Genomic DNA, 120334 nt, shown 5'->3' with positions numbered 1-120334 from the left:
CTGGTAATGTAATAACCCCAGGATCACTAATACTTCTCCCTCATTTATATTTTATCTGATAACCACAAAAGACTTTACTATAATTAATGAAGTTAGCCCCACAACCCTCCTGATTGCTCAGGAATATTATCCCCATATTTAAGGTGGGGTTACTAAGGCAGAAAGAAGCAGAACTTCTTGCCTGACACAGGAAAGGGATGAAATTAACACATGGAAACGTTAGGCTCAGATCAAGAAAAATGCCCTGGCAGCAAAGAATCAATCAGGCTACAAAACAGCCTTCTAGGGGAAATGGTGGAATCTGGAGAAGATTCTAGTAAAAGGGCTGTAGGGCACAGTACTGTGCTGGTTGGGAGATAGGCTGAAGTATGTAATGTCTACGGTTCTGTCACACTTGGTAAAGATCCTGGTAATTTTAGGCTCATCAGTAACAGTGCCCCAGAACCACTAAAGGATTGAGGCTCCTCACTTCTAACTAGAAAAGGAGGACTTGTGGCACCTTAGAGACTAACCAATTTATCTGAGCATAAGCTTTCGTGAGCTACAGCTCACTTCATCGGATGCATACTGTGGAAACTGCAGAAGACATTATATACACACAGAGATCATGAAACAATACCTCCTCCCACCCCACTCTCCTGCTGGTAACAATACCACACAACAGAACCACTAACCCAGGAACCTATCCTTGCAACAAAGCCCGTTGCCAACTGTGCCCACATATCTATTCGGGGACACCATCACAGGGCCTAATAACATCAGCCACACCATCAGAGGCTCGTTCACCTGCACATCCACCAATGTGATATATGCCATCGTGTGCCAGCAATGCCCCTCTGCCATGTACATTGGTCAAACTGGACAGTCTCTACGTAAAAGAATAAATGGACACAAATCAGATGTCAAGAATTATAACATTCATAAACCAGTCGGAGAACACTTCAATCTCTCTGGTCACGCAATCACAGACATGAAGGTCGCTATCTTAAAACAAAAAAACCTCAAATCTAGACTCCAGCGAGAAACTGCTGAATTGGAATTCATTTGCAAATTGGATACTATTAATTTAGGCTTGAATAGAGACTGGGAGTGGCTAAGTCATTATGCAAGGTAGCCTATTTCCCCTTATTTTTTCCTACCCCCCCCCCCAGACGTTCTGGTTAAACTTGGATTTGTGCTGGAAATGGCCCACCTTGATTATCATGCACATTGTAGGGAGAGTGGTCACTTTGGATGAACTATTACCAGCAGGAGAGTGAGTTTGTGTATGTGGTTTTTGGAAAAAAGGGGGGGGGGTGAGAAAACCTGGATTTGTGCTTGAAATGGCCCACCTTGATTATCATACACATTGTAAGGAGAGTGATCACTTTAGATAAGCTATTACCAACAGGAGAGTGGGGTGGGAGGAGGTATTGTTTCATGGTCTCTGTGTATATAATGTCTTTTGCAGTTTCCACAGTATGCATCCGACGAAGTGAGCTGTAGCTCACTAAAGCTTATGCTCAAATAAATTGGTTAGTCTCTAAGGTGCCACAAGTACTCCTTTTCTTTTTGCGAATACAGACTAACACGGCTGTTACTCTGAAACCTCACTTCTAACTGATTTCAATAGAAGTTAGGAATCTGGATACCTGGGAGGATCTGGGCCAAAAACAATACATGTCACCCCTTCACTTCTGCCTGGATATTGGGAGTTTGAAGAGAACCAACACTCTTTTCTCTTGGTACTTTGTAGTTCAGCATTCTGGTACTATGTTGACAGGGGTGCTATGCTGCTGGATGTATTTAGACTGAAACCAAAACCCAAAGTCCTGACCACTTTTGGCCATCTCGCTTTTTGTAGAAGTGTAGGTTTCAGCCCCAAGGCCCTGGCATAATTCCAGCTCAGGATAACATTTTGCCAAACTAAACACCCTCTTGCGCTTTCAAATATAATATCACGTACCTAATCTCCTGCAGCGTTAACCAGCTGCTGTATCCCATCCCGGAAGGGACCTCATGTCAGCGGTGAGTAAAGTCATCCCGATATACCCCTCACGCACACCACAGGAGTTGTGAAAGGCTTAATTAGCTAATGCATGCAAGGTGCTTTCAAATACTCAGGTGGCAAGTGCTACAGAAGTGCAAACTCTTGCGTTAGTTGTAGTAACCCTTCTCTGCAAAAGTAAGGGAGTGATTTTGAATTCAGCCTTCACAGCAGCAGATGCATGACACTTGCTTGGCATTACAGCAAGAATTTCAAATAAGGGTCTTTACAGGACACACCTTCCCATGTGATTCTAATGAAGCACCATCTCTCACAGCATGTCTGTGTGGCTTCATTGTCACTCAAGCAGTTCACATGCGTGGGTGGGGACAGAACTCAGCTTTTGCACCACAGCCTTTGTCACTTGACAGAGAATCTCTATTGGCCACCTATGACAGGTTGTTGGGCAGTTCAGGTTCCATGCAGGGATGCACTAGCCAATTAATTACAATATAATATGAGTTTGCAATTGTTAGCAGATGATTGATTGAGCGTAAAATCTTCCAGACTCTTTGGAGTTGGGGTTTGGCCATGTAGCTTCAGAAAGGTGTTTTTCCCTAACGTTGCATTACGATAGCATACCTGAGCTGTGGCCTTTGTGCCACAACAATGTTGGCATTCAAAGTACATCACAGTGGTGTTGGATTCCCCATCATGGTGATTTTTAAATCAAGAGTGGATGTTTTTCTAAGATCTGCTCTAGTTCAGACAGGACTTATTTCAGGGAAGTTCTGAGTTACGCAGGCAGTCAGACAAGATGATTACAGTGGTCCCTTCTGTACTTCGAATATGTGACTCTATTAATCTATTCCTCAAACTGGAACCTCCACTGGTACAAGTATAGCTCAGCGCCATGAAGTGTATGCAAATTAGAGGGTTAATCTCTTCTCCAAGTAACAATGACAAATAGAGAAAAAATAATTTCCATCACAAGATCTAAAGAATCAACTAAAAAGTCACTTTCTTCATGAATATTTACTCTTATAACCAAGCAGGAACTGTTTAAATACTAGTAACAGCCAGCTTTAAAATGGACACTTCCACCCAGTTGCATTTTTTAAAATAGCTTTAGTTTAGGACTAGGGCAGCTTTATTCACAGGAAGTGAAAGTTAAAAGCCAGTTGCAGCCAGAGAGAGCATGACTTAGAGTCACCGCAGGGGGCAGTTTCCGTTATAAAATGACTCAGGACAGACTGGTGGCACACAGGCAAAAAGGAAACTGAAACTTGTTAATAAGTGTGTGTGAAGCTAGTGCTGGTAAAAGAGGCTAGCGTGACAGCCCTAGAGACTGATGTCCTCCGTCTATCCATGGAACAAGGCAGCTGGAGCCATGGCTCTACAGAGTTCTTCCCACCTTACCTTGCCAATGCACCCCTGGAGGGACGTCCGTTAGGGGCGATAGGTAATTCCAACTCCATGACCCATTCAGTCCTTGGCCCCTTTGTTGAGTCTGCCAGTTAATGATAAACATGTTTGTATGATGATGAAGACATCAGCCCTCTGGGAACTAGACTTGAGCCCCCAAAAGCTAATTTCACATACTGTATTTCACAGAGCCGCTATCAGATGTTAATAATTTTCAGTCACAAATGACTTGGGCTGGATTTGAACCAACTAGAGACAAAAGATGCTTATATTCCATTGCAGATCCCACGGGCCGTTCAGTCCCCCATAAACTCTTTAAAAGTTTTATTCTAAATAATAAATTACATTAGTGATGATACAGCAAGTAAGCATTGGAAGTGTTATAACAAAATACACATTGGTGGTGATGAAGGAGAGAGAGCCCTGCTGGGCTTGCAGCCCCCAAGCATGGGTTTGCAAGTAGAAACATCAGGCCTGATTCTCATTTTACTTTGGCAGCATAAAGGGGCCTTAAAGGAGTGCAAATGTAATTTCTGAAATGGCATTGCTAGAGCAGTGTAAAGAGTCCTAGTGTAAATAAGAAGCAGGCCCAACATCTTGCTAGCTCTGCAAGTTTGAGCCAGAATCAGGTAGGGTTTGACCCAGCCAAGTGTCTCCTTTGAGATGCTGAGCATACTCAGCTCCCAGTTCAGGTGATGGAAATTGGGGGCACTCAGCACTTCCCAAGATTAGGCCCCAAGAGGAGATAAATATGGAATCTCACAATGTGACTTTTACAGTTGCTTTTTGCTATCAGAATTCCATCCAGAGCTGCAATCTCAACAAAATTCCACAGAATAAGTGGCTACAATGTGTCCTGTTTGTCCCTGTGTGGCTTCTTTCTTTTCATTATGCCATTTACAAAGAGAAGAAAGGGGCAAACTTGGAAAAAGATTGTTATATGACAAAGAAATGCTTTTGCAGTTTCCTTTCTATTAATGACTGTAAGTCCACCTGTATTGTTGGACGCTCCCTTGGTGTGATTTTCACAAAGTGAAATGCCCATTCCCTGACAATAAGCCCCTTTAATGTGCCTCCAGGTGGGCACCCAAAATTGGAAGTCATTTATGAAAATCTTGCCGCTTCATTTTTAACCTGAATATTTAGTTCTAAATAAAAACAAGTCCCTTTTTACTGAAATTAAAAGAAAAACTTTTGTATTTGAATGAATACAAATACATGATCTATTTGTATAGTTTTTGATCATTTTTTCCTTAACAAAAACCTACTTTGGGGCACTAAATTACCTGATGATTATTATTAATTTGCATTACAATAATGCCCAGAATCCCCAATAAAGTTTGGGTCCCATCACTGGTTTACAGTAGCACAGGATCAGGGCCCCATTGGCACTGTACAAAAGTACAATAAAGGAGAGTCCAAGGCCCCATAGAGCTTATAGTCTTAAAATGGGTCTACTTCTGATTGCCTTTAACTAGCATTGTTCCCAGAAATCCATGGCAGTGGACCATTGTGAAACCAGTATGGGTTAAGTTTCAAGCCTAGCTCTTTAATTTAAAGTAATCTAAAGTTTAGAGAGCCCTAATTTCATGAATCAGAAGGTCATGTGTTTGGTTTATATTGTACCTGCCACTTCCCACTCAGAAAACTATGTTTACACACTTCCCCAGCCTAGGAGCTGATCCTGCAATCTGAACCACACGTTTGAACCCCTGCACTTGTCGAGAGCCCCACTAGCTTCCATGGATCTATCCGTGTGGATCAGATTGCAGGACTGGGACCAGAATTAGGTCCTGATGCTGCAAACATCTAGGCCTAGATTTTGAAAGGGATTGCTTGACGGAGTGAAGCAGCGCCTGAGCCATGGGCAACCCGCCTCCTAGTGGAATTCTCAGTCCTGAGTTAGGTGGCTCTGTGGCACCTAGGTGGCTCCCTAGAGTGTGCATGCAATAGTTAAGTGCTTAAGAAAGGGATTTTCAGAAACTGGTCAGCTAAGCGGGGAGCTGCCTAAGAGATCCAGATGTGAAATGCCAAGGAGTTGTGAGAGAGGGGGCTTAGGTGCCTAAGCAGCTGACCTGGTGCACCTGGCTGACAGACCAGAGGCACAAGGTGCGTGAGGTAATATATTTTATCGGACGAACATCTGCCAGTGAGAGAGACGAGCTTTCGAGCTTCCACAGAGCTCTGTGTGGCTTGAGAGCTTGTCTCTCACCAACAGACATTGGTCCGATAAAAGTTATTACCTCACCCACCTTGTCTCTCTAATCTCCTGGGACCGACATGGCTACAACACTGCATACCCAAACCAAATGTAGGCAACTCCCGCTGCTCAGGATCCGTAGCTGCAAACCCCTTCCTGCAGTGAGGCACCTAAGACAGGTCAGCTGCTCAGGTAGCTCAGGCCCCAGCAGCCAAAACTGTCTCTCACTCTTTCTAGACAGTTTGCTCATGCTTGCCCTGCATTTCCCTGCACCCCCATGTGTCTTTTGTGCTGGTGCTTCGTTGCCCCTCACCTGCTGGTGGCCTGCCTCTGACCCTCCTGATGTGGGAGCTGGCAGGGAAGAGGTGTTAGGTGTGCTCTGAGATGCTAAGGGGATCAAGTTGCACTGGTGAGAGAAGCATCCCCCACCTAGCTTGAGAAAATGGCTTTGAGGCCTCTGGGGCTTCAGTCTGGGCTAGGGCTCAAGCTGTGGGGGTGGCGTCAGCACTTAGCTGGCTTTGCAAGTTCTGACCGGCACTTAGACAGCTATAGTGTTGGTCAGCTGCTGACCAGTGGCTTTGAAGATGTCAGTGGCGCCTAAATGATGGACTTAGGCAGGCCCCTAAAGAGGCAGATAGGAGCCTTTAAAGATCTGGATCTTGCATGTGCTTAAAGAATCAGGCTCTTGGAATGAAATCACGGCAGGAGATGAGGTGAGAGATGTTGTTGTTGTTTTAAGTTTCTCATGCTAGTGATGAAGAATGTGTTTCAAATGAGCCATTTCAAATCTCACTTATTTTACTGAAATCCCATTCCATTCAAATTGTCACAGCTTGAGGCCTTCTTGTGCTTCTTTCTGTGTCTTACCAATGCAGAAAATAGAAAATAGTGTTATTAAAATAATCATTCTTTTTATTGTTTCAAAATTAAACTACAAATGAAAGTTAAAACATTTTCAGGTAAGAAGACAATTCTAACAAATGCACAAAGGTAAAATATTTTACATTAAAAATTGTCAGGGTTTAACAATCTCTGTCAAAAAATCCATTGGGGCTGGAAGTATCTATAAAAAACAGCATTCCCCAAACCTACACTTGGCAAATTAACATGTCCTAACATTCTAAGCAATTCTGTCCTCCCAGATGAAATTTGCAGGATCAGGGCATAAATGATCCTGTCAAAACCATGTATGAAGTATACAGACTAGCGGATTGGAGGGTGAATCCTCGGCTTTGCCCCTTCCTAATAAATCACTGCCTTGAAAATTGGTTTGATGTTTCCCTTTGTCAGTTCAGGTGGCCAGGAGAAGCTACCCTCTTTACAGAAAATGTCCTTGTGCATCTTTGTCCACTCTCCCAAGTGTTCCCTGCTTTCCCCTCCCCTTCAGATTCCCAGACCCTCTCTGTTTCTCTGTTTGGCTGTTCTTTTATCTATCTGTCAAAGATACTACTGTAATGGGTTCCTGATAAGTATCTGAGCATCTCACAATCTTTAATACTGTATATTTATCCTCACAACACCCCTATGAGTTAGGAAAGCATCATTATTCCCATTGTACAAATGAGGAACTGAGGCACAAGAGGTGCTGAATGACTTGCCCAAAGTCACACAGGAAGACTATGGCACAGCAGAGACTTGAACCTGCATCTCCCAAATTCTAGGCTAGTGCCCAGACCATGGACCAGCCTCAGCACTCAGCTCCCATACACTGCCCTCTTTTATCACCCCCAATGTCTGTCTCCTCCCTCTTCCTGTCCCCCTAGACCTCTTACACTGCTCCCTAGTGGCCCGCTTCTGTCCTGCCCCCAGTTTTTCCCATTCTTCAGCTCTCATTTCCTGCCCCCCTCTTGCTCTCCCTCAGACCCTTAGGTGCACCCCTTCCCTCTGCCCTGTGTCCCCCTTGCCCAATGTCTCGCTCCCAGTCTATCCCCCTCCATCAATTGCATCCTTCCCTTTTCTCTCTCCATCCTGTCCACATAACCTGTCCCTGCACCTGCCCCCTCTGAAACACCCCCCATCCTGTTCCTGGGTCCCCCCCACCCTGCCCCCTCACTCTGACCCCCCCCCACTTCTTGCCCCCTCTGAAACGCCCCCAGCCCCGATCCTGTCCTCTAGGTCCCCTCTCCCGCCCTCTGGCCCCCCCATCCTGTCCCCCCGAAACACCCTCCATCCTGCTCCTGAGTCCCCCCCACCATCTTGCCCCCTCTGAAGCACCCCCCAGATCCTGCCCTCTAGGTTCCCTCTCCCGCCCTCTAACCCACCCTCACTCTGACCCCCCCCCATCCTGCCCCCTCACTGTGCCCCCTTTTCCCCTCCCCCCACAGCTCTCCCCGCCCCAGCCGGAGCAGCGGCCGCGCATGCGCGTTGGCTGCCCCCGGGCCACTCCAGTAACAAACTGTCCTGGGAAGAGTTCAGGAGACGGAGAGGAGGGGGGCGGTGAGTGGGGCGCTCTGTGTGGGGGCGGGGCGGTGAGTGGGGCGCCCTGTGCGGGTGGGGGCGTCCCAGCCCCTTTCCCCTCGGGCCTGGAGGGGTTCATGCCCCCTTCCTCCCAGTGAGTGGGGGTGCCCCTTGTCCCCGGGGGGGGGCTGCCCTGTGCCCCTGTCCCTGGGGCAGGGGTGTGAGGGGCTGCGCCATGTCCCCCCAAGTTGGGGGACGGAGGGGATACGGGGCTGTCCTATATCCCCCCCCCCGTGGCTCAAATTTCCTGGTTCCCCCGGGGGGGGGGGGGCTGCCTTATTCCCTTGTCTGGCTGGGGTATGGGGGGACCCTCCCCATACAGGACTCCCCATTTATCTCTCCCCAGTGATTCCCAGTTCAGATAGTTCTCCACCCCGCAAAACCCCCCTGGCTGGGGGGTCTTAGGCTCGATAGGAAGTGACTGGAAAGTTTGCCATCAGCTGTTTGGAGAGGGGTACAGGGCCATAACAGCCTGGTATGTATGTGTGTGTGTGGGGGGGGGCATAGAAAATATCCTCCTGCTGGGGGGGCAGGAGGGCCCTCCTTCCTCTCATATGTAACTTGTGTGTTTCCTGATCCTGCCACATTACAGGGTGGATGCCGAGGCAGGAGCAGGAAGCGTGCTCCCTTAGCGTCCACACAGCAAAGCCCCCTCGAGTCAATACCTGCCTATGCCTCCCCAACGTGCTCCCCCAGAAACACCCCCCATCCTCCTTTACCTCAGTTCCCCTCCCTCTCCATTCACTCTGTCCCTACTCTCACTTGATGTCTGACTGACAGAGGACCCTATTCACCCCAATACCGGGGTATCTAGTGAGAAGATGCCATTTCTGTCTGAGAGGGGCTGACCCACACAAATTGTTCCTGGTGAATATCTCATTGCTGATTGATGGAGAAAGAGGGACTGATATACCATAGTGTCAGGGATCTTCTGGTGGGAGCCCCCCCTATACTCTGGGGGAAAGTCTTCTAATGTCTCTGAACTGGAAGTCATGTGTGTGACATTAAAAATTCACTTCGCTGTTATTTTAACACTGCCAGTTGGATGGTTGAAAGCATATTTTAAAATATAGTGAAGCATTTACTATACAATCTGCCTTTTTTTATAACCCTGAAATCCCTGGACAGGAATACTTGTAGAGAAAAGTGGAACTTAGTTATTCTGTTGGCTGCATTGTTGCTAGCACAGCTCATTATTAATATTATTTATTATGAGGCTATAGTTATTATTGCTACTGTTGCCACAAATGTTATGTATTTTTTAAGATAACTTAGTTTGTTTTATATACTGGCTTCTGTACAATCTCAAAAAACTTGACAAAGTTAAGTTTCAGAGTAGCAGCCAAGTTAGTCTGTATTCGCAAAAAGAAAAGGAGTACTTGTGGCACCTTAGAGATGAACAAATTTATTTGAGCATAAGCTTTCGTGAGCTACAGCTCACTTCATCAGATGCATTCAGTGGAAAATACAATGGGGAGATTTATATACATAGAGAACATGAAACAATGGGTGTTACCATACACACTGTAACCAGAGTGATCACTTAAGGTGAGCTATTACCAGCAGGAGAGTGGGAGGGGGGGAAGGGGGGTTCCTTTTGTAGTGATGATCAAGGTGGGCCATTTCCAGCAGTTGACAAGAACGTCTGAGGAACAGTGTGTGTGTGTGTGTGTGTGGGCGGGGGACAAACATGGGGAAATAGCTTTACTTTGTGTAATGACCCATCCACTCCCAGTCTCTATTCAAGTCTAAGTTAACTGTATCCAGTTTGCAAATTAATTCCAATTCAGCAGTCTCTTGTTGGAGTCTGTTTTTGAAGTTTTTTTGTTGAAGTATTGCCACTTTTAGGTCTGTAATCGAGTGACCAGAGAGATTGAAATGTTCTCCAACTGGTTTTTGAATGTTATAATTCTGGACGTCTGATTTGTGTCCATTTATTCTTTTACGTAGAGGCTGTCCAGTTTGGCCAATGTACATGGCAGAGGGGCATTGCTGGCACATGATGGCATATATCACATTGGTAGATGTGCAGGTGAACGAGCCTCTGATGGTGTGGCTGATGTGATTAGGCCCTAAATAGATATGTGGATACAGTTGGCAACGGGCTTTGTTGCAAGGATAGGGTCCCGGGTTAGTGGTTCTGGTGTGTGGTTGCTGGTGAGTATTTGCTTCAGGTTGGGGGGCTGTCTGTAAGTAAGGACTGGCTTGTCTCCCAAGATCTGTGAGAGTGATGGGTCGTCCTTCAGGATAGGTTGTAGATCCTTGATGATGCGTTGGAGAGGTTTTAGTTGGGGGCTGAAGGTGATGGCTAGTGGTGTTCTGTTATTTTCTTTGTTGGGCCTGTCCTGTAGTAGGTGACTTCTGGGTACTCTTCTGGCTCTGTCAATCTGTTTCTTCACTTCAGCAGGTGGGTATTGTAGTTGTAAGAAAGCTTGATAGAGATCTTGTAGGTGTTTGTCTCTGTCTGAGGGGTTGGAGCAAATGCAGTTGTATCATAGAGCTTGGCTGTAAACAATGGATCGTGTGGTGTGGTCAGGGTGAAAGCTGGAGGCATGTAGGTAGGAATAGCGGTCAGTAGGTTTCCGGTATAGGGTGGTGTTTATGTGACCATCGCTTATTAGCACCGTAGTGTCCAGGAAGTGGATCTCTTGTGTGGACTGGTCCAGGCTGAGGTTGATGGTGGGATAGAAATTGTTGAAATCATGGTGGAATTCCTCAAGGGCTTCTTTTCCATGGGTCCAGATGATGAAGATGTCATCAGTAAAGTGCAAGTAGAGTAGGGACATTAGGGGACGAGAGCTGAGGAAGCGTTGTTCTAAGTCAGCCATAAAAATGTTGGCATACAGTGGGGCCATGCGGGTACCCATAGCAGTGCCGCTGATTTGAGAGCATGTGGCACAAGCTGTCAGCATATTCTACATACCACACAGACTCAATGAATATTTCCAATTCATCTCTGAATAACATACTAACCCACAGAGAGCTTCCTACCAAGACTACAAAAAGAAGGATTCTGGGTGGACTCCTCCTGAAGGTCGAAACAACAGACTGAACTTCTACATGGAGTGCTTCCGCTGACGTGCACGGGCTGAAATTGTGGAAAAGCAGCATCACTTGCCCCATAACCTCAGCCGTGCAGAACACAATGCCATCCACAGCCTCAGAAACAACTCTGACATCATAATCAAAAAGGCTGACAAAGGAGGTGCTGTCGTCATGATGAATAGGTCGGAATATGAACAAGAGGCTGCTAGGCAGCTCTCCAACACCACTTTCTACAAGCCATTACCCTCTGATCCCACTGAGGGTTACCAAAAGAAACTACAGCATTTGCTCTAGAAACTCCCTGAAAAAGCACAAGAACAAATCCACACAGACACACCCCTGGAACCCTGACCTGGGGTATTCTATCTGCTACCCAAGATCCATAAACCTGGAAATCCTGGACACCCCATCATCTCAGGCATTGGCACCCTGACAGCAGGATTGTCTGGCTATGTAGACTCCCTCCTCAGGCCCTATGCTACCATCACTCCCAGCTATCTTTGAGGCACCACTGACTTCCTGAGGAAACTACAATCCATCGGTGATCTTCCTGAAAACACCATCCTGGCCACTATGGATGTAGAAGCCCTCTACACCAACATTCCACACAAAGATGGACTACAAGCCATCAGGAACAGTATCCCTGATAATGTCACGGCAAACCTGGTGGCTGAACTTTGTGACTTTGTCCTCACCCATAACTATTTCACATTTGGGGACAATGTATACCTTCAAATCAGTGACACAGCTATGGGTACCCGCATGGCCCCATAGTATGCCAACATTTTTATGGCTGACTTAGAACAACGCTTCCTCAGCTCTCGTCCCCTAATGTCCCTACTCTACTTGCACTTTACTGATGACATCTTCATCATCTGGACCCATGGAAAAGAAGCCCTTGAGGAATTCCACCATGATTTCAACAATTTCTATCCCACCATCAACCTCAGCCTGGACCAGTCCACACAAGAGATCCACTTCCTGGACACTACGGTGCTAATAAGCGGTGGTCACATAAACACCACCCTATACCGGAAACCTATTGACCGCTATTCCTACCTACATGCCTCCAGCTTTCACCCTGACCACACCACACGATCCATTGTCTACAGCCAAGCTCTACGATACAACTGCATTTGCTCCAACCCCTCAGACAGAGACAAACACCTACAAGATCTCTATCAAGCTTTCTTACAACTACAATACCCACCTGCTGAAGTGAAGAAACAGATTGACAGAGCCAGAAGAGTACCCAGAAGTCACCTACTACAGGACAGGCCCAACAAAGAAAATAACAGAACACCACTAGCCATCACCTTCAGCCCCCAACTAAAACCTCTCCAACGCATCATCAAGGATCTACAACCTATCCTGAAGGACGACCCATCACTCTCACAGATCTTGGGAGACAAGCCAGTCCTTACTTACAGACAGCCCCCCAACCTGAAGCAAATACTCACCAGCAACCACACACCAGAACCACTAACCCGGGACCCTATCCTTGCAACAAAGCCCGTTGCCAACTGTATCCACATATCTATTTAGGGCCTAATCACATCAACCACACCATCAGAGGCTCGTTCACCTGCACATCTACCAATGTGATATATGCCATCATGTGCCAGCAATGCCCCTCTGCCATGTACATTGGCCAAACTGGACAGTCTCTACGTAAAAGAATAAATGGACACAAATCAGACGTCCAGAATTATAACATTCAAAAACCAGTTGGAGAACACTTCAATCTCTCTGGTCACTCGATTACAGACCTAAAAGTGGCAATACTTCAACAAAAAAACTTCAAAAACAGACTCCAACAAGAGACTGCTGAATTGGAATTAATTTGCAAACTGGATACAGTTAACTTAGACTTGAATAGAGACTGGGAGTGGATGGGTCATTACACAAAGTAAAGCTATTTCCCCATGTTTGTGTCCCGTCCCCCCCCCACACACACACTGTTCCTCAGACGTTCTTGTCAACTGCTGGAAATGGCCCACCTTGATCATCATTACAAAAGGAACCCCCCTTCGCCCCCCCACTCTCCTGCTGGTAATAGCTCACCTTAAGTGATCACTCTGGTTACAGTGTGTATGGTAACACCCATTGTTTCATGTTCTCTATGTATATAAATCTCCTCTCTGTATTTTCCACTGAATGCATCTGATGAGGTGAGCTGTAGCTCACGAAAGCTTATGCTCAGATACATTTGTTCGTCTCTAAGGTGCCACAAGTACTCCTTTTCTTTTTGACAAAGTTAAGAGACTTAGGAAAGACAGAAAATTTTTTTCACTTGAAGTGGAGATTTGATGTGTGGGAGAAATGTTATAAAGCTTTTCTAGAAGTAGAATCTTCAGAGGAAAAGGTTTTTTGAAAGGAAAGGGTGCTAGTGGCAGATGAGTGGAGGGATGTATTTAATACTTCAGAAATATTGATTATAGCTCTTGATGGGGATCATCCCAGTATAGGGATAAGTATTAATATAGTGCAATTGCAATGGTGTTTGGTACTGGGAGGAATGGGATTACATTTTTAATCTGAAAATGTTTAGTGTAATTTATTCAACCACTGACTGGACCAGCAAAAATAATTTAAATGTTGATATGTAGTTAGATTAAGGAATAAAGAGCTCTGAGCTTTTGTGCTGAATTACACAAGATTTCTCCTCTACAACCAGCTTCTTGAGTGTCTTAATATGTAGTAAGACAGAAGTATAAAGGGGGACAAAATTTGTGTCTGATAGTGCAAACACTTACTGCTGTGCCTGGTATTTGCTACTGTGAATAGTCTCGTTAATGGCACTTGTGCCCACTATAACAGCAATCCACTCACTGTGGGTCCAATTTTGACATAACATTGACCATACCTTTCTCTGCAGGTATACCCATTAAAATTAAATTATTGTGGAATAAGATATAATTCAGCATGAGTATGGGTGTCAGAACTGAGTTCTATGTTTAGAGTTGCTTAATAGAACTCCAGCATACGTATTTGACAGACTGTGCAATTCCCGTTTGTTTTGGTCAGAATGAATTTGCTTTCTTATATTATTTTTAATGCCATCACAAGTAAATAACAATGATGAATTTTAATGTGATGAATGTAACAGAGGTGTGCTTTGCAGTCTTTTACTTTCTCGACCAAACTTCTCATGACCTCAGGCTATGCCTTACTTTCCTCAAGCATGCTATTTAATGGTTTATACTAATATGTAAACTATAACACATTTTTTGGTTTACTTGCTTCTTGAGGAGATGGTAGGGACTCCTAGTCTGTAGGCATATTATTGCAATAGACATTTTGTATCAAGAGTCTAGATTTTCAGTTTAAATTTTTAAGGCTTGCTAAATTCTGTTGTTTGTTGTTGTGGTCTAGGTTCCCCTGTTGTCTCCCTTCTGTCACACAACAAAGCTTTTCATCTGAACATCCTGAGGCTTGATGAAGTATTGATCTTTGGGGAATGACTAATAAATTTAGGGCCAAATCCTGAGCAGTAAAGCAGAGCCCATGTAAACATTGTATGGCTGAGATATGGAATCTGTTTGTTTGCCCTTGGTGTGCGTGCATGCATGCATCCAGACACAGTTTTGGGAGGAGGAGGACCACCTGCAACCTGCTGCACGTCCCTTGTGGGGTATGGGTTTAGACTAGTAGATCTGCAATAAATACAGATTCCCTCAACGCACCTTTATCTCCTCCACCACCACCAAGTTCCAGTGCATCTTGCCTTTGACTGCCCCAACCACAATCTCCACCAGCTCATTGTGGATATGCAGGGTTCTCTCTGTCTTTGGGGACTTGCAAGTCTAAGAATGGGGTGCAAGATGTGATTCTCAGTGCCCAAATAACATGGAAGATTTTGAAGTCCGGTCAAAGCAAAAAACATAATTATTTGAAATCTTCATAATTCTGCTGTTGAATAATGAGAGATGAGCTGGGGCTGAAAGATCTGATTATGTTGGGAAGAAAAGTTTTTGGTGATAATGGACTCTGGAATGCACATGGTGTTAATTTCAGCATTCAGATACAGTTATTTAAATATTTTGAAGGTAGAGTGATAGAATTTCATGTTGTTTTACTAACTGTGCTCTGTATCTGAAGTATCTGTGCAAACCAGCTTTTCTTTTCTCTTGTGCTAGAATCATAGAATATCAGGGTTGGAAGGGACCTCAGGAGATCATCTAGTCCAACCCCCTGCTCAAAGCAGGACCAATCCCCAATTTTTGCCCTAGATCCCTAAATGGCCCCCTCAAGGATTGAACTCACAACCCTGGGTTTAGCAGGCCAATGCTCAAACTACTGAGCTATCCCTCCCCCCTGTTGACAGACGTTAGGATGATTTTTGATGGAGAGATTGGAATGTTCCAAGACCAATATATTGGGTCATTTTTGAACCCCCTATTTAAAATATTTTGATATTTTCTATTTTAAACTCAAGGGAAGGGAAATTGCAATTGTAATATATACATGCATGAAGTATTTACATATTGGAGTAAGGTGTGTTATTATGGAGGGAACAGTAGTGCTTCCCTAGTTCAGGTTGAGGATTTTCACTTTAAGTTAAAATCTCTGTGTTTCACAGTATAATGTATTTAATTTCTAAATTTAACACACTTACTTCTCTGAAGACAGCTGAACTCTTCAGCTCATTTATAGATAAAATATTTATTCTAGGAAAGAAAGTATTTTCAAATGATTTTTTAAAAAGTTTTCAGAGTAACAGCCGTGTTAGTCTGTATTCGCAAAAAGAAAAGGAGGACTTGTGGCACCTTAGAGACTAACCAATTTATTTGAGCATGAGCTTTCGTGAGCGCTCACGAAAGCTCATGCTCAAATAAATTGGTTAGTCTCTAAGGTGCCACAAGTCCTCCTTTTCTTTTTTTTAAAAAGTTTTGTAAGCTTTTTTTTTTTTTTTGCTTTTGTAGTCTGAATAATGAAGTACAACAGACCTTTCAAAGTATAATATATGCTTATGACATGTAGGGTAAATTTCCCTCCAAAACTATTTAAAATATAGTTTTTAAACATCTGTAATCATAATTTATTTTACAGCAAGAAGTGAAGACTTTGGCAATAGCTGAGGTCGTTCTTAAGAGGTAATTTAATCAGCCACCTGTCTTCTCCCCTTAATTTGTATGTTGCTGTTCTCTTGTTTGAAGTAAGGGAGTGGAGTGGAACAGGGGATGGACTGTACCCAGGTGTTAGGATTTCTCATTAGTAGAAATGAGATTTCTCATTGCTCAACCTTACTCAAGCAGTTGACCCTAACTGTCGCTGCTTTTAAAAGGTGTGTGCCACATGCCTAAGCTTGATTCCTGTAGTAAGGTTTGTTCAGAACAGTTGAACAGGAGTTGTGCAAGGTGGGTACCCCTCTTTTCAATGGGAAGAAGAGGGATTTATTGTGTCTTTCTAAACTTATACAGTATCTAGGTTTCAGAGGAACAGCCGTGTTAGTCTGTATTCGCAAAAAGAAAAGGAGTACTTGTGGCACCTTAGAGACTAACCAATTTATTTGAGCATGAGCTTTCGTGAGCTACAGCTCACTTCATTATCTAGATACACTTCAGTATCTAGGGTGACCAGATGTTCCGTTTTTAAAGGGACAGTCCCGTTTTTGGGGACTTTTTCTTATATAGGCCTATTACCCCCCACCCCGTCCCATTTTTTCACAGTTGCTATCTGGTAACCCTAACAGTATCTCACTTTAAAAGATTATATGACAGCCACCCCTGTATCCTTGTTCTCTGACCTTGCCTCCTCACATTTCCATTCACACCTCCATGTCCTCCTTACACAGTTGCTTTTTCTCCTTTTCCCGATCCTTGCTTCCCATGGTGCTGCTTTCTGGTGTTGCTGGGAGCTGGGGAGTGAGTGAGGCTGTGGAAGGAAAGATGTGGGGGCTTCTGATGTTTACTTCTAGTCTTAACTCCAGCATAATATAACTTTTTAAAATCTGGGAATAATAAAGGAGGACTGGTACACTTCACAGATTAAAAACTAATCCTGTCAAACTAGAAACACAGACCAAATCCCATCGAACTGCATTTCCTTATCTTTCAAACAGCACGAGGCCCTCTCTGAATTTGCCAGCACATTCATTTCATTGTATCACACCATTATATTTAAAAGAGGTGCAGACTTCCATCTTTTCAGTGTGTTGCCTTTGGCTATGAAAGAGACTGTCAATAAGAACAGCTTCTACAATGCCTGGAGAGGGCCTGATGCCACTGACCTTACTCGGTCAAAACTCCCATTGAGGAAAGATGGCAGGTTCGGGGACGGAATGTTATCCAAATCTTTAATGCAAAAGTCCTTGGGCTGTTTGGGATATCACAGATCAATACTATTTGAAGAGTGGTTTATAGCTCTTAAAATACTGAAACTATTGATACACCCTTGTGGCTGTGTCCAAGTCCCCAGATACAGTGTGTGTTTAATTTTTGTTTTGTAAATTGTGCTTGGTATGAGGTCCAGAAAACATTAGTACTTGGTGTATTAAGTTGGGCTCTATCTCTTTAGGCAGAAAAGTAAGTTGTATAATATAATCATTCAGATCTGAATTGTGATAACTCTTACAAGCTTAAGATAAAGACTTAATATTGGTTTTGCAGGGTTGGAGACTGGGTATAGGGGATGCATTTACACATTTAATCAATAATATTCTACTGTTATGCAAGGTCCTGATTTAGCAAAACTTTTAAGCATGTGAGATGGTCTGTGAGAAGTCAATAGGACTATTCATATTCTTAAAGTTGTTTATATGCTTAAATGCTTTGCTGGATCAAGGCCTTGTATAATAATATATTATCGACTAAATGTGCAGTTCCCAAATTGCAAAACTAATATTATGGTTTTTTTTTTAAAGCTTCTAATGGATGAAGGGGGATAGCAAGAACTGTGCTGTGTAATGTATAAGTATGTTCATATTCTCTGAAAAAGTGCTTTCCCAGCTTTTTACTTACTGTTAATCAGTAAAGTGAAGTGATTAGCCAGGAGCAGAATCATTCTGTAGGAAGATGTCATTTTTGTTGTAACTTTTTCCTGATATAGTAACACTTGAGCTTTTGCAGCTTTCTAGTAGAGTGTTTCCCAAAGTTGGGATGCCGCTTGTGCAGGGAAAGCCCTTGGCGGGCTGGGCCAGTTTGCCTGGGCCAAGTCCGCAGGTTCGGCCGATCGCAGCTCCCCCTGGCTGTGGTTCGCCGCTCCAGGCTAATGGGGGCTATGGGAAGCGGTGGCCTGTACGTCCCTAGGCCCGTGCTGCTTCCAGCAGCCCCCCTTGGCCTGGAGCAGCGAACTGCGGCCAGTGGGAGCTGTGATCAGCCGAACCTGCGGATGCAGCAGGTAAACAAACCGGCTCGGCCCGCCAGGGGCTTTCCCTGCGCAAGTGGTGTCCCAGGTTTGGGAACCACTGCTCTAGTATATTTAATCTGGAGAAGACATTTTGATGTTGTATTGTTTTTTCTATGTAGGGCTAGTTTCCTGGAGCTTGGAAGTTTGTTATACCACTACCAGATTTTACTTCAGATTTTAGTCTTGTTGAGCAAAATCCTAGAAAGTTTTACTATGTTCTATCAACCAGTTTAGAAAATAGCTTTTTTTTAATTGCATTTTGCAGTATTTTTTTTTGAGCTACTGGTAGTTAGAATATGGGTGCTCAGACTAGTTTTTGCTATTGACTTCAAGGTCAGGTGAATTTTAATCACCAGCCTGCATATGTGTATATATTAAAATGTTTGTATTGGTTTATGCTTATTTTGGACACTTGTAACACTTGTATATTTTTAAGGTTCTTGTACGACCTGAAGGTGAATTATTCTAGCCTTGAAAAGAACAATTATTAATGTCCACTTGGTATACATTAAAAACAGTTCTTCCAAAACTGAACAGTGAGTAGCTGTATTATTCTTCTTAACCTCACCTTGTAGGTGATCAATCAAATAGGTGCATTCTGACCTCTTTTTGCTCACATTACCAAAAGGATATTTGAGGTGAAATGTTCAGAGAAAATACAATTTAACAAAGTGGCTTAAAATGTGGGGCGGGGGGGGGCGGGGAACCAGTGCAAAGCTTTACAGTTCCCTTAATCTTTCTATTTGGGAACCCATATCCAGCGATTGTCTTAAACTTCAACAGAAATTTTTAAGGACAACAAAATATTATGGAGAATGGCATTTTCCTTTGGAAGGAAGGGTCCACTAATTATTGTCCGTTATGCACTTTAATTTTCTGAACATGTAATGAAAGTATTTCATTGCAACATTCCTGGTTTATGTCTCAGTTAAACTTCAACACATTACTTTACATTTTAGTTTCCCCTTGGAAGAACCATTATGATGTTTTTTCAGAATTGTGACTCTTTCAGTGATGTCACCAGACTGACGTAATTTGGAACCCAAAATTGTATTGTTTATCTTCAGGTCATTAGGTCTTGAATAAAAATCATTCAAATCAAAACTGGTAGAGAAATGGCTATACCTTCCGATGGTAAATTTATACATTTGGGAACGATACAGATTAAAGCATCGAGATGATGGATGTTTCAGGTAAAGTGTTTTTACAAGAAATTCTGAAAAACCTGTTTCCAAGTGTGTCTCTTGTCAGTTCCACGCTGCATTGGCTGAAATTTGTAAATTGTGTGTACGTTTTTTGTGTACAAGTGGCCCCTTTGATCGCTGTTGCAGTAGAGGGGCTGAGCCAAGTAACTTGGATGAGCCAAGTAACCTGAATTCCTCACTTTGCCCTGTATGTGAACTCTTCATGCACATTGGTGGGGCAAGGTTGTATGGCCACTGTTTATACTGTCCTTGTTCCTTGGCTATCTAGAGGAGGACTGTCAGCGAGCATTAAAAATCACCAAAAGCTTCAAAATAGGGGATTAGAGGGGAGGAAAAAGCCCTAGCAGGATAACAGTTTAATGCAAGTCACAAAAACAAGTTAATGTATTATGTGGTGCTATTTGTCACTTAGAGTAATTGAACACAAACTGTTAACTTTGTGGACACACAAGTATGTTTTGTACCTCCTTCTGCTTCCATTCTCCTCTTCTGGGAATAGACTGAAATATTTTTTCCAGCATGGCACTGAATGCCTCATTGAGTTTCTGTAATGAAAAAAGACAGGAAAAAAGACTGCTTTCTAGTTAACTTCAAGATGATATACAATGTGAAGAGAAGGGTAGCAAAGCAAGTATGATTGCACGATGAAGGAAACTTAACTGGAGAAGACTTGAAAAACTGAATGGAAAATGTGTGATTTGAAGCACTGACCCTTGGAATTGCATTTGTTGCACTTGACTTGACATATGATTTCTTTTCACTACGTTTTCTACTGAAACTTTGCTGTAACATACAGTGGCTGGTGGTTGGAGGATGGGGGGGTGTGAGTATGAGAGAGGGACAGAAATTCTTAAACTACATAAATGCTGGTCTAGTAATTGTGCTATATTGGAGCTTTGCTTCTGTCAGTTGGCATATGTGCATATTTGACCAGTGGCTTTTAAGAGAGAGACGTTCTGTGGACTATGGTGCTAGTCTGGATTTACTGCAAGAGTAAGGATTGGGTTTAGAAGGGTACCCATATAGTATTGCTGTCTGACCTTATACATTGATAAGGGTTGGATAGCCTCTGGTACTATTTTTATCTATCTCCGAACATCATGCTAGAGTACCACACAACTGTAATGAATTTAGCCTCACAACATCCTTGGGAGATAAGCATTTTACAGATGAACAATGGAAACATCGAGAAGTAAAGTGGCTTGCCCATCAGGAGTCTGTGGCAAAGCTGGGAAGAGACCTTGGATCTCCTGAGTCTCAGCTCAGTGTCTGAACTAAAAGGACATCCTCCCTTTCCTACACCATCCTTCTCTTGTCTTTGAGTCTAATAGCATTTTGGTTGCTTTTGTAGTTGTAACTGTACTCTTTCCTCTCGCCACTGCGAACACAGGTACTAAGAATGGGAGAAGCAAATAGAAAGCATAATGAATTAAGGCTGTTAGCATTTTGTTTGAGTATGGTCCATTGTGTGTTTTCTAGTTTGAGACAGAGGACAGCATGAGCAATTGTATCTCACTGATGCACTAAGTGCCTGCTGTGGCTGCTAGTAATTTATATTGAAATAGTGGCGCAACTCTAGTTCCACTGCAGGTTTTGATCATCCTTTATGTTTCTGGCTAGGCTGACAGGAGGCCAGTGGTAAGCTGGCTTTCTTGGTAAGAAGACTAGTTGAGCCTTGCAAAATATTACTTGCACAGCGCAAGTCATAGTTTTTGATGGGCAAGTAAAGTATTGTCAGTCATCATCATCATAGTAAAGGGCAGGCAAACAATTGTGTGTCTGTCTGATACATTTTCAGGGCAGTATTTTGAGGTTAGATTAGTTGTAACCTAGGAAAAGGCCTGAGTCTCTTCACTTTTGGTTATCATCAGCAGAGAAATAGTCAATTACAGGCATTGTGCACTAGATATTTGTTAAATACATTAAATAAGTCATATAAAAAAGTGAGGTAATATGGAGCTTTGAAACAATCACTCATACAAGGCAAAGACACTTACAGATTAAAGCATCTAGATGATGGATGTTTCAAGTAAAGTGTTTTCACAGGAAATTCTGAAAAACCTGTTTCCAGGTGTATCTCTTGTCAGTTCCACGCTGCATTGGCTGAAATGAGATGTCCAGCTCTAATAGGTTCCCAGTTCTCTTTCTGGGCAAAAAGGAAACTTATAATTACAGTCATTCTCAGAAGAGCAGAAAATGAGGTGGTTTTCTTGACTCCAAGTATTTTTCAGCTGGGATTCTGCCTTGTGTAAAGACATAGTCAGAAGGGTTGAAAACTTGAAATTGTTGTTACTTGATTTTAAAAAGTCTTTGGTCTTAATTCACCACTGTGTTGCTCCAGTTTTACATTGCTCTAGCTACATTGAACTCCCCGTGTAGTAAGGTTTCAGGCTGATTGCATGTGAAGTAGAACTCTTTTTGAAAGCCGGTCCTTTCCCTGAAAGTCTAATAATATTTAGATCTTTTGTAATGTTTTATATTTTGAAAGCTGTTTACAAATATAATTAACCCTAACACTTTTGCCAGAGATGTCTGTATTATTTATCTGTATTTTACAAATAGGATGAGACAGATGTTAATGGCCACATTTTCAAATATGGGTGCATAAAGTTTGTCACCTAACCCCAAATTCAGACACCTAAATAAAAGGTAACTGATTTTCATGGATGATAAGCACCCACAACTGCCATTACTGAAGACGATGGAAGCTGTGGGTGCTCAGCACCTCTGAAGATCCAAGCTGTCTGTCCTAAGTGTGATTTGCCACAAGGTGATTTGGTAGCAGAGACAAGATTAAAACTGTGGCATTGCTGGCTCCCACTTTCTATGCACCTACCCACTGCCTTTGAAAAGCAAAGTGTGGTATGGACTATATCCAAACCTGGACTACGATGTATTCATTGTAAATTATTATCTCTCCCAGGATGCTTGCATCATTTATAACCAGAATTTGCTGTTTAGAGCTGAAATTTCCATTCTAGTTTTGCCACATTTTAAATTACAGTTACAGGACATCCAGTCTTCTGGCATGGTAATGTTTTCTGGGTCTTTTTGAAAGTTAAAAGAAAAACAATCACATACTGGGGCAAAAGCTTTTTCCAATGTTTCAAGCTGGTTTCTGCCATCTCTTTTAATTGAACATTTTGTTTCTCTTTATTGGGCTATATTGGTTTTATTGTAATGTAGATTTTACTGATAGTGTATTATAAAAGGAGCATTATAAGAAAAGTAATTTTTTATTATGATATTTTTCTAGTTTTTTTAATTAGATTTATGGAACATGGAGGTGAAAAAGGCCTATTTTAGCTAGTCCTGCTCTGGCCAGTACGAGCTTATTCCATACATTGTGTTTTCTAATGCTTTGCTTGGTCTGGTTTTAAATAACTCATATAGTTTAAATCAGAGGTTCTCAACTGGGGTATGCATATCCCTGGGGGTACACTGAGGTCTTCCAGGGGGTATGTCGACTCATCCTATTGGCCTAGTATGACAGACTCTAGAGCTCTGCAGCGGGTCTGTGATCTTGTGGGTCCCACAGGATCCACTGCCATAACAGCTGGAGAAGGATAAAATTCAACAAACAATGTGGGAGCAGGTATTGCGGGAGTGGGATTTTAAAAATAGTACTCCCAAGCCGCAAAGAGTGGTTGCCACCTTTACGTCTGTGCTACTGCTGATGGCAGCACTGCCTTCAGAGCTGGACGGCCGCAGAGTTTTTAAGTGAGGTGAAACTTGGGTACGCAAGACAAATCAGACTCCTGAAAGGGGTACAGTCATCTGGAAATGTTGAGAACCACTGGTTTAAACTAACATCTTCCAAGCTGTACTATCTGAGTGGCCTCAAAGCCTCCGGCTCCAGTGAGACCTCTGCAAATGTTCTTACTGACCCAGGACCCAATCCTGCTCAGTGCCCCAGAGCACTCTGCACCTTGCAGCATTGGACCTCTTGGGAGTGTGGTGGGGAACAGTGCTGAGCATTTGCCTAGTGCTGCTTCTGCGCAAAGCTCTGTACAAATGTTCATTAATCCTCCGTTGAGGTAGGTCTGTATTATTAATCCTCATTTTACAAGGGGACAAGCTGAGACACAAAAAGAGGAAGGTGACAGAGAGTAGAACCCAGAATCCAGGGATTCAGTCCTCCATCTCTTGCTCCACCTATTTATTAGGAACTGCTCTTTCCAGTACTCCAATAATAACATTCTGGTGCCATCAGTAACAACGCATCAAATGTGAACTCTGACTTGGTGTGGGATTGAGGGTATTTTTCTGCAGTAAAGGTCCTTTAAAATAAAGGGCGAATTGGAGGAATGACAAATCGTGTGATACATCGTATCTTTGCAGGACATGGCATCAAACTGTAGACTACAAATAGGCTTTTACAGTTTAACAAGTCTGTATTAAAATATTCATGTATAGGGTTGGAACTGGATGAAGAAGACTTAGATGAAGGATGATCCTGAGTAACTGTACCAATGTGTCTTGGTAAAAGAGTGTAATGCTGTCATGTGATCTCTGTATTAACTTAGTGGAATTTTTGTTTGCTCATCCATTAGATAGGGGCACTAAGAGCCTGATGGTAAGATTCTGTATCTCCTGTTGAAGTCAGTGGGAGTTGAAGTTCTTGAGCACCTTCAAGAATTGGGCCATAAATGTAGCTAACAGATTCCCAATTTCATCAGCGTGACTCATCATGATCACAGTATATGGTGCTTGTATCTCTGCCAGTCTCTCAGGGTGCAAAAGCAGTTGTCCTTGTTTGATTTTTAAATTTAAAAACGTAGACAAAATAAACCAGCCCCAAGGGAAATAATCAGATTGCGATGCCTGCTAGTTGACATCAACAGCGGACTTAGTTTTGTTCAGAGGTGCTTAGAAGTACTGTTTGCAAATGTCCATCCCACAAGTGAATTAATCAGGTTAAACATACAGCACTCCCTAAGCTGCTTGAATTGGAGATACATGATTGCATGGAGTGAGACTTGTCCTACCTCAAAGGTGAGCTTTTGACCTCCAGTGAAATGAAGTTCTGCCTTGGAACATGCTGATAATGTGATGTGTAAGAGACTTTGACATCAAATGGTGGTATGATTTCCCTATGGCAGTTGAAGCCTGTTTCTGTAGGACAAGGATTAAATTGAATTTGTCACTGGTATGGCCTGTTTTTACTAAGGTAACGTAGGTTATGTGGTCAGATAGGAAAAATAATAAAACTTCTAGTTCAAGAATGAGAAGTGAATTTCCTTTTTTTTAAGCAGCCATTTTTTTTCAGTATTCGTATTATTTAAGTTATATATACCAGGCAATGCAGTACAATTTATTGATGATTGATTATTGCATATAAAATGCTATATTAGTAGTGTTGTTGCTGTCATCAGATACACTTAGTCCACATAGCAACATAGCTTTTAGTTGATTCTCCTGCTAGATATTTCTACTTAACTTCTATATGGCTGCAAAGCAGTCCTAGAGCGTGAACACTGTAGGAGGTGACGACCAATAACAGTGCAATCTGCCAGTGCTGCTAAGATAATACTGCTCTTTAAAATTGTTTCAGGCACCCCAGTGCCACAACAGTGTGTGGGTATGTGCGCATGTGTATGTTGGCCCAAATCCTAGTCCCATTTAAAATCAATGGTTAAGCTCCCATGGACTTGAAAGACCAGTGTTTTGCCCATAAACTGTAAAATGGACAATAATTATGCAAACCCAATTGAGCGTCACAGCTTTCTGTTTTATAATTTTGTCCAGAAATTGCATATTTGTTTCACCCCCCACTGCCTTTTTTTTTAAAGTGCTTTGAGCAAATTACAAGTTGACATTTTTTTCCATCTTTTGAAAGCCATTAACTATATGAAGCATAAGCAGCGTCACTCTTAAAATCCTTCATGAAATGTGACAGGCCTGTTGATTCTGTGCCTCTCTTTTGTTTTGTTTTCAACCCCTAGTTTTCTTTCTTAAAAATTTAAAAACAAACAAACCCAAAGGCTAAGCTGAAAGATGGAACAGAGTGTCTCGGAGAGAAAACCCACTATCACCCCGACTGCAGACTTCGATGTAATGGGTGCCTTAGACTGGAAAGACGGCATTGCTACCTTGCCAGGTAGCAACATACAAGTAAGAAACCAAGGAATAGGGTAAAAAAATGATCAAGCATTTAGTAATGCATTGAAGTTAGTACATGTTCTTTTCTTTGGTTAGAAAAAAAGACTTGCTTTAAAATGATTATCCCGTCAGCTGCTGCAGAATTGGAGTCACCAAACAAGTAGTGAATTCCTAGTGAGATTTCTGAATTTGATTTTTTTTGTTTTTTTGTTTTCCTCTTGACTCTTGTTCAGTTAATTTAAAGTGTCATAATTATAGCTGCAAGGAGGTATTTAAGAGCCTTCATTCATTGCTACTCATACATTTAAGGCCTGAACTTGCCATTTCTCAGCTGTATGGGTACACCTTATTCAGGCAAGAAATCCTGTTAAATTCAGCCCATAATGAGCAAAGGCTATTCTCACGAGTGAATATTTGTAGAATATTGCTTTAGTATGGTTGCTTTAGGATGTCTGTGATTATTTTCTCAGCTATTGTCTAGCTACACCTTTCTTATTGATAGTGGCTGTAATGTAAATAAATCACAGCTGAGATTTTTGGAGGAGGTTGTTCACAAATATGGTAGACAGAAAATGACCCCATCAGTTTATTGTGGTTTCCAAGTTTCCTGACAGACTTAGTTCAGTTGTACTTTTAAAATGATTCAGGCCACATTTTCACGGATTTTTTTGGATGTCTAACGTGATACCCTGAGCCTGATATAAATATATTTTTTAAAGGTTCTGAACATTTACAGCTCCAGCTGAAGTGACCTGGAGCTGTGGGGACTCCGAGCCTCTGAAAATCAGGCTCCACACGTCTCAAATTAGGCATCCATTCCAAAATCAGGGGCCTCCCTGGAAAACATTGGTCTTTTTCTTTCACTTTCCCCCTCCCTTTTCTTTGAAAAATCTGCAACCCAGTCGTTCAAAGCTTACTTCAGTCTATGAAGCAAATTCTTCCATGGCGTATCTCCACAGAAGTCAAAAGAATAAGTGCATGCATGACGCTGTGTATCTGAAGTGTTTTGATCAACATATGAGACCTGAAATCAATGGGAGTTATACTGACCTAAAACCTGAGTAATACAGAATCAAGTTCATGGAGTTCCTAGGAGTCCTGGGGTTTTGTTCAAATTGCAGTTTGGATAATTACTTTCTAATGGCTAACTTGTCTCCTGTACTCCCCTGTACTTTCATTTGGAAACATTATTCTTCACTTCCTAAAAGAAAACCTCTTGAGAAACATTGCTGTGTTCTCTTAAATAGCAGTTATATTCCTCCCCAGAGATGGTTGTATTTAACTGATTCTGGAATAACAGTGTACTGTCTACAAAGCATGATGGGATTTATTCAGAACCATTTAAATACAGGATTACCAAATACAAAGATGAGTTCTCAGGTACCACAGTGACTGAGTGTGGTACAAATGTCCAGGTTGTTCATTATTAACTAGCCTCGCAGGTGTGCGTCTCACTATTATGATCCAAAATAACAGGGTTCTGTTTTGATTTCACTGTCCAGTTCCCTTTTATTTTTTGCCTCTTTTTTTCCCCCCCTCCCTCATGTATGTCAGAATTCTTGCATGTGGAGAGGAAAACAGCACAGTTACGTTTTTTGTAATTTCCGTTTCTTTTGTCTCTTATTAAGGAGAATGTTTTAAAAAATTTTCATGTGACTTTAGAATTAGTGAATATGCTGTACTGGCAGCTCTGCAGATTGAAATCCTCTGTTTAACTAGAGAGCAGGTACAGTGCAGGCAGTAGCAGAATCAGCCACCCCATATACTCATGTGCTTTGTCCTTGATCAGAAGGAACCTCTAGGAGTAAGAGTAGAGTTCAACTCCATGGCTCATTCAGTCTTCAGAGACTTCTAGCAAAGACGCCGGTGGTGGTGGTGGTTTTTTCTGATGAGAGTACTTGTCCGCTGGAAAGTGGACTGAGCCCCGCCAACACAGGTGCTCTCAGGTGAGCCATCAGATGGTAACATAACAGCGTTCTGTCACTACTGGTTTGAGTTGATGATTTTATATCTAAAAGGCTCTATATATCTCATTATCTTCAAGAATCTAGTCCCTTAATACAAGACTGCTTTAATATCCTTGCTTCCTTCAGTAGTTAGCTCTGATGCTTAATGGGACACCAGAGCTCTGATACTGTGAACAAAAGGTCACAATGCGGAGCCTCACCAGTCTGTTACTATTATATGCATTTCTGAGGAACCCTCAGCCTGTGATATCTTCCATCCATTCCACTACTGTTCTTCCACCATTTCAAGAAGGAGTTAGTTCCCTCGTTAAACTGATGTAAAGATGTCTATAGAAAAGCCCACCAGAATCCCATATATATAATTACCATTTGTTTGAGGTGGGTTATCTTTGCTCTTAATTAAATAAAAATAATACTCTTGGTTACTTTGGGATTCAGGGGCAGAAATATGTTTCTTCTGGTGCAGCATCTTGGAAGCTGTGAGGAACACAGGCTGCAGCTCAAACGAGTGGGGAGAGGGTTTTGGGGAGAGCTTTTATAAGCTATGGGTGGAACTGAGTTAGCGATATTGTGAACAGTAAGGGGGAAGGAGAGAAGGAAGATGATGCTTCTGTCAGTGGGCCTAAGTAGTCAGGGCTAGTGCTTTTGTGAACTGGGTTTGGTGAGGAGATTTGTTATGATTTTTAAGGAGTTATATACAATCTGTATGCTAGTGTCAATGAAAACTCTACCACAGAGTCTGCTAGCGTGAGTGACCTCTGGTAGTTTATTTCTCTTGTTGTTGGGTAGCCATCTCCATATTGCAGAGGATATTGAGATCCGAGGGAATGGCAGTTAGTTTTTGTTCCAAGATCATAAGAAAGTCCTCCTTCCTTGTGGCGATCTTTGCATACACCCACTTATAGACTGCGCTTACTGGCGCTGTGCAGGAACTTGCTAGAAAAGCAGTGTCTGCTTGGACCAAGCAAGCACCCCACTAGGGCCCCAGACATTTGAAGCCAAAGTTGTAAGAATCCAGACTGCTGTTCTGCATGCCCAATCTTTACACCTTGAGGTTGAAAGGATAGTCATGTTCCTCTCCAGTCTGTCCTGAGGAGACTCTGATATAGCCCTGTGAGCTAGACTCTCTGATCCACCTTTGGGTCAGTACCCCATTCCAGTGAAGGGATCTCTCCTATTTGTTAGACTTCTACAAATAGGATTTTGCAGAGGCCACCCTGAAGAAAGAGAAGTTACCACCCAGTAATGTTGCCACCCATCTTCCTGTAAAGTTCATTTGCCAGAAGACTCTTGAGTTTAGTAGAAGGAACTGATGGGATTGAGAACTGCATGGCCCCTTATAACTCTAACTCAAAATACTTAGTGCTGTGAAGGACCACGTGTGCAATCCTGCTGATGCTGCATTTATGGAAGGTTCCCAAAGCTCAAAGATATGGTAGGGTGCGTGTGTGGGGGGGTGGAGCGGGGCAGGAGGTAGGTTGGTTGGTTGGGTGCGGGGGGCAGAGGCGGCTCATCCTACAGGTGTGTGTAATACTCTCCAAAGAACTGCAGTTACTGGTAAGGAACCTCTTTCTTAACAGTTCCTACTTCCTAGAAGATTTTTAGGTGGGTTGCTACTGTTTGGTAACTACATTATTGTCCATTTATTCATCATAGGATAATCCTGAAAACTCACAACAGGGATTTTGGCCAAGTTACTGCTCTCTTTCAGAGGACATATAAGTCGCTCCAGTTTGTTTGCTAGAAATGCTGTAGGTTTGAATTACATAAAGGGAAAAACTATGAAGCACATAAGAATAAATGTAGCTTTTCTGTATTAACACTGAAGCAGATCACCACTGAACAGGCATTTCTTGATAAAATAGGATTTTTTGTGACACTGTGTTGTATGGAAAGCAATTTCTCTTGCCAGTAGCACTTTTTGTCCTAGCTCCGCTTGCATACTGAATCTCATGCACTATCTTTCCCACTTTGAAACCTATCTGCTGCTGTTTAGTTTGATTGTCTTCTTTAACTGCTTTCTTTCTTTTAAAAAAGAAAAAGAGGACTTGTGGCACCTTGGAGACTAACCAATTTATTTGAGCATAAGCTTTCATGAGCTTTCACAGACTAACACGGCTGCTACTCTGAAACCTTTCTTTCTTTTGTTACCTGCAGTTCCGTTTAAGTGAGTTTGGAACTTTAGAAATCATTACTGAAGCAGAAGCCATAAAAACTCTCTTGGCTCCAGCAATAAATGCCAGAATAGCCAGCCTTAACCCTGGTGCTTCCACTCCTGGTGCAACCAACACGACTGCTGCCTCTGGCACTGATTCTGAAGGTGAGCTTTGTGCACTGCTGAGGGACCAAATACACAGCTTGATAGGATGCTGGAACCACATGTTTTAAGAAGCGTTTCCTGTAGCAATACAGTGCTTGCTGGCATGAGCTGAGCGGTGATTGCACCCAGCCCACATGTATGCCCAAGCGCATAATTTCTGCACAAAATTACTTAGTTATAGATGAACAAAATGTGCATTACTTTGGTGCTAAGTTTTGGAAATATGGACTTTGTGTTTTCTAATGTGATATTAGATCAGGATTTAACTTACATTAGGAAAAACCTAAATCAGGGCAGGCTGTAAAATTGTTATATTGGGATCATCATGCTCATTATGTACGTCAGTTTTGTTGTAGTCAACTCATGTGTTTTCCTGGCTAGCGTACAGCCATTTATATAGACATATTTTCAGATACTTTTAATGGGATACCTATAACAAGGCTTTTCCAGGGCCTCTTAATAGAGGTTTTCAAGAAGTATGAAAAATATATGTAAAGACTGACTTTTAAAACACATTTGCATGGTACAAGCACCCCCCAAAAATGTAGTCACTTTTGACAAAATTTCAAACAATATTTGCACTTGTCTCAAAGCTATAGGGGTACTTAAAAAAAAAAGTCTTCTAACTGGACCCTAGTTAGAGCCTTGAGATTTAATTCTTTGACACCTTTACAGGAGAGCATGAATTTCCCTAATATTAAAATATCACTTCTTTAGATATGAGTGATTTGGTCTTTAATGGCAGAAAACACTCTCTTTAAATACCAGATCAGAGATAATAATTACCTCTCTTAAAGGGGGTGTGCGGCTTAGTTAATGAAAGTTTATAAAGGGCGTTGGGAGAGCTCCTTGGATTAGACTGAGAGGTGATACATTTAAAAACTTTACAACTTTTTCTGTAATCATTGTCCTCGTTCCTCTTCTGCAGAGCCCAAAGGCAACGTGCCTAGTTCTGACATCCCAGCCTGTGAAACCTGTGGGCAAATGGACTGCTTGGAGAATGGGAAGTTTTGTATTCGAACCTGTGCTCAGCAGCAAGACAAGTAAGAAACCTCACATTATTTTCCCGTTTCATGAGAATTTAGCATCTGTGGAAGGTGTTGCAGTGACAGCAATAGATCGACAGAGCAGGTATCAGCACAGCACTGGCAGTAGCAGTGCAAAGCCTACTGCTCACCCTGGTCCTGTCCTGAAGTACCATCTATAAAGAGGAGAAGAGAGTTCGCTCTCTAGGACCTCAGTCTTTGGCCTCTCTGCCAAGATTGCCAGCAAAAAGGTCAATTAGTTTCAACTGCTCAAGTCTGGCTGCATTGCCACTGTGTGTGCTGTACCTGCTCAGGAGATAAATGCAGGATTTAAGCCTCCTGGCCTGTCAATCTGACATTTCCCATGAAGAAGGATGGTCCGTTGGTTAGGGCATTAGACTGGGACTTGGGAGACCCAGGTCATCTCCCTGCTATGCCACAGATTTCCTGTGTGACCTAGAGCAAGTCACTTAGTTCTTCTATGCCTCAGTGCTCCAGCTGTAAGACAGAGATAATAGCACTTTCCTACCTTACAGAGATGTTGTGAGGGTAAATACATTAAAGATTGTGAGGTGATCAGATACTGGGGTGACAGGGCCATATAAGTAGAATTGGCAGAATTTTATTTCTATAATTTCAACAGGTAATATCAATGTTTATTTTTAAGCATTTTATTAGATTTTTATCTATTTAAATTTTCCAAGTTCTACAAAATTATAGAGGGGTTTCAGATAATAATTTTATGACAGCAGACACTGAGATTCAAAAAGTTAAAGCTTTGTAACAGTTAAAACACAGTCAACATCACGTACCAAAATAAATATAGTAAATATCCTTAAAGCAAACTCTAATAAGGTTTCAGGCAGCATTTTTCTTTCTTTTCTGTCTGTACATTAGATTATTATCGATGAAAAATCTTTTAGTTGATTTGTATGTGTACAAGGAAATCAATATTTTCACACATGTACTGATAAAAATCTAATCTTTCCTCACCTATATATAAGTATCTAAGATAGATAGAAAATCCGGCTCTTCCCACAAATATTAAATTCACTTCTTATTTGCCAGCCCAAGCCCTCCACACAATCCATACACTGGTTATAGAACAGGTTTTTTTTATTTTAAATTGTGGCTGTTTGCAGTGACTCTAAAGACATCCCAGCTGATTGCAGAAACAGAATAAGCAGTAGAAACCTTAATGTCAGCATTGGCTGCCAGGTTAATGAGACTGACAGACCCCTCAAGCGACTCCGAAGGAAGAGGAAACTTCTTCTGGATTCTGAGGATGAGGACGAAAATTTAGATGATGATGAGGTAAACGAGATTGGCGTGCACTTTGATTGAATGGAATTGTAACAAACAAGATTACTTGTCAATATACAAAGAAAATCAAATCAAAGGGTGTATTCTATGTACACTGGTGGGCTCCATGAATCTTTCGGACTTGAGTCTGACCTCATTACACTGGTGTAAATCGGAAATATCTCCACTGAAATCAATGGAGTTATGTTGGTGAAAAACTGACGTGAAGTCGCAATTGAGTTTTTAGGCTATAATTTGTTCACACCTATAATTTGCATATCTAGTGCCAGAGAGGTACAGAGTCCTTTACAGTCGTAAAAATACATACACGGCAAGGTCCCTGTACCTAAGAGTACAATCTAAAGCCACATTACAGAAAACTCTACTATCAACATTTGAAACAGACAGTGGAATTTCAGTTCAGTGTTACACATGCATTGGATGTGCTATCTGCAGACCTTTCTGTGCATTCAAATATCTAGAGACTAATAGTAGGAAAACAAAAATACCCCAGCAGTGTTGAAAAAACTGTAGTGTGCCTGTAGTCACAGGTGAAATAAATCACTGATATTTTTTGCTTGAGAAAATTGTATCCCTTCTTTGCCATCAAATCCCTCAGTCTTTTCAAACTTAGGAGTTGTACCACATGGTTTTCTTCTTGTCCTTCAATACACTGCTAAACCATTTCTGAGGCATGACTTGTCCGTTACAAAGGCACTTTCACCAGAGCATGGGAAGGTCGATACACGCATCCTCTGAGTGCTTGTGACCTCTGCTTGCTGTTTAAATACATAGTCTTGTACCTTGCTGATCAAGGGAAAGAAGCCGTTCACAAGATCAGTGTTCATAAAATCAGAACTCTACTGTCCTCTGTTTGAAAGGTCCCCACTCCGCTACTTGATATGCAGGCTGCCATATCAGAGTATTTTTATTTATATTCATGTGTTTTGCTTGTTTTGTGACACTGAGCTCAGCTGGAGCAGTTACTGGTGACACAGGCTGAAGTTTCTTATGTTGCATACAGTTTAATTCATCCCATTGTTCAGCTTTTATCTGAGGGGTTGTATGCAAGATGTCAAAACTATTTTCCTTCTTCCATCTTTCCCTTTCTTTTCGCCTGCCCTCATTAAAAAAAAAAAAAAAAAAAAAAAAAAAAAACTTTTAAAGGGCATGGGACATATTTTGGCTCTGATTTTCAAATTTTGCCTTTCTTGCTTTGCTTCAAGAAGTGAACCCTGGGTGAACTAACACGATGTTAACATTCCTTCCTTGTAGTTTACAAGTTATTGGACATAATCTGTGATATTTAAAGACAAAATATAGTTTCTAGGGGTGTCTTTTTGTGACAGCAGTTACTCAGAACTTCTGTTTCCTTCAATGGCTGGTGAAATATCCTTTCTATGTATCCACGCACTAGCACAGATGGACACAAATTTGTGTCAAGTATCAGGGGGTAGCCATGTTAGTCTGTATCCACAAAAACAACAAGGAGTCCAGTGGCACCTTAAAGACTAACAGATTTATTTGGGCACAAGCTTTCGTGGGTAAAAAACCACTTCTTCAGATGCCACTGAAGAAGTGGTTTTTTACCCACAAAACAAATTTGTGTGAATCTAATGTGTAGCATAGTAATAAAGTTGCTTACTGCTGCAAATCCTGCAGTGCAGACAATGAATCCAATCCACTACACTAGAGAGTTCAGTTTTTACTACACCATGGTGACTTACTTAAATGATCTTTGATGATTCTGGTCTCCCATGTTTAAGAAGGATGAATTCAAACTGGAACAGGTACAGAGAAGGGCTACTAGGATGATCCAAGGAATGGAAAACTTGTCTTATGAAAGGAGACTCAAGGAGCTTAGCTTGTTTAGCCTAATCAAAAGAAGGCTGAGGGGAGATATGATTGCTCTCTATAAATATATCAGAGGGATAAATACCAGAGTGGGAGAGGAACTATTTAAGCTCAGTACCAATATGGACACAAGAACAAATGGATATAAACTGGCCATGAGGAAGTTTAGACTTGAAATTAGACGGAGGTTTCTAACCATCAGAGGAATGAAGTTCTGGAACAGCCTTCCAAGGGAAGCAGTGGGGGCAAAAGACTTATCTGGCTTCAAGATTAAACTCGATACGTTTATGAAGGAGATGGTATGATGGGATAACATAATTTTGGCAATTAATTGATCTTTAACTATTCATGGTAAATAGGCCCAATGGCCTGTGATGAATGTTAGATGTGATGGGATCTGAATTACTACAGAGAATTCTTTCCTGGGTGTCTGGCTCGTGAATCTTGCCCACATGCTCAGGGTTCAGCTGATTGCCATATATGGGGTCGGGAAGGAATTTTTCCCCAGGGCAGATTGGCAGAAGCCCTGGGGGGTTTTCGCCTTCCTCTGTAGCATGGGGCATGGGCCACTTACTGGAGGATTCTCTGCACCTTGAAGTCTTTAAAGCATGATTTGAGGGCTTCAATAGCTCAGACATAGGTGAGAGGTTTATTGCAGGAGTGGGTGGGTGAGATTTGGTGGCCTGCATTGTGCAGGTCAGACTAGATGATCATAATGGTCCCTTCTGACCTGAATATCTATGAGTCTATCTATGGTGGAAACAATTTGTAGAGCACTTTGCGATCCTTTAGGGTAAAAGTAGCTGAATATGTAAGATCTTACTATTACTGTAATGCACTCACAGGTTTGATTTAAGAAGAATATTTCTGTTAGTAACATGTTACATCTTTATCATACCTGCATTGTGAAATGACCACTCGGGGAGAGACAACAATATGGCTAAACTTTTTTTTTAATCATATCTGTGTTTAGGAGAAGAATAAATCAAATAATATGAAAAGCCGCAGAAATACTAAACCTCTAAAACAAGGTGAGCTGAGCTCATAGTCTCTTTTCTTATTCTTTGCAAACTTTACCAGCTGTTACAAGATGGATCATAGTAAACAGAAAAAACAAGCTCAGTGGAGCCCTTTACACATTCAGAGTAATAATTACCTTTGTTAGAATCATAGAATATCAGGGTTGGAAGGGACCTCAGGAGATCATCTAGTCCAACCCCATGCTCAAAGCAGGACCAATCCCCAACTAAATCATCCCAGCCAGAGCTTTGTCAAGCCTGACCTTAAAAACATCTAAGGAAGGAGATTCCACCACCTCCCTAGGTAATGCATTCCAGTGTTTCACCACCCTCCTAGTGAAAAAGTTTTTCCTAATATCCAACCTAAATCTCCCCCACTGCAACTTGAGACCATTACTCCTTGTTCTGACATCTGCTACCACTGAGAACAGTCTAGAGCCATCCTCTTTGGAACCCTCTTTCAGGTAGTTGAAAGCAGCTATCAAATCCCCCCTCATTCTTCTCTTCCGCAGACTAAACATCCCCAGTTCCCTCAGCCTCGCCTCATAAGTCATGTGTTCCAGTCCCCTAATCATTTTTGTTGCCCTCTGCTGGACTCTTTCCAATTTTTCCACATCCTTCTTGTAGTGTGGAGCCCAAAACTGGACACAGTACTTCAGATGAGGCCTCACCAATGTCGAATAGAAGGGAACGATCACGTCCCTCAATCTGCTGGCAATGCCCCTACTTATACATCCCAAAATGCCATTGCCCTTTCTGGCAACAAGGGCACACTGTTGACTCATATCCAGCAGCTTGTCCACTGTAACCCCTAGGTCCTTTTCTGCAGAACTGCTGCTGAGCTATTCGGTTCCTAGTCTGTAGCGGTGCATGGGATTCTTCCGTCCTAAGTGCAGGACTCTGCACTTGTCCTTGTTGAACCTCATCAGATTTCTTTTGGCCCAATCCTCCAGTTTGTCTAGGTCCCTCTGTATCCTATCCCTATCATCCAGCATATCTACCTCTCCTCCCAGTTTCGTGTCTTCTGCAAACTTGCTGAGGGTGCAATCCACACCATCCTCCAGATCATTTATGAAGATCTTGAACAAAACCAGCCCCAAGACGAACCCTTGGGGCACTCCACTTGATACCGGCTGCCAACTAGACATGGAGCCATTGATCACTACCCGTTGAGCCCGACAATCTAGCCAGCTTTGTATCCACCTTATAGTCCATTCATCCAGCCCATCCTTCTTTAACTTGCTGGCAAGAATACTGTGGGAGACCGTGTCAAAAGCTTTGCTAAAGTCAAGGAACAACACGTCCACTGCTTTCCCTTCATCCACAGAGCCAGTTATCTCATCATAGAAGGCAATTAGATTAGTCAGGCATGACTTGCCCTTGGTGAATCCATGCTGACTGTTCCTGATCACTTTCCTCTCCTCTAAGTGCTTCAGAATTGATTCCTTGAGGACCTGCTCCATGATTTTTCCAGGGACGGAGGTGAGGCTGACTGGCCTGTAGTACCCAGGATCCTCCTTCTTACCTTTTTTAAAGATGGGCACTACATTAGCTTTTTTCCAGTCGTCTGGGACTTCCCCCGATCGCCATGAGTTTTCAAAGATAATGGCCAATGGCTCTGCAATCACATCCGCCAACTCCTTTAGCACTCTCGGATGCAACGCATCCAGCCCCATGGACTTGTGCACGTCCAGCTTTTCTAAATAGTCCCGAACCACTTCTTTCTCCACAGAGGGCTGGTCACCTCCTCCCCATGCTGTGCTGCCCAGTGCAGCAGTCTGGGAGCTGACCTTGTTCGTGAAGACAGAGGCAAAAAAAGCATTGAATACATTAGCTTTTTCCACATCCTCTGTCACTAGGTTGCCTCCCTCATTCAGTAAGGGGCCCACACTTTCCTTGACTTTCTTCTTGTTGCTAACATACCTGAAGAAACCCTTCTTGTTACTCTTAACATCTCTTGCTAGCTGCAACTCCAGGTGTGATTTGGCCATCCTGATTTCACTCCTGCATGCCCGAGGAATATTTTTATACTCATCCCTGGTCATTTGTCCAATCTTCCACTTCTTGTAAGCTTCTTTTTTGTATTTAAGATCAGCAAGGATTTCACTGTTAAGCCAAGCTGGTTGCCTGCCATATTTACTATTCTTTCTACACATCGGGATGGTTTGTCCTTGTAACCTCAATAAGGATTCTTTAAAATACAGCCAGCTCTCCTGGACTCCTTTTCCCCTCATGTTATTCTCCCAGGGGATCTTGCCCATCAGTTCCCTGAGGGAGCCAAAGTCTGCTTTTCTGAAGTCCAGGGTCCGTATTCTGCTGCTTTCCTTTCTTCCTTGTGTCAGGATCCTGAACTGGACCATCTCATGGTCACTGCCTCCCAGGTTCCCATCCACTTTTGCTTCCCCTACTAATTCTTCCTGGTTTGTGAGCAGCAGGTCAAGAAGAGCTCTGCCCCTAGTTGGTTCCTCCAGCACTTGCACCAGGAAATTGTCCCCTACATTTTCCAAAAACTTCCTGGATTGTCTGTGCACTGCTGTATTGCTCTCCCAGCAGATATCAGGGTGATTGAAGTCTCCCATGAGAACCAGAGCGTGCGATCTAGTAACTTCTGCGAGTTGCCGGTAGAAAGCTTCGTCCACCTCATCCCCCTGGTCCGGTGGTCTATAGTAGACTCCCACCACGACATCACCCTTGTTGCTCACATTTCTAAACTTAATCCAGAGACTCTCAGGTTTTTCTGCAGTTTCATACTTGAGCTCTGAGCAGTCATACTGCTCTCTTACACACAGTGCAACTCCCCCACTTTTTCTGCCCTGCCTGTCCTTCCTGAACAGTTTATATCCATCCATGGCAGTACTCCAGTCTTGTGAGTTATCCAACCAAGTCTCTGTTGTTCCAATCACGTCATAATTCCTTGACTTTGCCAGGACTTCCAGTTCTCCCTGCTTGTTTCCCAGGCTTCTTGCATTTGTGTATAGGCACTTGAGATAACCCGCTGATCGTCCCTCTTTCTCAGTATGAGGCAGGAGCCCTCCCCTCTCACGCGCTCCTGCTCGTGCTTCCTCCTCTTATCCCACTTCCCCACTTACCTCAGGGTCTCCTTCCCCCGGTGAAGGCAACTATTCACTTTTTGTACATTCACCCTCTGCAGTTATCAGATGGGATATTACAGGCTCTCGCCTCCGTTCTGGGCACAATATAAGAACCTAGAAAGCGTGGGCCTGATCCAAAGCCCATTGAAGTCAATAGGAGTCTTTTCCCATTGATTTCAATGAGCTTTGGATCACATCTATATGCAGCAAATTCTGAATAGAAGATGTAATGTAAATAAATAGGGAATTGTTTACAGACTTTGCAGGTGATGGGTTTAGAGATTTATTATATACTCGAAGGGAGATATTTATAGATAATTTGGGGTAATTTTTAATACATTTTAAATGGGTAACTTTTTCTTCTTTGTTAGTGTGGTTCTGCTTGCCTGAATCCAGACACCTGCTTTGTGATCGTATTCACTATCCATGTACTAATGTTTCCTAAACAAAAGTTTGTTTGGTTTTTCATTTGATTCATTGTGGGTTTATTTTCAGCTGCTGTTGTATGCCTTTCCTGTGCTGTTTTTAGTTTGAGCCCCACCCCTTATTCATGCTCTGAGATATTGGGTGGAGAAATTTTTTTCCTCCTTCTGAAGTTCCCGTTCTAGGACTGTCCAAGTTTTGCAGCACCAGCATTCCAGTGGCAACTTGCCAGCAGCCTGTGTGCCATAACTAATTGGCATATAATTTAACATATTTTTTTCTAATGAAAAATAGATACAGTCAAAATATTGCCTGAGGGTTGTATTTTCCTCAAGGTGGGTAGCTTCTGAGTGTAGTTCACCAGCAATTAAAAGTGATGGGGATAGCAGTCACCAGCTGTGTTTGGCTCCCTGACTGAGCTTTGAGCTCCTCCGAGGCTCTTTTTACCTAATCTTTAAGCATTCAAGGAGGGCTGGGCTGGCATCTGGATCTGCTCCAGATGGTAATCGTGGCCGTTCAGTGAGTGGGAAGGAATGGGAGGAGATGGCTGCTTTCCATTCAGCATTCTCTCCTCCATGAGATAAATGTTATCTCTTTTTGTTTTTGATTATTCAGTTGTTCCTGGAAAGAAGACGGTATGGAACTGGGTTTCTTACTTGGAAGAGGAACGGATGCCAGCTGCTCCCCTCAAATTGTTCAAAGAGGTTGGTAGCCCCTTGGATGCTTTCTCTGCTTCGATAATTCTAATTCAGCGTCACCTCATAATTAACCCTTTGGTGCCAGAGTTGGAGACTTCCCTGACACCACTAGTTGCAAGTAGTGCTTGGGTTGCTATAAGCAGGTAGCATAAAAAATGTTGACTTCTAGCACCGTAAGTGGTATAAAAAAACCCCGCTATGCATCTTCTATGGAGGCTGTGTGTTCTGGTGGTTAGAGGGAGGGGACTTGTTAGGACTCCTGTGTTCTATTTCCAGCTGTCCTGCTGATTTTTGCTGCATTGCAATAATAATATTTTGCACTTAAAGCACTCTTCATTTGTAGATCTCTCAGTCCTTTGCAAAAGGGAGCAAGCATTGTTATCCCCACTTTCACTTTACAGATGGGAAAACTGAGATACAGAGAGGTGTTACGTAGCTTTCCCAAGGACACGCAACGAGTCAAGAATAGAGCCCCACAGCTGCAGATTGAACAAGTCATGCAACCTCCCCTGCCTCATTTTCCCTACCTGTAAAATGAATAAAGCTGGTCAGCAGTTTTTTGACTCAACATTTTTTTATTTAAAAATGCCATTTAATCATAACAAACTTTTTGTGGGAAAGAGTTGGTTTCAACAAATTTACAGTTCAAAAACATTTGTAGGGATAAAAGGTTTTGAAGTTGTAGAAGTGTTCCATTTTGACACTTAATAAATACAAAATTGCAGATTTTTGGTTCAGACAGACATATTTTAAAAGTTAGTTAATTCAATTTGAATAAATAAATAAAAAGCAGTCAAAATCAGAATGAAATGTTTTGCTTGACCCGAACAAAAAATACTTTTGGATTTTTGGTTTGTGAAAATTTTCGAGAATTTTGACTTTTTGTCCCAATTCAGGACAGGGAAAATTTTTGAAACCTCAAAAAATTTTGTGGGACAGGAAAACTGTTTCCCACACTAAAAACAAATATAATAATGTACCTTACCTCATGGAAGGGCTGTGAGGCTCAATTAGTTAATCCTTGTAAAACAATCTGAGATTCTCTGAAAAGTAGTATAAAGAGGCAAAATATTATTACTGAAGTTAATTCAGGGGACGAAGAGTTAATTCTCTAGATTTCAGATATGATTGGCTAATATTTGATTTGTTTTAAATCTCTTATTTTTCTTTTAAGGCAACAGTGCGTCTAGGTGACATTTACACACCCTTTGTAGTCCTTGCACTTAATCTTGGCCACAAATAACGTTGTAGTCTGCTTCAGTTATGAGTAAATCAGCTATTAGCAGATCACTCAGTCGCAGTGGAGAGGCGCAGTTTAGTATCTTTTTATATGTCCTACTCATGACTGGTGGTTGTGTGATGCTGATTCTAGCCTTACTAATTAAAACACTGTTAAAATTAATTGGATGCTTGAATCTTGGACAGTTATAGATTATTTTATTAAGAGGCAGTCATTACAAGTGAGGGTAGAAGTAGCATCCAGTTGCTGTGTCTAAATCAGAGTACAGAGAAGTTGGATATGGTGAAACTTTATCTATAGGCCCCGACCCCGTAGGGTGCTGATCTCCCACAAATGCCACCAACTTTGTTGGCAGTAGAGGGTACTCAGCAACTTGTAGGACCGAGACCACCATAAAGTGAAAGGAAAATCTTTTAAGGTTTCACTGTATTGCAGTAAGCTGTTTGCAGTTCCAGTTATAGAGAACCTATTCTTTAGGCTTATCTATAATTGAAAGTTAATTCGGATTGAGGTTGGATGTGAATTTGGAGTGTAAAAACTATTCCTGAATAACAGCATGTGTGGACACTTTTCTTCAAAGTGGATTAACCCAAACCAGAACAAAACACTCTTATTCCAGAATAGGAACACTCACATATGGGGTATGTCTGCACTACCCGCCGCATTGGCGGGCAGTGATCGATCCAGCGGGGATCGATTTATCGCGTCTAGTCTAGACGCGATAAATCGACCCCCGAGTGCTCTCCCGTTGACTCCTGTATTCCACCGCTGAGAGAGGCACAGGCGGAGTCGATGGGGGAGCGGCAGCAGCACTGCAGTGAAGACACCACGGTAAGTCGATCTAAGTACATCGACTTCAGCTACATTATTCACGTAGCTGAAGTTGCGTAACTTAGATGGATCCCCCCTCTGGTATAGACCAGGCGATGGAGTTATTCCAGAGCAGCTAGTCCTGAATAACTCCACATGTAGACAAGCCCTAAAGAATGAATGTGCTCTGTTGGGATAATGACTGTAGTACGGACCCAATCCTGACACAGGCAAAAGTCCCCAATGGTTTTCCCTATGGCAGGCCTTCTGGATTGGGGCTCTATAAAAGGGGTCCTTTATGTAAAAATTAAACTTGCCTTGGGACATTTTAAAAGATTTGCTTGTACCTGTAGTTAATTAAAACAGACTTCCAAGTTAGTTCTTAAAAAAATCAGATACTTTGACAGTGAGGGTTTAGAATGTCATCTGCAGATATATTAGTGACACGTGATGATGCTATTTTTGATCCATGTAACTGTGCTTGACCATTGGACATCACCTCTCATTTTAAAAGGGATACAGAACAGGAAACAACTGAGGGCACCTGCATCCAGTCATGGGAAACCATTCAAAATTATGCAAGGGTAACACTGAAGTGATTTCTAGTGATGATAGTTTTTGCTAAACTGAAAACTAGAAGTCTTTAGTGTTTCTGGTGACTATTCTGAAATAGGTTGTGTCTGTAAAAGTGAAATACAATTTTTTCCCTCCAACATTAATTTCCCCACAGTATCAATCCTTCCCACAAACTAGGAATGGATTTAAAGTTGGAATGAAGTTGGAGGGACTGGATCCTGGACACCCATCTTTATTTTGTGTCCTCACCATTGTTGAGGTAATTGTTCTTCCTGGATTTGATTTCCTTTTAATTAGAAAACAACATCAGAAGTCTAAGGAGGAGTAATCTTTTAGATTGTTTTAAAAAAATAAAATAAGCCAAGTAATGTAAGGGCTGGGAGAAGTTTGAGCTGAAAGCTAAAGGAACGTACTTGAGAATCTAAATTTGGGACCAGATCCTTCAGTTGTTATGTTTCAGAGTAACAGCCGTGTTAGTCTGTATTCGCAAAAAGAAAAGGAGTACCTGTGGCACCTTAGAGACTAACCAATTTATTTGAGCATGAGCTTTCATGAGCTACAGCTCACTTCATCGGATGCATACTGTGGAAACTGCAGAAGACATTATATACACACAGAGACCATGAAACAATACCTCCTCCCACCCCACTGTCCTGCTGGTAATAGTTTATCTAAACTGATCATCAAGTTGGGCCATTTCCAACACAAATCCAGGTTTTCTCACCCTCCACCCCCACACACACAAACTCACTCTCCTGCTGGTAATAGCCCATCCAAAGTGACCACTCTCTTCACAATGTGTATGATAATCAAGGTGGGCCATTTCCTGCATAAAACCTGGATTTATGCAGGAAATGGCCCACCTTGATTATCATACACATTGTGAAGAGAGTGGTCACTTTGGATGGGCTATTATCAGCAGGAGAGTGAGTTTGTGTGGGGGGGGGCGGAGGGTGAGAAAACCTGGATTTGTGCTGGAAATGGCCCAACTTGATGATCACTTTAGATAAGCTATTACCAGCAGGACAGTGGGGTGGGAGGAGGTATTGTTTCATGGTCTCTGTGTGTATATAATGTCTTCTGCAGTTTCCACAGTATGCATCCGATGAAGTGAGCTGTAGCTCATGAAAGCTCATGCTCAAATAAATTGGTTAGTCTCTAAGGTGCCACAGGTACTCTTTTTCTTTTTTCAGTTGTTATGTAATTCTAACTCACATGTGCACCTGTAAGGGGGCACACCCTCACCTTAATTGAGGGGAACCTAATGAGCTTCTCTGGACTCAGCCAGCACTAACCGGACTATAGGCCTGGTTTGACAAGGGTAATTGGACATGGGTGAGGCTTCATTTCGTGAGAAACAGGATTAGGGAGGTAAGTGGATCAGCAGGCTGGAAACAGAATGTCTGTGCTAGTTAAAATAAGGGGGAACAACCAGGGAACCATTTACAATGGACACAATAACAATGGATAAAATAAGCCAACACAGACACACCTACAAGGCTTGCTCTGCCTGGCAGGGGAGGAAGCTGAAAAGGGGAAAGCCTGTCACAGCAAGGGGTGGCAGTTATGGGGAAGACTGCTATGCCTCAGAGACAACTGACTGCAGGAATAGATCAATGAAGAGGATGATGTGGAGCCTGCCACTCCTGAAGCTGAGTCGGGTTACCGAAAGGGGAGGGCCTAAAGATGGCCCCTAGCCCTGATCAAGGATACTAAAGCCAGCAGATAAGCAGACTGACAAAAGGGTGATGGAGAAACTGCCTAAGAGATTGAATACCCTTTTATTTATTTATTTTTTACTTTAATTCTCCTGGTCCCCAGGGAGGGAGAGGGAAAGATCCCCTTTTCCTTTGTTTGTTTGAAGAAACTCTTGTATACCACAAGCAGGGAGAGAACTCTGTGAGAGCCAGAGAAGAGCTGTAGCCCCAGATTGTGGTGCAAGGGGGCTTCCCCCAGCACAGTGCCCCAGTCAATCCAGGTGGATTGAAATGGGCAAGGATTTCAAAACCGGGCCTTAAGGCTTTGTAAAACATATACGAATAGAAATGTTTTCATAGTGTCTTTTTAAATCATTGAAAAACTGGGTTGGGTTGGACCCTCTGCAGTTCCCCTGTAGTATGTGCAACCCAAAACATTGCAATGTAGGGCTACAGTATGAGAACAAGAAAATGAAACTGACAAGTCTTATTTTACATTGTCCAAACTGAGGGCAAGTCTACGGTACAGCAGTACATCGGCACAACAGCACTGATGTAGCTGTGCCAATGGGAGAGCTCTCTGCCGTTGGCATAGTTACTCCACCTTGATGAGAAGTGGAAGGTGTGTCGGCGGGAGAATGTCTCACACCGACATAGCGCCGGTTTGGGCAGTGCGAAACTTGCATCGCTTCAGGGGGGCAGTGCTTTTTCACACCTCTGAGTGACATAAGTTAGATCGACTTAAATGGTAGCGTAGACCAGCCCTGAGTGTAATGGAAAAAGTAAGCAAACAGCATAAATGGAAAAAGTAAAACTGAATTTTGAAAAGTAAATTAGTTTTTTAAAGATCCTTTCAGTTTTACAAACCCAAAGGGAAGAGAGTTAATGACTTTAAAAAATAGTATTTTTATGTCACTTGTCAATGTCCCTTTAAGATAATGCAATCTCTTGTGCTTGTAGGTGCAAGGATACAGGATGCGGTTACATTTTGATGGTTATTCTGAGTACTATGACTTCTGGGTTAATGCTGACTCCCCAGATATCCACCCTGTTGGCTGGTGTGAAAAGACAGGTCACAAGCTGCTCTCTCCGAAAGGTACATGGAGAAATAAACCTGTACAAGAAGCAACACATTTTGCTGTGAACTGGCTGCCCTTAGTGTCCATGTTTTGTTTCATGTCAAACCCACTTTGAATGATTTGAAGTGGGAAGACAATTGCCAGAAGAGCAAACCAATTTCTTACTGATATTCCCAGTGCTTGGCATCGTTAGTGAAAGTAATTTGCAATTCTTTATTAAGTGAGCATGCAAATCAGTGAATGTCTTTGTTCACAACTTATGCTTTCTTTCTTGCGTTCCATTTCCTAGAAACATTTGAAGTTTCAGATTAATGATTAGACAGTGCAGTAAAAGAGGGAATAATAATGTGTTAACTGAAATGCATAACCCTTGAAGATTGTACATGGGCAGGTATCATGCAAAGTTCAAATCCTTCTCTAGGTTATTTCCATTTTTGAAAAACCAATCTGAATATGGCAGGAACAATGTAAAACAATCTCTGATCTCTTTTTCTAGGTTACAAGGAAGGGGAATTTAATTGGGTTTTGTATTTGAAGAATTGCAAAGCTCAAGCAGCCCCAAAAAACCTTTTCAAGACCCTCAACACAGTAAGTGGTGGCATCGGGTATAATGCTGATACGACTGATATTAAGTAACCACTGCCTAAAACTTTGGCCAGAATATAAACATGTCCTTTTTATATGCTCAGGACAGAAGCTGTAACACTGCAGAACTTAGTGGAGTCATATGGGAGCAGTTTCCCACAGCAATTTATTTGTAGGATGGGAAACCAGAGTAATTTTCTTACTTATCCATCCCCAAGGCCCCCCACAACATTCACTAACTTCCCAGGCAAAGATGTACATTTGCTCTCCTCCTTGATCTCTCTTCTGCTGATTTACATTAGCATTAGTTAAATAAATTGTAATACTCTGTTTTTGCTTAGGTCTCAGCTTCTAGATGTTTGTGATACTTCCCTGTACTCTAAGAATCTCACAAGTCCTGTTTATCCAGCACCATACACAAAGGTGTTCATCCCTGTACATATCTCTGTTTGTAATGTTGTTATAGCCTTGCTGGTCCCAGGATATTAGAGGTGGGTGAGGAAATATCTTTTATTGGACCAACTTCTGTTGGTGAGAGAAACAAGCTTTCAAGCTTACCTATATCTCTGTCGTTTTTCTATCTTCACTGCCACTGTTTTTTCCCCATCCTGAGTTAGTCAAGTGGTCTCCTGGTTTCTTTGAACAGCACCATTTCCCATTCAGCCTAATCAAAGTATTCTTACCCTGATATTGCAAAAGGATGGAGGATTTGCTTTATAGGGATTGGGGCCTTAGCATGTAGTTCTGGCTCTGCTTTTTGGACTGACCCACCTGTATACCCTGGAGACTCTCACAAGCCACATCTGACTTCTCCTCCATTAATATGGTAGGGCTTGCAGTGCTAGTATCCATCCTCAATCAGTACTCATCACCAGAAGGGCCCTCTGTACCTCTGTCTCTGAACTGCCTGGCTCTGGTGTAATTGAACATAAGCAGTATTCAGATTGCACCAAGCCATTGTTAGAAATCATGGGCATTGTTGTCAGAACACATGGAAATCTGGGCTTTAACCCTCCTGACAGATGTTCTGACAAGCAAGTAGTTACAGTGTGATATTGTTTTCTACTACTACAGTGTTTTGTTTAAATAACCTGAACCAAATAGGTTTGGAACAGTAATTTAAATGACCTGGCATAGAGCTTGACATACCTTTTCCCTCTATGCTATTTCTTAGCCTGTCACACCATCTGGTTTTCGGGTGGGAATGAAACTAGAGGCAGTGGACAGAAAGAATCCATCTTTGATGTGCGTGGCAAGCATCGCTGATATGTTGGATAACCGGCTGCTAATTCATTTCGACAACTGGGATGAGAGTTATGACTACTGGTAAAGAAAACTATTTCCAAACTGTATCTGCAAATACTGTGATATTTTTCCCCTTGTAACATCTTGCCGTAAAGTGCATGCTCTCTAATATTTAGCTGCTAAGATTTTTAAGTGTGAGTGCTTTGGGGCTCCTGAATCCATTTTCAGGCTTCTAAATAAGTGGCCTCCTCACAGTTTTGAGGTAACTGCACCTGTATTTCTCTCTTCATGGTCCTTCAAGAGCATCCTCTTAAAGGTTTCTGGCTTCCAGCTATCACCTCCCTGGGATGGAGACCCGTGTCTGACTGCCTTCTGTGAATATATTGAAATCAATGGAAGTCTTTCCCTTCAATTCAATGGATTTAGGTCAGGGTCTTACTCTTTTTTGAAAATTACGGCCTATTCTTTTATTGCACTTTTCATCTGAGAATCTCAGGGTGCTTTTTTTAGATGGTGAATATTTAATTTTAATAATTTAAGACCGAAAATATCATGTTGCCTCTATATAAATCCATGGTACACCCACATCTGGAATACTGCATGCAGATGTGGTCACCCCCATCTCAAAAAAAGATATTGGAATTGGAAAAGGTTCAGAAAAGGGCAACAAAAATTATTAGGGGTATGGAACAGCTTCCGTATGAGGAGAGATTAATCAGACTGAGACTTTTCAGCTTGGAAAAGAGACGACTAAGGTGGGATATGATTGAGGTCTATAAAATCTTGACAGGTGTGGAGAGAGTAAATAAGGAAGTGTCATTTACTCCTTCATTTAGTGTCATTTAACCATGAGACCATATTGAATATTTGTAAAGGAAACACTTTTCTTCTCCATTCCGTATATCCCAATGTACACTATAGGTGTGTGCAGTCTTTAGTTTAATTTATAAAAAAAACTTAGCTGTTGATCTATGAAAGCAATACAAAGCATTTAGATTCTCACCCATCAGCTCTGTGTGTGGTGGTTGTTTCTTTATTATTACACTCTTTTCCCAGTTGTTTCTTACTCCAGGAAGGCAAATAGGCACTTGCTTGTTTGTACTGTGCTAATGGGTGACAGGGGATGGATGGATCACTTGATGATTCCCTGTTCTGTTCATTCCCTCTGGGGCACCTGGCATTGGCCACTGTCGGAAGACAGATACTGGGCTAGATGGACCTTTGGTTTGACCCAGTATGGCCGTTCTTATGTTCTGATGTTTTCCTTCCCACAGATAAGTCTCATCCAGAGCTGTGTCCAACACTGCAGTTTTAGTTTGCAGGGCTTTAGAATTGGTTCCATTACTGTCTTAGTCTGCAAGGTTTTACGTTTGCTCCACGTTTCATTTTGAGTTTCAGATTTGAAAAAACTTAGAATAAAAATTAAAAAACCTTCAAAACAAAATTTGGCTGAAGCTGCATTGTTTTGCCTGGTTTGGCATGAAACCATCAGTCCCTTCCCCAGAACGCATGGGAAGAAAGGGGCTTTCTCAGAACTTGGGTCGTGTTCTCTCAAAATTTCAAGTACTTGGACCAAGTTTGGGATTTGTAACAAAATCAGAAGCCAGGCAAGTTCCACTTGGCTTCAGGTTCAATTAATGAAATATGTACACAGTTGTAAGCTCAAGTCTTCAAATCATACCCCTGCCCCCCACCGCCATAGCTTTTATTTCTTGCATAGGCTTTTTGTGGTATGTGTTTTTACAGTTTTTGTTTGCTTGTTTTGTGTTTTAGTTTTGAAAATCTGTGCCCAGACTAATTCAGTGGGCTCAGGTTTCAAAGAACAGTGCTTAGAAAATATGTGTTAGCTACACAAACACATACTTTGGCTCTTTAGTATTCACCTGTCTTGCTGGGGCAACTTAAATGTCAGTTCTTGAAAATGTACCTTTTGTGAATTCCAGCAAGGAAGCACTTGTGCTGTACATCATGATCACACACGCTAAAAGCATCTGCTGCCCCAGCAAAGAAACATCAGATGGGATTTGATCTGCTGTGTTTCTTCTCACATTAAAGTTGACTGGAGCCAATTCTTTCCTTTTGATCCAGGTGTGATGCTAGCAGCCCATATATTCGTCCTGTTGGTTACTGCCAAGAAACTGGAACCCCACTGACAACACCACCTGGTATGTTAAAAGCAGGATTGTGTTTCTTGCTTCAGTGAGAAGACCTGCAAGCTCTATCTCCTGCATAATTATAAATTTGCAAGTTATGAGTTCTATTCAATACCCTTTCTTTTATTGGCTGAACAGGGTTATTATTAATGCGCACTTGAAGTGCAACTCTATTTGATTTCTATAGCTCTTTCAAGCCACTGACATAGGGTTTGGTCATTTGGAATTGAATTTAATTTTTTGGGGGGAGGCCTTTTGAGGTAGATGCAGTATTTCCTTGAAGGCGAGCTGGAAAAAAGAGGATCAGTCTCATGCCCTTGAAGATGGGGGTATGGAATTCCTGGAAAAAGGTGGAAAGATTGGACCCCTGTCTGTTTTTTCTGCATTGAAATTGAGATATTACCAAATGGAAAGGATAAAATCTGCAGGGAAATTGTGTTGTTTTCAGGCTTTATCAGGTTTGTTTTTGTTTTTTTGCTTAAAAGAAATCATGTCCACTTGGTGCCAGATTGACAGCCCTGTAGCACGAAGTTCTTTCTTTATTTGCTTAATAGGTTTAGCAGCATTGGTGGGAATGTGAGCTTCTACCACAATGGAAAGCTAGTGTCTGTTCAATTCTTGACTTCTCTGGGAGTCCTCAATTTGCCAGTTGTGTGATTTTGTGATGTGCACGGCTGTCCAATGGGAACACCACTGAGACTCTCAAATTCAGGCTGCTAAGATGGTGATAAAGAGCAGGGATAGAAAAAAGACATAGAACAATTTTTTAAAATGTAGTTTGCAGTGTGCTGCGAAGGAGAGCATATCCCACTCTTGTTGAAATACAAGAAATTGGTTTACCATAATCTCAGGAAGTTAATGGGAGAGATGGAGCCTTTCACCTCCAGGCTACTAATTTGCATCCAGCCTATGGATAGGTAGGAAGTGATGGAACGTCTCCACCATCTGACAGCTGTTCAGAAGCCTGCAATGTAGGAAATTAATTTGATGATCTCAGTTCACATCACAAAAACCCATGACTGGATCTGTTTGGCAACTTACTCGAGAGACCAAGAATTGATGGAGCAATAAAGAAATGAACTACCCTAGTTTCTTCAAATCTGGGTTGAGGCTCATTGTCTGTGTTCTGGAAGCTTGCACTGCAACTGCCTGTACTGTACATTTTCTGTGTGAATAAACAGGTGGCTTAATTCTGCAAGGATGTCAATCTGCCATCTGTGAACTGAGCACTCTCAAAAGAATAGCCATGTATTACATAGTTGTTCTCCTGTGGTGGTGGTTTTGTACTTGATTGGGGTTTTTTATAATTTAACTCTTAAGATAGTCCTTCATCTTTTCCAGAATACAAGGATTCCAAAAGCTTCTCATGGGAGAAATATTTGGAAGAAACCAGTTCCCAGGCAGCCCCAGCAAGAGCATTTAAACTGGTTGGTGAAGTTCTTTTGTCTCACTGGATCAGAATATTACTGTAGATTGTACCATCCATGTCAGGCAGGCTTCACAGTGGGACGTTCCCCATCTCCACGCCACTGAGGCACACCGGATCTTTGCTCTGAGGCTGGGTTTAGCAGGAGGGACTCTCCAGAATCCTGTTTCCAAGCCCCAGACATGGCAGACTCCAGGGCTCCCTTTGGAGAGGAGCTTTTGTGTGATTTCTGAAAGATTTTTAACTGAATGTCTGTTTCTTCATTGGCGTTGAGGTTTTTCTCCTCAAAACTGCTAAGCTAAAAAAAAAAAATCTTTTGGCTTTGTGAGGAGGGTATGAAGACCAGCACCTCCCCTAACCCATAGAAATAGCAGATACAGACAGCAATCTCCTGGCACACTCATCAGGCGGCTCCTGGGACCAAGGGGAAGCTCTCAGCCAGTGGGAGAGAGAGGTCCATGCTGAGACTGTCAAGCAGACCACATGAAAGCTATTCCCACGGCTTGCAAAGGAGGAAACGTTCGCTGGTGTCTCCTGAATATCAGGGGAAGGTGAAGTCCTACAGCAAAAACCCAGAGGAGCAAAGCCCTGTTCCCAGCCAGCCTGTAAGCAAGGTCCATGCTCAGATGGTTGACAAGGCCACAAAGATTCCACCCTCCCCACAAGTTGTTCTGCCTACAGGAGCTCAGCTGTCATGAAAGGTGTCAGTGGCTGCATCCTTTCTGATACCAGTGAGCCAGTCTCCACTGATTCCAGCTCACTCCTCATGCTGTCTGGTCAGTGCTCACTCAGCCTGGAGCCAGCAGCAGATGACACGGTCCCCTTCCATGGGAGATGGACCTACCTCCTCTCCCCTTCCAGTCTCCAGGGGTCCCACAGGAGGGAGTGACTACTAGTAATTTTCCTTCAGGAGACATGCCTACAGACTGTCCTTTCAATCTCCTTGGTAATGCACTCTCCTCCTGCCTCTGCCCCTCCCTCACCTTGTCAAAGGGATTTGGCCCAGGAACTGAAGGACATTGTTCACAATCAGCTCTTAATGGGACAGTGCGAAGTCTAAGCACCTCCAACAAGAGACTCTCCCCTCTAGAGCCTCCTAAGAGGAGAAATCTGTAAAGCTAGGGCTATAAGCAAGATACCCCAGACTTTCAGCTAGCTTTTCAGAATTAAGCTTGAATAGAGGACTAACTTCACGGGTGCTTGTGCTAGAAAATGAAATAGCCAAAAAAAAAAAAAAAAAACCTGGCAGAGTTGACAAGGAGCTGTGTAATTCTTCCTCACCTGGTTTATGAGGGTCTGGTGAAGGTGGAGTGGGAATTCACTTTCAAGACTTATTTGTACCTAACGATTAAAAGGTCTTCATTACTCTGTCTAAATTTAAGCCTGCTGCAGCGTCCTTAGTAATAGGCATAATCATACCAGCCGAGGGAGTATTCCTGCCAAACACATGGACAAGAGAATAAGATCATCACTCAGACTAAACTTGGATACAGCAGCCTCAGTCCTGAGGTTATTGGCTGAAGTTTTTTATCGTGGAGGTCTGTGCTCAACTGGGTAGTCATTGTGAGTGGGCAAAAAAGTCCTGGAAAAACCACTAAATAAAATCTACTTAAAGCTAGATTTCCCTAGTGGCTTTTTCAGCATTGATGCTTCAGCTGGCTAAATTTGCAGTACATTCAAAACTTCCATAGTTGATTCCCAGAGGTAACTGTGGCTTCACTTGAAATAGTTTATTGGTAAACTTTTTGGGGAGTGTGGAGACAAAGCAGCCACTGCAGCTTTAGACGAGAATAAATCTCTCCCTCTTTCCAGTGAGAGAAACTTCAAACTATCTTATCCCAACAAGTGTTCTCTTTGAAGTCAAAAGAAAAGGAGTACTTGTGGCACCTTAGAGACTAACCAATTTATTTGAGCTGTAGCTCACGAAAGCTTATGCTCTAATAAATTGGTTAGTCTCTAAGGTACCACAAGTACTCTTTTCTTTTTACGGATACAGACTAACACAGCTGCTACTCTGAAACCTTTGAAGTCACTGCTCCTTCAGGTCCTAGCATAGAGATTACACATGAGGAAGAGGCCATTGCTGTTGGAAGACCCTTGGTGGGATTCCAAACCATCCAGTCCCAAAAGCTTCTCTTGTTTTGGGGTTTCTCAAGTCTGAACCACTCCCCCCTTTTATGAGGCTTGCTTCAAGATGGGCCCTCAGAAAATGGATACTTGAGGCAATCAGGGAAGGATGCTCAATAGAAGTCACTCGTCCCAGGGACAAGTTCATGTTTTCCACAAAGTTAATTAAAATAAAACTCTATCTAAAGACCCTTCACAGCATCAGAAGACTAAGGGTGCAATAATCCATCTCCTACATGTTGGAACAATAGAACCAGTTCCAGGGAGAAAGAGAGATTTTGGAAAGGGGGCAAGATTCTTTGTGATTCAAAGAGAAACAATGGCCTGCAACCTCTTTTATATCTCAGTTCTCTCAACAAGTCCATAAGGAGATCAATATTCCAGGTGGAAATACTGAAATCCATCATTATGTCATTGTCTTCCCAAAGTTTTAAAATATGAAAATAATCCTCCTGGAGATACAATTGAGGCGAGTCACCCAGCGATACTTTAGTTTCCTGCTGCAATAGAAGCAGAGTTGTAACTTCTACACAGGAATTCACGAATGCCAATGTCATCCCCCCCTTCAAGTGAAAGGAATATGTGTCTACCCTTGTCCGATGACCTTCTCATCATATTATGCAGGGTCCAGCAGCCATTGCCAAAAGCCTTCAGAAGCATGGCTTTGAGCAAACAAGTGGAAGGGCCAATTACAGTCCTCATAAAACTCTAGCATATAAGTTATTGTCACAGGCATTCTTTATTTCAGAAGAGAGATGGGAAAAGATAGCGTTTGATTTGTCCAACATTAGCACACATCTGCTGAGATTAAAATCTGACTCATCTCCTGGGCTAGTAGGGCTCGCGTGTGGAGACCTGGCACAATTCTTGCTTTGCTTCCAGCCAGCAGTTGCAGCAAATGAGTATATAAAGACCTTGGTCCAGATCCAGGACTGGCATCTCTTGATGAATTCATTTTTTGTGTGTGATTAATTCTGTATTGATTTCCGTAAAGAACCAGACAATGCAAAGTACAAAAAGGTAAATGACCTGCAGCTTGTATATGTTTCAAATACCACATGCTTTATGGGATCTCCAGTAGAATTATGCAGAGTTAGGAGCTTGTTAAGGATGCAAGACCAGACAATACAAAACCAGGCAATACTACATAGACATAACATGTTAGGAGGAGAGTAACAGTAATAAAACAGGAGAAAACATACGTGAATAGGAAGAAGGGGTGGGGAAGGAAAGAAGAGGAGGTAGGAAGAATGGAGGACTGGCTTTCTTCGAGCCATCTGAACATTTTTTATCCAAATATATCTAGAGACATGGTCCAAATTTCTTCAAATTCATGTAATTGCTTTCTAGGTAAATTCATTCTTATATTTAACAGCTACCTCCTGTTGGGTCCGGAGAAGCTGATCCTCAGTATCGGGGTGGCCAACCTGCGGCTCCGGAGCCACATGCGGCTCTTCAGAAGTTAATATGCGGCTCCTTGTATAGGCACCGACTCCGGGGCTGGAGCGACAGGCGCCAACTTTCCAATGTGCCGGAGGGTGCTCACTGTTCAACCCCTGGCTTTGCCACAGGCCCTGCCCCCACTCCACCCCTTTGCTCCCCCTCCCCTAAGCCTGCAGTGCCCTTGCTCCTCTTCCTCCCCATCCCGCCCCGGCCTCCTGCATGCCACGAAACAGCTGATTGGGAGGGAAGGGGAGGTGTTGACTGGCGGGGCTGCCGGTGGATGGGAAGCGCTGGGAGCAGCGGGGAGCTGATGGGGGGGTTGCTGACGTATTACCTTGGCTCTTTGGCAATGTATATTGGTAAATTCCCTTCTCAGGCTCAGTTTGGCCACCCCTGCTCAGTTTAGATATCAGATCCCATGTAGTGGGAACACATCTGGACTTCTATATGACTTGAGGGAGAGTGTGGTCCAAGGAGGAGTCATGGAGTATAACCTGTCTCATGCTTTGGGCCATCAGACACTCCTCCATTTACAGCAGATGATTCTTCAGAAATCCAGTGTGTATATAACTGCTAAGAATGCAGAAAACCTTCAGCTCTCCTTAGAGAAGTAACCTTGTTCCTGTCCTGGGCAGAAGCTCTCTTTTCCTCAGGTTCAATGCCAAGAAGGAAAATCAGGGTCAGTCAGCTCAGCAAGATACTCTCAGAACTGAGGGAATGCTGTCTCGATCAGCTCACCTTGTAGTGCATCCCAGGCCAGGTGGGCAGCCTGTTGAGGAACCTGTTTGCATCCAAGTTCAGTGGGAAAACCAAAAGAGGTGTCACAAGAGGAAGAGAGACTCAAAAGTAGAGGCCGTGGTCCTCTTATCTCAGATGTGTGCTGAAAGACCCTCCCTTATGCCTTGCCCCTTCAGCCACTGAAATATAGATGGTAAAGAAGATTGTGATTATAACTACCTTCAGGTCTTGGTTCTCAAACCTGAGTTAGATGTAACTGGAACCTCCTCTCAAAACACACACACACACACACACACACACTCTCTCTCTCTCTCTCTCTCTCTCTCTCTCTCTCTCTTTCTTCAACAGAGACTTATCCTGAATCAAAATCCAATGCTACCTAACCCATCAACTAGGAAGGTGAGAAGACATACCTTCAGTCACTTGTTCTAAGAAACTCATAAACACCCTCCTGTTTTGAAGGAAATTCAGTAATTTTGTCTGTGTCCTTTGAGGTTTAGATGTTGGTTACAATGGACACATCAGAGCAAAGTCAGCTAAAACAAAGAACACTCTTCATTTTACAAGATGACTTTACCAGGGGCTCAAGATCAGCAATTTTTGGAAAGACAAGTCAAAGACTGCAGGCATATTGCACACTATAAGAAACCCATGATAATCTCAGTGCAGTCACATAACACACATCGGAGGACCACTGCTCTTATCAGTCCTCTTGCAATGTGCAGATCCCTGCCATGATCTTGATCTGTGGGCTACAAGTCCTAATAAAGCCACCTCTCAGCTTCGTAGCTGGTAGGTCTCTTCCTTTTCTTGCTGAAAGTATCTTACCTCTTCGCCCAAGGGGATTTTGGAGCTTGCTGTCAATGAAAGTGCGGTTACACACTCTATCAAATATGGTACATCAGTGAACTAACCAGCTCCGCATCCCCAAAGTTACTGAAGTCTGCCTCGCATAATAGGAAGTGCTATGTTGCCCTTCTGGCTGAATCCAAACATCCTAAGGAACTAGAAATGCATATTAGATGTGAATAAAATAAATACAGCAAAGGTATTCAAAGCCTCAGGTACAACTCCTCTTGTGACTATGCAGTCTGTGAAAAGAGCAGCGGTTTTTGTCGGTGGAGAGATCACACACATCATAGAATCATAGAATATCAGGGTTGGAACGGACCCCAGAAGGTCATCTAGTCCAACCCCCTGCTCAAAGCAGGACCAATTCCCAGTTAAATCATCCCAGCCAGGGCTTTGTCAAGCCTGACCTTAAAAACCTCTAAGGAAGGAGATTCTACCACCTCCCTAGGTAACGCATTCCAGTGTTTCACCACCCTCTTAGTGAAAAAGTTTTTCATCTTCTGAGGAGGTCTGTCATTCTCAAACAGTTTATCAGATAATGTAGAGTCAACATTCTCACCCCCGCTGGTGCAGTGTTTGGTAGAAGGATGTTACAGGACAGGATGCCCCTGGAGCCCTTAAGTTCCTTTTCAATTCTACATGTGTAAGCTGAATCCTTCCTCCCACCATAGGGCTGATTTACTGTTTTCTACATTCTACTGTGAAGGCTTTCTGACATGGAGGGGACAGAGAAAGGGAAAATTCTCTCACCTATGAATTTTCATTTGAGGACCCTCCATGTCAGTCAGTCTGATCCTCCCTCAGAGGATTGTATTTTGCCCAGGGTTTTTATGCTCAAATAAATTGGTTAGTCTCTAAGGTGCCACAAGTACTCCTTTTCCTTTTTGCAAATACAGACTAACACGGCTGTTACTCTGAAACCTGTCATTATGCAAGGCACTGCATTTAGCCGTATGGAGTGGAAATCTATCAACTGCATGAAAAAACTTGTACAGATACAGACAGACATCATCTTCCTTTCATGCTTTGTGTGTATAAAAAGATCTACTACACTTTCCACAGTATGCATCCGATGAAGTGAGCTGTAGCTCACGAAAGCTTATGCGCAAATAAATTGGTTAGTCTCTAAGGTGCCACAAGTACTCCTTTTCCTTTTGCGAATACAGACTAACACGGCTGTTACTCTGAAACATTTCTGACTGTTGTTTGCTTGTTAAATAGTTTGAAAAGGAATAGGGTGTTCTTCCAGGATGTCATGTCCCGGCTCTGCTGCAAATGGTTTGAATTGAATAGCACTTGTAAATGTTTCTTACAGGTAGTATTTTTCAGCTTTGGCAGTTGTTCTAAGCCCAGGGTCAGAGCAAAGATCTGGCCTGCCTCCAGTTGCTATGGAGAGAGGATGTGACTTTGTGTAGTATTCAAAGGGTTAACTAGAGATTGCTGCATCCTGAAGCCAAGGAGGCTACATTATCAAGAAATCTTAAAAACGTGAAGTGATTTTCTTGCTGGTAAAAGGTGCCAGATTGACAGCCTGGGATACTTGCTCTCGCTGTTTATCTGCAGAAAAGGAACAGCACTGGTAACAGCAGGGCCATCTTCCCCCATGCTGCATGCAGTGTATGTCAACCCTGAGGTGGAGGGACTATCTTGGATGAAATGGTAGTAGGGTTTCCATGCACATTAAATTAATGGCCTATGCTGAGACTACCAGCAGTAGGACCGTTTGTTGCCAATTTTGACAGGGGTTTATGTGATGTGACCACATGTCCACAAGTGACTGAAATGAGATCTGCCAAATCCCATCATCTAAATTATGGAAGAGAGCTGTCAGATGATGGTGTCTTTCAGTCACTACCATCCTAGGCTGCATTTAACTCAGTTACATAGTAGTTAGCTGTCCAGTGTCCTTCCAAAATACCTGAGGAGGTGGATGGATCATACTCTGGATCCCAGTAGGAGTTCTGATTGCAGACATAGGGTGGTTAATAGCCCTGCATCTTTAAACCTATGGTGTCAAGGTTACCCTGAGAATTCTAATTTTTTTTTAACCTTTAAGAGGGAAATAAAATCTGCCACCAGTATGGAGTGCAAAAAGCTCCTCTGTGTTGCTCAGATTGTCCCATTTGTGGCCTTTGGCTGCTAGCAAATTGCCAACATAACCCATCAGGAAATCCTGATTTTGGTTTCAAAAGTAGTCAGTGGCATCAAAAAGTGGGGCCCAAAGTTACAAAGGATTGTTTGTGGTATGTGGAGGAACTTACCTATTTATCCAGAAAAGATAACGAGTACTATATGACTTGAAATTATGGACTTTTCACAATTCCACTTACAATCTTCTCTTACAGCGTCCAGCCCATGGGTTCCAGGTTAACACAAAGCTGGAGGCTGTGGACAGGAGAAATCCCATGTTAATAAGAGTGGCAACAATAGCTGAGAAGGAGGACCATCGTATCAAGGTATGCCTTTCAAGGAAAGCACAGTGCCTTTCTGCCCAGGAATAAAGATTTGAGGTACAGAATGTGTGTAGATTGGCTCCTCCTTGTTATGGAAATGACAAAAGGCAGGAACACCCTACAGATAACAGATCTGGAAAGCAAAGCTGTCCAGTCTAGAAATTATGTTTCGTTTGTTTGTCCCATGTGAGTCATCGTGTTACTGCTTACTATTGTCAGGTACTAGTTTAATTTAACTTATTTTGGAATGACATTTGCAGAAATGGTTTTGCTTTCCCCTGAGCAATTTCTGCATGATCTATGTGTGAATGAATGGAACATTGATATACTACTAATGAGAAGTTCATCAGCAACTTCTGAGCTCTCCTTAACAGGGAACTGGGAGGGGAAACCCATAGTCAACGTGAGCCCAGGTTTATGTGGTGGTGGGAGGACTTCTCCTGTTGACATCACTACTGCCTCTCGGGGAGGAAGAGTACCTATTCCTCCTGTCGGCATAGGTAGTGTCTTCACTAGGGGCTTGGCTACACTTACATTTTATAGTGCTCTAACTTGCTGGCTCAGGGATGTGAAAAATCACCCCCCTGAGCGCAGCAAGTCAGAGTGCTTTAAAGCGCTAGTGTAAACAGGCTCCAAGCGCTGGGAGCTAATCGCCTCGTGGACCTCTCTCACACTTCAAAGCGCTGCTGCGGGAGTGCTCCCACGACAGCGCTTTGAAGTTTCCATTGTAGCCATGCCCTTCGCCTTACTGCAGCGCAGTTCCACTGGTACAGTTGTGCCGCTGCAACGCTGTCAGTGTAGACAAGCTCTGAGTACCTTTCCTAGACCTGGAGAAGAGCTCTGTGTAGCTTAAAAGCTCATCTCTTTCACCAACAGAAGTTGGCCCCGTAATAGATATTACCTAACCCATCTTGTCTCTCTAATATCCTGAGGCCAACATGGCTACGCCAACACTGCGAACAAAAAGTTCTAGTTATTCAGTGCAAAAACTGTACTAACTCATTTTCTATAACCAGTTGTGCCACCTATAGGCCAACATTTTTGGATTCCTAGAATGCAAACCAATTAAATAAGCAATTGAGCTTGCAAATATTAAGCCCAAAGATAAGATGTGACTAAATAGCCACATATCCCGTGCTTTGTTGAGGGCCCTAAGATTTGACTGTCACCAGAATCTTTGTTCTTTGTAACTACAGATGTGGAGCTCAGGAAAACAGTAGTTACAAAAGAAATCTGGGCCAAAAGAAATCTGATGAGGTTCAATAAGGATAAGTGCAGGGTCCTGCACTTAGGACGGAAGAACCCAATGTACCGCTACAGACTAGGGACCGAATGGCTATGCAGCAGTTCTGCGGAAAAGGACCTAGGGGTGACAGTGGACGAGAAGCTGGATATGAGTCAGCAGTGTGCCCTTGTTGCCAAGAAGGCCAATGGCATTTTGGGATGTATAAGTAGGGGCATAGCGAGCAGATCGAGGGACGTGATCGTTCCCCTCTATTTGACATTGGTGAGGCCTCATCTGTAGTACTGTGTCCAGTTTTGGGCCCCACACTACAAGAAGGATGTGGATAAATTGGAGAGAGTCCAGCGAAGGGCAACAAAAATTATTAGGGGTCTGGAACACATGACTTATGAGGAGAGGCTGAGGGAGCTGGGATTGTTTAGCCTGCAGAAGAGAAGAATGAGGGGGGATTTGATAGCTGCTTTCAACTACCTGAAAGGGGGTTCCAAAGAGGATGGCTCTAGACTGTTCTCAATGGTAGCAGATGACAGAACGAGGAGTAATGGTCTCAAGTTGCAGTGGGGGAGGTTTAGATTGGATATTAGGAAAAACTTTTTCACTAAGAGCGTGGTGAAACACTGGAATGCGTTACCTAGGGAGGTGGTAGAATCTCCTTCCTTAGAGGTTTTTAAGGTCAGGCTTGACAAAGCCCTGGCTGGGATGATTTAACTGGGAATTGGTCCTGCTTTGAGCAGGGGGTTGGACTAGATGACCTTCTGGGGTCCTTTCCAACCCTGATATTCTATGATTCTACATTGACCAGGTCAGAGGGAGGATTGTGTGACATACAGCATGGAAAGTTGCCACTCCAAAGGAAATTTTTATGAAAAGTTGAACAAGTTAAAACAGCCAGGGAAGAGGCTAAAATGAAAGCTGAGTCCTAACCTTAACTCTCTCCCGCACTGCTGGTGTGGTCTGTACTTGTTTGGCTTCCCTTTTAGATACATTTTGATGGTTGGGACCACAGCTATGATTTCTGGGTCGATGCAGATAGCTTTGACATTCACCCTGTGGGCTGGTGTGCAAAAACCGGACACACCCTGCAGCACCCGTTAGGTGAGGCGGATGATGTCATGCCATTACGTTACATTTTTCTTCTCTTGCCTAATCTTCAAGTGCAAAAAATATATTGTTTAACTATTTTCATTACTAGGTGCTGCTGATATGATGGAAGTAGCAGGGCAGGGGTGTCCTACCCCCGGCTGCCAGGGTATTGGTCATGTCAGGGGACCCCGATATGGAACACATTATACGTACGTGCACCTGGGCTGTAAGGGATAATTTTGAAAGCTTGACACAAGCATTTTAGCTGCCTGACTCCATGGGAACAGTACAACTATATCCCCTTGCACTGCATGGGTCTTGTTATTCTGTAGATAATGTCATATCTTTGGTTGCAGCTCCCTCTTGTGTCTAAATGGACTGCTTGACTATCAGTTCAGCTTGCACTATTGGTATCAGAAACTAGATTGTATTTCAGTGGGATGAGGATTTCTACCACCTACTGCCATTAATGTTGTTCCTTTTTATAAAATAACATCCCTGAAAGCAACACACAAGATTTAAGGGAGAGGGAGCATGGTGTAGTTGTTAGTGTTTTGCTCTGCTACTGACTTCCAGGGGAGCTTGGAGGAATCAAACTCTCTGTTGTCTTAATTTTCTCCCTCTGTAAAATGGAATCATACTTGCCTACCTCACGTAAGGGTTACTTACTGTCTATAATAATAATACCTAGCTTTTATGCGGTGTAAAGTGATCAAAATTCTCAGATAGAATAGAGGTGCAAAAATTTCTGCACAGGCCAGGAGGTTAATGGAGAATAGCTATTGGTAAGGAGTCAGTGTTGTCTAGCAGATAGAGCCCAGCACTGGGAATCATGTGATCATGGTTTCTGATCTTGGCTCTGTCACTGGCACTCTATAGCTTAGTTTCTCTATCTCTAAAATTGGTCTAAGAATACCTAGATCCCAGAGAAGTTTTGAGCCTTAATTTATTAATATTTGTAAAACTGTTCCCAACAGAGCAGTGGAGTGGGCATACCATAGTGAAGAGGGACTGCCATTGGAGGGCTTACCCTGTACTTTCACTCATCATTTTTCTTGTTAGGAAATTCACTCTTTTGTACTTTAGACATTGCAGTTTCACTTTGCTTGTCAGATCAGCTCACCTTGATGCTCCCTTTGTCTCCTCCTCCCACAAGATATCCGGTGCCTGGGTTTGTGCTGCTCTGTGCCTGAAACACCCTCTCTTGACCCTGTGCACCATGCAGCTTTACTCTCCTCTTTCAAATCCTTCCTCAAAACTCTCCTTTAGTCTAGTTGTTCATCACTGACCTCTGCTTTGGGCCAGATTCTGCTCTCATTTATATTGGTGTCAGCCCATTGAAGTCACCTGTGCAACTCAGAGCAGAACCTCCTTGACACGTCCTCCTCTGATCTGCCTTTCCTCTTCTATGCCCCCTAGCACACCCATACTGCCAGTTGTACATGTCTGGCATGCAGCTGCTAAACAGACTGTCTGCTCCTCAGGGGTCTTCTGCCCACATGCTTTCCCTTGCTCTGTCCCCCAAATTGCTGCGCTCTTCTGGGCTTGTTGGTGCATGCATCCCTGATTTGGGCAGGGTGGGCATGGAAGGGCTAGATGAGGTTGTCTTTGTTTTCAACACAGGTTAGTTGGCTGCCCGTATTCCGAAGTAAACCTGAACAGAGAAAGCTCATTACAGGATCGCCTCAGTGGGGAGAGGCCTTCACCCAGCAACAGTGTCCAGAAACCCAAGAGACCAGAGACTCCTGCTCCATTCATAGACCCACAGGAGGACTCTCCACAGTCCAGGTGAGGCTGGCTTTATTGTTGTTGACCAGAGCTCTGCTGATACCCAGTGTCTGCATTATCTCACAAGACTGAAAGATGGGAGTTAACAGGATAGCAGTTAAAGCACTGGATTCATCTCTCCTCTTTATACCTGGGACAAAGAGCGGGAGCCACCAGACAGTGGTAGTTTTTCACCCCAGATGGGGCTTGAACCCACAATCTCTGACTTAGAAATTCATTGCCTTATACATTCTGCCATTGGTGGAAGGCAGATGTATCAGCCCTAGAACATTAAAGGCCCTTTTCTCCATGAGCTGAAATGAAGTTACCTCAGGTCAATTAGGGACACCTGAGTCCGATTAAGGGCTGCCTATGACCTTTAAAAAAACCCTTTTCTGGTAAGAGAGTAAGGAGAGATGGGAGACAAGCTGCAACAATGAGAAAAGGCTTCTCCTGGAGGGAAGGCTGCTCTCCTCCCTACAGAGGAAGCAAGCCCCCTAATGACTGTTTGGGGAAGGGCTGGCAACCAGAGGCCAACATAACAAAGCAACACTCCCAAGAGGAGGCAGGGAGAGAGATTCCCTTTTTGTGTTATGAATTTGTTTCTTTTTGTTTGGCTGAAAAGCACTCCTGGGACCTACCCTGAGGCTCACCTTGTAAATACTGAAGAGTAAATACCGGAATGAGGAGTAAAAGCTGTCTGGGGCGAGACCATAGGCGCCGACCTTCCCCTTTTTCACGTGGGTGCTCAATCCCTGCTCTGCCCCTGGCCCTGGCCCTGCTCCACCTTTCCCCACCCCGTCCCTGCCCCCATTCTAACCCCTTCCCCAAAGTCCCTGCCCCAATTTCCCCCCTTCCCTGCCAATATTCCAACTCCTTCCCCAAATCCCCGCCCTGGCCCCGCCACTTCCCCACCTCCTTCCCTGAGCATGCCACGTTCCCGCTCCTCCCCCCACTCCCAGAGTATGCTAACGTTGCCAAACAGCTGTTTGGCGGGGCCAGGTGGGAAGCGCTGGGAGGTAGGTGGAGGAGCAGGGATGCGGCGTGCTCGGAGGAGGAGGAGGTGGGGTGGGGAGGGGAGCTTGGCTGCTGGTGGGTGCAGAGCACCCACTAATTTTTCCCCTTGGGTGCTCCAGCCCCGGAGCACCCATGGAGTTGGCGCCTATGAGCGGGACTGATTTACTCCAGGCCTCCACCACCAGAGCGGGGAATGCTGAGTTCTGTGAGGTGAAGCAGGTGTCTTGTCACAGTACCACTAACGCTTGTCTTGCACAATCCCAATATGGGACACTGTACTTATACACTGTTTACATGCTCTAAATAGGTTTTTTTCCTCCTTTATCCTGTTGCCCTGGTCAAATTCCAGTAAGGAAATTACAGTCTATTCTGTTGCCATAAATATTTTCCTTGCCCTTTCAACTGGATATAGGCTTTTTCTTTACTTCTTGTCCTGAAACTCTCAAGCAGGGTTGCTGTGTGCTGTTAAACCACTGCAGCATTCCACCCTGGAGGTGACTGCATTTCAGGTGCAGGAGAAATGACTTCATAGGATCATGAAGTGCTTTGGGAGCCTTTATGATGGTGCTCTATGAATGCAGTTGCTGTGGGAGTTGAGTATCATTCAGGAAAATCTGTGTATCAACCCTGTGGCTGCAAGAGTCAACCGAAACATATTACCGGTTAGACTGGGAACTAAGGGGTTAATTGCCTAGGCCATGTCTACACTACACAGTAAAGTCAACCTATGTTAGGTCGACTTACAGCTACTGCACTTACAGCCACGTACAGCTGACTTAGGGTATGTCTACACTATGAAATTACGTCAAATTTATAGAAGTCGGTTTTTTAGAAATCGGTTTTATATATTCGAGTGTGTGTGTCCCCACACAAAATGCTCTAAGTGCATTAAGTGCATTAACTCGGTGGAGTGCTTCCACAGTACCGAGGCTAGAGTCGACTTCCGGAGCGTTGCACTGTGGGTAGCTATCCCACAGTTCCTGCAGTCTCCGCTGCCCATTGGAATTCTGGGTTGAGATCCCAATGCCTGATGGGGCTAAAACATTGTCACAGGTGGTTCTGGGTACATATCGTCAGGCCCCCGTTCCCTCCCTCCCTCACTCCGTGAAAGCAAGGGCAGACAATCGTTTCACGCCTTTTTTTCTGAGTTACCTGTGCAGACGCCATACCACGGCAAGCATGGAGCCCGCTCAGGTAACCGTCACCGTATGTCTCCTGGGTGCTGGCAGACGTGGTACTGCATTGCTACACAGCAGCATCAACCCATTGCCTTGTGGCAGCAGACGGTACAGTACGACTGGTAGCCATCATCGTCATGTCCGAGGTGCTCCTGGCCAGACATGGGCGCAGGGACTAAATTTGGAGTGACTTGACCAGGTCATTCTCTTTAGTCCTGCAGTCAGTCCTATTGAACCATCTTATGGTGAGCAGGCAGGCGATACGGATTGCTAGCAGTCCTACTGTACCATCTTCTGCCAGGAAGGCAAGAGATGAGGATGGCTAGCAGTCCTACTGCACCGTCTTCTGCCGAGCAGCCATGAGATGTGGATGGCATGCAGTCCTTCTGCACCGTCTGCTGCCAGCCAAAGATGTAAAAGATAGATGGAGTGGATCAAAACAAGAAATAGACCAGATTTGTTTTGTACTCATTTGCTTCCCCCCTCCCCTGTCTAGGGGACTCATTCCTCTAGGTCACACTGCAGTCACTCACAGAGAAGGTGCAGCGAGGTAAATCTAGCCATGTATCAATCAGAGGCCAGACCAACCTGCTTGTTCCAATAAGAACAATTACTTAGGTGCACCATTTCTTATTGGAACCCTCCGTGAAGTCCTGCCTGAAATACTCATTGATGTAAAGCCACCCCCTTTGTTGATTTTAATTCCCTGTAAGCCAACCCTGTAAGCCATGTCGTCAGTCGCCCCTCCCTCCATCAGAGCAATGGCAGACAATTGTTCCGCGCCTTTTTTCTGTGCGGACGCCATCCCAAGGCAAGCATGGAGGCCGCTCAGCTCACTTTGGCAATTAGGAGCACATTAAACACCACATGCATTATCCAGCAGTATATGCAGCACCAGAACCTGGCAGAGCGATACCGGGTGAGGAGGCGACGTCAGCACGGTCACGTGAGTGATCAGGAAATGGACACAGATTTCTCTGAAAGCATGGGCCCTGCCAATGCATGCATCATGGTGCTAATGGGACAGGTTCATGCTGTGGAACACTGATTCTGGGCTCGGGAAACAAGCACAGACTGGTGGGACCGCATAGTGTTGCAGGTCTGGGACAATTCCCAGTGGCTGCGAAACTTTCACATGCGTAAGGGCACTTCCATGGAACTTTGTGACTTGCTTTTCCCTGCCCTGAAGTGCATGAATACCAAGATGAGAGCAGCCCTCACAGTTGAGAAGCGAGTGGCGATAGCCCTGTGGAAACTTGCAACGCCAGACAGCTACCGGTCAGTTGGGAATTAATTTGGAGTGGGCAAATCTACTGTTGGGGCTGCTGTGATGCAAGTAGCCCACGCAATTAAAGATCTGCTGATATCAAGGGTAGTGACCCTGGGAAATGTGCAGGTTATAGTGGATGGCTTTGCTGCAATGGGATTCCCTAACTGTGGTGGGGCCATAGATGGAACCCATATCCCTATCTTGGCACCAGAGCACCAAGCCGGCGAGTACATAAACCGCAAGGGGTACTTTTCGATAGTGCTGCAAGCTCTGGTGGATCACAAGGGACGTTTCACCAACATCAACGTGGGATGGCCGGGAAAGGTACATGACGTTCGCATCTTCAGGAACTCTGGTCTGTTTCAAAAGCTGCAGGAAGGGACTTTATTCCCAGACCAGAAAATAACTGTTGGGGATGTTGAAATGCCTATATGTATCCTTGGGGACCCAGCCTACCCCTTAATGCCATGGCTCATGAAGCCGTACACAGGCAGCCTTGACAGTAGTCAGGAGCTGTTCAACTACAGGCTGAGCAAGTGCAGAATGGTGGTAGAATGTGCATTTGGACGTTTAAAGGCGCGCTGGCGCAGTTTACTGACTCACTTAGACCTCAGCGAAACCAATATTCCCATTGTTATTACTGCTTGCTGTGTGCTCCACAATATCTGTGAGAGTAAGGGGGAGACGTTTATGGCGGGGTGGGAGGTTGAGGCAAATCACCTGGCTGCTGGTTATGCGCAGGAACCCCAAATTCGACCCAGCAAGGCCGATTTAAGCGCTAATCCACTTGTCAGGGGTGGAGTAAGGAAATCGATTTTAAGAGCCCTTTAAGTCAAAATAAAGGGCTTCATTGTGTGGATGGGTGCATGTTTACATTGATTTAACGCTGCTAAATTCAACCTAAAGTCCTAGTGTAGACCAGGGCTTACTGTTGTTTTTCCTGTCCACACAGCCCTCCTTCTGTCAGTGATGTGCATCCTCACCAAGAGCACTTACACTGACTTGAAATAGATAGTGTGGGGGGCTGAGAGCCCATTCCACCCCACTCAGTTTCAGTGATGCAAGTACCACAGTGACTGTACAGACACTATGTCACCCGAACTGTGTCAACCTAAGCCTCATGCCTCTCATCAAGGTGGATTTACTGGATCGGCTTAACGAGCGAGTTACAGCGGCAGGAGGAACATTGTAGTGTGTACACTTACATAGTTAGGTCAACTTAAGCTGTCATACATCAATTTCACTTTGTAGTGTAGACATGCCCCTAGATTCTTGTAGAGCCAGAAGTGCAGATCTCAGCAGTTTGCTTCAGTTGTGCTATTTAGTGTGTGTGTGTGGTGGGAGGGGGTCTTTTTGATTAAATGTTAACATTCTGTCTGCTTTGCGTGGATGTCAAAAATCCCTGGACATGTTTAGTAGGAAGAGGGTTTGCCTCCATTGCAATGTATTTGGCCAAATGTCTCTTTCTCTCCCAGCACTGTTCTGTGTCCCCAGCTGCCAGCCTCATTCCCAAGCTGGCTGTGTTTCAGTGGTGCTGTACGTAGAAAGATTGTACAGAGCTGTGGGACCCTTGTGGGAAAACAGGCAGTACAGAAATGTAATATACTGTTGTTTTAAACAATTCATTTCCTGCTCGTGGGAGGTTTGAGTTTCCTAGTGCAAATCTTACAGTACCCCACTGCTTCTCCCTTGTCTTGCACATCTGTTGCAACTCAGTTTATGCACCAAACTTAGCCGTGAAAACTCATTTAAATATTATCCAAAGGTATCAAGGTTTAAAGCTCTTGATGCACCAGAACTAATGCTTCCATGGTCCCTTACTGCTGCTGAGATCAGAGCCTGGGCTAGCGAGGGATGATTTGTCTCACATCATCTCTCTGCGTCAGTGCTAAGAAAAGTGCTGTGTATCACTAACCAGTGGGTGGGAGTGGAAAGTTTGAACCATGAGCTGGTGCTTAGAAGTTATTGTCGCGTACAAGTCAAACAATATCCAGCATTCCTGGAGGAGTGGAATGTATGAGTTAATTAGCTTAAATTATTGTCTCTCTAGAAAATCTTCCATGCAAGATAGTGAAAGATCGGGTCAAAGCAGCGTCCATAGTCTGTCAGAGCAGTCTGAAAACAGTCAAGAGAAGGATTTGATGGAAGAGGAATCATCTGCAGATACCATCGCCAAACCAAAAAAGTAAGTGAGACTTTGCAGCATGTTTCAGTGCGCTAGTGGGTAAGTTTCCCACAACAGCAGCTATACCTGAAATGGGAAAGGGAAGCAGTGGCTCTGTGGAGCAGCCAGTTTGTCCAGAGGTTTGCAGTTGTATAATGAGATAATGAGGTCCAATTTAAATTTCCCCACATTTGGGAGAGGATTTCTTTCCTTTGTCTGCCATGGACCCAAATCTGCATCTCCTCCTGTGAATGTAGCAGCATGGCACTTACCCATGAGAGATGTCTGGTGATGGGTGGAGGGAGAAATAGGGGATGTGAGTGCCAGTTCTAAGGAGGAAAGCTCTTGGTTCTTGTAAAAAATCCCATTAACACTCATTGCAGAAAAACAATTTGTCTCTATTGTTTGTTTTGTTACCTTTACATAACTGATTTATGCTTTCAGGGTTGGGTGCTCGCATGCCTATAGAAAGCTCCAGCTAGTGAAACAGGAATACGAAGGGAAAGGTTGGTTGATTTTGTGTGTGTGTTTTAGGTAAAGAAACCATCAAACCATTTGGTACTTCACAGCTTTTGAATCTGTAGTACTTCACTCTGGTGAATGCTGCATTTTAGCTGCAGGCAATTATCTCAAGTGTGTGCTACAGTCCTAGTCATCCCCTCCCCACACAAATGTATTAAAGCAAATGTTAAGGGCTCTTGGAGGTATCAGATTTAATGCGCTAGAGTTACGCCCTTCTTCACAGCTACTGCCCAGGAAGCAGGAAGGCAAGTTAGCCTGACCTCTGACACTGTCCCATTGATGGACCCTCATTCCTTTTATGGAGAAACTCGTTTCTAAGGGGGAGCGGGGGTTCATTCCCCATTCACTCCTTGACCTGTCTGCTGAGATGGCTTTTTGGTAAACATGTGTCCACTGGAAGCTGGACTAAGAGTCACTGTCTGCTTTCCCATGGATCCCATCAGACAATCATCACATGGTAGCAGTTTTGAATCACTCCTCATGATTTTTTTTTTTTTTAAGGCTTTTAAAATTGTTCTAGTTTTCAGAAAATAAGAGAGGCCACAGCAGAGCAAGGGAGAGAATATGGAATTTTTCCTCGGGCAAGTGGTGGGTCACTTTTTAAAGAAAAAGTTCTTACTGGTTGTACTTCCGCAAACTGCATGTTTAACTTACAGATCTAATATAAAAAATGAGTTCAGATAACCACACAGACCTGGCTTTTAGCTGGATTTAACATTGTAATAAGGTCCCAGTAAACAATAGCTAAACAGGCACAAGCTGGGGCAGATGCCTTACTTTTTCTTCTCTTTACTTGGTGGTCAGTCGTATGTACCCCTGCCAGCCAGAAGCAGCTCTGGCCTTCTAGAGAATATCCATCTGCTCCAGCTAGGCTCAGCTTAGACAGAATCATAGACAACAGAGATGGAAAGCGCTATTAAGTTATTTACTGTCATGCATTAACCTACCAGTGCCTGATAGTATCTTAGTCAGGGCTTTGTCCTGTCTGACTTTAAAACAGTGCGGCTGCCACAATCACTAAGCAAACTGAACCTGCAGCCCCTCCTGGTCTTGTGTAGTGCATCTTTTCTTGGGCCTCCAACCATCACTTGGCTGCAGGTGGAATCATACAATTCTCTCACTCTCAGAGCAGGCCCTGGATTGCAATGCCCTGTGTATTAATGATTATCTCATTATGTCTTAAGCTCAAACCCTGCCATTCTGTTCCCTCAGGGAGCAATAACACTGGTTAATGCAGTGATCACACAGCCTCTTTAAAGCAAAGTACTGTTTATTTAGAACAAAAGCTTTTCAGACTGTATGCATGTCTGACTGACACCTTATCTAACCATTTTCCTCATGGCATGGGAGGACCAACTCCCCTTGGGGCTCTTCCACAGAGCCTCTCTCTCTCTCCCCCTCTCTCTCTGTCAGCTTGTCTCCCTGTCTGAGCTCCCTCCCTCTTCTCCTACTGAAAAGGTTTTTTTTTTTAAACTGTTTAGTGTTCTTTTGATCTCCACCCTCCTAGCTTTGGCCAAAATGAGGCGTGCTGTGTGTTAGAGACAGGTTATGAGGTCCTTGAAGCTGATAGCTTGCCCATTGTCTTCCAAGTCTGTGCTTGAGGCTGCTTATCAAGATCTGTGTTGTGGCTTTCTTTTTGCTCTTTCTGCAGCCCGCTATTAAGGGTTGTGTCCAGCGGCAGGAGAGAGCTCTCCTGCTGGCATATTTAAACCACCCCCAATATGTCAGCAGGAGAGCCTCTCCCACCGACATAGTGCTGTCCTCACCAGCACTTTTGCCAGTGAAACTTATGTCAGTTGGGTGTGTGTGTTGTTTCACACACCTGACCAACAAAAGTTTACCAACAGAAGTGGTAGTTTTCAGAGTAACAGCCGTGTTAGTCTGTCTTTGCAAAAAGAAAAGGAGGACTTGTGGCACCTTAGAGACTAACCAATTTATTTGAGCATGAGCTTTCATGAGCTACAGCTCACTTCATTGGATGCATACCGTGGAAACTGCAGTAGAAGTAGAAGTAGAAGTGGTAGTGTAGACAAAGCCTTAGTCAGATCAGTACATTCACACAGGACAGTCTGATCACGTCAGTTATATCTCATTGACTAAGTCACTTACAATGTTCATTCCATTATTATGTATCAGTATTCATAGATTAACAGCTTCTCATCCGGCAGACTCGCTTCTGCCACTTCCTTTTTATATGTGAAATAACGTCCCTACACCACAGTTAGGAATTTTTCCCACAGTGTTCACTTAAAACACAGAAATCTTAATTCTGATTATTCCTAGTTATTACCCCCATCCCTCAGTGGTATTTATAACACCTCACATACACATGCAGACTTTTTAGCAGACACACACACACACATTTACCTTAACCTCCCCTGCTCCAAAGATAAAGGAAAGGTATTGTATGAAGGATTAACACTGGGGCAAAACCACCCCAGTGTTAAGGAGAGAATAGACAAGGGAACCAAACATGCCACATGAAATAACAATGATGGAACAACACTGTAAGAAATAGTGACCAAACAGGAAAATGATGTCAGTAAAATAAAGTATTGTGAATAAATCCGAGGAATTTCCATACCCTCCCTTGTAAATCTTTTACAAGCACTTGAGTGCTTGAGGGTTTTAAACTCTGAATAAGTAATTTTCTGCTTTTTAAAATATATATATATAGCTTGACATATGACATGTATCTTACAGTCATGGAAGTTAGAGATGGTGGGGGCAGAAGGGCTAAACCTACTGGTGCTCCCCCTGGTGGATTTCTCCCTAAATCTAGCCTCTGCTTTGCCCTGTCTAGTTTTAAAATAATCCAAAATATAGTGCTTTCACTATGTCTCTTTTTGGAAGTTATCCCACAGTCCCTTGAGGGAAGGGTAGTTGTGACTATTTATAGTTCTCCCCTCCACACCCCAAAAAGGACATAACCAGCTCCTGTTTTATATTTTGGGATGGTTGCTTCCTGTAGAATATTCTATCTTGTGGGGTATTTTTTTTTCTTTCAGTATTTTCTCATATATGCAGAGAGATTCTCATCACTGCCTGACCTGACTTTGTTTTTGTCTCTTTCCCCTTTTGATTTCTGTGTCTAATAATGAAGAGTGCATTGACTCTCTGCTGGACTAAAGTCTACTTCTTGTGCTGCTTTCCCATGGTCTGATGAGGATACTGCAGGTCTTTGAAACTTGCCTTTTCTTCTTTGCAACTTTGTTTTTTTTCCATTGGAGCTTTTCTTCTGGTGCTCCATCTTTTAGTGATTTTATTTTCTTTCTCCTGACCCCCCCAGTGGATTTCATAGAATTGCGGAAATGTAGGACTGAAAGGGTCCTCAAGAGGTCATCTAGTCCAGTGATTCAGGGTCTGGGGCCCCCTGTGGAGCCCCGAGTAGGTTTCAGGGGGTCCTCCAAGCAGGGCTGTCATTAGACTTGCTGGAGCCCAGGACAGAAAGTCGAAGCTGCACTGTGCGGTGCTGAAGCCTGGGCCCTGAGCCCCGCCACCTAGGGCTGAAGCTGAAGCCTGAGCAACACAGCTTTGTGGGGCTCCCTGTGGCCCTGCTTGCTACCCCCTATTGCCAGCCCTGGCTTTTAGATGCCGAAAAACAGTGGTTGTGGCACAGGTGGGCTGTGGAATTTTTATAGCATGTTGTGGAGGGCTGGGGGGGGGGGAAGGTTGAGAACCACTGATCTACTCCATCCCCCCACAGTGAGGCCAGATTAAATATATTAGACCAGTGTTTCCCAAACTTGGGACGCCCTTGTTCAGGGAAAGCCCCTGGTGGGCCGGGCCGGTTTGTTTACCTGCCGCGTCCACAGGTTCGGCTGATCGAGACTCCCACTGGCCGCGGTTTGCCGCTGCAGGCCAATGGAGGCTGCGGGAAGCGGCACAGGCCAAGGGACGTACCGGCCGCCACTTCCCGCAGCCCCCTTTGGCTGGGCATAGCAAACCGCAGCCAGTGGGAGCTGCGATCGACTGAACCTGTGGACGCAGCAGGTAAACAAACCGCCCCGGGCCTGCCAGGGGCTTTCCCTGCACAAGCGGCATCCCAACTTTGGGGAACACTGTCCTACAGTAACCCTAGATGGTGTTTGTCTAACCTGTTCTTATAATCCTCCAAGGAGGGGGGATTCCTCAAACTCCCTGGGTAACCTGCAGCTACAGCCCTGCTCTGAGATGTACTTGAGCCGCTAGCCTGTGCTGCTGCTGGTTAGGGTGACCAGAAGTCCCGATTTTGGGGGCTTTTTCTTCTATAGGCTTCTACTACCTCCCTCACCCCTGTTCCGATTTTTCACACTTGCTGTCTGGTCACCCTACTGCTGGTGCTGCCCAACCTCATTGCTATTGTTATTGGAGCTAGCTAGATCAAAGCTCGCTTGGGTATGCCTCCCTCTGGCTGCAGTGTAGACATACCCTCAGTCTGTTTTCTACAGGAACATCACCAACCACCACCACAATGAGCACCAATTGGTAATCTCAGTAGAAAGTCCAATACTGTAACTAAATGGCCCATGGACTCTGCAGTTCCTTCTCACCCCTATGGGTGGCCCTCCAGAATAAGGGTGAGGCACATTGCCAGGCAACGTGGGGCAAGCTGCACCTCTTCTGTGGATAAAGTCTGCAGGACTTTAATCAAAGAGCCGTCCCAGCACTTTTCAGCGGCCCTGGAGGGATGACAAGGGAGGAAGCTGTATCTTTGCTATAAGCTTTTATTTTTTTGCCAGTAAACTAGCAAAGCATAATTCTTTGTTGCCACATGGTGGCACCATTAACCTTGACCATAATCTTACATGAAGTATTCCAAGGTTTAGAAATGCTTCCCTTTTGTATTGGTGGGGGGAGGAGAGGGGACAATAAACATTAACCATTATAACCCAGAGGAACATGTTCTGTGTTGTTCCATCCTTTGCGTCAGTTCCCATTGTATTACCAGACAAATCCCTTTAGGACCATGACTCTGCACTTATCAAGTGAGCTCATTTGGTTGGGGGGGAGGTGGGGGAGTGATTTTTTTTTTTTTTTTTAAGCCTCACTCTCGTTTGACAAATGGAGAGAAATATTGGTGTCTGGAGCATTACTGGCTTTAGAGTCTCTTGTGGGGGAGGGAGTTGGTCCAGGCCATCATCTGGCATGCGTCTCACTGTTAGCAAGCCGGTTACGGGCTGTGAACTGGAATTGTGCCATTTATTTCCAGCCAAAGATGCTGTTACCAGAACTCCTCCACCTTGTCAATAAAACGCTGCAAACATCATCTGTGTTAGCAGCAGGACGTCATTTTGCCTAGAAACAGCTAACGATCACGTCGCCAGCCTGGCAGCCTTGCTTTTGGTTTTTTCCTTCCCCTCTGTGGGGGCATGCTCAGAGTGCAGTGTGCCATAGAATAGCAGTCTGCGCTCCTGCCCCACCTTTCTCCCCTTTCGAAGTATTACCACCCACCCACACACACACTTTTTTTTTTTTTTTTTTTTTTTTTGGTATTGCTTCAAATTGAGGACTGACTACTGACTCTGACTCCTGTTGTTTCTGTTTCCAGACACAGAATTTGCTCTGCAGCAGGCCCTTCATCAGTCTGTCTTCATGCCCTCCCTGTCCTCCAGCCCGACCCACCGCCTCCATCTATGCTGGGAGCAGCACTGCAGGCTGCTGCCGGAGGTTTCGGGCCTCACTGCCAGGAGCGTGGCCAAATGGACCGTGGAAGAGGTGAGTGCTGTGCATCTGCCTTTTCTGCTTGTTCTGCTTGATGGAATCTCAGGTCATTCCTTTTTTCTCTAGTGCTGATAGGAAGACATCTTTTTTCCTCCCCTATATAGGCAGTGGTTTTTCTGTTTACTTTGCAGTGATGGCTCATGCAGGGAAATAACTGGCTCAGCCAAAAGTTTTTACTTTGAGTCCCTGAAAAAATTTTGTATTAATCCCCTACTGTCAAACCATGTGGTGTTTCCCTGATTATGGATCTTTTTCCAGCCGCTTATTCCTGACCCTTTTCATTCTCAGGCCTGAAACAAAATGCTGACAGTAGATGCTGGCTTCCTCCGGTCTTTTCCTCCCCTGACTCTGCTGCTGACTCACTTTACATTGCAGATAATCGTAAAATTGTGCTGTGCATGCTTAGATTCCTTCTTCTTTCCTCTCCCTGCCTGTCTCACATGCAGAACCAAACCAGCCACAGTATGACATGATTTCTGAGAGGCAATAGTTGTGCGGTCAGAGAGACATTTTTGCAGTCCTAGCTTATGAGATGCAGTACTTGCAAATAGGATGTGTCCCCTGCAGTTAGGTGGTCTCTGATAGAGTATGTCACTGCTGTGTGCTGAGCAGCTCTCTTTGCTTGGATGCCTGGGGCGTTGGTTAGAATTGCACCACCAGTTCTGAAGTGTCAGAGACTTGACTCCTGGAGCGTGATGGCTGGCCCGCTCATGCAGGAGGAAATCCGTGGCAATGTGGGTTGTGAGGTGAAAAAATCTTGCAAAGAAAAAATAAAGTTTGTGACCTTTTTTGCTTCTTTATGATCCATAGAGAGGCTTCATAGATTTTCAAACAAGTGTTTTTTCCGTCCTGCCTTTTACACTATGAAAATCAGATCTCAACTTGTCTCTTTATGCTGGAGGATTCGTCAGAAGACTGGAGACTAGAGAAATTATGACATCACAAGAGACTGTAACCTAAGCAGTTATGACAGGGTGGGTTACTTAGTCTGATTGTTTAAAACTCTCTTTTGGTTTTGTGAAAACTTGTTTGAATTCAATTCACAACCAACTTTCAAGAGAAAAATCTCTCTGTAGAAGATTCACCATCCCTGTGTCCTGCTTTTCAGAGCTGAGAAAGCTTCTACTTCAGCTTTCCAGTAGATCATCCAGCAAAACCAGGGAGGGCAAGAATTGTTACACCTGATACTGCTAATTTAAATAGAACAAGTGGAATGTTATTTTTCTTTTGGACAAAATGTTGAGGCTTCTTTCATAAAAGAGCAGAGTGGGGTACAAGCCAAAAAATGTGTCCTTGGTGAGGCAGGGGCAGTACAGATGCTGAGCACTGAACATCAGAATACACTAAACTATGCTTGTCTGTGCTACAGTCTTTGCTACATGTTATGACAGTGACCACCAGGGATTTTGAGGAGGAGGTCAATTATAGCAACACCAGAGAATTTCTAAGGGCTATTGTATTCGTTTTGATAGAATATATGGGCCCAAAGAGTTAAAGGTGTTGACATAACCCAATCACTGTCCAATGTTAAATGGTGTTCAGCCTGCTTCTTACTCTGGCAAACACTATAAAATTCATGCCAAAGGTTAGACATTTATTGATTGAACCACACAAAAGGAAAAGAATCAAAACGAGGTAAAGAGCACTGAATGAGAAATTGATTATTTATGCAAAAGAAACTTAATCAAAACCTATCAAAGTCCTTTTTGGAGATAGTGAATATTGGTTAGTTAAACAGTCCTTCTTGGTGAGGAAATAAAGTTAGTTCTGCTGTTTAATTCTGAATTGGGAATGATAGTTGCTTTCCTTCTTTAGACAAAACAGACGGACACAGAAGGGAGAGAAGAGAGAGGATAGTGAAGATGGGGGAAATGCAGCTTTTGTTGACTTTAGGATACAGGGCGCCTGGTCAGTTACAGACAGATACTTTGGGCTAGAAGGTTGGTCATAACAGCTGTTGTTCTGGACCCTGGCTCAGCATGCCAGTCAGGACCAAAGTCTGGTTGGTCTGGTCTGGTCAGGTCCCTCTTCTTCACTGGCCCTTCTCAGGCTGAGCAGAGCTGGATGAGCTGGCTCATCTCACCATGTGGGTTCGGTGCAGTACAGTTCATTTCAGGATCAGGTGAAAAGCTTAGAGGGAGAGCGAGGCGGGCAGAAAGGGAGCACATGAGGGAGGGGAAAATATGTCAGGATGTCACATGTATCAGGTTGGGATCCTCGCTGGTGCAGTAATGATGAACAGGCTTCCCCACTGAAGTATCGAGGTCTAGAGTCCCGGCAACAATCCTTCTGCTGCAACGGCACCGATAGTAAAAAATGTTTTGCTTTTGGTTCCCCCAACCCCCACCCCAAAAAGTCTTTAACAGCTCCAAAAAAATAGTGGGTGGAATAATCCATCCTCTCATTATTTTGTCCACCAATTAGCCTAATTTCTGACACTCAAATTTTGGTTAATTGATTTCCACTCCTCTTAACACAGTCCTTGGAGTGGTGTCAGTGGATCCTTTCTGTTTAAATGAAGGCCGTCTGTCTGCCGCCTTCTCGCAGCTTTGCCTAAACAGTTTTATATAACAGATCATTGTGGCACTTCATAAACATTTACCAACTTTCCACCAGTTAGGCTAACAATTAAAATAGGCCTTCTAGGCCTCAATTGTTACAACAGGGCATATCAGATTTTGTCCTAAATATCAGTAAAAGGATCCAATCTTGCAGAATTCCCATGGAGTCAATGGAGTTCTCCCATGGAGTTCTCCCATGAAGAACCAGGATGTACAAAGGCCTGTGAAGAAGCTAAAGACAGCAGGACTTGCTAGGTTTTACTGGACACTAACTAGAGCTTGTCCTTGAAAGCTGGACTCGTAACATCTTCCTGCCAGGCAGTTGTTGGTCAGTGATTGGTGCCAGGTGCCTCTGAACTCTGAAAATTCTCCTTTAGTCTGAAACTAAAGATCTATTTAATTTACAAAACCCACATTAAAGAAAAATAATTTATTTTAATCTCTAAGGTTTGAGAGCAGCTGAAATGAATGACCAGCAGTAATCTGAGACACCCAAGTAAAGGCTTGCCGTCAATAATACTGACCAGTCAAAAAGAGCTGTCATTTGAATGAGGGCTTATTATTTATTGAAAGCTTCCTGTCATGTTTTCAAAGTGGAGTTAGATGGTAGGGTTGGGAGGGTCGAGTCCCAGGGATCTATTAATATGTGACAGAGCTTGAATTGCTCATTAGTTAATCCCGCATGAGATGTTAATACAGAAGGCTGTGGGAGATTGTCCTTGTGCAAGCTGCGTGTGGATTATAAAGCTCTTGTTAATACTAGCTCCTATTTGCATATTTTCACATGGCCTTGTCAATCCTACTTTGATATGTTATTACAGGGAGGCCCCATACTGGCTTAGACTCCAGCGTCCCACTACCTTCAAAATTGTTACCAGGTATAATAATAGAGATCTATGCTAGAAGGCATATCCATCAGAGGAAAGGGGTAATTAAAGATGCCAGAATTATGGAGACTTCAGTATCCTAGCTCAAATCTAAGACCTCATTGCAACCCTTATGGAAGAAGCCCTATAGAATTTCATGACATTGAGGATGTGTGATGTTCCCCTGGTGTTATCTGGACCGCTGATCTGCTAGGCCACACCAATTCTCGACTCTGGGAGCCAGACTTACCCTGCTCTGCTGTGAGAACCCCCACTCCTGGGCTGTTCACGCACAGCCTCAGGCATGTAAGCTGCTCCCAGCTACGTGAGTGGGCACTTTTGGCCAGCTGCTGCTTGGATTGTGCAACCGAATGATGCTAGCTAATATCTCCCGTCCCAGACACAACCCTAGGAACCTCCATCTTGCAGTGTCCAGTTATGCCTGCTGGATCCTGCAAGCCTATGTGGGTTTGTCAGTTTAACAAAGAAACTGATATGCACCAGGCTTGTTATCCCAAGGGGAGTCTCTGACACGCTTCAAACCAAACACACTGCTTCAGTTAGAATAAACAAATTTATTAACTACAAATATCGATTTTAAGTGATTATAAGTCAAAGCACAAGTCAGATTTGGTCAAATGAAATAAAAGCAAAATGCATTCTAAGCTGATCTTAACACTTTCAGTGCCCTTACAAACTTAGATGCTTTTCATCACAGGCTGACTGGTAGCTCTTCAGCCAGGCTCTCCCCTTTGATCAGCACTTCAGTTGCTTGGTGGTGAAGTCTGTAGATGGAAATGGAAGAGAGAGGAAGAGTATGGCAAACGTCTCTCCCTTTTATCATGTTCTTTATTCCCTCTTGGCTTTGCCCCGCGCGCCCCCCCCTTCAGAGTCAGGTGAACATTACCTTGTTGTAGTCCCAAACTGGCCAAGGGCTTGTCTACACTGGCAAGTTTTGTCACCAAAAACTGCCTTTTCACGACAAAACAGCAAGAACGTACACACTACAATGGGACTTTTGTCGCAACAAAATACTTCCACCTCTACAACAGACTTTTGTCTTTTCCCCTCCCTTTATTGTTGACAAAGAGCCAGGGTAGACACTGTGGATTGTTTTGTTGACAGAACTGGCTTCCGCCAGTATCCCACAATGCCTGCTCTGATTGCTTTGCTCAGTGTTTTGATTTCTGCTGCCCTGCAGGCATGCATCCTCCCCTTTCAAAGCCCCGGGAAGTATCTGTGTGCTGCTCCGTTTGGGGAACAAACAAAGAGCGAATCATTGGACTGCTCCTGTTCTGCCCTGCACTAGGAACACAGCAGCAGGCAGACTGCAGGGGGAGGGGGACAGATTGCTGCAGGGGGAGGGGGACAGACTGCTGTGCTGCTTTGCCATTCCTCAGCACCGAGAGCTTACAGAGCTACTCACAATGCTGCTCTCGGCAGCTGACGGGGCTGTGGGAGAACTCAGAGAGAATCCCAAGATGCGCAGCGATCAGCTCTGCCTTCCCACAACACGCACTGTGGGATACATACCCGTGGTGCATTGCTCGCCCTGTCAATTGTGGTGTCCCCAATGTGGACATAATCTGTCAACAGAAGGAGCAAGTGTGAACACCCTTTGGCGATTTTTGTTTTGTCGACTTATGGGTGTCGACATAAGTTTTGTCAACAAAACTTGGTAGTGTAGACAAGCCCCAAGGGAAGGGAGGGGGTGACTCACTCAAGAGTCCAACAGATCCTTTGTTGCTGCCTAGGCCAGTGTCCTTTGTTCCTTTGAGGCTGGGCTGGGTTTGTCCCATACATGCCCTGATGAGGTACGAACTGCCCCTCTCTTCCTGGAGAGTTTTGCCTGGGCTTGTTTTATGCCATGGGGACACATTTTCTGCCTCATAACTATATACATAAAATTACAACCTATAACATTACTATAACAACAATGCTCAGTGCATCATGAGCCTTCCAAAGACACCCGACATGAAAAACTTTGCATTGGATACCACGCAATCATTTTATAAGGGTGAACATGGGCGTGCAGGGTGTTCCCCCAAGGTACAGAGCGTCTGTGACGAAGTGGGACTGTTCTTAATGTTTCCTCTGAATAGTGTGGGGGTGCCTCAGTTTCCCCTATGAAGTTCTTAAGTATCTAGGTGGTGCGATAAGGGTGTATGATCATTGCAGAGCCCTAGAGGGCATGTGTGTGCAGGAGTCTGGACACAGAGAATGGCCGACACCCTGTTTCCTGGCAACTGATGGCCTGGGCCCTTCCCCCCTGCAAGGTGAGAGCTAAAGGGTTGGAGAACAAAGGAATCCAGTGACCTCCTAGCCCGGGAAAGGAACAAAGCCCAGAGGAGGAGGGGCTGGAGGGAGTTTCAGTTTGGGGCTGGCTGGGACATGGAGTGAAGGGCAGACGTGGTTGTCTGGCTCACTGCCCCCCCCCCCAAAATGGACCCAGCTGAGGGGTCCTGTTCTCTGCACCTGCAAGCTCTGTTTTAGACCATGTTCCTGTCACCTAATAAACCTCTGTTTTACTGGCTGGCTGAGAGTCACGTCTGACTGCAAAGTTGGGGGGCAGGACCCTCTGGCTTCCCCAGGAGCCCTGCGTGAGCGGACTCGCTGGGGGAAGCGCACGGAAGGGCAGAGGATGCTGAATGCTCCGAGGTCAGACCCAGGAAGGTGGAAGCTGTGGGAGTTGTGTGTCCTGAAGACAGGCTGCTCACAGAAAGGCGACTGCCCCAGAGTCCTGACTGGCTTCATGGGGAACAGTTCCAGAGCATCGCCCAGGGACTCCGTGACAGCGTCACAGGATGTTCTCTAGAAATTGCTCTAAAACCTATGGATCAGATCTCCTGTTTCTTTCCCCAGCATGCAGAGCCACAGGTGGGGACTTTTCCCATGGGCATCTCTCATATCCTCGCAGAGATCACCACACAGCATGTGGGGGGCTTTGTGGCTTTCCCTGTGGGAAGGGCAGGTTGGGGTTTACCATCCCACAGGAAAAGCCCTAGAGCCCACCCACAAATCTGATGATCCCTGGAGATCTGCAGGAGGCCAGAGGTATCCATGCACAAGTCCTGTATCTCCGAACCAACTCTGGTGGCTAACAGCCCCCACTGGGTCCCTGGCACTGTAGCTTCCCCCAATCTCATTCTTGGCCATGCATCATTGCTTCCCTTGGCCTTCCCTGATTCTATTCCCAGGCAGCCCCCAACAGTGCAAAGTACTCTCTGCTGGGCCAGAGGAGTGGGGAGGCTATTGGCATGAAGCACCTGAGCCCTTCTTCCTCATGGAGGTGGAGAGCTATGTGAGGAGGACCCCCCTCCATACGTGGATGGAGTGGGAATGCATAATCAGGCATAAGATCTTAGACAATGAGAGCCTTTGAACCTCCTATTACTGTATTCTAATCTAGCAGGTCTCACAGCATGCCCTCTCATGGCATGGTGTCGCTCTGCAGACACCCTGCCCTCAGTTCCCTCCTGGTTCTCCCAAATAACCCTTCACAGCCCAAAGTATAAAGTAACATTCCCTCTCTTAGGGTCTAAATTGTTGTTTTATAGTATACTGTACATTCCTCTTTGGCCCAGTCTTTCTCCTGGTGCCTTCCCATTCAACTTGTTCCAGCTCCATCCCCTCGCAATTCCATCCGACTGCAGCCTGCAGCCTCTCTGCAGAGTCGTTTCCACATGTCTCCTCCTGCTCTGGTGCCTGGATTCACAAGTCCTTCCCCTTCATTCAGGACTCTACAGCCCTCTCTCTTGGCCTGTGCAGTGATTCAGGCAGGCTTCTCTATCCCACCAGTATCCAGGATCTGGTTCCCATTCCAGGGAGCTGCTCCCTTGCAGTTCTTCTCTGCCCCCTGAAAGTCACCTTATAGCTGACTTCTATTGTGTTCAGGGGTAGCCACTTGATTAACCCTCGCTCCCTTTCCCAGTTTGTCTGCTAGCCCCTTAAACATCTATTTTCTTAAAGGGCCCCTATCATGGAATAGGGTTGGCTAGCTCTGGGCCCCATTGCCCTTTAAAGGAGACAGACCACCCTGTTGCGTGTACATGTAGTATAGATTTTTCTATTAAATTCTGTAGCACAATTCAGAAACCTATAGAAAGGTCTTAATTTTTGTTTAAATTCTATAGGAATTTTCCATAGGGGAAACCAAGGAGAAATTAACTCTGCAAACAACCTAGGCTGCTGGATTCATATCTCACCATTCAGAAACCCCAAATTTCCTTGTGGTATAAAGTTACCATTTTTTTGTGTGGATCTTCTGAAACAGAACTCTCCCTGCTGGCCCGGCAATAGTAGTTAAACTCTGGGCCTGATCCTAAATGGTGCTGGGCACCTACAGTTCCAATGAAATCAATGGGAGTTTTCTGTAAACAGAAGGAACCCTGTTTGCTTCATTTCTGTATAGTCTCATGGGAGCGAGAAGGAAGAATTAATATTTGCTAAATTCAGAAACAGTAGAATCAGTAGGAGGTGGCATTTTGTATCCGTGCTTTTTAGGAGAGGATGGGGTTGGGCAATCAGGAGTTAAAAAGAAGAGAGAGGAAATAGTATTAGACAGTGTCCCTTTTAACTGCTTGTCCATTTGCATTGGTGGGAGAAATGTCACATCTATACCAACTCAAGTGAACATGCCTTATGAAATAGAGCCATTCCCTATAGGAAGCATCCAATTAGTAAGAGATGTTTGAACAAATTATGCCTTGATATACAAATCTTCCATGAACCATGGAAGTTAGAGACTGAAACAACACACATAAAGTCAACTAGTCTATTTCTTCTACTCTCTCTCTTCCCCCATATAGTGCACTGTATAGTCCAGTTTTAAATAAACTAACTCATGGGGCTTTCACCGCATCCCTGGGGAGACTATTCAACAGTCGAACACATCTCACCATTAGAAAGTTTTTCCCGCTACTCAACGCAAAATTAACTTTTCCTCATTTTATCCCATTGGTCGTAGTTCTACTCCCTTGCTTCACCATAACTGAATGGTAGTTCCTTTCTCTCCCTAGTGCTTCCTCTTTTCACATGTGTGTAAACTGTTGTTTCCCTTCCTTGGGCAAGTGATACATATTTACTTGTCTAAATCTTGCCTCTTAGGGACACTGTCAACTCATTTACATTATCTTAATTTCCAAAAGTTCTGTTTTCTGACAGAGCGCCCTCTTAATCATACCTCCTGGTTGGTTGATTGATTGATTTGTAAATCCTTAAAAATAATGTCAATGTTTTGTAAGGGCTTTTTCAGCAAGGGAGAAACTGGTGGACTCTCCATGGGAGACCGTGGAATTGACTATGCACAGAGGAGACAAACGGAAAAAGAGACTTTTGCTGACATCACTTTCAGCTATAGACATTTCAGATGTCATTTGTAACTGTAATAGGTAGAACATACTAAGATACTAAGATGGAAATACGGTTTTTAAGTTGAGGGTGTCCCATTAATCTCTCTGTGTTAACTGCATTATTTCCACTATATATTTTAGGTGGCTAGCTTTGTCCAGCGTTTACCTGGCTGTAAGGAACAAGCTTCGGTATTCAGGGAAGAGGTAAGTAAAGCTTGATTAAGTGTTGTCCTGTAGCACTGGAGGTTCTAATGCCAGCTACGTGCTCTTGCCTTTCTATTGATTTGGAGTCATGGTGCATGGTGCCTAGTGCCTAGCTAAGCTATGATTTCTGCTTACGAAAAAGAATGTGGCACTTCTGGGGAGCTGCAGCATCCTAGCCAAATTCCAGCATGAGTAAAACTTTAAAACTGGAGGGTGAATTTAAACTTGCATAGGTTATTCTTCAGGTCCTGTCTTGGACTATCATGTAGTGTATTGCACTGCACTGCACTGCACTGAAGATCTCATCTGCTCCTTCAAGTAATGGGATATGCCTAAGGCTACATTTTAGTCACGGATATTTTTAGTAAAAGTTATGGATAGGTCACGGGCAATAAACAAAAATTCACAGCCCGTGACCTGTCCATGACTCGTACTATATACCCCTAACTAAGACTTGGGCCGGGGTGCTCTAGGGGCGCAGCGGATGCGGGGGGGGGTTGTCCGCGACCCCCCTGCTGATACTGAGGGGGAGGGGGGAGGGACATGGCCTGGAACACCTGCTGGTGCTGCGGGAGGGGCAGTGGCCTGGGACCTGTGCTGGTGGGGGATGGTTCGCAGGGCTGGCAGGCTCCCTACGTGGCTCTGCGCAGCTCCTCGGAAGCAGCCAGCATGTCCCTGCAGCTCCTAAGGGAAGGAAGGACGGGGGACTCCGTGTGCCGTCCCCACCACATGTGCTATCTCCGCAGCTCCCATTGGCCAGGAAGCACAGCCAATGGGAGCTGTAGGGATGGTGCCTGCAGGCAGGGGCAGCGCACAGAGCCCCCTGGCTCCTCCGCCTAGGAGCTGCAGGGACATGCCAGCTGCTTCTGGGAGCCCCCATCCTCCCCGAGATAAGTGCTGCCCCAACCCCCTGCCACAGCCCTGAGCCCCCTCCGACATGCAAACTGCTGCTGCTGCTGCTAACCCAGGGACTGCCTGGCTCAGGCAGACCCTGAGCCAGCTGTACCAGCCACTGCAGAAGTCACGGAGGTCACGGACAGTCACAGAATCTGTGACATCCGTGACCTCCATGACAGACACGCAGCCTTAGGTATGTCTGCTTTTGTTAGTGAGGTTGGCAACCTGGGGATTCTCTTAGGGATTGCTGTCTGTTCCTGGATTCCTAGGCGGCAACAACGGGTGAGACCTTTTTTTGAATCTGCAGCTGTTTTGGAAGTTGTAGCCTTTCCTCTTGGATGCAAATCTTGCCACAGTTTTCCCTGCCTTTGTCACATCCCAAGTTGGATTACTCTGAACTGCACTCTGCCTGGCCTTTTAACACCACTCAAAAACTTCAGCTACTGCAGAACCTGGCTGTCTTCTTACTTAGCAAACTTTCTCTAATGAATCATACCTTTACTCTCTGGACTCTACTGGCTTCCGATTACATTTCCAGGTGCAACTCAAGGTGTACTTAACACTCCTTTGATCAGCTTGCTTATTCGTGCCTCCTTTTTGCACCATCAGTGTGTTGTCTATTTCAATTGTAAGTTCTTGAGGATAGGGACTTTATCTTCTCTATGTTCTGCGAGGCACTTAGCATGTTCTTGGGTTCCGAATAAATAATAGTACATAGTGCTCATTGTAATGGGCATACTTTTAATAAATCCAGATATACATAAATGATTGCACCCCTGAGATGGCTGCATTTCAGTGGCAGGCAAATGGAAGTCATGCTCATAGTTATGTATATCGGTACATATTTTCATTCTGTAAAACAGTTTGAGGCTTTCAAAAAGTACTGTACAGAAGGTAATATTACAGTGGAACACTGTTTAACTAAATAGGGGGGGAACATGGAATTTATCCACATAAATAGGGGACCTTTTAGTGTAACCAAGCAGAGGGAAATAACCCGATTCCTGACAAAGTATTCAGAAAATAGAGATTTGGATAAATGAGATTCTAGTGGTAAATCTACTAATAAATCCACCATTTAAACTTTTTATATCTGTAATTAGAGTTAATTTCATTTCCAGCATAGCTCCTTCCTATTTCACCTCTTGCCTCCAGCAGTCCAGAGCCCTGCTCAGCACCAGTCCCTACCCTTGGCATGAAGGGGTTCATGTATTTTCAGACTTGTATAACAACTAAATTGTCAGGTCGAAATTAAAACACTTTTAATAATGGGCTGAGCTTTAGCCAGCATCTGGCAAGAATTAAGGTGTGAGTGGCAGAACCTCTGAACTCCACTAGAATAGTCCATTAGATGTAATCAGGCCTGTAACTGCATTCTGTTTAGGTAAATGAATCCAGCGCAGGCTTTGGGGAGGAGAGAAAGTTGATGCTTTATTTTCTTATTGAGTTACCTTAGCACTAAAGAGAACTAATTGTGCAAAGAATTTTAGAAAGAGGCCAAGCAGGCTGGAACAAAGTGACACATAATATCAGTGCCTATGGTATACTACATTTGTATCTGGGACTAATTCAGGACTGGGTCTCTTTAAAATAAAATGACTTAGAAAGTAACAGGATCAATGTGAAGTGGTAATAATTGTATCAGCCTCAAAATATCATGCTGAAATATACAACTGCTTTGCAGCATGCTTTTTTTTTTTTTAGATCCATTTGGTTTTATTTAAGCAGTTCTCTGTTTATTTCTAGGCATTTCTAATGTGCTCATCACAGCAGTCCTGAGCACCTTACAAACATTCATGAATTAAGTTGTGTGATCCGCTATGAGTTAGGGAGCATTGCTGGCATTCCCATGTTACAGTTGCAGATACTGAGGCACAGAGAGGTTAAGTGACTTGCACAAGATTGCGCAGTGTTTTTATGAATAGGGGAACAGAAATAAGATCTGGCTCCCATTTCTTTGCCTTGCCCACCTGACTGTCCAGTGTAATTAGACAGACCCACGTTACTCAGCCAATTGTTAAAATCCAACAGATTTCCAGTTAGAAAAAATCCTAGGAATGTAAGAATTGTCATCGTGGATCAGAAACGTGCCATGCCTAGTCCAGGACCCTATTTGTGACATTGGCCCATGCCAGATGCTGCAGATCCCTGTAATGGACATTGATGGAGTAGTTTGCTATCACGGGGTGGTCCCCCAGAGAGTCCTTTCAGGCCTTAATCACAGACCACAACCACTCCAGGTTTCCTTCACCGCTGTGCTTTATTATGTTCTTTCAACAGGCTACAGCCTGTAGTGTTTTATTTACATGTATTTACATTCCATAGCCAGCTTCCCTGCAGCCAGTCCTGCCTTCCTTCAGACTCCCTCCTCTCTCACACTTCCTTCCTGTCATGTATATAGTCCCACCTGCTAGGGCTACTGCCCTTTCAATTAGCCCTTCAGCGGTAGCTCTACTCAGTTAATTGACACCCTCAGTCAACTACTTGTCCAATTAGGTCCCAATTAATACCAAATAATATAATACCAGTGGGTATCAGAGTGACAGGATGTTGTTAGCTCCTGATTCAGGACACCTTGTCACGCTTGCCTATAACTTTATCCTCTCTAGGGTAACTGTGGATGTTCTTGTTAATCCATGTAAATGTCTACTCCCTTTTAAAAAAAAAAATTGCTAAGGTCTGGGACTCAGTGATACCTGGCGGCAGTGAGTTCCGCAGCTTAAATACCTATTTTGTAAAAACATAAGAAGAGGGGTACCTTAATCAGTTTTAAATGTGCTTCCTTTCAATTTAATTGGACGTTCCCTTGCACTTGTATTATGAAAGCGGGTAAATAGGAGCGGACGCTTTATCTTCACCGTACCACGCATTGTTTTATATACCTCTCTCATTTCTCCTTCCTAAACTAAGCAATCCCATTTTACGCCTTTTAAACTGATTACTCATGAATCTGTTTTGTTTTCTGCTTACATGGAGACTCCATATTTATGAGCAGAATTGTAGTTCTGAAAATAATCAAACTTTTAAATCACAGGAAACTGTTTCTCAGCTATGAGATTTCAGCATGTGTGACCAAAGCATTTGTGCAGATCTGCAGGTCAAAGATCCTTCACCTTTAAGTTTTGCCCTGAATAGTTTTAATGGGACTTCAAGAAGCTCTGTATAAAGTAGCAGAGTGTTGTATTACTCCAGCCCATGATTGGTGTGGTTTCTGAATAACATCCTACTGGAGATTTGCTTTCCATGATTTTTCATGATTTTTTGGAGAGTCAGGTATATGATTTTACTTTCTGAATAGTTTGTAGGATCCTTGATTGCATCTGAATTTTAAAATAGAAGTAATCCTTAGGCCACAATATAGTTCCTAATAGACATAACCAGCCATCATAACAGCCACTAACTGCACCCTTATCAGTAATCTGAGCAAAGGTGCTTTCACTTCCAGAGATGGTCCGTCTACATTAGGATTGAGTCATGTTGAAAAGGGTAGCATGTGCGGGAAGCTTAGCTTGTGCATGCCTATCTGTGGATAAATACAGGAGCTCAAGGCTTGTCACGCTGCTTTCTTTCATCAGCACCTAATACATTATGTTTATTTAATTGAAAGCCGGGAGCTGGGGAGGGAATCATGGAAGTTTCCTGGCAGTAATCTTCATTTCGTACTGTTTCTCTGTCCTACAGCAGATAGACGGCGAAGCCTTCCTCCTCCTGAACCAGGCGGACATAGTTAAAATACTGAGCATTAAGCTGGGTCCTGCACTGAAAATCTACAATGCCATCCTCATGTTCAAATCTGCAGAAGAAGACTGAAAAGATCCCTCTGATGCAGGCCGAGAGGGAACAAAGAGGAACAGGGGGACCGCATCAGCAACCGAGCGCCTAGTGCCTGCTTTACACAGTGCTGAATAGACTGACTGGAACACTTGTAAGCAGGGGCCTAATCACGTTTCAGACTGACTTAATGTGAAACCCGTTGAAAGGATATTGAAGATGTAAAAATCCTGCCCCAGCCTGGGATAGGGGTGGTGTCACTTCCAGGAAGAGGAGATGATTATATTTTGTAATTGAAATTGGTTTTGGTATATTGATCTCTTTTTAAGATCTAGAAGAAACCTCCCGTTATAAGGGGAATCCAGGGTGATATTATTAGAGGAGCTGCTATCTCAAGCAAAACCCTATGAGCAAAATGACTGTTCTGTCTAATGATAGTGCCTGAAAGAGTCTGAATTATCACCAGCGTGTACAATATATTCTGTATGTTTAAAACTTGAGGGGGGCAGTAGGAGAAAAAAGGAGGACGGGTTGCACTTCAAAGCAATGCACTTGAATTCCTCACCACTAGGAATCAACTGCTGACCTTTTCCAGATTGGTTTTAAAATCCCACAGTTCATCATCTTGCTCTTGGCTGTCAAATACTTTCAGCTAATGAGATGCCTGCAGACCAACAGAACCGCAACATTGGGGGTCAAAACGGCTCCATCACAGGGATGGTTTACGTTATTTTTGGAAAGAAAGTAGCAATTCCAATTCAGACCAAAAGGTTCGTATGACATGGTCCAGTTTTTCTGAATGCAGAGTTTAAAAGACTTCATTCCACCAGGTTTGATAAAGGCAACTGGAGAGAGCTCTAAGATAGGCCAGTGATTGGAAGTTTTGTTTTAAGACAGGCAGTGGTTGGGCAGAGATATCTACTGAAGGAGTGGACTACACTAAAGGTATTTAGAATAATGATTCTAGCTCGTGCATGCCCACAAGGGATAGTTTGGAATATTGTCATCTCTATACCATGGAGATCTTACTGAGGTAAAGGGCATTCATGAATTTGGTGGTCTCACTAAGACCCTCACCACCTTAAGAGCAGCACCATGTTTAAACAGTCCTGTTTAAACCCAGTTGTAGCTAGCATGTTTCTCCTCCCATTGTGAACAGGACCTCCTAAAAACATTTGCTTTAGTTTTTAACAGCAGGCACTGTGTTGAATGACTAAAGCTTGTCATGGCACTGTCATATCAGAGTTCCTTGGAGCATTCCAGCATCACTGCAGGCAGAATTGGCAGAGAAGGCTCCTTGGATGAGGCTGAGGATTTGAATGGAAAGGGAAAAGTGCCTTTTGCATGCAGGACTGAGATGAGGCTTCTGCCAAGAGAGAATAGGAACAGAGCGAGGCAGCCACCTCTGCTTAAAATTCCCTACCCCCAACTTGCCAATGGCACCAGACAGTCCCAGGCTTTCTGAGCCTATTTGGGGAAGGCAGAGGTTCAAGTAAGGGAACTAGCTTGTCCAGAATGAGACAGGTAGTAATTGTATCGGGGGGGGACAAAGTGTGTCGTTATGTCCCTGTGCAATACATAACAATCCGTACACTTTGGTACCAATAAAGTACTGGCAATATTTCCTGCTCTTCCAAAAGACACAGTGTCATTTTTAGAGGCAGAAGGCCCCTTGTGTGATGCCTAATATGTGACAATTACACACAATTGTTAATACACTGAAAACTCCTTTCAATATAGCAAAACCTGGGGGAAGTGATCACTTTTTCCATCCCCAAGAGTTCTGTTCTGCGACCTCCCATGCCTTGGACCATCATGGCTTCATCCCTGGCCAACCTGTTCACTGGGTAGTTGCATATCAGAAATCCGCTTGGGGATTTTGTGTGCATGTGGGAGACGGGGGTGTTCAGAGGGATCCTCACGAGCTTGGACAGATTCTGTCCTCATAGAATCCCACCACTCAAGGCTTGGTGTATGTAAGAGAGTTTGCACTTCTGAATGCTGTAGCAGGGCTAATGTTATATGACTTGGCTCATGCTTGCCCTCAGTCAAGACCACTGCTGGATGAGTTTCCCAGGGGTTTGCATGGTGGGAAGATATGAACCGCCCTCAGACACCGCCAAACCCCCCAGCTGTTGTACTTGGAGTCTACATCACCAGTGTAGCTGCCTTTGTCGTAGTCCCACACCTACCGCAATACTTATTAACTACCAACCTCTATTTAAACGCTTTGAACACAACTGTGTGACACAAACATAAGGGCAACTGTTGGTCTTCCAGCCACTACATCCATGTTCGAACTTTACTTTTCAGCTTCTGAGAGCAAGGTCTCTGTAACCTTCGTCAAGTAAAAAGTCCTTTAAAATTGTAAATAGAGCAGAATCCAGGCTGCTGAATCTGTTTAGTGTAGGATTAATTTGTGGAGCAATATGTCTCCCAGCTTTCTATTTTTGTACAAGGAGTTAAGGAGTTTAAGCCTTCCACACTGAAGAGCTACTGTAAGTGAGTGGTGGGAGGGAGTTTCTATGATTAATCTGAAATATTAAATAACAGATGGTGCACTGCATACACCACTGCAGTAGAGTTTAGTAATTTAAGGCAGCTTTGTGGTGCTGGGTCAGATATGCACTTTATAAAATAAGTACATTTCCAGTGTGATAACAGGGGATAATCACCAAAGAGTGCAATTTCATTATCACAGTCTGAGTGTACTGGTACTATATAAAGAAATGCTGTGGGGTGACTTAGAATACAGTGGGCTCCTTTTTATGGTGAAGCTTTTCATTTTATGGTAAACTTCACCCTAAGCAAAGGGTCCCTATAATTGGAATCACAAGTAGTACATCTCATGCATTGACACACTTCACATTCTAATTGAGGCACCATTACTTAGTGGTTAGAGCAGGGGTGTGGGAGGCCTGACTCCTGGGTTCAGGTCCTGGTTATTCCACTGACTTGCTTGTGTGATCTTCAGTGAGTCACTTCATCACTGTGCCTCCCCAGGATCTGTAAAACCAGGATACAACTTACCCATCCATGTAAAGTGCTTTGACATTGTCTGATGAATTGTGCTGTGTGAGTGCAGTGTTTCACTATGTCTCTGTTCCCAATAAGCAGGTCCTACTGAGTTTCCTGTTTTCCTTCCTTCCCTAAATTGGGACCCTCAGTGGGAACAGCAGATTGGCTCCTGGCAAAAAAGGGAAAAAAAGAAAATGAACATCAGTGAAACGAGCCATGAGGGTTGCAATCACTGGGATTATTCAGAGAGAAGTGAGATCTTTAATTTAGGGGCTTTCTAGCCAGCTACATCAAAGAAGAGAATTTGTACTTGCCTGGAGTTTATTCAAGAAGAACAATAGTGGTAGCTTCCAGCCAGGAAGAAGGAAGGGAACCGTTTGGGGATAGAAGGAGGGGGAATATGCTTCTTGTGCTTATTTTTCTAATCTGGTCACTTTCTTCACAGAATAAGCAAGAACATGTATCTATTATTAGCTCTATTCCTTCCACATATATATCTATTTTTAATAAAAACAAGCAACTTTACAATAACTGTTCAAGATCCCATTTCCAATAATTTCATTGGAAAGCTAAAAAAGTAAATCACCTGAAGTTTTACTTCAGCGTGCTTCCCAGCTCAGGTAGATGGACATGCACTAGCTCTGCTCAACCTATCATGCTTCAAATAGCAGCGTAGCTGGGGTAGTACAAGCAGCAGCTGGGGGTAGGCCCCCTAAATACAAACCCACCCAGACCCCAGGGTACAAACTTGGGTGGTTAGACCCCAGCTACACGGCTGTTTTTAGCACCTAGCTCAAGTGGAGTTAGTGCATGTCTGTCTACCCAAGCTGGGAAGCACACTTCCAGCTGCAGTGCAGACATATCTTAGAAATAAAGGCTGCCACTTTTGTAAATACTAGTCAATTTGTCTTTAAGCAAGAGGTCTGAAAGCACATGTTTGAATTATATTTGTTTGTTAGTTTGAAACCTGCTCTTTAATTTCCTTTAAAGTAGAAAGAAAATTTTTTTGGCTCTTGTCACTTGGTTTGGGGGTTTTCATGATCGGACCACTGAACATAAGCAAAAAAAGAGCTGTCAGCCAGACTGAATTTCAGTTTTAAGACAACAGCCATTTAAAAAAACAATCAAAGATAAATCTATGACTTCATCAACACAGCAATACAAAGCATGACAATTATTACACATGGATCAGCAAGGCAATTGGAAAGCAGAAGTTCTAAATGATTTTTGTTATATTTGTACAGTATGTTGCATTCCCATCCCCTTTTTAGAAATCCAAAATGTTCAGATCTTTTCTTTTTAATCCCTCTTAACAGGGAGTCTTGTTTTCAAATTTCTGTCTCATCACAAATGAACATCCTTGTAAACTGATGGTAGCAAATTTCTGCTCTGTGTCATTAATCGCATTAGAGTTGGACAGAAGTCGTCGGCACCACTGATAGCAAAATCATACAACCAAAGAAAAAGAATCAGCCCAGGGGATAAACCAGTTCAGCTGTAGAAGATTTCCTGTCTGCTACTTTTATGCCCTGTTAAGGGAATGATACCACAGAAAGCTTTAATTTTTTTGACATTCTCTCCATCATGTGATGAGCTAGTATATTTTCAAACTTCTATGACTTGAACTGGAAATATGAGCAAAACGGGGAAATTCACAGTGAGGTTTTCATTTCAGCATTTGAAACTTGTTTGCTGTTTAATACTTGAACCTTTTATGCTAGCTGCCCCATGTTTGACATTGAACTACCACTGATGCTTTCTTCTGGAATTGTGAATAAAATTAATATAATATTTGTTTCAGTGTGACTGATTCTTCCTGAGTTTACTGTAATAAGGATCTGACAGACATGGGTGTTGGTAAGGAAGTGGGCTTTATTTCATGCCTACAGTCATATGAACTGAGTAAGGGTGACAAAGGTCAGAATCTGCTGACTTGAGGAATTTTTTGTGTTCACAATCATACCCATGAAACTGCTTACAGCCAAAGACAAGTTCCAGTATTTTTGCTTCCAAAATGAGTGTAGTTCTGTTCTGTGTTAGTGCTCCAGGCGATCGTCAAACAGGACAGCTCCCATACAAATGGGAATTTGTATCAACTGAGATTTTAGGCTCATAATCTCAGAACATTTCGGGATTTCTGTTCTTGTGACAACTTCTTTAACCCCTAAAGTTTCTTTTCTTTCCACTCATCCCAATGCTATTTTGTACTATCCTCAAGAAGTGCTGTGATTGAAGTACCTAATTTGTAACAAATTAGAGATGACACGTTAACATCCGCATAAATCTGTGTAAGGCCTCTTCATTTGAGGGTCTTTCTATTTGTACAGTTGTTTCTGTTTCTGGCTGGACTCTTGTCACTTATTATGTCTCACATAACTGATTTCAGTCAGCCCAGCCTGGCATTCGTTCATGTTGACTTTAAAGTTCTCTTCTTTTGATATGTTGCAAACATTATGCAGCGTGATGGTGTTCACGTTCATCCCAAATTAGCAGATTAACAATTAGTTCCACCCATCCACATAGTCAATTCTTGTAGATGATGCTTTGATGTAGCTCAGGGGCTGAGACAATCCCAAGGGGAAGTCATTTAAACTTATACCTACCAAAAGGGGGGAGTTGAAGGTGCAGACTTTTGACTATCTCAGCTGAAGCTGGACCTGCCAAAACCCTTGTTGTGCACCCAAAACTAAAAACACTGGCATTTTGAAATCTAGACATAACTTCCAGAACTGTTCCTGTCGGGGTAAGGAGTCATAGTATTCACATTCAATGATTTTTTTCAGATATTTTGATCTGCACTAACCCATGACTTGTTTTTTTTATTAAAGCATCTAGATAAGTTAGTCAGTGTCTGCTCAGTAACATCTCATTTTGCCCCTGGTCAAATTGAGTTTTGCTTTAGTTCTCAGTGCTCTTGTATCTTTATGCACTTGGAATTTTACATACTGCATGTATTTTTGTCAGCACAGTGAGCTCAATATCAATATGTTGTGCTATAGCCTTAATGTATCTCATTCCATCAAACACCTTCATCCAAATCTTTGAGAATCCTTTGCCTCCAGTGCTGTAGACAAGCTTTACACCCATTCACCCAAATGCAGACTGTTCTGTTCAAGCGCACATGAAATCATAGAATCATAGAATCATTTTGTCCCATTCGAATTCTGAGTATCTCTTCTTATACAGATGTGTGCACATAGCTTATTTTGTGCCTGCTAAATGAAACAAGCCTTGCGTTGGATTTTAACAAGCTTGTGTTGGATTCGTTCATTGCTAATCAATCTAGGCCTGATTCTTTCTTACAGTAAGGATTCTGTATGCCTCTCTGGCAGTGTTTGAATCACAGCCTCAGTGCTTGAGGAGTCCCCTTGTTTTAAGCTGAAGATAAAACAGCAGTGTGGGTGATATGGCCCTATGCAATATCATCTAGCTATCCTTTTGTTGATAATATTATTGCTCTTTTGACTTCATGTCCAGCACCACACTTCCTCACTGCTTTACAGATCACAGCTAGTTACGTGATAGTCAGACCTTCTGTCTCTGACTAAAAAAATGTAGACACTCTGCCTGTCCCCAGACTTCTGCCAAGCAGTGCAGCATTTATGCTTAGCTTTGGCTGCCCTGAGCTGACCCTGCTGTGAAATAGCAGATTGCATGAAAGGAGGGATACGGCTGGTTCTGCGAGAAAATAGTACGCAGATTACTACCCACTAGCCTGTATCTCCAGGTGTCTGGAGATAACGTCATAGAAGCACAGAATATCAGGGTTGGAAGGGACCTCAGGAGGTCATCGAGTCCAACCCCCTGCTCAAAGCAGGAACAATCCCCAACTAAATCATCCCAGCCAGGGCTTTGTCAAGCCTGACCTTAAAAACATCTAAGGAAGGAGATTCCACCACCTCCCTAGGTAACGCATTCCAGTGTTTCACCACCCTCATAGTGAAAAAGTTTTTCCTAATATCTAACCTAAACCTCTCCCATTGCAACTTGAGACCATTACTCCTCGTTCTGTCATCCGCTACCACTGAGAACAGCTGAGCTCCAACCTCTTTGGAACCCCCTTTCAGGTAGTTGAAAGCAGCTATCAAATCCCCCCTCATTCTTCTTTTCCGCAGACTAAACAATCCCAGTTCCCTCAACCTCTCTTCATAAGTCATGTGTTCCACTCCCCTAATCATTTTTGTTGCCCTCCACTGGACTTTTTCCAATTTTTCCACATCCTTCTTCTAGTGTGGGGCCCAAACCTGGACACAGTACTCCAGATGAGGCCTCACCAATGTCAAATAGAGGGGAATGATCACGTTCCTCAGTCTGCTGGCAATTCCCCTACTTATACATCCCAAAATGCCATTGGCCTTCTTGGCAACAAGGGCACACTGTTGACTCATAGCCAGCTTCTCATCCACTGTAACCCCTAGGTCCTTTTCTGCAGAACTGCTGCCGAGCCATTCGGTCCCTAGTCTGTAGCGGTGCATGGGATTCTTCTGTCCTAAGTGCAGGACTCTGCACTTGTCCTTGTTGAACCTCATCAGATTTCTTTCGGCCCAATCCTCTAATTTGACTAGGGCCCTCTGTATCCTATCCCTACCCTCCAGCGTATCTACCTCTCCTCCCAGTTTAGTGTCATCTGCAAACTTGCTGAGGGTGCAATCCACACCATCCTCCAGATTATTTATGAAGTTATTGAACAAAACTTGCCCCAGGACCGACCCTTGGGGCACTCCACTTGATACCGGCTGCCAGCTAGACACGGAGCCATTGATCACTACCCGTTGAGCCCGACAATCTAGCCAGCTTCTATCCACCTTATAGTCCATTCATCCAGCCCATACTTATTTAACTTGCTGGCAAGAATACTGTGGGAGACTGTGGCAAAAGCTTTGCTAAAGTCAAGGGACAACACGTCCACTGCTTTCCCCTCATCCACAGAGCCAGTTATCTCATCATAGAAGGCAATTAGATTAGTCAGGCATGACTTGCTCTTGGTGAATCCATGCTGACTGTTCCTGATCGCTTTCCTCTCCTCTAAGTGCTTCAGAATTGATTCCTTGAGGACCTGCTCCATGATTTTTCCAGGGACTGAGGTGAGGTTGACTGGCCTGTAGTTCCCCGTATCCTCCTTCTTCCCTTTTTTAAAGATGGGCACTACATTAGCCTTTTTCCAGTTGTCCGGGACCTCCCCCGATCGCCATGAGTTTTCAAAGATAATGGCCAATGGCTCTGCAATCACATTCACCAACTCCTTTAGCACTCTCAGCTGCAACGCATCCGGCCCCATGGATTTGTGCTCGTCCAGCTTTTCTAAATAGCCCCGAACCACTTCTTTCTTCACAGAAGGCTGGTCACCTCCTCCCATGCTGTGCTGCCCAGTGCAGTAGTCTGGGAGCTGACCTTGTTTGTGAAGACAGAGGCAAAAAAAGCATTGAGTACATTGGCTTTTTCCACATCCTCTGTCACTAGGTTGCCTCCCTCATTCAGTAAGGGGCCCACACTTTCCTTGACTTTCTTCTTGTTGCTAACATACCTGAAGAAACCCTTCTTGTTACTCTTAACATCTCTTGCTAGCTGCAATTCCAGGTGCGATTTGGCCTTCCTGATTTCACTCCTGCATGTCCGAGCAATATTTTTATACTCTTCCCTGGTCATTTGTCCAATCTTCCACTTCTTGTAAGCTTCTTTTTTGTGTTTAAGATCAGCAAGGATTTCACTGTTAAGCCAAGCTGGTCGCCTGCCATATTTACTATTCTTTCTACACATCGGGATGGTTTGTCCCTGTAACCTCAATAAGGATTCTTTAAAATACAGCCAGCTCTCCTGGACTCCTTTTCCCCTCATGTTATTCTCCCAGGGGATCCTGCCTGTCAGTTCCCTGAGGGAGCCAAAGTCTGCTTTTCTGAAGCCCAGGATCCATATTCTGCTGCTTTCCTTTCTTCCCTGTGTCAGGATCCTGAACTCGACCATCTCATGGTTCCCATTCCCATCTCATGCCTCCCAGGTTCCCATTCACTTTTGCTTCCCCTATTAATTCTTCCCGGTTTGTGAGCAGCAGATCAAGAAGAGCTCTGCCCCTAGTTGGTTCCTCCAGCACTTGCACCAGGAAATTGTCCCCTACACGTTCCAAAAACTTACTGGATTGTCTGTGCACTGCGGTATTGCTCTCCCAGCAGATAACAGGGTGATTGAAGTCTCCCATGAGAACCAGGGCCTGCGATCTAGAAACTTCCGTGAGTTGCCGGAAGAAAGCCTCGTCCACCTCATCCTCCTGGTCCAGCGGTCTATAGCAGACTCCCACCACGACATCACCCTTGTTGCTCACACGTCTAAACTTAATCCAGAGACTCTCAGGTTTTTCTGCAGTTTCATACCGGAGCTCTGAGCAGTCATACTGCTCTCTTACATACAGTGCAACTCCCCCACTTTTTCTGCCCTGCCTGTCCTTCCTGAACAGTTTATATCCATCCATGGCAGTACTCCAGTCTTGTGAGTTATCCAACCAAGTCTCTGTTATTCCAATCACGTCATAATTCCTTGACTGTGCCAGGACTTCCAGTTCTCCCTGCTTGTTTCCCAGGCTTCTTGCATTTGTGTATAGGCACTTGAGATAACCCGCTGATCGTCCCTCTTTCTCAGTATGAGGCAGGAGCCCTCCCCTCTCACGCGCTCCTGCTTGTGCTTCCTCCTGGTATTCCACTTCCCCACTTACCTCAGGGCTTTTGTCTCCTTCCCCCCGTGAACCTAGTTTAAAGCCCTCCTCACTAGGTTAGCCAGCCTGCTTGCAAAGATGCTCTTCCCTCTCTTCGTTAGGTGGAGCCCTTCTCTGCCTAGCACTCCTCCTTCTTGGAACACCATCCCATGGTCAAAGAATCCAAAGCCTTCTCTCCGACACCTCCTGCATAGCCATTCGTTGACTTCCACGATTCGACGGTCTCTACCCAGGCCTTTTCCTTCCACAGGGAGGATGGACGAGAACACCACTTGTACCTCAAACTCCTTTATCCTTCTTCCCAGAGCCACGTAGTCTGCAGTGATCCGCTCAAGGTCATTCTTGGCAGTATCATTGGTGCCCACGTGGAGAAGCAGGAAGGGGTAGCGATCCGAGGGCTTGATGAGTCTCGGCAGTCTCTCCATCACATCGTGAATCCTAGCTTCTGGCTAGAAGCAGACTTCTCGGTTTTCCCGGTCGGGGTGACAGATAGATGACTCAGTCCCCCTGAGGAGAGAATCCCCGACCACCACCACCCGCATCCTTCTCTTGGGACAGGTGGTCGTGGAACCCCCAACCCTAGGACAGTGCATCTCATGCCTTCCAATCGGCAGAGTCTCCTTCTGCTCCCTTCCCTCAGACGTATCATCTGGTCCACTATCCGCATTAATACCTGTGGAGAGATCATGAAAATGGTTACTTACCTGTATCTGCATTGCTGGTACATGGACGCTCCCCTTTCTTCTTCTGGAGGTCACATGCTGCCAAATTTCTTCACCGTCCTCCTGTCCCTGCAGTGCAGCCTGCTCTAAATCTTCAGGACGTTAATCTTCAGTTTCTCTTACATGAATCCTATCCAGAGACAGAATGAAATACACTCTATTCGCTGAAACAGGGAGTGGGGACACGAGTTGATGACTCATTTACTCAGAATTCCATCTGGGAGATATGTGCAGAAAGAGTTGGCTTGGTGCTGCTCTGAACTGAAAACATGCACTCTTGGAGTATAACATTTTTGTGGAGCCTCTCCTGACTTTGATGGACCCTGCTGAATTGGTGGGTAATATGCTAGTGTCCCAGATGCATGATGCTGGCTGAGCCTCACATCTTGGTAGCAGTAGTGCATAGCTGTTACTGCATGTCTCCTCTGCTCCAGCCTTTGAATTGGTTCAGGATGGATCCTTGCCCGGTTTTCTGGTTGAATCCTCCTTTTTCTACCTGCACTTAGGAGAGTGCTCTCCCGCCAACAGAAGAAATTCCACCCCCAACGCGTGGTGATTGCTTTGTCGGCAGGAGAGCTCTCCTGCCGACAAAGCACTGTTCACACCGGTGCTTTTCGTCTGTAAAACTTTTGTCATTGGGGGGTGGGGGTGGGGTTTCCACACCCCTGAACAACAAAAGTTTTACCGACGAAAGTCCAGTGTAGACAAAGCCTTAGGTGTTAGACATCTGGATGTTCTTGGACAGTTTCAGGCCACGCTTGGTGGAAACAGACAATCTTCTCTTTTCCCTTCTCTGTTTTGTTTCTGCATGGTTCCTGTTTATGTACTCAGCTGGGTGTTTCAAACAGTGATTTGTAAACCTATTAAAGCTTCTTAAATAAAGTGATAAAAAGAAATCTACATATTTGGTACTTATGTATTGCAACTGCTAGGAGGGCAGTGTTGTCTAGTGGTTGGAACAGGGAAACACTTCCTTGGTTCTGCTCCGAGCCTTGCCATTAACTCCCTTTGTAAGCTTGAGCAAGTCACTTCACCTCTCTGTATGTCACTTTCCCCATCAGTACGAGGGAGGATACCTACTTACCTCACAAGCGCATTTGGAGACTAATTTGTAAAGTGCTTTGAGATCGTCTATGAAAGTCACCAGAGACTGTGCAAAGTATTGTACTAAGGCACCAGCAGCCTATGCTCACTGCTTGGGAATGGTTTTACTGAGCCTTTGAGAGCTGAAGCAGCAGAGAGATGGAGACTGTCAGAATTCTACCCTGAAGGCCCTATGTGGCTACAGTTGCTGAAGACCGGTCCAAGAGTGAAAGGGCTGTGCCTAGCTAACATTGGTTTTAGTTTTTTGAAGCAGGTCACCTGCCCCAGCCTTAAAGGGCTTAAAACAGCCCAGGACAGGGCTGTGGCTGGGAGCAAGCAATTCCCAGGCTGATTGGGGGAAGCAGGCTCAGCTGTGGCCACGCCCCAATCAGGGCTCAGCTGGCCCTTATAAGAGGGCAGTGGGCCAGGGGCAGACACTCTCTCTGCCTTTAGAGGGAGAAGGGCCTGGCTGCTGGGGAGCGTAGCTAAGGTAGAGCAGGGCTGGGGGAAGGCCAGAGGAGCTGGGGATCTCCAGCCTGGAAACCTCCCAGGCTGCAGGCCTAGTGGAAGGCCAAAAAGGGTACTGGGGTTGCAGGAGGCAGCCCACGGGTAGGCAGAGGCAGCAGGTCCAAACCCCCCTTGCCTGTGATGATTGGCTTATAAACCGCAATCCGCCCCAGTGTGTGGGGTCTCAGTGGTGACTGTCAGTAGCCAAAGACTGAGGCGAGGGGGGGATAGTGGGTGGGGGTTCCCCGGGGATGGGAGACCTAGAGACTGTGGGGGTACTGCTGGGGGGCAGCACCCTGGATAAAAGGGGCACCGGGGTATGGGAAGGACACGGGGGCAAGCAGGACACCAGCCTACAGAGGGCGCTCTGGAGGCTGGAAGAACTAATTCTTTTTTTGCCTCTGTCTTCACTAACAAGGTCAGCTCCCAGACTGCTGCGCTGGGCATCACAAAATGGGGAAGAGATGGCCAGCCCTCTGTGGAGATAGAGGTGGTTAGGGACTATTTAGAAAAGCTGGACGTGCACAAGTCCATGGGGCCGGACGAGTTGCATCCGAGAGTGCTGAAGGAATTGGCGGCTGTGATTGCAGAGCCATTGGCCATTATCTTTGAAAACTCGTGGCGAACGGGGGAAGTCCCGGATGACTGGAAAAAGGCTAATGTAGTGCCAATCTTTAAAAAAGGGAAGAAGGAGGATCCTGGGAACTACAGGCCAGTCAGCCTCACCTCAGTCCCTGGAAAAATCATGGAGCAGGTCCTCAAAGAATCAATCCTGAAGCACTTGCATGAGAGGAAAGTGATCAGGAACAGCCAGCATGGATTCACCAAGGGAAGGTCATGCCTGACTAATCTAATCGTCTTTTATGATGAGATTACTGGTTCTGTGGATGAAGGGAAAGCAGTGGATGTATTGTTTCTTGACTTTAGCAAAGCTTTTGACACGGTCTCCCACAGTATTCTTGTCAGCAAGTTAAGGAAGTATGGGCTGGATGAATGCACTATAAGGTGGGTAGAAAGCTGGCTAGATTGTCGGGCTCAACGGGTAGTCATCAATGGCTCCATGTCTAGTTGGCAACCAGTGTCAAGTGGAGTGCCCCAGGGGTTGGTCCTGGGGCCGGTTTTGTTCAATATCTTCATAAATGATCTGGAGGATGGTGTGGATTGCACTCTCAGCAAATTTGCGGATGATACTAAACTGGGAGGAGTGGTAGATACGCTGGAGGGGAGGGATAGGATACAGAAGGACCTAGACAAATTGGAGGATTGGGCCAAAAGAAATCTGATGAGGTTCAATAAGGATAAGTGTAGGGTCCTGCACTTAGGACGGAAGAATCCAATGCACCGCTACAGACTAGGGGCCGAATGGCTCGGCAGCAGTTCTGCAGAAAAGGACCTATGGGTGACAGTGGACGAGAAGCTGGATATGAGTCAGCAGTGTGCCCTTGTTGCCAAGAAGGCCAATGGCATTTTGGGATGTATAAGTAGGGGTATAGCGAGCAGATCGAGGGACGTGATCATTCCCCTCTATTCGACATTGGTGAGGCCTCATCTGGAGTACTGTGTCCAGTTTTGGGCCCCACACTACAAGAAGGATGTGGATAAATTGGAGAGAGTCCAGCGAAGGGCAACAAAAATGATTAGGCGTCTAGAACACATGACTTATGAGGAGAGGCTGAGGGAACTGGGATTGTTTAGTCTGCAGAAGAGAAGAATGAGGGGGGATTTGATAGCTGCTTTCAACTACCTGAAAGGGGGTTCCAAAGAGGATGGCTCTAGACTGTTCTCAGTGGTAGCAGATGACAGAACGAGGAGTAATGGTCTCAAGTTGCAGTGGGGGAGGTTTAGATTGGATATTAGGAAAAACTTTTTCACTAAGAGGGTGGTGAAACACTGCAATGCGTTACCGAGGGAGGTGGTAGAATCTCCTTCCTTAGAGGTTTTTAAGGTCAGGCTTGACAAAGCCCTGGCTGGGATGATTTAACTGGGAATTGGTCCTGCTTCGAGCAGGGGGTTGGACTAGATGACCTTCTGGGGTCCCTTCCAACCCTGATATTCTATGATTCTATGATTCTGAGAGACCAGCAGGAGGCGCCGCAGGGGTGAGTCTCACACCGTGACAGGTGGGACTGTGTACACTCATTTCTCCAGCTAGCGAATTCGGGGCATGACATGAAATCCAATTCTCTCACCATGTTCCTCTTCTTTAAAGCTTCCAAAATGAGTGCTTGGGGCTGGTGGAACTCCTGTCCTGGTCTCTCTAACCTTGATTATTCTACTCATTGCTGAGAGAGGGGGTCCTGCAAGAATCCATCTGTTGCAGCAAGATCAAAAAGAAAGCAGGCACATAATTTTAAAAATATAATGAAAACAAATGAATTGTTCATCTCAAAACTGCCCTTGGACAACCCAGTTGTTTGCACTCAGTGTAAACAAAAGTCCTTAGTTCAGGGAGGGGGTTTAGGTGTTAAGACTCTGGGCCAGCATCACTCTATTAAAGTCAGTTTACAACAACCAAGAATCTGTCCCTCTCTTTTTCTCTTAACACGGAATTCACTGCTGGAGGCAAGCGCTGCACGCTCAGCCCTACAGTGTGAATTCTTCTGCCTCTCCACCAACAGGTAACTATGGTGCAAGCTTCCCCACGCTGCTTTGCCAAGGTAAGTTAAGCCTGATGTGGAGGGGCTCATTCTTGAAAGGAGTTTGGACTTTCTGGTTCAGTGAGTCCTTGGTGTCCGTCCCTGCCCAGGAGTGTGACAGGGAGGGGGTTAATGAGGGCCTGTGGACCCTGTTAGCCCCGCCCCAGTACACCTGCAGCAGATATCAGGTGTGGAGAAGGCTCAGCTGAGTTGGGGACTAGCTAGAAGGGAGGGCAGAGCTCTGCTTCTCCTGGGAGAGAGGCCTGATTGCAGCAGAGAGACTGAGACAGCTTGCTGGTTGGATGAGCCTCTCAATGGATGGGATGACTGGACCCTTGGAGACCAACCAAGGGATAGGTTGTTTGAAGAGTAGGATGGCTCCCACACATAATGGATGACTCTGTTTTGAGTTGTTGGTTCCCTTTTATCTTTGGACTTTTTAATGCCTCAAAGGGGTGAGAGTGAAGAGTGTAATAGTGTGACTTCATTGTGTTACTTGGGGAAACAGCATATGCAATTTTTCTACAACCTTGTATAATCATGGGTAGCATCCTCTAATAGTTTGATTCTTACACTGTCCCCAGTACTAAGTATATAAGGGTCCAGTCTAAGTCTGACTTAAACTCTTTATATGATTCTGTTCTTGGCTTTATTCATTTGATCTCCACCCAGGTACTGTTAATGTAAATGAGATTTTTTTCCCCCTTTGGAGATAGGTACATTTATTATTGGAATATCTCCATCTGTTTCCTAGAGAAATACACTTAGAGTCAATGAGTCAGTTCTCCAGCACTTAGAAATCACAGTGATTGGTGCCTTAGAAATGCCTGAGTTTGTTTATGATTTATTATTTGACTATCTCCTATGTAAAAGTGTCTCATTTGTATCTTTCATGAGACCTGTCCTCAGACTAAGTTCAGGCATTGCTTTCTGAGTACTAGTTGTGTGCTCTCCATTATTTAACTGTTTATTTTCCCAGAAGTACTTGGGGACAGAATTTACACTTGTGCTCTGATATGAAAGTTATCAATATCTTCCTAACCTTCAGTATATTCCCACACTTCCATAAGCCAATGTAAAAATGGGTGCTCTTTTCTGTGTTTGATCTCTCCCCCGTTAGAGAGAAAGGATTGCCCAGAGCTAAGGGGATTAGCCTAGGATTTGGGCTTAACTCCCTGCTTTGGTTGGGAGTTTGGATTTCAAACACCTGTGAAGTTTGGATCTAGGTTTTGTTTTCTTTAAACAAGTGTCAGGGGCTGGATATCACTAGGCACTCAGGGACTGGGGTGCTCCTCTTGTTAACCTGCAAGGCAAAGCAAGAGTTGGCATAGTCCGGAAGGGGGTGCTTGAGTGGCTGGTGGTGTTAGGGAGATGACATCCAGTTCATAGAATAACAGAGTTGGAAGGGACCTCTGGAGGCCATCTCCCCTGCCCAGAGCAGGACCAATCCCAACTAAATCATCCCAGCCAGGGCTTTGTCAAGCCTGACCTTAAAAACTTCTAAGGAAGGGGATTCCACCACCTCCCTAGGTAACGCATTCCAGTGTTTCACCACCGTCCTAGTGAAAAAGTTTTTCCTAATATCCAACCTAAACCTCCGCCACTGCAACTTGAGACCATTACTCCTCGTTCTGTCATCAGCTACCACTGAGAACAGTCTAGAGCCATCCTCTTTGGATCCACCTTTCAGGTAGTTAAAAGCAGCTATCAAAACCCCCCTCATTCTTCTCTTCCGTAGACTAAACAATCCCGGTTCCCTCAGCCTCTCCTCATAAGTCATGTGTTCCAGTCCCCTAATCATTTTTGTTGCCCTTTGCTGCACTCTCTCCAATTTATCCACATCCTTCTTGTAGTGTGGGGCCCAAAACTGGACACAGTACTTCAGATGAGGCCTCACCAGTGTCAAATAGAAGGGAACGATCACGTCCCTCGATCTGCTGGCAATGCCCCTACTTATACATCCCAAAATGCCATTGGCCTTCTTGGCAACAAGGGCACACTGTTGACTCACACCCAGCTTCTCGTCCACTGTCATCCCTAGGTCCTTCTCTGCAGAACTGCTGCCGAGCCATTCGGTCCCTAGTCTGTAGCCGTGCATGGGATTCTTCCGTCCTAAGTGCAGGACTCTGCACTTGTCAGTGTTGAACCTCATCAGATTTCTTTTGGCCCAATCCTCTAATTTGTCTAGGTCCCTCTGTATCCTCTCCCTACCCTCCAGCTTATCTACCACTCCTCCCAGTTTAGTGTCCTCTGCAAACTTGCTGAGGGTGCAATCCACACCATCCTCCAGATCATTTATGAAGATATTGAACAAAACCGGCCCCAGGACCGACCCTTGGGGCGCTCCGCTAGATACCAGCTGCCAGCTACACATGGAGCCATTGATCACTACCCGTTGAGCCCGACAATCTAGCCAACTTTCTACCCTCAAGCAAGATTCCCTCTATCTAGAGGCAGGGGGTAACCAGGTAACTCCCTGTCCTGGATACCCAAGAACCATCACACTGCAGCCTTAGGAGTCTTGTACTACTGTAATATAAACCCCCTCGTTGCATTAAAGATTTCAGTCTGGATCACAAGGACAAACGCTGCCAGGAATGAGGTTAGGGTGAGGGAGAGATGACTTTAAGAGTTTCTAAATAGTACACATTCTTTGTCTGAAATTGTAACAACATTCAAAAGAGAATTCACCAGAGAAAACAACTCTGAGAAGTGCCCTCCAGCAATGCAGAGGAGTTGGCGTGGGTGAACCGAGGTGGGGGTGTGGGGATTAGAAACCTTGCATCTATAAATTGACAGAAGAGGATTTCAAGTTCCTCCCAAATGCTTTCTCTACTCGCCCCCCACCTCCCCACTACTTTGTAAAACTTTCTGATTAGAGACCCATTAAAAGCAAATGGCCTTGAACTCCCTGTGAACTGGGCGTTAGATAAAGGAATAATTTACACTTCAAATAAATGAAGCAGTTTGGCTGTGGATCAAAACATAGTTAAGTTCAATGTGATCAGTTTTCCAGTGAGTCATTTTTTATGCATAGGCAATTTTGTATTTTCTCTTATAAAATTTACATGAGAACATTATGTAACCAGGACAAGGAGTGGAAAGCAGACGTGATCTATCAATATTACAGAAAGTGATCATCTCCAACCAAGGTCCAACTGAAGCTATTCTAGAGCCCTGAAGCCTGTTCTTGTTCATGTTTATTTAAATTCAAGTTACATTAAACTAAAACACTAAACAAGACAGCATGACTAAGGGTGGATTAAAGCATAGACATCGTAATCCCAGGCCTAGGGCATCAGCTCCTGAAGTCATTTTGATTATATCAGACTGTAGGATTTCATTTTTTCTTAACGAAAGTCAGTTTCTAGCCCTGATAGTTGCAAAGAAAAGCTTGAAACTATGGCCCAAGTGTAACCAAAGCAGCGATAGCTGCCTGAGTCTTCAGAGAGCCTATAACAAGAGCTTTGAGGAGAGTGATTGACCCATGCATCTCATTACGGTGATAACTTCAACACCCAGTGCTCAGGGGCCCTGCCAACACCACTCCAGCAGAGGGCTCTGTGTGTAGCACGAGGAGGCTGCAGTGGACACAGATCACTCATCCCAGGTCCACCCCAGCAGCTGGGGTGACCCTGCAGTCAGCCCTGCCCCTAAGGTGGGAAGATGGGGCCCATGCTGACCCCACACTGCTGCTCCTGCTTTTCAGGAAGGGCACGGAGCCCCCTGCCACCACAAAGTTGGGGGCATAGGTGCCCTGTGTCACGGTGTGTCTAGTGGCCTGGATTGCTTTAATCCTGCCCTGGCTGTGATCCCCTTTTACAGTCCTAGGGTGATAAAATTTAAGGCGGAAGAGCCCACCAGATCATCCAGTCTGACCTGTGTATCACAGCCCACCCGCACACTAAACCCAACAACTGAAATTAGACCAAGTATTACAGCCCACAGGGGATGAGACTATTTCATGCCTGTAGCGAGGCGGAGTGGCCTCCCTCCGCACTGGAGTGGGAAGAGTCCACTACACTCCCCTGGGTGGGCGGAGCCAAATACTCACTCTTTCTCCTCCCCCCCAGTACCAGGGTGGGACAGGAAGTAGAAAAGGAGAGCCCTGGAGCTCAGTTGCGGCTGATTCATGGGAGAGAGCGGATGTCTCTTCTAGGGAGCAGATGGCTCTGCAAGAGCCCGGCCCAGCCCCTGAGTGGACCAATGCCTTGCTGTCAGGGGAGGCAGACGAGGACCCTGAGGAGCTACCAGCAGCCCAGCGTCCTAAGGAGACAGAGACTCTTTGGACCACGGGACTGTACACCCAGAGTCTGGAGTGTGAGTCAGTGGGCTGCAGCCAGATTCCCTGGGCTGGAACCTGTTGGTGTAGGGTGGGCCTGGGTCCTCCTGCCACCAACCCCACCCCTGGGATGGCAGCCTATTCACCCCTAGGCCAGAAAGCTTGCATGCTGCTTGTAGTCTGCCCCAGCTGGGCAGCCGCAGCTACAGACTGTTTGTGGCTGTGTTCTGCCCAGGGGGCCAGAGCCCCTCTAGAGACTGTTTGTTGTTGTCTGCCCCAGCCAGGTGGCTGTGGGCTAAAGGATGTTGTGCTTTTCCCCACTTGGGTGGGGTGGAGCTTTTCACCTGTAAGTAGTGAGGCGGAGTGGCCTCCCTCTGTACTTGAGTGAGGGACCACTACAGTGCCTCAGGCAGAGAACAGGGGCACCAAGGTGCACCAGTGCCCGAGGTCCCCACAGTGGCAGGGAAAAGATTATGTGAGCTATACCCAGATAATCCTGGCAAGTGACCCACACCCCCACGCTGCAGAGAATGGCAGGAACCTTGCGGGAGTTTCACGTATCTGAGCTGGGGGCGCAAAAGAAAAGTTTTGTTGACAAGTGCCAGTGTGAACAGCGCTTTGTTGGCTGCCAACAACTCTAACTCCGCTCGTTGGGGGTGGAAGTTTTTGTTGGCAGGAGAACTCTCGCCTGACGACAAACAGTGGCTACACTGCGTGCCTTTTAGTGGCATGGCTGAGGCGAGACAGCCGTGTCGCTAAAAGCTGCATAGTGTAGACATAGCCTAAAAAGGGGGGAATTCCTGTCCAACCCCCCATAGAGCAATCAGTCAGACCCTGAGCACATGAACAAGAACCAGCCACCAAGCACCTGAGAGAGAGAGAGAATGTTAAGTGCCACCTGAGAGTCCTGGCCCTCCCTGCCCAATGTCCCATCTCCAGCCGTGGCAGAGGAAGGAAACAAAAGACACCCCCAGAATACATTGGAGAGGAGGACCCCTTTTTGTCTGGATTTCTTTCTTGTCAGGGCTTTTATTGTTCTCGCGTTTGAGCGCAAGGAACTACTGTTTAGGTATTAGGGTCACTCCTACCCCTTGGGGTCTGTAATAATAACTAATCTCGTCACCGTCTCTGGCTAGAATCAGATCCTGATCTCATTTGCACTAAGAAAAGGAGTACTTGTGGCACCTTAGAGACTAACCAATTTATTTGAGCATAAGCTTTCGTGAGCTACAGCTCACTTCATTGGATGCATCTAAGGTAACTCCACAACACTCAGTGATGTAACTGGGGTAAGAATCTGGCCCTTGGATTGTAAAGTCTTTGAGGCAGAGATCACGGGTCAAATTCTGACCTCATTTACACAGTTGGTAAATCCAGAGTGACTCCACTGACGTCAATGGAGTCACTCTGGATCTACACCACTTTAACTGGGATTACAGTCTGGCCCTATGTTTCACTGAGAAGCCCCATACATGTCTGTGGCACTTGTGACAGGATCAGGCCAGATGGCTACAGGAAAGTGATAGAAGCCCCAGGTTAAGTAGGTCCCTTTTTCCTGGGTAAGGTAACAGGGAAGGTTCCAGAACAATCAGGAACTTTCTGGAAACAATTAAGACAGGCAGGCTAATCAGGACACCTGGGTTTTAAAAAGGAGCTCACTTCAGTTTTTGGTGTGCATGCGAGGAGCTGGGAGCAAGAGGTGCAAGAAGCTGAGAGTGAGAAGGCGTACGACTGGAAGACTAAGAAGTACAAGCATTATCAGACATCAGGAGGAAGGTCCTATGGTGAGGATAAAGAAGGTGTTGGGAGGAGGCAATGGGGAAGTAGCGCTGGGAGTTTTAGCTGTCACGCAGCTGTTCCAGAAACCACTGTAGACAGCTGCAATCCATAGGGCGCTGGGCTGGAACCCAGAGTAGAGGGCGGGCCCAAGTTCCCCCCAAACCTCCATCCCCGCAACTCCCTACTTGATACCAGAGGAGTTGAACTGGACTGTGGGTTCCACCAGAGGGGAAGGTCTCTGGCCTGTTCCCTGATCCACTAGGTGGATCAGTAGAGACTGCGGGGGTTGTTCTTCTTCCTTTTCCCCAGGCTGGCCAGTGATGAGGCTAACTGAGTGAACGGCAGATTTGAGCCACGAAAGTAGCCAAACTGAGGGCTGCCGTGAACTTCTGAGGCGAGAAAATCCGCCAATAAGCGCAGGACCCCCCAAGGCAGAGGAGGAACTTTGTCACACACTATATAAATTAACAATAATAATCTCTTCCAGCCTCTCCATAGCAAACTAGAGGCTGAAGCCAGTTTTTTGCTCCATAGCTCCCCACAGGCTAAATTATGCTTCTGCCTGATAGACCATCCCATTCCGAGGGGAGATGGGAATGAATCCCATGCATCTCAGCTCATGTTGTCAGACTGCTTCAGAGCTGTGACGCTGGAAATCTGTTGAATCTCTGACAATGTGCCACATTCAAAAGAAGAGACTCCACTTTCGTTTTCTAATCGTGACCCCTGGAGATGCACGTACTGCCAAGATTTAATTATTGGCAGTTTCCAGATAATAACTTTGTGGATAACACTTAAGTGTGCTTGAAAATCTTATCTGTGGTAATTGCACAGATATAATAATGCCAGTGAAGAGAAAAGGTACCATTTAGCAGCTCCAGAAAGGTTTGCAAAGAATTTGCTTTCTGTTAAGCATGGGTCCTTAGGGAAGGGTAGCACATGCAATATTCAGAGGGACGTGGAAATCAACAAGGAACGAGGCATAAATAGCTTAAGGGAAATTATTAAAGGAGATTATGAATCTGAAAATGATGAGAGGCCTAAAGAAATTTCCGTGTGGGCAGAGATGGAAAAGTTGGAACTGTTTAGAGAGCAGATGGATAAGAGGCAACATGATAAAAGTATGTGAAATAGTGATAGGATATGGCTTATTACTACAATCTATAACCCACTACACGGGCAAGTGAAAGACAAAAGTGGGGGGTTTTTTTTGTTTTTTTTAAGATCTCTGAAAGACACACACACACACCCGCAAAAGAAAACAGTTTTGTTGACAAGTGCCAGTGTGAACAGCGCTTTGTTGGCTGCCAACAACTCTAACTCCGCTCGTTGGGGGTGGAAGTTTTTGTTGGCAGGAGAACTCTCGCCTGACGACAAACAGTGGCTACACTGCGTGCCTTTTAGTGGCATGGCTGAGGCGAGACAGCCGTGTCGCTAAAAGCTGCATAGTGTAGACATAGCCTAAAATTCTCTCCTCAGCTTTTTCTTTTCCTTTCCCCCCTATAACTGGAGAAATGTTAACAGACAACTTCAACCTTGAATGGTCCCTTGAAATATGTGTTAACTACTTATGCTAAACAATCTGTTCCACCTTGTTTAGCTGTGACACCCTGAGTACGTTTCCCAGACCTGAGGAAGAGCTCTGTGGCTCGAAAGCTTGTCGCTCTCACCAACAGTAGTTGGTCCAATAAAAAATATTCCCTCAGCCACCTTGTCTCGCTAATGGGATAGAAAGGTAGTTTAGGGGGGCTTCTTTTTATTCAGTGACATCGAAAGGCTGCAAACTTTAAAACGGAGAAAAGGAAATGCTGTTTTACACAGTGCAGAGCTAGCCTGTGGAACTCACTGCCACAGTAAAGCATGAGGCCAAGAGCTTAGCAGGATTTAAAAAAAAAAAAGGCCTAGGCATTGGGAGGGATAATGAGAATGCCCACAGCTACATTCAAGAGGTTTAAAAGGCAAGCAAACAAAAAATTTTTGGAGGAGCTATTAATGTTCCTGCTTCCAGGGATAAGGGGTTAAGAAGAAAGTCCCCTGTAGGGTAGGAACTTCCCACTTTGGGAGGCTAACCTAGATGGACCGCTGGACTGATCTGGCAAGTCCGTGTGACTACAGTGCAGGGCAGACAGCGTCAGTCCCCCATCCTAAATCCCCAGGAAAGTCCTGGTAACACTGCTCTTCCAGGCCTCCACAATAGAAATTGTGGAGGAGCACCAACGGTATGGCCAAAGGACACAGGCCTCATGGTTATGTGCATGGCAGCCCTGCCCTCACCATGGTCCTTGCACGCCTCAGGCAGCTCCTGCAGTGGATGCAGAGTCCTGCCCTGGCCGCACCAAGTCTCCCTGTCCTGCTGGACGAGAACATCTCCTACTCTTTTTGAAAAACAAGAACTCCCCCGTTCCACGAAATTCACCCTGCGGGTAGGTCTCCCAGCCCAGGTGAACAGAGGTGTGCTAGCAGGGCTCGCGCCAGGCCACTAACAATAGCGCTGGTGATGTTGTGGCTTGGCAGAAGCTTGGGCTAGCCACCTGACCTCAAGCCTAGGGGGTTGGGTGAGTGATAGCCCTGGGGGTTAGTCCCAGTCTCCACTGGAGAAGCCACATCCATACTGCTGTTTTTCAAGCTAGCACAAGTCTGTCTACCTGGGCTGGGTGGTTTGCTCCTAGATGCAGTGGAGATGAGCCCTTAAGGGCCTGGACTCTGGGGATATGTCTACACAGCAACTAGACACCTGCCACTGGCCCAACTCAGACTCGTGGGGCTGTTTCATTGTTGTGTAGACATCTGGGTTCGGGCTGCAGTCCAAGCTCTGGGACCTCCCACCTTGCAGGGTCCTAGAGCCTGGACACCAGCCTGAGCCCAGACATCTACATAGCAATGAAACAGCCCCACAGCCCGAGCCCCACAAGCTGTGTGTTGGCTGGCATGGGCCAGCCACAGGTATCTAGTCGCTGTGTAGACATACCCTGGTGGCCAGGAGGACAGTAGCTGCTTCCATTGTTTGGTTGGGGGGGGGGCGCTACAGGGCTTTCTCACCACTAGCTAGAGTCTGACACTTCATTTACCATTCTATAGTATGCTCCTTTCCTTGATCTCAGCGCACTTTCAATCCATAGTTAACTTAGCTTCATTATCTACCCCCGGCGAGGTGGATAAGGATCATTGTCCCTATTTTACAGATGAGGAAACTGAGGGACAGGGCTAGGAATGGAACCCAGGCAGTGTCTTGACTTCCAGTGCTGTTCCATGGCCAGGGGTTTCTCCTTCCTCCCACCTCATAACGTTTACCCCGAAACGTGGAAAAAAATGAAAAACAAAAAAGACAGAACAAAAAAAACAAAAAATTCCGGAACATCTGCCAACAGCCAGCCAGCCAGACGGGCTGGAGGGCCAGCTAGCCGTGGGGCTGTGTGCACTTTTGTTACTCTTTTCTATAAGAATGCCCTGCATACATAATCACATTACAGCTTTTTCCATAACATTACAATGCTGACATAATTATATCACAGTATTTTCCGTAAGCCATTATATAATTGAAAACTGCCCGTGGAAAGCAACATCAGTTTCCTTAAATGAAAGCATCCAAGCCAATGGGGTGTATTATTGCGGACTGCTGCTTTTTATTATTGTTATAATTGTTCATTACTAACAACCACTTAGGCCAAGATCCTCCAAGATGCCTAACTCCCATTGGTTTCTATGGGGGTTAGTCACCTTGCCTGCTTAGGCTTTTCTGAATAACCCACCCTCTACCTCTGCCCATCCTTCAGCAATTACCACCACCATAGAATCATAGAATATCAGGGTTGGAAGGGATCTCAGGAGGTCATCTAGTCCAACCCCCTGCTCAAAGCAGGACCAATCCCCAACTAAATCATCCCAGACAGGGCTTTGTCAAGCCTGACCTTAAAAACTTCTGGGGAAGGAGATTCCACCACCTTCCTAGGTAACGCATTCCAGTGTTTCACCACCCTCCTAGTGAAAAAGTTTTTCCTAATATCCAACCTAAATCCCCCCCACTGCAACTTGAGACTCTTACTCCTTGTTCTGTCATCTGCTACCACTGAGAACAGTCTAGAGCCATCCTCTTTGGAACCCCCTTTCAGGTAGTTGAAAGCAGCTATCAAATCCCCCCTCATTCTTCTCTTCTGAAGACTAAACATCCCCAGTTCCCTCAGCCTCTCCTCATAACTCATGTGTTCCAGACCCCTAATCATTTTTGTTGCCCTCCGCTGGACTCTTTCCAATTTTTCCACATCCTTCTTGTAGTGTGGGGCCCAAAACTGGACACAGTACTCCAGATGAGGCCTCACCAATGTCAAATAGAGGGGGACGATCACGTCCCTCGATCTGCTCCCTATGCCCCTACTTATACATCCCAAAATGCCATTGGCCTTCTTGGCAACAAGGGCACACTGTTGACTCATAGCCAGCTTCTCGTCCACTGTAACCCCTAGGTCCTTTTCCGCAGAACTGCTGCCGAGCCATTCGGTCCCTAGTCTGTAGCCGTGCATAGGATTCTTCCGTCCTAAGTGCAGACTCTGCACTTGTCCTTGTTGAACCTCATCAGATTTCTTTTGGCCCAATCCTCCAATTTGTCTAGGTCCCTCTGTATCCTATCCCTACCCTCCAGTGTATCTACCACTCCTCCCAGTTTAGTGTCATCTGCAAACTTGCTGAGGGTGCAATCCACACCATCCTCCATCCTGAAGATAATGAACAAAACCGACCCCAGGACCAACCCCTGGGGCACTCCACTTGATACCGGCTGCCAACTAGACATGGAGCCATTGATCACTACCCATTGAGCCCGACAATCTAGCCAGCTTTCTATCCACCTTATAGTCCATTCATCCAGCCCATACTTCTTTAACTTGCTGGCAAGAATACTGTGGGAGACCGTGTCAAAAACTTTGCTAAAGTCAAGGAACAACACGTCCACTGCTTTCCCTTCATCCACAGAGCCAGTTATCTCGTCATAGAAGGCAATTAGATTAGTCAGGCATGACTTGCCCTTGGTGAATCCATGCTGACTGTTCCTGATCACTTTCCTCTCCTCTAAGTGCTTCAGAATTGATTCCTTGAGGACCTGCTCCATGATTTTTCCAGGGACTGAGGTGAGGCTGACTGGCCTGTAGTTCCCAGGATCCTCCTCCTTCCCTTTTTTAAAGATGGGCACTACATTAGCCTTTCTCCAGTCATCTGGGATCTCCCCCGATCTCCATGAGTTTTCAAAGATAATGGCCAATGGCTCTGCAATCACATCCGCCAACTCCTTTAGCACTCTCCTTTAGCACCATCACCATGGGGCCTTTCATAGCTATTCCCAGCTCCACCTCTGATTCACTCTGTGGGCCTTGGCCAAGTCACTGCCTCTCTGTGCCTCAGTTTCCCCTCTCTGTTAAAGGAGGAAATGACAGGGCTACACTGTACAGGTGCGTGGTGAGGCCTAATTAACGCTTCTAAAGTTGGTTGAGACCCTCAGCTGGAAGGGGCGATAGAAGAGCCAGGTACTATCATTACCTATGGACCCAGCATGGACTAGCCTCTCTCCCTGCTATTGCCTTCCATGGGGTGTAACATCAGCTGCTCTTTGAACATAACCCATCACGGTCCCTCCAATCCCTCTCTTGGATTTCAACCAGGCCACTCTCATTGGCTAACAGTTTTCTCCTGTCCCTTAGGAGGTGGTGCCTCAGTCTGTGTCCCATTGACTGCTCACATCAGGTGTTAGTTACATTTCCTCTGCCAGCTTCTTCTCATAAGTCCATGTCCTTCCCAGCTCGGGCTAGATTCCATCTTTTGTTTCTGGTCGCTGACAGTCTGTTTAACTGGGAGCAGCATCCTGTTTTCCTTGTGGGCCTAGATTTTCCCCTCCCTCCACTACCACCCCCCCACCTAAATGCTTTGAGTTGGAAATATCCACCCCCCCGAGTGACAGTTATACCGACCTAACCCCTGGTGTAGACAGTGCTACGTTGACAGGAGATGGAGGTGGGTTAACCACCTCCTGGAGGTGGGTTAACCACACCGATGGGAGACGCTTGCTGTCCGTGTTGTAGTGTCTTCATTAAAGCGCTACGGTGGCACAGCTCTACTAAGTGTAGACCAGCCCTCAGAGGGTTACTGCTGCTGCACTCTCCCTGTGGGGTGTGGGCGCCTGGGTGAGATTCACTTCCTCTCACTTTGGGGCTCCGGATCATAGTGGCCACCCTGGTGAATGAAGTTCTCCATCCGGTCACAGCACAACGGTGGCAGGGCAAGCTTCCCCATACCCTGCCCCACCATGTGCGTGGGCCTCGTCTGTAGAGGTGAGAGGGTAGCGGCTTCCCATGTCCTTGGCTTCTCCGCTGAGACTGTCTCCTACGGGGCAGTCAGTGAAAAGTGTGGCTTTTGGCTTGTGAGATCCTGTTCACTAGGAACTGGACTATGACTCACCAACACGCTTCATACAGTAAAGTGGCCTCTGACCCCAGCTGAGCTGGGGTAGATTCAAATCAGTGGCCTAGAGAGGTTTGCCTTCCTATTCCATTATTAATCCCCTGCGCCACCCAGTCATCGATCTAGTGTAGTAAATCTGGCACCGCCTTGTGCATCATGGCCACTAGGAACTTCCCAGCAGTGGCGAAAGAGGACAGAACTCAGACCGTCCAGGCATGGGATTCACAAAGGTATTTAGGTACCTGACCCCTATTGATTTCAATGGGAGTTAGGTGCCCAAATACCTTTGTGGATCTCACCGCAAGTCGCTACCACTTGTTCTAAGGAGTATGTTCACTGGCTACTGTTAGGATATAGATATTTGGGCCTGTCTGTAAAGGCCTATACTCTAAGAATTTAGGTGTATTCTTATCACTTAGCTAGTTCTAGAGGTATAAAAGAGAGAATCAAAATCACTGTCTGCCGGTGTAAGGGCCTTCTCTTACTGTGACAGTCTGAGGCCCTGTTCTTAGGCCAAGGCCTTTGGCTAAGCAGCAGAGGCAGCCATAAGCTGGGAAGCGACCGGTCACATCCTCACATTCCAAACTAGTCCCATTGAAATAAGGTGCTATTGGGCTGTTAGGAATACAATCCTGTCCTGATAATGCCCATTGCCTCCAGAGAAAGGGAAGTGCCTAGAAAATGTAAAAGGAAACTTAGTTTGATAGCATCCTGTCTGGTAAGAACTCACTTATCAATAGCTGGGATGTGAAATCCTCATTTCTGTGTTGTTCTATCATTGTAGTCCCCATTTCCCTATTGTTTGTCTGTATAGTCTCTGTCTGCTTCTGTGATTGTTTCTGACCGTTGTATAATTAATTTTTCTGGGTGTAAACTAATTAAGATGGTGGGATATAATTGGTTAAATAATCATGTTACAATATGTTAGGATTGGTTAGTTAAATTTTAGGAAAATGATTGGTTAAAGTATAGCTAAGCAGAACTCAAGTTTTACTATATAGTCTGCAGTCAATCAGGAAGTAAGGGGGGGGAATGGGAACAGGGAATGGGATGGGGAAATTGGAATCATGTTTTGCTAAGGGGGAGGGAATGAGAACAGGGACATAGGTAAGGCTCTGTGGTGTCAGAGCTGGGAAGGGGGACACTAAGGAAGGAAACTGGAATCATGTTTGCTGGAAGTTTACCCCAATAAACATCGAATTGTTTGCACCTTTGGACTTCAGGTATTGTTGTTCTCTGTTCATGCAAGAAGGACCAGGGAAGTAAGTGGGTGAAGGAATAAGCCCCCTAACAGCTACTAGCATCTGTGACACACAGTTGAGCAGATCTGCTCCCTACTGGCTAGAATCAGGTCACCCTCCGCTTCCCTTCTTGTTGGAACTGCATTATACAGAGTGGGCCACACTGATCCCTGGTCTAGCTGTGTGGAGGCTACAACCACACCAGGGATAAATCTGGTTTATTAACTGTTTTATCAAGGCCTGACACCATCCTATAACCTCGTCCCACTGCCTCTTAAATGTAATCGCCTTTTGCATTTGAAATACCAGTTTCTAATTGACAGGTTCTTCCTTGCCATTTCCCCCTCCTGCTCAGTCTCCAGGGCTCCATAAAACTCCCTGGTTTCTGAACTGATCCCAGCTTAATCTTCTCCGTACTGATAACTACTAACGTTATTCACGGCTGTTGTTGCCTTTACAACCAGGATGCTCCCTGTGATCCCGTCCAGCATGGTTTGCGGTGGGTAAATGAGCCTGGGCTGCTGTGTATGATCCTTTGCGTTTATACAGCGCCTTCGACCAAACAATCTGGAGGGCTTTATAAAGCTGGGTATTCTGTTCCCTAGTCTCACAACGTGAGCAAGTGAGGAGTCCAGTGACTTGCCCAAGATTAAGCCCTTGCAGAGCTGGGAGATAGAACCCAGGAGTCCTGACTCTGAAACCTCTGCTCGAACAAGTAGACCTGCCGCCTCCCTTGGTGTTCCTGGAGATCCATTCTGCTGTGGGAGCCAATCTGGTCAACTCCACGGAGAGGAATTTGGGGTTACCTGCAGTAGATGTCCCAGTCCGGCTGGGGTTTTCTTCTCCAGCTGAGCTGTTTGCTTCCTTCTTTTGAGGAAGGATGGCTAAAGCATTGGACTAGAACTTAAGAGACCTTGGTTCTGTTCCCATCTCTGCTGCAGGCTCCTTCTGTGACGTAGGCACAGTGAGATGAAGAGATTTGCTTACAGTTTCTCAACTGAAAATTTGGGATGATAATTCCCTACTTAACAGGGATGTGCTCAGGATCAATTCATTGATGTAGGGGGGACATGAGGTCCCCAGCTTGATGAAGTTCAAGCTCTTCGCATAATCTGATAACCAACCATAGGAACTCCCCATGTGCTGCCTACGTGCCAGCACTTGCTGTGACAAAGCTTGGTCCTCTGAACCATTTGCCACTTCAGGTGAATTACCTGTTTTCCATGATATAGCCTGTTTTGATGTCTCACTAGTCATTCTCTTGGGCCAGCGTACTGAGGGAGGGCAGATCCGCTACTGGCACTGGGAGGAAGGCTCCTCTTAGGAGACTCCTCTGAAGTCAGAAGGGCCTCTTTACACCAGCACAGAATTTGGCCTCTGAGTTTTCATAAGAAGCTTACTTGGGTCTGTCTGTGTAAATGCAAGAGACACTCGCAAACTACCTCAATGTTCTTTTAACGTTGCAAAGTCAGGCACTCAGAAGTAGGAAGTGCCAGAGTTAAGGGTTCCTGCGTAACTGTAATTCAGCCCCCTTGAGGCTGCGCCTCATGATACAGTCATTACTGACATGATCACATAACTATTTTTTCCCCCACAGGCCCCTGCCTCCAACTCTTGGGCGTCACCCCAGGGTCCTGAAGTCAATTTCATCCCTTCATCCCCCACCCACCAGGTTCAGTTTTTGTCCCCTCTGTGATCATGCAGTTTCCTTCTTCTCTACCGGGGCACCAGCAGGGGTTGGCATTGAGTGCCTGGGGCAACAATCTCCCCACTTTCTGCTCCTGTGCCTCACACCGCAGTGGCCCCTGGCTGCCATGAAGAGGAATTGAAGGGGAAGTCCTGCTGAAGTGCCAGCCCCAGGACGGAGCATGCTCGTTTGCTCTGTGGGGATGGTGCACATTCAGTCTGGTCACATATAGGAGCTGTGAGGGGCTGGAGCGTGCTCAGTAAAGATGGAATCTCTGGAGAATTTAGATGCCAAATTCTGAGTCTGCACTGAGCATGTGTGAACTGAGATCTATTTTTTTCTTCCAGAAGCTCATAACTTAGCCAAATTTGGGCAGATTTTCATGGAGATGTCAAAAGCCCATCCATGATGCCAGAGTGAACCTCACCCTCTGCCAAATGTCAAGTCCTTGCGCCAAAGCATGGAGGAGCTAAAGCTTCTCAACAAAACAGCTCTATTCATTTTTTTAACATGGGCAAAACACATCGTCCCCTAATGTAATCTTATTCTTCTAAATGGCTGGACAACTTTTGCTGAAAGTTTAAAAATCAGCCTGAGGCAGACACCCGGCGTGAGACATTTCAGCTTTAAGACTTAAAGTATGAGAGAGTTTTTTATAAGCAATTGAAAACAGGGTCTTATAATGGAAAGTGCCAGCTCACCTTAATTTTAGATAGTGCTGCTGGATCTGCCTACAATTGCACTTCTTATGAAGATTCAAAAAGTCAAATTCTCTTGTGCCCGTGTGCATGACACACACACTGTACTTATATGGCCCCATTACCACAGCACCTCAAACCCTTCAAGGGATTCTGGATTTATAGCTAACGTTCTTTGGAACTAGTGGGGGAGGTTTGGATTTTAGTGTTTTTTGTTGTTGTTAAGGAACAAAATATCCAGCACATTCAGATCTGAAAATCTGAAATCTCCCAGGCAAGCGACTATGAATTAAATGGCTTGTTCAGTAATGGGAGCTTTGTGATGGCATACTGAAAATCCCCCTCCCTGTTCCTCTGGATGGCTCCACTTTAGAGGTGCAGGGTGCTGACTCCTGCATGGAGCAGACTTGGGGTCAGGTTTTTGCCCTTGGTTGAGGCTGCAAGGAGCTGTGCACAGGTAAGAATGGCAGAACCTGGCCTTGTATGCAGCTGGCATGTCTATCTCTGTCCTGATCCCTTTTGGCAGAAGCTATTTATAATCAGTAGCAGCCTGGAAAATTCCCCCACCTCTGGAATTCTTGTATCATCTGTTCCTGTGTTTTATGGTCCCTTCAAGGCAAACTCTGAGGTTGCGTTTGTGTCCTCGCTGGTGTTCTCTGCAGGTTTGACTGGCACGCCTGTTTGTTGGCTTCTGCATATGTGGTTCATTAGGAACAAACTAGGGCAATTGGTACAGACTATTCCAGTCTTTGCAAACAGCAGAATAATTATTGCCACATGGGATGAGATGTCTGAGTCCATTAAAGCTTTGATTTGCACGGAATGGGTAAGGTACTTCTCCAGGGGCGAGCGAGATGGGGTTTACATACCCGACATGGACCTAGGGTTAACAAACTGCTGAGAGCTCAGTTAGCCCCACCCCCTACATCTGTAGTGGGTCAGGCCTGAAGAAAGGGTCTAGGGGAGAGCCTGGCACCTGCTCAGCTGGCTGGGAAGAACGGCAGTCCAGTGGATCTCGCTGCAGGAGAGCCAGGACCTGAGTGAGATTGCAGTCTGTCGGAGCCTCCCCACCCGGGGGGAAAGTAGGCTGACATGGGACAAGCTGGAGATACCTGGGACCAGTTAATGCTGGTTAGGTGAGGCCATGGCAGTGGGTGCCTCACCTGGGGGGAAGGGGCAGTGGAGGACTGAGAGCTGAACCAAAAGGGTGGAGGCACAAATAACCAGCTGGGAAAAAGACTCCTTTATTCGATGCTGGATTTTCACCTGTGACTTTGGACTCGGCTACCTCAGAAAGGGGATGGGCTAGTGCAATGGCCTGGCTGGAGGGCTGAGCCATATAAGCCCCCAGAGCCAGCTGGAAACTGCTTCAGTTCCCTCCCCCCACCCCCCCGCCAAAGTGGCTGCGACACTGTTCTCTGCCAGGAGATGGAAAACAAAGGGCAGCGATGTAAGAACAGGGGGTTAAACAACAAAGTGTTGCATGTGTGTGAATACACAGACCCTCGGTGATATTCACTCAGTGTTTCCCATTAACGGTGAAATATACAAATAAATTGCCCCTTACTCCCTAACCGCTGACCCTGGCCGGCTCTAGGTTTTTTGCCGCCCTAAGCAAAAAATTTGCCACCCCAAGCTCTGACAGTGCAAGTGCCCAAGGGGGGCTGGAAAGCCGCCCCCGGAATTGTGCCACCCCAAGCACGTGCCTGCTTTGCCGGTGCCTGGAGCCGGTCCTGCCTATGACATGACTGTGGAACCTGCTTGAAACCTCTCTCTGAAATGTAACTTTCAGGATCAGCTGGAGATGCAGGGAGTGCGAAATAGACAAGATGTCTCTATTTTACAGTGGACACCGATTGGCAGCTTCCAGCGGATCTCTTTCTGCCTGATCCACACTGAACGCTCTCTTCCCCTGCCCTTCTGAGATGCTGCACTGGCGATAGCAAGGAAGCGCTAGAGCAGACAGTGTTCTATCACCGACTCACTGCCGGGTCTCCCAGATCTGCGAGCAGAGCTAGATGGTGGTGATTCAAATAGCATTGGTGGGAGCATGACTGTAGACC

The 120334-nt window shown here is 44.8% G+C and overlaps 1 protein-coding gene and 1 long non-coding RNA gene across 6 annotated transcripts; one reads left to right on the top strand and one right to left on the bottom strand.

Moving 5' to 3' along the window:
• Positions 1–7957: 7957 nt before the first annotated feature.
• Positions 7958–92285, top strand: LOC140900544 (lethal(3)malignant brain tumor-like protein 4). Of its 5 annotated transcripts, none has more exons than XM_073317979.1 (22): positions 7958–8027; positions 25594–25762; positions 29875–30037; positions 30966–31080; positions 32205–32376; positions 35192–35249; positions 39368–39456; positions 42231–42335; positions 44734–44869; positions 45349–45440; positions 46612–46763; positions 48771–48847; positions 50177–50262; positions 57767–57877; positions 60098–60212; positions 60310–60409; positions 61824–61988; positions 67483–67617; positions 68041–68102; positions 73649–73815; positions 82741–82803; positions 87382–92285. In XM_073317979.1, the coding sequence occupies exons 2-22, from the start codon at positions 25646–25648 to the stop codon at positions 87508–87510; spliced, it is 2409 nt and encodes an 802-aa protein (XP_073174080.1). In that variant the 5' UTR covers positions 7958–8027; positions 25594–25645; the 3' UTR covers positions 87511–92285. The 5 variants fall into 5 exon arrangements, 4 of the variants coding, with proteins under 4 accessions (XP_073174080.1, XP_073174082.1, XP_073174083.1 ...); XM_073317981.1 differs by lacking the exon at positions 7958–8027 and adding an exon at positions 8241–8523; XM_073317982.1 differs by lacking the exon at positions 7958–8027 and adding an exon at positions 8592–8915.
• LOC140900545 (uncharacterized) lies at positions 77816–98043 on the bottom strand. Its single transcript, XR_012155661.1, has 3 exons — positions 97897–98043; positions 90502–90658; positions 77816–78033 (listed from the first exon to the last, which is right to left on the bottom strand). It is a non-coding gene; the product is annotated as an uncharacterized lncRNA (long non-coding RNA).
• Between the last annotated feature and the right edge of the window lie 22291 nt (positions 98044–120334).

This window comes from Lepidochelys kempii, chromosome 19 (genome assembly GCF_965140265.1).
Source record: "Lepidochelys kempii isolate rLepKem1 chromosome 19, rLepKem1.hap2, whole genome shotgun sequence".
Taxonomy (NCBI): Eukaryota; Metazoa; Chordata; order Testudines; family Cheloniidae; genus Lepidochelys; species Lepidochelys kempii.
This window is presented reverse-complemented; position numbering and strand designations above follow the sequence as displayed.

What these genes read in the sequence shown, in the direction of transcription:
- LOC140900544 (XM_073317979.1), top strand. Translation starts at nt 25,646, where the DNA reads ATGGAACAGAGTGTCTCGGAGAGAAAACCCACTATCACCCCGACTGCA. An exon ending in GTGTCCTCACCATTGTTGAG is followed by an intron (nt 42,336 to 44,733) that starts GTAATTGTTCTT and finishes TTGTGCTTGTAG; the next exon opens with GTGCAAGGATACAGGATGCG. An exon ending in GATGAGAGTTATGACTACTG is followed by an intron (nt 46,764 to 48,770) that starts GTAAAGAAAACT and finishes CTTTTGATCCAG; the next exon opens with GTGTGATGCTAGCAGCCCAT.